General features: G+C 67.1%; 5 protein-coding genes across 19 annotated transcripts in view; all 5 read right to left on the bottom strand.

Moving 5' to 3' along the window:
- Nucleotides 1–423, bottom strand: part of EPPK1 (epiplakin 1) — an 8676-nt gene extending 8253 nt beyond the window's left edge. The window contains exon 1 of the mRNA XM_066337562.1: nucleotides 1–423. This exon is cut by the window's left edge and continues 8253 nt beyond it. Coding sequence (XP_066193659.1) covers nucleotides 1–423 — 423 coding nt within the window.
- A 16100-nt stretch (nucleotides 424–16523) lies between these two features.
- On the bottom strand, nucleotides 16524–54988 carry LOC136361659 (microtubule-actin cross-linking factor 1, isoforms 6/7-like). Its single transcript, XM_066319750.1, has 40 exons — nucleotides 54974–54988; nucleotides 54640–54719; nucleotides 54234–54354; nucleotides 48724–48888; nucleotides 48447–48598; nucleotides 47704–47863; nucleotides 47534–47618; nucleotides 46851–47092; nucleotides 46576–46695; nucleotides 46374–46481; nucleotides 46062–46280; nucleotides 45679–45882; nucleotides 43914–44145; nucleotides 43595–43821; nucleotides 42439–42561; nucleotides 41078–41179; nucleotides 40861–40962; nucleotides 38215–38358; nucleotides 37211–37366; nucleotides 36286–36483; nucleotides 36090–36218; nucleotides 35327–35497; nucleotides 35061–35216; nucleotides 33440–33646; nucleotides 32208–32327; nucleotides 31794–31963; nucleotides 29631–29790; nucleotides 27514–27711; nucleotides 25409–25534; nucleotides 23763–23906; nucleotides 20973–21161; nucleotides 20282–20396; nucleotides 20047–20210; nucleotides 18520–18682; nucleotides 18285–18439; nucleotides 18132–18206; nucleotides 17393–17510; nucleotides 17091–17275; nucleotides 16896–17016; nucleotides 16524–16779 (listed from the first exon to the last, which is right to left on the bottom strand). The coding sequence occupies exons 1-40, from the start codon at nucleotides 54986–54988 to the stop codon at nucleotides 16733–16735; spliced, it is 5868 nt and encodes a 1955-aa protein (XP_066175847.1). The 3' UTR covers nucleotides 16524–16732.
- On the bottom strand, nucleotides 49153–49950 carry LOC136375582 (uncharacterized). The gene has a single exon (XM_066341188.1). It carries the CDS (start codon nucleotides 49849–49851, stop codon nucleotides 49153–49155), a length of 699 nt encoding a protein of 232 aa, XP_066197285.1. The 5' UTR covers nucleotides 49852–49950.
- Nucleotides 54989–56603: 1615 nt separating the features above from the next.
- Nucleotides 56604–60584, bottom strand: LOC136361723 (collagen alpha-1(I) chain-like). The gene is made up of 3 exons (XM_066319878.1): nucleotides 59641–60584; nucleotides 58810–59510; nucleotides 56604–57264 (listed from the first exon to the last, which is right to left on the bottom strand). The coding sequence occupies exons 1-3, from the start codon at nucleotides 59956–59958 to the stop codon at nucleotides 56604–56606; spliced, it is 1680 nt and encodes a 559-aa protein (XP_066175975.1). The 5' UTR covers nucleotides 59959–60584.
- A 214-nt stretch (nucleotides 60585–60798) lies between these two features.
- On the bottom strand, nucleotides 60799–118682 carry PLEC (plectin). Of its 15 annotated transcripts, none has more exons than XM_066337582.1 (33): nucleotides 118445–118682; nucleotides 94284–94345; nucleotides 93803–93817; nucleotides 93334–93423; nucleotides 91856–91933; nucleotides 91679–91771; nucleotides 91347–91513; nucleotides 89600–89715; nucleotides 89414–89520; nucleotides 89207–89326; nucleotides 87544–87639; nucleotides 86870–86997; nucleotides 85855–85948; nucleotides 85595–85749; nucleotides 84850–85162; nucleotides 83742–83819; nucleotides 82909–83070; nucleotides 81204–81308; nucleotides 80772–80867; nucleotides 80567–80692; nucleotides 79870–80022; nucleotides 79376–79530; nucleotides 79176–79302; nucleotides 78909–79092; nucleotides 77319–77476; nucleotides 76717–76895; nucleotides 75698–75836; nucleotides 75252–75608; nucleotides 73351–73434; nucleotides 73048–73152; nucleotides 72788–72886; nucleotides 67789–71169; nucleotides 60799–67292 (listed from the first exon to the last, which is right to left on the bottom strand). In XM_066337582.1, the coding sequence occupies exons 1-33, from the start codon at nucleotides 118665–118667 to the stop codon at nucleotides 60963–60965; spliced, it is 13875 nt and encodes a 4624-aa protein (XP_066193679.1). In that variant the 5' UTR covers nucleotides 118668–118682; the 3' UTR covers nucleotides 60799–60962. The 15 variants fall into 15 exon arrangements, with proteins under 15 accessions (XP_066193679.1, XP_066193742.1, XP_066193764.1 ...); XM_066337645.1 differs by lacking the exon at nucleotides 118445–118682 and adding an exon at nucleotides 116810–116906; XM_066337667.1 differs by lacking the exon at nucleotides 118445–118682 and adding an exon at nucleotides 106327–106357.
- Nucleotides 118683–121896: the final 3214 nt, after the last annotated feature.

Below are 121896 nucleotides of genomic sequence, written 5' to 3' on the forward strand. Positions count from 1 at the left end.
TTCTGTGTAGGGGTCCAGGAAGCCAGAGGAGGCTCTGTCCGCAGAGAGCAGCCTCTCCTTCAGCTCCAGCCCCACCAGCCCCGTCCTCACGGCTTCGGCCACGGGGACACGACGGTTCCCCAGAGGGTCAGAGATGGAGCCTGTGGCTGCCTGGGCCTCCAGGAGCCACAGGGCCAAGTCCAGGCTCAGCAGATGCTCTCTGGTGGCCTCATAGAAGCTCATGATCCTCTTGGAAGACTCCACATAGACGCCTGCAATGCTGCCAGCCGCCTCCGAGGGCTCCTCGGGAGCTGCCACAGCCCTGCCAGCTGCTTTCTGCTGCTTGCCCGGCGTCCTGTCCTGCCACAAGGGGTTTGTCCCCGGCATGTCTTCCCCTGGAGAGCTGGGAACAGCGTGGCCGTTCACTGCTGGCTTGTTCTCCATCCTGCTGCCGCCGCTGCGCGCCTTCCACAGCTCTCAGGACTCTGCAGAGAGAGAGAGCGGGGAAAGTGAGAAACCAACTTATCCGTGGTTTGCATGTTAAATACAGGGAAATGAGAAACAAAAATACTCTCAGGAAGGAGGAAGTGGCAGCCAGAGGCTGAGCGTGTCCAAACCTGCTGTGCCATCCTGAGGGATCTGGCCAAACTCAGGGAGTCAGGGGATGAGAAGCTCCACGTGCACTGGGATCCCAAATCCCCCCGTGCCCTGGGCTGAGCCCCCAGCGTGGGCAGCAGGAAAGGAGAGGGGGGATCCTGCCCCTCTGCCCCGTGCTCAGGTGAGACTCCACCTGCAGAGCTGCCCCAGCCCTGGGGTTCCAGCTCAGCAAGGAGCTGGAGCTGCTGGAGAGAGCCCAGAGGAGGCCCTGGAGCCCCTCTGGAGCCGGGCTGGGAGAGCTGGGGGTGCTCACCTGGACAGGACAAGGCTCCAGGGAGAGCTCAGAGCCCTGGCAGGGCCTAAAGGGGCTCCAGGAGAGCTGCAGAGGGACTGGGGACAAGGGCTGGAGGGACAGGACACAGCGAATGGCTCTCCACTGCCAGAGGGCAGGGCTGGATGGGAGATTGGGAAGGAATCCTTCTCTGTGAGGGTGGGGAGGCCCTGACACAGAGCAGCTGTGGCTGCCCCATTCCTGGCAGTTTTCCAGGCCAGGCTCTGGAAGCAGCCTGGTCCTGTAGGAAATGCTCCTGCTCACGTCACAGGAGTGGACTGGATCGCCTTTAAAGTCCCTCAAACCACCCAAAACATTCCATGATCCTGTGATTTTGCGAGTTGCAGGTCCATGAGCTCCCACACAGCTGCTGCACGAACCCCTCATCCTTCCACTGTCCCCCCTGGTCACCCAGGAAGGCAGAGGCTCCATCTCAGTGAGCAGTGGCCACCAGGCCAGGAGCCTCCAGGGCTCCCTCAGGGTGAGGTTTTAGCTGACCCAAAGCTGCCCTCCTGCCCGCAGAGCTGCCGGAGACACTCGTGTCAGGGACCGAAACAAAGGTTGATTTAACCTTTTCTGCTCATGGAAGCCCACCCCTCCCTCAGGAATGCCAGACTGGAACTTTGGACCGAAAGCTGAACTGCTGAGATTAGATAAAGGCAAACCCACTCTCCAGGGCAGAAGGAAACAGGTAAACAAGGAAAAGAAAGTGAGCTGAAGCCAGCAGCCGTGCTGGGAACCATCCCTGACCTGCTGCGGGGTGAGGGACCCCAGCCCAGCCCCCAGACCCATTTGCTGGGAGCAGGTTGGCACAGATTTCCCCCTCAGGACAGGTGGGGGAAGTCTCAGTGTGGTGTAACCTCTGTCAGGGGCAGTGACTGACCCCATCCCTCCTCCCTTAGCTGGCTGAGGAGCCCCCAGCCCTGGGCAGGCCACATCCACCTGAGGGACAGCTGAGAGGGGACCTTCATCCATCAGAGACCCCCCAGAGTCATTGCTGAAGCCTGGCACCACGGGGCTGCAGGTGACAAACCTGAGTGTGCTGTCAGAGACAGCGGCAAACACTCCCCACTCGGGAGGATTTCCTGCCTGCCTGAGAATAAATCAACCCTCATTAAAATAATCATTATTAATCAGATTCTGTGCCTTCCATGGGGAACTTCACCACCAAGAACACCAGCTGCAGAGGGGATCAACAGAGCATCACTGGGGTCCATGGATAGTGACATTTTCTTTATTCTGTCACTCTCTTTCTTTCCCTCCACCTATTTTCTATTTCTTTCTCCCTCTCTCACACACGTTTGCTGTCAAATAAAACCCACACTTCTGACTTTGGCTTATGATCTCATTTGCACCTTAATTCGGGCAGAGGCGTTCCTAATAACTTTAACAACTGGACTCTGACAACCTTAATAACTGGATCCTAACAGCATTAATAACTGGATCCTGACAACTTTAACAACTGGAGCCTGACAACTTTATTAAACTGGATCCTGAAAATGCTAATAACTGGACACTGACAACACTAATAAACTGGACCCTGACAACTTTAATACCTGGATCCTGACAACTTTAATAACTGGATCCTGACAGCTTTAATTACTGGATCCTGAAAACTTTAATAACTGGATCCTGAAAATTTTATTAAACTGGATCCTGAAAATGCTAATAACTGGACCCTTACAACTTTAATAACTGGATCCTGACAACACTAAAAACTGGAGCTTGACAACCTTAACAACTGGATCCCAACAACTTTAATAACTGGATCCTGACAATTTTAATACCTGGACCCTGACAACTTTAATACCTGCATCCTAACAACTTTAACGACTGGACCCTAAAATTTTGCATACCTGGATGCTAACAACTTTAATACCTGGATCCAAACAGCTTTAATAACTGGATCCTGACAACTTCAATGACTGCACGGGGGGATGTCCCGCAGCACAGAGGGATGTCTGTCCCTCAGCACAGGGGGATGTCCTGCAGCACAGAGGGATGTCCCGCAGCACAGGGGGATGTCCCGCAGCACAGGGGGATGTCCCGCAGCACAGGGGGATGTCCCACAGCACAGAGGAATGTCCTGCAGCACAGGGGATGTCCTGCAGCACAGAGGGATGTCCCGCAGCACAGGGGGATGTCTGTCCCGCAGCACAGAGGGATGTCCCACAGCACAGGGGGATGTCCCGCAGCACAGAGGGATGTCCCGCAGCACAGAGGGATGTCCCGCAGCACAGGGGGATGTCCCGCAGCACAGGGGGATGTCCCGCAGCACAGGGGGATGTCTGTCCCGCAGCACAGAGGGATGTCCCACAGCACAGAGGGATGTCCCGCAGCACAGAGGGATGTCCCGCAGCACAGGGGGATGTCCCGCAGCACAGGGGGATGTCCCACAGCACAGAGGGATGTCTGTCCCGCAGCACAGGGGGATGTCCCGCAGCACAGAGGGATGTCCCGCAGCACAGGGGGATGTCTGTCCCGCAGCACAGAGGGATGTCCCACAGCACAGAGGAATGTCCTGCAGCACAGGGGATGTCCTGCAGCACAGAGGGATGTCCCGCAGCACAGGGGGATGTCCCGCAGCACAGAGGGATGTCCTGCAGCACAGGGGGATGTCCCACAGCACAGAGGGATGTCTGTCCCGCAGCACAGGGGGATGTCCCGCAGCACAGAGGGATGTCCCGCAGCACAGGGGGATGTCTGTCCCGCAGCACAGAGGGATGTCCCCACAGCACAGAGGAATGTCCTGCAGCACAGGGGATGTCCTGCAGCACAGAGGGATGTCCCGCAGCACAGGGGGATGTCTGTCCCGCAGCACAGAGGGATGTCCCACAGCACAGGGGGATGTCCCGCAGCACAGAGGGATGTCCCACAGCACAGAGGGATGTCCCGCAGCACAGAGGGATGTCCCGCAGCACAGGGGGATGTCCCGCAGCACAGGGGGATGTCCCGCAGCACAGGGGGATGTCCCGCAGCACAGGGGGATGTCCTGCAGCAGAATGCTGCGGGGTTGGAGCACCTTTGAGGAGTGAGGGGGCAGGTCCGATGCTTTATTCCCTCTGAACTCCATCCCCTGAGGCAAAGCCCCGGCCCCGGAGCCGAGCGGGGTCTGTCGGGGCTGGGCTGACCCCGAGGAGCCGGGTGAGGCCACGGGCCAGCACCGAGCGCTGTGGAGGACCAAGGAGACGCTCCTGCCCAAGCTCCAGGGGCACGGCGCTGCCCCACCCGGATCTCCGGGCCCGGCTGCGGGGGCACAGCCAGGACACGGCTGCCTCCAGGTATTCACCGCCCAGAACCGCAGGGAGAGCCGCACTGACCCTCCCGCGGAGGTCACATCGAGTGGGGACGGCGTGGAGCAGCTCTGCCTCCACCCGTGTGAAAAACAAGCGCTGGGAAGAAAAGCGCCCTGACGGTGCCGGCGGGGGCTGTGCCCGGGTCCTGCCCACCCCAGGAACAGCTTCTCCAACGGGGTTTTGTCCCCGCGTGTCCCTCCAGCTCATTCCGTGCCCCTCGGCCACGCCAGCGCTTTTTCCTGCCGCCGGCTCCCGAGTCCCAGGCGCGCTCTGGGCTCGCTGCCCGGGGAAAGGTCCCGACAGGAGCCGGCTCCCTCCGCCCGGTGATGTCAGTGCGCCTCGGATCTGCCCGGGCAATGCCGCTGCTGTTTGCAGGATCGGGATCGCGCCCGGCCCCGGCGCCAGGAGGCCCCGAGCTGCGCCTGCCTCCGGGAAGGAGCGGGGAGGAGGACCCGGGGGTCTACCCGGGGGAACGGGGGTCCTGCGGGATGAGAGCCGGGCCAGCCGCTCTGTCCTCTGCCCCACGGGCTGCCCACGCCCACGCGTGCATCCCAAAACACCTCCCAGCGGCTCTGCCCGCCCCGCTCCTCCGGCCGGGAAAGGCGTTCCTGGCCCCGCAGCCCTGCCCCGCGCTGAGAGATGCGGGGCTGCACGGAACCGGCTCTGCCGCCCTTGGAACGGGCCACCTCGGCCCGGCAGCGACGTGACACCGAGCCGCTGTGGGCACGAGAGCCGCGGGCAGGTCCCCGCAGGTCCCGGAGCTGAGACAGCCGCGGACACCGACACCGGGGTGGTTCCTGTACGTGGAGATCCCCAGGCAGGTCCCCGCAGGTCCAACAGAACCACTCTGGTCACCGGCACCGGGGTGGTTCCGATACCAGAACAGACCCGGGCAGGTCCCCGCATGTCCCCAGAGCTGAGACAGCCGCGGACACCGGCACCGGGGTGGTTCCTGTACCCGGAGATCCCCGGGCAGGTCCCCGCAGGTCCAACAGAACCACTCTGGCCACCGGCACCGGGGTGGTTCTGGTACCCGAACAGACCCAGGCAGTCCCGGAGCTGAGACAGCCGCGGACACCGACACCGGGGTGGTTCCTGTACCTGGAGATCCCCGGGCAGGTCCCCGCAGGTCCCCAGATCCACTCTGGCCACCAGCACCGGGGTGCCGATGGAATTTGGGCATTGCCCCCAGAACTGCGGGAGTTCGGGACCCTGGGGGGGTGGGCAATCCGAGGGTGCCGCTGTCTCCCCCCGGGCAGGGGCAGGCGGTGGGCGCGCAGCAGGGGAAGGGCTCCGCTCCCTTTCGTCAGAAGGCGTCAGCCCCATCGGAAACTTTGAGTAACCGACTCCGCCGACGAAGGCAGCGAGATTCCTGGCAGAGGTGTTGGCACCTGCCGCCCTCCCCGGGGCCACGGTCTCTCCCCGGCGCTCCCTGGCAGCCGCAACCGCTGCTCCGCGGCTTTGGCTCCCGGCTGCGGCTGGGAATGCGCCGGACCGCTGTGAACCGCGGCCCCCGCGCACCCAGTGCCACCCACGGGAGTCACAGTGCCACCCACGGGGGTCCCCGCGCACCCAGTGCCACCCACGGGGGTCCCAGTGCCACCCACGGGAGTCGCAGTGCCACCCACGGGAGTCCCCGCGCACCCAGTGCCACCCACGGGAGTCCCAGTGCCGCCCACGGGAGTCCCAGTGTCACTCACGGGAGTCCCAGTGCCACCCACGGGGGTCGCAGTGCCACCCACGGGGGTCCCCGCGCACCCAGTGCCACCCACGGAGGTCCCAGTGTCACTCACGGGGGTCCCAGTGCCACCCGCAGGAGTCCCAGTGTCACTCACGGGAGTCCCAGTGCCACCCACGGGGGTCCCCGCGCACCCAGTGCCACCCACGGAGGTCCCAGTGTCACTCACGGGGGTCCCAGTGCCACCCGCAGGAGTCCCAGTGTCACTCACGGGAGTCCCAGTGCCACCCACGGGGGTCCCAGTGCCACCCACGGGTGTCCCAGTGCCACCCACGGGGGTCCCGCCCACGCCCCCTCCTGGCACCCACGTCCCCCGGGACAATCGGCACGTCTGCACCCGCAGGGACCGGCAGCGGAGAGGCTGCCGGGGGCCCCGGGGAGGCACCGGGAGAAGGGACAGGTTTTACCGGCACAGTGCGGGACACGGCGTCGGGGGAGGGCGGCGGAGGAGTTCTCTGCCGGGAGAGGCCGGGAGCTCGGCGGGGCCGAGTTTCGGGGGAGGTTTTTTGGGGCAGTGATGGGAACACGGAGGGCGCTTTGAGGGGCCTGTTTGGAGCGGGCTGGGGGCGGCTCAGCCCCGCTCTCAGGCAGTGCCGGGATCCTGCCCCAATATGAAGAGGGGACAACCCCACCGTGGATCCATCTCCTCGGGAACGGTGGGAGGGTGCTGCCGGCCCTCCGCCTGCCCTGTCCCATCACCGCCCCTTCCCCAGCACCCACGGGAACCTCGAGGCACCCCGGGCTTGTCCTTGTCCCGGCACGGCCGGTGGTGCCCGGGGTGTCACAGCGGCTGCTGCCGTGACCCCGCGGTCCCAGCCCGGCGTTCCTCCCGTAGCGGGGACGGCCTCTGAGCCCCGCAGCGCCCCGCGGAGCCCCCGGCCCGAGCTCTCCTACCTGCGCACGGCGCTCAGGTGCGGGTCCCCGGGCAGGTGCCGCTGCTTCCCGGCCGGCCCCGGAGCGCGTTTTAAACCGGGCCCTTCCCCGCCCCTGGGGATGCCACACCCTCGCAGAAACTCGCACGCCAGCCCTGCCCACGGCTCCCGCGGGGAGATGGGGTCCCTCCCGGCGGGGCTTTACTGGCCCCAGAAGGGCTGCGGTGCAGGAGGTGGCCCTGTCCCGGGGGGCTGTGCCCTCCGCAGGGGAGGTGAAGAGCCAAGGGCAGAGACCTTCCTCCCCGGGGCCAGCACTGCCTTCGTCCCCAGCAGCTCCTCATCCTCCCAAACCCTCCCCATTGCCAGCAGGGGCCCTGTGCAGGTGCAGGATGGACCAAACCCCAGTGCAGACCTGACCCCGGCCCCACAGCAGCCAGGGTGGAGACCCTTCCCTGCTCCCCCCAGTGACAGGACCCCAGTGACAGGACCCCAGTGACAGGACCCCAGTGCAGGCCTGACCCCGGCCCCACAGCAGCCAGGATGGAGAGGGAGACCCTTCCCTGCTCCCCCCAGTGACAGGACCCCAGTGACAGGACCCCAGTGAAGACCTGACCCTGGCCCCACAGCAGCCAGGGTGCAGCAGGTACTGTGAAATTCAAGGTGTCTCTCTGGAAGTTGCTCTTCTCCCACTGCATCCACGCTGAGCAGAGATCTGAGCTCGCTCAGCAGTTCCTGGCAGGAATTGTCTCCCTGCAAGGGCTGGGAGAGGCCATCAAAGCCACCACGGAGGAAAAGGCTGCCGCTGCTAACGTCACCTGCAAGGGCCTGAGGGAGCAGGTGACGGCTGACCAGCTCCTGAGCTCGGAAATTATCAACACTCTTGCCCACGCCCCTGGATGTGCAGGAAGCCTGAATTGCCCAAAACATGCCCAAACCATCCTGTTGCTGCTTGAGTCACCCAACCGCCCCTGCCCTGCCTCCGTCACCAGCTCCACACCCTCTCTCCAGACCCTGCAGCCAGCCCCACAACCCGCTCCTGCTGCCCCCTGAGCCCCCTCCCCAGTGCCACAGGGACTCGGGGGGACCCTGGGAGAGCAGCGGGTACCACACAGGGCAGAGAGGCTCTTTGGGGTCCCTGGGGTAGGGGGGGTCGTGCCACAGCCTCCTGTGCCACCACCACCCTGCAGGGCGAGGCGCTGGGGAGGATGGGGCGCTTGGGTAAGAGATGTTTTTGGTGTGTGGGAGTGTGTTGTCTGGAGAGGAGCCGGTATCCAGGGCTGCCTGGGTGAGCCCACGGCACGGGCCAGTGGGCACAGAGCCCTGCCGTGGGTGCAGGCAGCCTGGCACTGCTGCTGCTGCTGCTGCCCAGGTGGAGGTGATGCCGCTGAGTCGCAGCTTTGGTGTTTTTCAGCACCCTGTGGTGCCCGGGGGTGAAACGAATCCCCCGCAGCCCCCCTTCTTCAGAAGCTTTGGGGGGAATATCTCAGGGACAGGGCAAAAGATCCAAAAGAGGCTCTTACACCCAGGGTTGATCCAAGACGTTTATTCCAGGAGGGGAAACGAGGGCAGGAGGCCCAGAGGGCAAGGGAGGTCCAGAAGGAGGGCAAGAGGGCTGGAGCCTTGGAGGGCAAGAGGAAGAAAGAGGAAGGACAGGGCCTTATCAAGGTTTCTGTCCATGGGGGATGGCTGGACCTCAGCCAGTTGGGTCAAGAAAGGAAGGAAGGGTTAAACTACATGGTGACAGGCTTCAGGGGTCCTGGGGCAAAACCATTCCCTAGAGAAATACAACACAGGGGTTGTGCTGTGTTTCCATCCTCCAGCTCGGAACTGAGCTCACAGCCAGTGTCACTCAGCTCTGCACACAGCAGGGACACAAAACAAATCCTTCTCCTGCCGAGGACCAAGGACAACTTTGAGCCCCAAAAGCACAAACAAGGGTGGGCTGAAGGGACAAGCAGGATGGCATCTCACAGCCCAGAGCTGGAATTGGACAATTAAACCCCAATACGCAAAATGGACCAAAACTTGTAAAAATGTGAGACTTTGTGTCTGATCAGCCGTTTTGAGACCATTTGGGGTCCACCTCGGGTTTAATCCTGTCCTGCCCAAGGTGTATCCTAAAGGCCTTCCAATAAACCCCTGCTTTATTCCCCAGCTCTGTGCAGGCTCCATTCCAGGTCAGCCTTGCCAAGGCCTCAGAGGGACATTCCCATGGGAATGGCACTGCCAAGCCCCTGGGCAGGGCGTTCCCCCTGTGCCCACAGCTCGGGCAGTGCCACCTGGAGCTTCTGCAGAACCCACAGTGCCCTGGGCTCGTGGGGCCGTGTCTGAGCAGGGTCAGATAGCCCCATGGGGCCGGGGAGGGGCTGAATGTCCCCTGTGGGGTGGTGGCTGCCGCCGTGCCCATCCCTGCTCCGTGTCCCAGAAACCGGCCCAAGGCTCTGCCGGCTGCTCGGGCCTTGGCGGGGCTGTGTCCCACCCTGAGGAGTCCCAAATCCATCAGCAAACGGGGAGGAGTGGCCGGCGGCACCACGGAGCTTCCCGCTGCCGGGGCTTGGAGCTGCTCATCCTCTGGCAGGGTGCGGGAGCCTCCTCCTCCTCCTCCTCCTCCTCCTCATCATCATCATCTTTATCCTCCTCCTCCTCATCCTTCTCCTCATCCTTCTCTTTATCCTTCTCCTCATCCTCCTCCTCCTCATCCTTGTCCTCATCCTTCTCCTCATCCTCCTCCTATCATCATCCTCCTCATCCTCATCCTCCTCATTCTCTTCCTCCTCCTCCTCCTCATCCTCCTCCTTATTCTTCTCCTCATCATCCTCCTCCTCCTCATCCTGCTCCTTCTCCTCATCCTTCTCATCCTCCTCCTCATCCTCCTCATCCTCCTCCTCCTCTCTGCAGCTTCCCCGGGCCCTGTGCCCCACGCTGGAGCTCCAACAGCCCGGGGCTGCAGAGGCAGTGGGCATGAATGGACAACGGTGGCCAGTGACCAGACAGATGGACACTGGGTGTCTGGACACTGGCGGCAGTGGGCATGGATGGACAATGGTGGCAAGTGACCGGACAGACAGACACTGGTGGCAGTGGGCAGGGATGGACACGGCGGCCAGTGACCGGACAGACGGACACGGCGCACGCACGGCCTCGCTGCAGGGACAGGCCGGAGGGGATGGCAGGTCCCTGTCAGGACCCAGCGCACTGTACTGGGCCTTACTGGGTTGTGCTGGGCTTTACTGGTTTATTCCGGGCCGCGGCTGTGGCTGCCCGCGGGCCGGGAAGAGGCTCTGCTGTTAACGAGCCGTGAAGAGCAGCAATTTGCGATTTGGGCAAATCCAATCAAAGCACCAGCGGCTTCATCAGAAGCTCCCCGAGCGCCGGCGGGGACGAGCAGCGGCCAGCCTGGGCACCTCTGCCCTGCCCTGTGTCCCGGAGCCCCGGGGACACCCGTGCCGTGCCCATGGGGTGACAGTGACACCGCGGGGATGGGGAGCCCGGATGGGCCGGGGCAGGTCGCAGTGCGCTGGAGGAGGTGTCCTGCAGCACAAAACCCACGTCGGTGGGTTGGGGGCCGACCAAGGTGAGTGCCAGGGGGGCACTGGGAGAGTTTCCATCCCTGGAATGCTTTGGATTAGGGTCTGGGTTAGGGTTCAGGGTCAGGGTTTAGGTTTGGATCAGGGTTCAGGGTCAGGGTTCAGGTCTGGGTTAGGGTCAGGGTCAGGGTTTAGGTTTGGGTTAGGGTTTAGGTTTGGGTTAAGGTTCGGGGTTAGGGTTTAGGTTGGGGTTAGGAGTCAGGGTTTAGGTCTGGGTTAGGGTCAGGGTTTAGGTTTAGGTTTGGGTTAGGGGTCAGGGTTTAGGTTTGGGTCAGGGTCAGGGTTTAGGTTTGGGTTAGGGGTCAGGGTTTAGGTTTGGGTCAGGGTCAGGGTTTAGATTTGGGTTAGGGTTCGGGGTCAGGGTTTAGGTTTGGGTTAAGGTCAGGGTTTAGGTTTAGGTTTATGCCTGGCTGCTGCCAGGTGCTGTGGAGAGGGCGCTGGGTCCAAGCAGGAGCAGTGGGAACTTTGCCTGAGCTGTCCCAGCCGTGAGGGATCCCATCAGCAGCCACTCCACAAACTGCTGCCCCTGGCCAAGTTCCCACAGGCAGGGACATCCCACCACACCCCATCCCATCCTATTGCATTCCACTCCACCTCATCCCACCCCATCACATCTCACCTCATCCCATCCACTACAGAGCTCCCACAGGCAGGGACGTCACATCCCACTCCATCCCATCCCATCGCATCCCAACACATCCCAGAGCACTCCCACCCATCCCATCCAATCCACTGCAGAGCTCCTACAGGCAGGGACATCCCACCACACCCCATCCCATCCCATCGCATCCCACCCCACCCCAGCCCAACCCTGCCCATCCCATCCCATTGCACCCCACCCCATCCCACCACACTCCATCCCACCCCAGACCACTCCCACCCATCCCACCTCATCCCATCCCATCCACTGCAGAGCTCCCACAGGCAGGGACATCCCACTCCATCCCATCCCATCGCACCCCACCCCATCCGACCCCAGACAACTCCCGCCCATCCCACTCCATCCCACCCCATCCCATCCACTGCAGAGCTCCCACAGGCAGGGACACCCCACCCTGTCCCATCCCGTCCCTCCACTGCAGCCCGGGGCGCTCTCCCTCGCTGCCCAGCAGACAGAACCAGTCCCCTGTGCCGTGTCCGTCTGTCTGTCTGCCCGCAGTAAGTGTGGCCTCACAGTGTCCGTTTGTCTGTCCGCCCGCAGTCAGCCCGGGCTCACGGTGTCCCTCTGTCTGCAGTCAGCCCGGGCTCACGGTGTCCGTCTGTCTGTCTGCAGTCAGTCCGGGCTCACAGTGTCCATCTGTCTGCAGTCAGTCCGGGCTCACGGTGTCTGTCTGTCCGCCCACACTCAGTCCGGGCTCACAGTGTCCGTCTGTCTGTCCAGCTGCAGTCAGTGTGTCCGTCTGTCTGCAGTCAGTCCTGGCTCACGGTGTCCATTTGTCTGTCCTCCTGCAGTCAGCCTGGCCTCACGGTGTCCGTCTGTCTGTCTGTCCGCAGTCACTCCAGGCTCACGGTGTTTGTCTGTCTGTCCAGCTGCAGCCACTCCGGGCTCACAGTGTCCGTCTGTCTGCCCGCAGTCAGCCCCGGCTCACGGTGTCCTTCTGTCTGTCCGCCCGCAGTCACTCCGGGCTCACGGACAGCCCGAGGACCAGCGGCAGAGCGCAGAGGCCCCGGCCCTGGTGGCTCGGTGCTGCCGGTGACACCTCTGGAGCGGCGGGGACAGCACAAGGCGGTGGGTGTGGGCAGCAGGACGCGCTCCCCATCGCTCCGGGAGGATGCCGGGGAGCGGCTGAGGCGGAGCAGGAGCGCGGCAGGGCCGGGGACAGACGCTGAGCTCAGCGCTGGGAGGGGCTCTGAGGACTGGACAAGCTCCCGCACAGGTTGTCGGGGGGGTTTCCTCACCCGAGCTTTAGGTGGTTTAAAGTCCTTGGCCCTCTAAAAGCCACGAGTTGCGTCGGTATAAAAAAACAGAGTCCTCAAGGTCTGTTTTCAGGTTTCTCGCGTTGTTTATTATTCGATATCTCAAAATTTTCTCTGCTCCCAGCCGAGGTCCGGACAGCAGCTGGGACACGAGGCGACTGCCCACGATGGGATGTCCCCTAACATTTTTACAGATAACTACGTGTCGGTTATTTACTGTTTTGTACCAATACCCAGTGCCCACACCAGAAGTGACATTTCTACTTTGACCCAATCCACTCTAACTACTTTGTGCCATCACCGCCCCAGAAAATGGAGGACGAGGAAGAAGGAGAAGTACACGAGGTACCACCCAAATTCCACCATCCTGTCCCCATTTACTTCTATTCTAAAAATTCTAAGACTATTAAATTCTACATCATCTACTGTGCTAGACTACAATTTTCACATCCTGGAGGTTTGTAATTCCTTTTGCAGTGTTGGAAGCTTTTCCCATGGATCAAAATCAAACCCGGTGTCTCCCTGGGCTCTGTGCCAAGGTCTCCGAGCCCCCTCGACCGTCTCCACACCCCCCTGTCCAGGGCTCAAACTCCTTTCCTCAGGTCCCAGGCCATCCAAGGGGATGTCCTGGACTCCAACACAGGTGAGCTCAGGTGCTCACGGACATTCGTCGTGAAAACGGCCCCACTCACACACTCACACGCCTGTCCTCGGACACGTGCAGCCCCCAGCTGGGATCAGAGCTGCTGTTGATGCCAACCGGAGGCACCGAGGCCTCCAGTGATGTCCCAGCCGTGTGCCTGGATGTGCTTCCATGGGGCAGGATGGGTTAGGGTTAGGATCAGGGGCCCAGAGGGCTCCAGGCTGTAGATTCTGTCCCTTCCTCAGCTGCACTTCCTTACCGAGGTGCTGGGCAAAGGCTCCACCCAGGACGTGCGTGGGAGAGGCAGGAGAGCCCGTGGGTGGGAGCTGCAGCAGCTGGGACACAGCTGTGCTGAGGGCAGGGAAGCGGGAGCAGAGTGGCACAAGCTGGGCTGGGCCTCCAGGGCTGGGGGAGCTGCCCTGCTTCTCTTCATACCCCAGAGAGAGGAGAGGAGGTGTCTGGGGGGACCTGGCTGCTCGCCCCTTTGCCAGTCCCCAGCCCTGGGGCACAGCCGTGGTGCACCCAGGCTCTGGTGGGTGGGTGGGAGGGAGCGAGGGGCTCCAGCCAGGTCTGGGGGGTGTGAAATGGGACCTCAGGCAGGCCGTGTCCCCTTCCCAGGGTTCCCACAGCCAGGCTGGGTGCTGGGGTGGTCGGGCAACAGGGCAGGACTCACCTCTGGTTCCCTGTGGTGGGGTCAGGCAGCTCCAGGACAGCTGCTCTGACCCATGAGCAGGGCTGTGGGACTCTGGTGGGGTCAGGCAAGTCCAGGACAGCTGCTCTGACCCATGAGTGGGGCTGTGGGACTCTGGTGGGGTCAGGCAGCTCCAGGACAGCTGCTCTGACCCGTGAGCAGGGCTGTGGGACTTGGGGGGGCTCAGGGGCTCACCCAGACACGGTGGTCCCACCTGAGGCCAAGGAGAAACAGTGACCACCATCCCAGTAAGTGACGGTCCCACCTGGGGCAGAGCCTCCAGCCCCACTCCCCACTGCTGCCCGTGGCTCTGTGACCCCTCAGACACAGCAGACACCACCCATGGAGAGCCACGGCGCCTTTCCCAGGCCACCCCTGCTCCCCACTCCTCTCCCAGCGGGTGAAATTCCCGTGTACCCATTGCCGTGCTGCACGTGGGTGTGTCTGTGCCCTGCCAGGGGCTGAGCCGCAGCCAAAACACAAAACACAAAACATTTTGGTGTGCGCCCAGCCACGCCGAGCCTGTCTTGGCTTCCCAAGGCGGCGCCGTGGCCCGGGGCTGAGGATGAGGCTGACACAAGCCGTGGTGGTGCCAGGCACCTTGCCACCTGGGAGGGGTGGGTGAGATTTCCAGAGGCACAGGAATGTGCATTGCAGCTCGTTCTGGCGGCTCCCGAGCTGTGGGACTGTCCCTGGGTGTGATGGCAGAGGTGCCACCGGGAGCCGTGGTGGGCTCAGCCCTGCTCAGGGCCGGGCAAAGGGTCCTGCTCTGTGCCAGGGCATCCTCAGTGCACGGCCAGGGATGTGCCCAGGGCACAAATCCACTCCTGGGCCCTTTGGCTCTGTGTTTATTCAGAAAAGAAACGAGGGGAGAGAGGGTTTCAGGGTGAAACAGCGCAGAAACAGAACTGGGAGCCATGAGGACACGGCCAGGTGACCAAGAGGACTGGGAGGGGACAGGCAGGCAGTGCTGGTGGGGGCTCAGGGAACAGCCCCAGCCTCGTGTGTGGGGTCTGGGACTGCCCAAGGCGGGGAGGGGCCAGGCAAGGGACAGTGGGTGATGCTCAAAGTGTCCCCCACGTCCCTCAGACACCCCAGCCTATCCCGACAGGAGCTGGGCCCATCCAGCTGTGCTGGGACACGCACAGCTGGTGGAGGCACAGCTGCCAGGGGCCCATGGGAACACTCGCGGTGCCCCCAGGGCTGCGGGGTGTCCCAAAAGCAGGGACAGGACTCCGCCTGTCCCCGTGCTGCCCACCGCGGGCACGGCAGGAATGCCAGCAATGCTTTCCTTGGAAAGGAGGCGGCCTCTGGCAGCGCTGCAGCGCCCGCGGCTCGGCAGCGGCGTCGGGCGGCTCTGCCGGTGACACCGGCTGCGGCACGCCCGGCCCTGCCCGGCCACCACCGAGGGCCACCGAGGGCCACCAAAGTGCCACCGAGGGCCACCACACTGGGGGGCACCAGCGTTGGTGATGTGATACCCCCCCCCCCCGCCCTGACAGCACAGTGAGGGGAGGGACAGACCGACAGAGTGCAGCCCCTTGTGCTGAGCACACGGACAGACTGACTGACAGACAGACTGACAGACTGACAGACTGACAGACAGACTGACAGACTGCAGCTCCTGGTCCTGAGCACACAGACAGACTGACTGACTGACTGACTGACTGAGAGACTGACAGACTGACTGCAGCCCCTTGTGCTGAGCTATGGACAGACTGACAGACTGCAGCTCCTGGTCTTGAGCTATGGACAGACAGACTGACTGACAGACTGACTGACTGACTGCAGCCCCCTGTCCTGGGCACACGGACAGACTGACAGACTGCAGCCCCTTGTGCTGAGCAGACAGACAGACGGACAGCTGCAGCTCCTGGTCCTGAGCAGATGGACAGACTGACTGACTGACTGCAGCTCCTGGTCCTGAGCACAAAGACGGACAGACAGACAGACTGACTGACTGACCGACAGACTGACCGACAGACAGAATGACTGACTGCAGCTCCCCATCCTGACAGCGGGGTGAGCACGCAGGTCACACAGAGCGCAGCCTCCTGCCCCGCGCAGACAGACAGACAGACAGACAAACAGACAGACAGACGGACCGGCGGACCCCCGCTAGGGCAGAGGGATGGAGCAGAGTCTCCCCCGCGCAGACAGACGGACGGACAGACAGACAGACAGACAGACAGACAGACGGACCGGCGGACCCCCCGCTAGGGCAGAGGGACGGAGCGGAGTCCCCCCCGCACAGACAGACAGACAGACAGACAGACAGACAGACCGACCGGCGGACCCCCGCTAGGGCAGAGGGACGGAGCGGAGTCCCCCCCGCGCAGACAGACGGACGGACGGACGGACGGACGGACGGACAGAGCGGCTGCTCATAGAAAAAGGAACCTCACTACAGTTTATTGTGGCGGCGGGCGGGCCCGGCCGGGGTTACATTCAGCTCTAACTGCTGTCCGGTTAGCGGGGTGACACGAGCATGCCTCAGCAGGGCGGGGGCCCGCTGTCCCCCGGCAGGACGGGAGCGCCGGGGACCCCCGCCCGAGCCGGGGGCACGGGAGCCGGGGGCGGCCGGAGCCGGGGGCGCGCACACCCAAGGCCGAGGGGTGAGGGTTAGCACCAGAAACGGGGCTCGGCATCCTCCCGGGGGGTCCCGGTGCCCGGGTTCCGCGTCCCGCCGGGGCACGGGAGGCGGGATGGGGACCCCCGTCGGTAACGCCGATTGTCCCCTTCCCCTGAGCCGACGGCACGGGAGAAGGGCAGGGCCCGGGCTGCCCGGAGGGTGCCACAGCCCCGGGCACTCGGAGCGGGGCACCGGGGCTCGGGTTCCCCCGCGCTGCCCCGCAGGGAGGTCGGGGGGTGTGTGTGTGTGTGTGTGTGTCGGGAGAGATTTGCATATCGTCTGGAGCGGGCCCCGGGGGCTCGGGGACGGACAGACAGCTCAGCCCCGCTCCGGGGGGGCCGCAGCGCCGGGCCCGAGACCCGCGGGGGGCGCGGCCGCCCTCCAGCCTCGCTCGTGGAGGAGGGTCCTGAGTGGGGCCTCAGGGTGCTGGGCGCAGGGCGGGCGCGGGCTCAGCGGCAGGGGCTGCAGCGCTCCGGGGAGGACCCTTCGGGCGGCTCTGCGGGGGCACGGCGGGGCTGCAGATGGGGGACTCGGGGACAGCCGCGGGCCGCCACCCCGAGCCCGGCTCCCCCCGTGTCCCCCAGCCCCACGGGGAGGGCGGGGACCTCTTACCTGGGGGGGCCACAGCCAGGCTCTCCTCGGCCGCGCTGAACTGCAGCTCGGCTCCGTCGGGCAGCCCCGAGCCCCGGGAGCGCGGACAGCGGTCCCCGGAGCGCGTCCTCCGCAGCACCGACTGCGGACGGCGAGGGTCAGAGCCCGCTGGGGTTTGGGGGGGTCGGGATTTCAGGGGGGCTCCGCGGCCCTTACCTTCCTGGCCAGGGGGCTGCTGGGGGCCGAGGCGCTGCTGTAGAGGCTGAGGCTGGAGTTGGAGCGGCTCGGGGACAGCACTTTGGAGGAGGCGGCCGACTGCGTCCCCGCGCACCTGGCGGCGGCTCCGAAGACGTCCGAGGACAGGTATTTCTCGTTGATCTTCAGGTTGGTCCTTCCCTTCACTGCGGACAGCGGAGGCGGCGAGGGGCCGAGTGAGGGAGTGACAGACCCCGGGGAGCGCGGAGAGCTGTGCCCCACACTGCCCCATGCCAGCCCCGGTGTGGGACCCTCGCACCCACCTCTGCAGGGGTCGTTCTTCACCAGGAACTCGTCCAGGGCGATCCAGCCCCCGCCCACCCGCACCATGAGGGTGCTGCGCAGGATCCGCACCATCCGCAGCTGCTGGGACTCGCCGAACTGCAGCGAGAGGGATGTCGGGGCCGGATGGGGGCTCAGGAAAGGGCTGGGCATTGGGAAGGGGTGCCCGGAGCAGGTGGCAGCACCCAGATGTGCCCCTCTCCAGCCCCACAAGTGCTGCCCTCCCTCAGGGGTCAGGACTCCTTAGAGTAATGAGGCTGTGTCCCCTTCCTGTCCCGGCATAGGGACACTGCAGGACCCTGCACGGGGCCGTGTCCCCTCCCTGTTCCGGCACAGGGACACTGCAGGACCCTTGCCCAGGGCCGTGTCCCCTCCCTGTCCCGGCACAGGGACACTGCAGGACCCTGCCCAGGGCACGGGGCTGTGTCCCCTCCCTGCCCAGGGCCGTGTCCCCTCCCTGTCCCGGCACAGGGACACTGGAGGACCCTGCACGGGGCTGTGTCCCCTCCCTGTCCCGGCACAGGGACACTGCAGGACCCTGCCCGGGGCTGTGTCCCCTCCCTGTCCAGGGCCGTGTCCCCTCCCTGCCCGGGCACAGGGGCACTGCAGGACCCTGCCCGGGGCAGGCAGAGGGGCGAGCAGGCGGATGGATGGAGCCGAGCCCACCCCAATCTCAGGACAAACCAGAACCCCGGGCCGGTGCCGCGGCTCGGCACTTACCCGGTACCTGTTGGCGCTGATCTGCTCCACCTGGAAGCGCTTGGCGCAGTTGCACTGGGCCACTTGCCTGTTCACCTGCGGGGGGGAATCGGGCTCAGCTCAGCCCCGGGAGGGGTGCCCACCCCTCCAGCCGCCCCCTACCCCGCCCCACACCTCGTCCTGGATCTGGTCGGCGTCGGCGGAGCGGCGCAGCGGGTCGCGGTTGGGGTGCAGGGCGCTGACGAACTCGTAGTAGTCGATGAAGCCGTCGCCGTTCATGTCGAAGATGGTGGCCACGGCGTTCATCTCCAGGACGTTGGTGGGGAATTCTGCGGGGGGAGCACGGGGACCCTCAGCCCGCCCAGTGGCCGCCCCCTCAGCCTCCTGCAGTCCCCCCCCAGGCACCCACTGGAGGCCAGGACGCTCTCGATGAATTCCCGCTGGCTGATGCGCCCGTCCTGGTCCCTGTCGATGCCGCGGAAAACGTCCAGGACGCGCGATTTCATCTGGCTGATCCACTGCATGTAGCGCTTCCTCCACACCCCGAAGTCAAAGTGCGCGAACTCCTCCAGCTGGGAGGGGCACACACGGCCATTAACAGCGCTAATTAACAGATTAACAGAAGGACCCCCTCGTTCCCGCCCCGACATGAGCACTGTGCCCACGCTGTGAGGGTTTGGGGTGCACGGGATCCCTGTGCCCACGGCCGTGAGGGTTTGGGGTGCACAGGAGCCCTGTGCCCACGGCTGTGAGGGTTTGGGGTTCACAGCAACCCTGTGCCCACGGCCGTGAGGGTTTGGGGTGCACAGGAACACTATGCCCATTGCTGTGAGGGTTTGGGGTGCACAGGATCCCTGTGCCCACGGCTGTGAGGGTTTGGGGTACACGGGAACCCTGTGTGACTGCTGTGAGGGTTTGGGGTGCACAGGAGCCCTGTGCCCACGGCTGTGAGGGTTTGGGGTACGGGGGAGCCCTGTGCCCACGGCTGTGAGGGTTTGGGGTGCACAGGATCCCTGTGCCCACGGCTGTGAGGGTTTGGGGTTCAGAGGAGCCCTGTGACCACGGCTGTGAGGGTTTGGGGTACAGAGGAACCCTGTGTGACTGCTGTGAGGGTTTGGGGTTCAGAGGAGCCCTGTGCCCACGGCTGTGAGGGTTTGGGGTTCACAGGAGCCCTGTGCCCACGGCTGTGAGGGTTTGGGGTGCACGGGATCCCTGTGCCCACGGCTGTGAGGGTTTGGGGTGCAGGGGAGCCCCGTTTTCACGGCTGTAAGGGTTTGGGGGATGCAGGAACCCTGTGCCCCTGCTGTGCCCAGGTTCAGGCTCAGCTGCTCCCAGCCCTGGCCCTGCCAAGGCTGTGAGGAGGGGTGTTTTCCTGGGACCCCCAGCTCTGCCCCAGGACCCCCGTTTCTGCCCAGGACCCCCGTTTCTGCCCTGGACCTCCGATTCTGCCCAGGCCCCCAGCTCTGCCCAGGCCCCCGGCTCTTCCCTGAACCCCCGGCTCTGTCCCGGACCCCCGGTCCCCCAGGAACCCCAGCTCTGCCCCAGACCCCCAGCTCTGCCCCAGACCCCCGGCTCTGCCCAGGCCCCCGTTTCTGCCCCAGACCCCCGGCTCTGCCCAGGACCCCCGGCTCTGCCCCGGACCCCCGTTTCTGCCCAGGACCCCCGGCTCTGCCCAGGCCCCCGGCTCTGCCCCAGACCCCCGGTCCCCCAGGATCCCCGGCTCTGCCCAGGACCCCCGGCTCTGCGGTGCACGGGGGTCCCCAGGCTCCAGCAGCCACCCTGAGGTGTCAAGGCGCACCCATGTGGGGTGCTGGGACCCCCAGCTGCAGAGACAGGGTCTGGCACTGCTGAGCCCACCTGCCTCTGACCCGGGCCAGGGGGTCCCACGGGCGGAAGATGAGAAGAACCCCTCAGGACCCCCGGGGTGTGCCCCTACCTCCCGCAGGCGCTGCAGCGCCGTCTCCAGCCGGTACTGGCGGTCCAGGGCCAGCAGCCAGAGCTGCTGCCAGCGGTGCAGGAGCTGCGCCATCAGCGGGCTCTGGGGCTCCAGCGGCCCGAGCGGCACCGCCGCGCCCTGCGCCTTGCCGCTGCTGCGGCGACCTGCGGAGAGCGGGGTCAGGGGGCGGCCGGGGCTCCGCGGCGCCTGGGGGCGATGAGGAGAGGGTCCTTACGCGTAGCCAAGCGGCGGGTGGCCGGGGGACCCAGATCCACCGGCAGCTTCCGTTTGCAGCTCTTGGTGACCTTCTCCACGTCCGGCTGCTTGCGGTTCAGCTCCTCCATGAACACCTGCGGAGCAGCGGTGGTCCCCATGAGCACCTGGGCGGCAGGGCGCCCCGAGCTCCAGAGCCCCCAATGCTCCACAGCCCCACGACTCCAGAGCCCCCCCTGAGCTCCAGAGCCCCCAATGCTCCACAGCCCCCCTGAGCTCCACAACCCCCCGAGCTCCAGAGGCCCCAAAGCTCCAGAGCCCCTCCAGAGCCCCCCTGAGCTCCAGAGCCCCCCGAGCTCCAGAGCCCCCACGAGCTCCAAAACCTGCCCGAGGTCCAGAGCCCCCCCCGAGCTCCAGAGCCCCCAATGCTCCACAGCCCCACGAGCTCCAGAGCCCCTCCAGAGCCCCCCGAGTAAAGAGCCCCTCCTGAGCTCCTGAGCCCCCCCAGTGCCCCACAGCCCCCCTGAGCTCCACCGCCCCCCAGACGTCGCACCGGCCCCGCTGTCCCCCTCCCTCCCAGGACCGTCCCGAACCAGCAGCGTGCGCTGTGCTCACGTTGGGCTCGGACAGCTCAACGCACCACCCTCGACCCCAGGGCTGCACCCAGGGGTGCGGGAGGGTGCCCGGGGAGAGGCGGGGTTGGGGTCCCTCACCGAGTGCTGGGCACTGAGCTCCTCCAGCTGCTCCACCTCCTCCGGCAGCGGCTCCTGGTCCCGCAGCCCCAGCGCCTCCTCGGCCGCCGTGATCCAGTCCAGCAGCTGCGCGCTCTCCTCCCGCTCGGCCGCCAGCGCGGCCGCCTGCGCCCGCAGCCGCTCGCCCTGCTGCTGCGCCCAGCTCAGCACCTGCGGGGCACCCGGGGGGCCGTGGGGCACGGGGGGGACACCCCACTGCGGACCCCAGGGTCTCCCGTTTGGAGCAGGTGACATGGAGTCATTGCTTTGGGGGGAACAAACCGGTACCGGGAGATGGGGCAGGGTCACGGACCCCCAACTGCCCTGGGAACAATGGGGCAGGGTCACGGACCCCCAAGAGCCCTGGGGCAGTGGGGCAGGGTCACCGATCCCCAACAGCCCTGGGGACACTGGGGCAGGGTCACAGAGCCCTGGGGACACTGGGGCAGGGACACGGACCCCCAAGAGCCCTGGGGCAGTGGGGCAGGGTCACCGATCCCCAACAGCCCTGGGGACACTGGGGCAGGGTCACAGAGCCCTGGGGACAGTGGGGCAGGGACACAGAGCCCTGGGGACAGTGGGGCAGGGACACGGACCCCCAAGAGCCCTGGGGATACTTGGGGCAGGGTCACAGAGCCCTGGGGACACTGGGGCAGGGACACGGACCCCCAACAGCCCTGGGGACAGTGGGGCAGGGTCACCGATCCCCAACAGCCCTGGGGCAGTGGGGCAGGGTCACAGAGCCCTGGGGACAATGGGGCAGGGTTATGGACCCCCAAGAGCCCTGGGGACAGTGGGGCAGGGACACGGACCCCCAACAGCCCTGGGGACAGTGGGGCAGGGTCACCGACCCCCAACTGCCCTGGGGACAGTGGGGCAGGGTCACAGAGCCCTGGGGACAGTGGGGCAGGGACACGGACCCCCAACTGCCCTGGGGACACTGGGGCAGGGACACGGAACGCCCAAGAGCCCCGGGGACAATGGGGCAGGGTCACAGACCCCCAACAGCCCTGGGGACAGTGGGGCAGGATCACAGAGCCCTGGGGACAGTGGGACAGGGTCACGGACCCCCAACAGCCCTGGGGACAGTGGGGCAGGGTCACCGACCCCCAACTGCCCTGGGGACAGTGGGGCAGGGTCACAGAGCTCTGGGGACAGTGGGGCAGGGACACGGACCCCCAACTGCCCTGGGGACAATAGGGCAGGGTCACGGACCCCCAAGAGCCCTGGGGCAGTGGGGCAGGGTCACAGAGCCCTGGGGACAGTGGGGCAGGGTCACGGACCCCCAACTGCCCTGGGGACAATAGGGCAGGGACACGGACCCCCAAGAGCCCTGGGGACAGTGGGCCAGGGACACGGACCCCTGGGCAGCAGCTTTAGTAAATGTGGGACAGGGACATGGGACAGGTGACATGGGTACAGGGACATGGGACAGGACATGGGACAGGGACACAGGACAGGGACATGGGACAGGAACATGGCACAGGGACACGGGGCAAGGACACGGGGACAGGGACACGGGGACAGGGCTGGGGCTGCTGCCCCCCACATGCCGAGCACCCCCAGGCCTGTGCTGTGAGGAGATGTCCCCTGCCCCCCGTTTGGGGTGAGTGGGGCCACCCCAGGGCAGATCCCACAGGTCCCAGGATCTCAGGGCTTTGTGTGGGACGGGCTGAACCGGCCACACCAGCCCCAGGAGCCTCCTGCAGATCCTCAGCCCAGGGGGCTCCGGGATCCTGGGGTGGGGTGAGGGTCCCCAGGACCCTGCCCCCAGGTTTCCCTGCCTCAGCTCTGGGGGGGCTGCACAGGACGGAGCCCCCACTGTCCCCAGGGGCTGTGAACCCCAGGTGACCCCACGAGGGGGACCTCGGGGTGACACTGGCAAGGCCAAATCCCTCTGGGGCTGAGCACCCCCAGAGCCCTGCAATGCATTGGGGGGCTGCAGCAGGGAGTCCCTGGGGGCGGGACAGGTGTGGGGCAGTGGGACAGGTGTGGGACAGGAGTGGGGCAGCGGGACAGGAGTGGGGCTGTGGGTTATAGGGCCATGTTTTCCCCAGGTGTGGGGCAGTGGGTTATAGGGCTGTGCGTTCCCCAGGTGTGGGGCAGTGGGACAGGAGTGGGGCTGTGGGACAGGAGTGGGGCTGTGGGTTATAGGGCCGTGCTTTCCCCAGCTATGGGGCAGTGGGTTATAGGGCCGTGCTGTCCCCAGGTGCAGGGCTGTGTTTTATAGGGCCATGCTTTCCGCAGGTGTGGTGTTATGGGACAGGTGTGGGTCAGGGGGACAGGTGTGGGGCTGTGGGTTATAGGGCAGTGGGTTTTAGGGCCGTGCTGTCCCCAGGGGTGGTGTTATGGGACAGGTATGTTTTGTAGGGCCGTGCTGTCCCCAGGTGCAAGGTTGTGTTTTATAGGGCCGTGCTGTCCCCAGGGGTGGTGTTATGGGACAGGTGTGTTTTATAGGGCCGTGCGTTCCCCAGGTGTGGGGCAGTGGGTTATAGGGCCGTGCGTTCCCCAGGTGTGGGGCAGTGGGTTATAGGGCCGTGCTTTCCCCAGGTGCAGTGTTGTGTTTTATAGGGCCGTGCTGTCCCCAGGTGCAGGGTTGTGTTTTATAGGGCCGTGCTTTCCCCACGGGTGGTGTTATGGGACAGGTGTGGGTCAGGGGGACAGGAGTGGGGCAGTGGGTTATAGGGCAGTGGGTTATAGGGCCGTGCTGTCCCCAGGGGCGGGTTCCCCTCTGCTCCCCGCGCAGGGGTGGGGTCGGGGCTCCTCTCTCACCTCCTGGAAGCGGCTCTTGGCCACCGTGACCCAGGATTTGATGGTGATGACGGAGTCGGGGTGGCAGGTGCTGAGGATCTCCTCCCCCAGCGAGGTGATGCACTCCAGCTCCAGCTGCTGGCACTGCAGGGACTGCATCAGCTCCTGGGGGGACACGGACCAGGGGACTGCCGGGTCAGCCCCACAGAAACCCCCTGCACCACTGGGGTTGGGGGTGCCCGAATCTCCCCACCTCAGGGCGTTTGGGACCCCAAACCCCGCGTTTGGGACCCCAAACCCCATCTCCTTGGGGTGGAGGTGCCCAGATTTCCTCACCTCGAGGTGTTTGGAGCCCCAAACCCTGACGTTTGGAGCCCCAAACCCCATGTTCTTGGGGTGGGGGTGCCCAAATTTCCTCACCTCGGGGCATTTAGAACCCCAAACCCCATGTTCTTGGGGTGGGGGTGCCCAAATCTCCCCAAATACCATCTCCTTGGGGTGGAGGTGCCCAAATTTCCACACCTCGGGGCATTTGGAGCCCTAAACCCCGAGGTTTGGGACCCCAAACCCCATGTTCTTGGTATGGGGCTGCCCAAATCTCCCCAAACCCCATGTCCTTGGGGTGGAGGTGCCCAGATTTCCTCACCTCGAGGCATTTAGAACCCCAAATCCCATGTTCTTGGGGTGGGGGTGCCCAGATTTCCTCACCTTGGAGCATTTCGAGCCCCAAACCCCGACGTTTGGAACCCCAAACCTCATGTTCTTGGTATGGATGTGCCCAGATCTCCCCAAACACCATCTCCTTGGGATGAAGGTGCCCAAATTTCCTCACCTCGAGGCATTTAGAACCCCAAATCCCATGTCCTTGGGGTGGAGGTGCCCAAATTTCCTCACCTCGAGGTGTTTGGAGCCCCAAACCCCGAAGTTTGGGACCCCAAACCCCAATTTCTTGGTATGGGGCTGCCCAAATCTCCCCAAACCCCATCTCCTTGGGGTTGAGGTGCCCAGATTTCCTCACCTCGAGGCGTTAAGAACCCCAAACCCCGAAGTTTGGAACCCCAAACCCCGTCTCCTTGGGGTGGAGGTGCCCAGATTTCCTCACCTCGAGGCATTTAGAACCCCAAACCCCGAAGTTTGGAACCCCAAACCCCGTCTCCTTGGGGTGGAGGTGCCCAAATCTCCCCAAACTCCATCTCCTTGGGGTGGAGGTGCCCAAATCTCCTCACCTCGAGGTGTTTGGAGCCTGAAACCCCGATGTTTGGGACCCCAAACCCCATGTTCTTGGTATGGGGCTGCCCAAATCTCCCCAAACCCCATGTCCTTGGGGTAGAGGTGCCCAAATTTCCTCACCTCGAGGCATTTAGAACCCCAAACCCCGAAGTTTGGAACCCCAAACCCCGTCTCCTTGGGGTGGAGGTGCCCAAATCTCCCCAAACTCCAACTCCTTGGGGTGGAGGTGCCCAAATTTCCTCACCTCGAGGCGTTTAGAACCCCAAACCCCGACGTTTGGAGCCCCAAACCTCTCGGTGGTGACACCCCACAGCCCACACCTTGCAATGGGGATGCCCCAGCCCAGTTTGGGGCCGGCTGGGACGGGCTGACCCGGTGTTGGGACAAGGCTGGAGCCCACCCGGAGCAGGCAGGGGTCGCTGGGGGCCGGAACCCACCTGCAGCTGGCTCTGGCACTCCTGCACGGCCGCCTCCTCCTCGGGGAACACTCCGTACTTGAGCGTCTTCTCCGACTCGCTCAGGCGGCCCAGGAAGGAGTGCACCAGGCTGTGGAACTCCTCCGCCTGCCACAGACAGCGGGGAGCTGCTGAGGAGCCAGCCCCTGAGCCCCCCAAAGCCCCCCTGAGCCCCCTGAACCCCCTGAGCCCCCAGGGCACACCCCCGGCACGGGCACTGCTGTTAGAACCCGAGAAACTCCGAATTTCGGGGTGTAGCCTCATCCTGTGAGTCAAGAGGGAGGATTTTGGGGTGTTCTCTTTGCCGCCTTCTTCGTGGGTTCGGTGGTGTTCTCGAATTGGGTGGGAAGTGTCCCCACTGTGGGCTTTGGGCGGTCATCGGTGGGTCAGGGGTGTAAATAACGTGGGGTCACCTCGTTACTGAGGATTGTCCCCTAAATGAGCTCGGGAAGAGTTAGGAGCTCTCCGTTTTGTTTCTCTAACGAGCAAGTTGGAGTTTAGGCGTAAATTCTGTAAATGGGTGTTCCAACCTCACGGTGGGAGCGAGAGGACGCCCCACAGCCAGCCCCACAGCGGGACACGATTCCCTCTGACCCCCTGTGTCCCCCACACCCTGCCCATGGTCACACTGTACCGGGACCCCCGGGGACAGCCAGCCTGGCCCCTGGGCACGGCACCGAGTGACAGGGAGCGCCACAGTGCCACCCACCGAGCCTGGCACCCCACAGAGAATCCCCAAAGTCACAGAACCCCAAAGTGCCACACAGCGAGCCCGGGCACCCCACGGAAAACCCCAAAAGGCACAGAACCCCAAAGTGCCACACACCCCACAGAGAATCCCCAAAGTCACAGAACCCCACAGTGCCACACAGCGAGCCCGGCACCCCACAGAGAATCCCAAAGTCACAGAACCCCACAGTGCCACCCAGCGAGCCCGGCACCCCACGGAGCATCCCACAGAGCACCCCCAAATCACTGCCACACAGCGAGCCCGAGCACCCCACAGAAACCCCCAAAAGGCACAGCCCCCACACCACCCAGGCGGCCCAGAAGACACCCCAAAATGCACGGCCACCCATCGAGCCTGGGCACCCCACAGACCACCCCACAGAGCATCCCCCAAATCACTGTCACACACCTCAGAGAGCCCCACAGAACATCCCAAAAGACACAGAACCCCACAGTGCCACACACCGAGCCCAGACACCCCACAGAGAGTCCCCAAAGTCACAGAACCCCACAGTGCCACACACCGAGCCCGGGCACCCCACAGAGAATCCCACAGAGCACCCCCAAATCACTGCCACACAGTGAGCCCGAGCACCCCACAGAAAACCCCAAAAAACACAGAACCCCACAGTGCCACACACCCCACAGCAAACCCCAAAAGGCACAGCCCCTACACCACCCAGGCGGCCCAGAAGACACCCCAAAAAGCACGGCCAGCCACAACCCAAGGACCCCATAGAGCATCCCCAAAGCACGGCCACCCAGCGCCCCACAGAGCATCCCACAGAGCATCCCCCAAATCACTGCCACACACCTGAGAGAGCCCCAAAAGGCACAGAACCCCACAGCCCAATGCAGCCTCACTCCGAGCCCAGACACCCCACAGAACACCCCAAAGGCACAGAACCCCACAGTGCCACACAGCGAGCCCGGCACCCCACAGAGAATCCCACAGAGCATCCCCCAAATCACTGCCACACACCGAGCCTGGCACCCCACAGCAAACCCCAAAAGGCACAGAACCCCACACCACCTAGGCGGCCCAGAAGACACCCCAAAATGCACGGCCACCCACGGAGCACCCCAAATCCCTGCCACCCACCAGCCCAGGCACCTCAGAGAGCCCAAAAAGACATAGAACCCCACAGCCCAATGCAGCCTCACTCCGAGCCCAGACACCCCACAGAGAACCCCAAAGTCACAGAACCCCACAGCGCCACCCACCCCACAGAGAACCCCAAAGGCACACCACCCAGGCGGCCCAGAAGACACCCCAAAAAGCACGGAGCACCCCAAATCCCACCATCCCACCCTCCCCCGCCCATCCCCTGTCCCCACCCCGGTCCCCCCGGGCTCACCTGGCGCAGCGCCGCCTCCAGCCGCGCCTGTTTGCACAGGGACAATTTGCAGACCAGGTCCCAGCGGGAGCTGAGCTCGTCCACCTGCCGCTGCAGCCACTGCGAGTCCACGCTGCTGCTGCCGCGGGTCAGCGCCCGCACCGAGCGCTTCAGCGTCTTGATGCAGCTGGCGCGTTTGCCCAGCTCCTTCTGGAACACCTGGAACGGCAGCGGGAGGGTGGGATGGGCTCCCGGGGGGACCGCAGGGCTGGGCCGGGCTGCCCTGAACCCCAAAATCGTCCCAGGAGTCACACGGGGCTGCCCTGGACCTCAAAATCGTCACAAAAATGGGTATAGGGATCCCCTGAACCCCCAAATCCTCACAAAAATGGGTATCGGGATCCCCTGAACCCCCAAAATCTTCCCAGCAGTCACACAGGGTATCCCTGAACCCCCAAATCGTCACAAAAATGGGCACAGGGCTGCCCTGAACCCCCAAATCAGCACAAAAATGGGTACTGGGGTCCCCCGAACCCCCAAATCCTCCCAGGAGTCACACAGGGCTGCCCTGAACCCCCAAATCGTCACAAAAATGGGTATAGGGCTGCCCTGAACCACCAAATCCTCACAGCAGTCACACAGGGCTGGGCTGGGCTGCCCTGAACCCCAAAATCGTCACAAAAATGGGTACTGGGGTCATCTGAACCCCCAAAATCCTCACAAAAATGGGTACTGGGGTCATCTGAACCCCCAAAATCGTCACAAAAATGGGTACTGGGGTCATCTGAACCCCCAAAGTCGTCACAAAAATGGGTATAGGGCTGCCTTGAACCCCAAAAATCCTCACAAAAATGGGTATAGGGTTGCCCTGAACCCCCAAATCCTCCCAGGAGTCACACAGGGTATCCCTGAACCCCCAAATCGTCACAGAAATGGGTATAGGGCTGCCCTGAACCCCAAATCCTCACAAAACGGGTACAGAGCTCTCCTGAACCCCAAAAATCCTCACAAAAATGGGTACAGGGTTCCCCTGAATCCCCAAACCCTCCCAGCAATGGTCACAGGGCTCCTCTAAACCCCCAAAATCCTCACAGAAATGGGTATAGGGCTGCCCTGAACCCCCCAAATCCTCACAGAAATTGGTACAGGGCTTTCCTGGATCCCAAAAATCCTCACAAAAATGGGTACAGGGTTCCCCTGAATCCCCAAACCCTCCCAGCAATGGTCACAGGGCTCCTCTAAACCCCCAAAATCCTCACAGAAATGGGTATAGGGCTGCCCTGAACCCCAAACCCTCCCAGCAGTCACACAGGGCTGCCCTGAACCCCCAAATCGTCACAGAAATGGGTATAGGGATCCCCTGAACCCCCAAACCCTCAAAAAATGGGTACAGGGCTGCCCTGAACCTCAAAAATCCTCACAAAAATGGGTAAGGGGCTTCCCAGAACTCCCAAAATCCTCATAAAAATGGGTACACGGCTGCCCAGAACCCCCAAATCCTCCCAGGAGTCACACAGGGTACTCCTGAACCCCCAAACCCTCACAAAAATATGTACAGGGCTGCCCTGAACCCCCAAAATCCTCACAAAAATGGGTACAGAGCTCTCCTGAACCCCCAAATCCCCAGAAAAATGGGTACAGAGCTCTCCTGAACCCCAAAAATCCTCACAAAAATGGGTATAGGGCTGCCCTGAACCCCCAAACCCTCCCAGCAGTCACACAGGGTATCCCTGAACCCCCAAATCGTCACAAAAATGGGCACAGGGCTCCCCTGAACCCCCAAAATCCTCACAAAAAATGGGTATAGGGATCCCCTGAACCCCCAAACCCTCAAAAAATGGGTACAGGGCTGCCCTGAACCCCAAATCCTCCCAGGAGTCATACAGGGCTGCCCTGAACCCCCAAATCACCACAAAAATGGGTACAGGGCTCTCCTGAAACCCCCAAAAATCCTCACAGCAATGGCTACTGGAGCCCTGAGAACCCCCAAACCTCACAAAAATGGACACAAAGCTCCCCCGCACCCCAAACCTTCCCCAGCTCTGGGGTCCCCTGAGCCCCCGGTGCTGACCCAGGCGGAGGGTCACCTCGGGTCACTCAGGGGTCACTCAGGGGTCACTCCTGCGGGACGCCCCCACCTTGTGTTTGTCCATCAGGTCCCCGACCATGTCGCGGTCCCCTCCCACGGGCACGTCCTCGCTGAGCTGCGGCTCGGCGCGGTACAGCCAGTCCATGAGCGCCTGCAGCGCGTCCGTGAACTTCCCCGAGAAGAGCAGGCTCTCCTCCAGCTTGTGCTGCCTGCGGGGCCACGGGGATGTGGGGGCTCCCACGGAGACACCCCATGGGGACACCCCACGGGGACACCTTATAGGGTCACCCCATAGGGCTACCCCATGGAGACATCCCATGGGGACACCCCACGGAGACACCCCATAGGGCCACCTTATAGGGTCACCCCACGGAGACACCCCATGGGGACACCCCATAGGGCTACCCCATAGGGTCACCCCATAGGGCTACCCCACGGAGCCACCCCACGGAGACACCCCTGGAGGTGATCCCATAGAGACACCCCACGGAGTCACCCCACGGAGTCACTCCACGGGGACACCCCATAGGGCTACCCCATAGGGCTACCCCACGGAGACACCCCACGGGGACACCCCATAGGGACACCCCACGGGGACACCCCATAGGGCTACCCCATAGGGCTACCCCACGGAGTCACCCCACAGAGATACCCCACGGAGACACCCCACAGGGTCACCCTACAGAGTCACCCCACGGAGATACCCCACGGAGACACCCCACGGAGACACCCCATATGGCTACCCCATAGGGCTACCCCATAGGGCTACCCCACGGAGACACCCAACAGAGACAACCTATAGGGTCACCCCAGGGAGTCACCCCACGGGGACACCCCTGGGAGACACCCTACAGGGCCACCCTACAGAGTCACCCCACGGAGACACCCCACAGAGACACCCCTGGAGGTGATCCCATAGAGACACCCCATAGGGTCACCCCACAGAGACACCCTATAGGATCAGATCATCCCACGGAGTCACCCCACGGAGACACTCTACAGAGCCACCCCATGGTGACACCCCATGGAGTCACCCCACGGAGACACCCCACGGAGACACCCCATAGGGCCACCCCACGGGGCCACCTTATAGGGCCACCCCTGGGAGACACCCTACAGGGTCACCCCATAGAGACATCCCATAGGGCCACCCCACAGGGTCACCCCACAGAGACATCCCACGGAGACACCCCACGGAGACACCCCACGGAGACACCCCACGGAGACACCCCACGGAGACACCCCTGGAGGTGACCCCATAGAGACACCCCATAGGGTCACCCCACAGGGTCACCCCACAGGGTCACCCCACAGGGTCACCCCACAGAGACACCCCATAGGATCATCCCACGGAGTCACCCCACGGAGACACTCTACAGAGACACCCTACAGGGTCACCCCACGGAGTCACCCCAAGGAGTCACCCCACGGAGACACCCTACAGGGCCACCCTATGGAGTCATCCCACAGGGCCACCCTACAAAGACACACTAGAGGGCCACCCTACAGAGACACCCCACGGAGTCACCTCCCAGGCCACCCTACAGAGACACCCTACAGGGCCACCCCTGGAGGTGACCCCACAGAGATACCCCACAGAGACACTCCATAGGGTCACCCCATAGAGACACTCCATGGAGACACCCTATGGAGTCATCCCACAGGGCCACCCCACAGAGACACACTAGAGGGCCACCCTACAGAGACACCCCACGGAGACACCCCTGGAGTGACCCCACAGAGACACCCCATAGGGCCACCCCATGGAGGCATCCCACAGAGACACCCCACGGAGTCACCCCACAGAGACACCCCACGGGGCCACCTCCCAGGGCCACCCTACAGAGCCACCCCTGGAGGTGACCCCATAGAGACACCCCACAGAGCCACCCACGGAGACACCCCACGGAGACACCCCACGGAGTAGGCAGCACCGCTGTGGACAGGGATAGGTCCTGGCACGCCAGCGAGCAGAGAACAGATTGTGCCATCCCATACGATTTCCGTTCCTAATCCCATCCCCCTGCATCCCAACCCCATCCCCATCCCACCCTCACCTCATTCCCATCCCATCCCCCTGTATCCCAACCCCTTTCCCATCCCATCCCCCTCTCTCCCAGCCCCATTCCCATCCCATCCCCCTGTATCCCAACCCCTTTCCCATCCCATCCCCCTCTCTCCCAGCCCCATTCCCATCCCCTCCCGCCCTCACCTCTCTGCGGCGTGGCTGCACAGCGCGTCCCAGCGCTCCTTCAGCTCCCCGAGCAGCTCCTCCAGCGGCTGCAGGTCCTGGGGCAGCCGCGCCGCCTCCCGCAGCGCCCTCCCGCTCCGCAGCGTGGCCTCGTACACCGGCCTCTTGGCCCGCAGCACCTTCTGGAACGCCTGGGGACCCCCCGAACCGCGCCGGTGGGTGCTGGGACCCCCGGCTGGGGCGGGGGGATAGCCCTTCCTCTCCCCACAGCTCTGGGATGGGTGGGATGGCAACACCCAGCACGCCCCCCGAGGTCTCCCAGCTCTGCGGGATGTCCCCGGAGATTTATCCAACCCTCCCGGCGCTGGGTGTTCCCCGTGGGAGGTGGGGATCCCCCCGTTCTGCAGCGCCGGGACCCCCAGTTCTGCACCCCACCTTGTGCTCAGCCAGCTGGCACTTGATCTCCTCCTGGCTGGTGGCAGCGTCCTGCGGCTCCTCCAGCCTCTGCTCCACCTCGTCCATCCAGTCCAGCAGCAGCCGCCGGGACTCGCTGAACTGCGGGGCAGGGGAGGGCGGGCTGAGGGGCTCGGGGGGCTGCAGGGGGCTCGGGGGGCTGCAGGGGGCTCGGGTGTGGGGGCTCGGGGGGCTCAGGGGGCTGGGAGCTCAGCTGTGGGGGCTCGGGGGGCTGCAGGGGGCTCGGGGGGCTTCAGGGGGCTCAGGGGGCTGCAGGGGGCTCGGGGGGCTCAGGGAGCTCGGGGGGCTGCAGGGCAGGCTGTGGGGGCTCGGATGTGGGGGCTCAGGGGGCTCGTGGGGCTCAGGTAGCTCGGGGGGCTGCAGGGTAGGCTGTGGGGGCTCGGGTGTGGGGGCTCAGGGGGCTGCAGGGCAGGGTGTTGGGGCTCAGAGGACTCGGGTGTGGGGGTTCGGGGGACTGTGGGGGCTCGGGGGGCTGCAGGGAGCTCGGCTGTGGGGGCTCGGGGGACTGCAGGGAGCTCGGGGGGCTGCAGGGAGCTCGGGTGTGGGGGCTCGGGGGACTGCAGGGAGCTCGGGGGGCTGCAGGGCAGGCTGTGGGAGCTCGGGGGACTCAGGGGGTTGCAGGGAGCTCGGCTGTGGGGGCTCGGGGGGCTGCAGGGGGCTCGGGTTTGGGGGCTCGGGGGGTTCAGGGCAGGGTGTGGGGGCTCAGGGGTCTGCAGGGGGCTCGGCTGTGGGGGAGGATCCGGGGAAAAGGGGATTTGGGGTGACCTAAACAGGAGCCATGGAGCCACACACGGCCGGGGCACCACCGAGGGACAAACCACGGGCCGGTGACAACGCTGCAGCCGCGTGGTCCCCTGCCGGCACAGCTCCCAGCGGGATCCGTGTCATGGAACCAACAGTCCCGGGATGGTTTGGGCGGGAGGGACCTTAAATCCCATCCAGGTCCACCCCCTGCCGTGGCAGGGACACCTTCCCCTAGCCCAGGTTGGCTCCAAGCCAGTTCCAGCCTGGGTTTGGACATGTCCCAGGATAGGGCAGACACAGCTCCTGCAGGAATCCACCCTCCCAGGGAAGGATTTCTCCCCAGGATCCCACCCACCCGTGCCCTCGGGCAGCGGGGAGCCGTGTCCCCTTGTTCCATGCTCAAAGCCAGCCGAGGGGCAGAGCTCCCGTCCCCGGCTGTGTCCCGGTACCTGTTTGCTGCGTTTTCGGGCCTCCTCCAGCAGGGCCCCCCGCTCGGCCGCTCGCTGCAGCACCTTCCCCAGGCGCTCCCGAGCCGCCAGCACCAGGTTCTGGATGACGGCCCCGTCCTGCTTCCGACTGAAATCCTTCAGGCGAGCGGCCACGGCCTCCAGGCTGCCCAGCTTCTCGCCGTGCGCGTTGGCCTCCTTCACCAGCGCCTGCGGGACGGGGCGGCTCAGGGCGGGGGTCCTGCGAGGGTGGGGAGCCCGGGGACACGGCCCGTGACAGGAGGGGACATGGAGCGTGGGGACATGGCCCGTGACAGGAGGAGACATGGAGTGTGGGGACACGGCCCATGACAGGAGAGAGCATGGAGCACGGGGACACGGCCCGTGACAGGAGGGGACAGGATGGGACAGGACAGGGCATGGAGCGTGGGGACACGGCCCGTGACAGGAGGGGACATGGAGCATAGGGACACGGCCCGTGACAGGAGGGGACACGGCATGGAGCGTGGGGACATGGCCCGTGACAGGAGGGGACAGGATGGGACATGGAGCGTGGGGACACTGCCCGTGACAGGAGGAGACAGGACATGGAGCCCTGGGACACCGCCCGTGACAGGAGGGGACAGGACATGGAGCGTGGGGACACAGCCTGTGCCAGGAGGGGACATGGAGCACCAGGACACAGCCCGTGAAAGGAGGGGACAGGGCATGGAGCACGGGGACACGGCCCGTGACAGGATGGGACAGGGCATGGGGACACGGCCCGTGACAGGAGGGGACATGGAGTGTGGGGACACGGCCCGTGACAGGAGAGAGCATGGAGCGTGGGGACACGGCCCGTGACAGGAGGGGACAGGATGGGACAGGACAGGGCATGGAGCATGGGGACACGGCCCGTGACAGGAGGGGACAGAATGGGACAGGACAGGGCATGGAGCATGGGGACACGGCCCGTGACAGGAGGGGACAGGGCATGGAGCATGGGGACACGGCCCATGACAGGAGGGGACAGGATGGGACAGGACATGGAGCACGGGGACACGACCTGTGACAGGAGGGGACAGGGCAAGGAGCATGGGGACACGGCCCGTGACAGGAGGGGACAGGATGGGACAGGACAGGGCATGGAGCATGGGGACACAGCCCCTGCCAGGAGGGGACAGGACAGGGCATGGAGCCCGGGGACACGGCCCGTGACAGGAGGGGACAGGGCATGGAGCCCTGGGACACGGCCCATGACAGGAGGGGACAGGATGGGACAGGACAGGGCATGGAGCATGGGGACATAGCCCCTGCCAGGAGGGGACAGGACAGGGCATGGAGCCCTGGGACAGGGCCTGTGCCAGGAGGGGACAGGATGGAACAGGACAGGGCATGGAGCCCGGGGACACGGCCCGTGACAGGAGGGGACAGGAGAGGACACGGAGCACCGGGCACAGCCCGTGTCAGGACAGGACACGGAGCACCAGGCACACGCCGGGAGGGGGCACACAGCCCCCTTGCCCCACTGCTGTGGGGACAGCCATCCCTCCTGCAGCCCGGGGCAGATCCCGCAGGTTCCACTCCGGACCCCTCGGGCACACCCCGGCCCCGTGAACCGAGGGCACGGCCCGGCCGCTCTTGCCTTGTGCTCCTGGATCTGCTCGGTGACCGTGTCCAGGACGAAGCTGGGCGGCTCGGGGGACCCCAGCCGCTCCTCGGCGTGGCTCACCCAGCGCAGCAGCTCCTGCGCCGAGCCGTGGAACTCGGTGGTGACCGTCAGCCCCTCGGCCAGGCGCTCCTGAGGACGAGGACGGCCACCAGTGGGGACGGGCACCGGGCTCCCACCGCTGCCCACCCGCGGCCGGTCAGGACGAGCCCCTCGGGCTCACGGAGCTCCACCCTGCCCACCTTCCTCTCCTGCGCCTCGGCCTGGACGCTGTCCCACTTCTGCTCCAGCAGGCGCAGGCTGTGCTCCGTGCTGCAGGGCCGCCCGGCGCCGCACGACGCCAGCAGCCGCTGCAGCCGCTCCCGCAGCTCCCGGTAGGACACGGCCCGAGCCTCCAGCTCCCGGCACAGCTCCTGCCGGGACAGCCCCCGCGGGACCGGGATCGGCACCGGGACACGGACGGGGGGCAGGGGACGGAGGGACGGGGATCGGGATGGGGACAGGGATCGGAATGGGGACGGGGATGGGGACGGGGATTGGGATTGGAATGGGGATGGGGACGGGGACGGGGATGGGGACGGGGATTGGAATGGGGACAGGGATGGGGATGGGGACAAGGATAGGAACGGGGATGGGAACAAGGACAGGAACAGGAATTGGAATGGGGACCGGGATGAGGATGTGGAGAGCTCAGGTAAAGCAGACAGGGGACAGGGATGAGGGCAGAGGATGGGGACAAGGGAGAGAGCCACAGTGAAGAGGGAGAGGGAATAAAGACAGGGATTGTGACTAGGGACCCGAACAGGTTCAGGGCGAGGGGGAAGGACAAGGATGGCTCCTGCTCTGTCTCACGGAGCCGGAGCTGCTGAGGGAGGGGCACCAGAGAAGGATCCCGGCCCAGCAGTGTGGAGAAGGGCGGATCTGGGGCACACAACCCCCCCAAGAGGTCACCAGACCCCCAGGGGCCGGCCCTGCGGCAGGGCCCAGGCTGGTGCTGGCTCTCACCAGATGTGCGTTGAGCTTCTCTTTGGTGGCCTCCGGGTGGCCCCAGGCCGGCTTGGAGCAGAAGAGCTGCAGCTCCACCTGCTCCAGCCACTGCAGCAGCTCGGTGATCTCCAGCGTGATGTCCTGCACCTACGGGCGAGGCGGGGCTCAGCTCGGGCCGCTCCTCCCCGGCGGCCCCGCGGGCCCGCGGCTCTACCTGGCTCAGGTTGTTCTCCAGCTCCAGCTGCCGGCTCTCGGTCTCGCTGCGCACCAGGTCCCAGCGCTGCCCCAGCTGCTGCAGGCTGCGCTGCAGCCCCTCCACGCTGTCGCCCAGGCTGGAGAGCAGCAGCCCCTGCCCGGCCTCGGTCACCGACTGCACCGTGCGGGCGTGGGACATCACGTCCGTCCGCAGCACCTGCGCCGGGGGGGGCGGGGTCACAGCTGGGGTCCCCTCACCCAGCCCCCAAATTCCTCTGTCGGCACCCAAAGCCCCTCACCCCGAGTCACCCCACCCCTGGCACCGCTGCCACCGCAGCGCTGGGGACCGAGGGTGCCACGCCGGGCGAGGAGGGCACCCAAGGGTGTCCCTGAGCTGGTGTCGGGGCTCTCGATCTCAGCAGGGTGCGGGACACAGGATTTGCGGTTTTGGGGCAGGGAGGTGGCCGGGAGGGGACAGGAGCCCCTGGCACGGCCCCCCCGGCGCGGGGACAGCCCGCTGCTGGCGGCCTCGCCCCTCTCAGGCACGTCAGGAGCGTGTCCGGGCAAGGGGCTGAGCGCCGAGACAGCGAATTCCTTCCGTGCTGTCACCGCGGGAGGGGACGCGTCCCCGCGCTGCGACCGGCCCGGCCCGGCTCGGCCCTGCTGCGACAGCACCCGGGGAGGGGCCAGGACACCCACCCCTGGCCAGGACATCCACCCTGCGGTGTCACCACGGCCAGGACACCCACCCTGGGGTGTCACCACGGCCAGGACACACACCCCCGCCCAGGACACCCACCCTGGGGTGTCACCACGACCAGGACACCCACCCTGGGGTGTCACCACGGCCAGGACAACCGCTCCGGGAGTGCCACCAGAGCCAGGACCCCCAAACACACACGGCGGCCGTGTGACCGTGGCTGTGTCCCAGCCGTGTCCCTCACCTTGTGCTTGGCCAGCTCGATCTCGCAGCTCTGCAGGTCGGGCCGCAGCGGAGCGGGGCCGCGCAGCTGCTCCCCGGTGCGGCTCAGCCACTGCAGCAGCTCCTCCAGCTGGTGCTGGAACTGGCCCAGCCCCAGCAGCGCTGCCTCCAGCTGGTGCTGCCGGGAGGGAACAGCCGAGTCGGGGGAGCCGGGGCAGCCCCTGTGCGCTCACGGAGCGCCCAGTGCCCACCCAGGGCACACCCTGTGCGCTCACAGAACACCCAGTGCCCACCCAGTGCACTTACAGAGCACCCAGTGCCCACCCAGGACCCACCCCGTGCGCTCACAGAGCACCCAGTGCCCACCCAGGACCCACCCAGGGCCCACTCAGGGCACACCCGGCCCTCTGCACCCACCCAGTGCTCACCCAGCGCCCACCCAGTGCACTTACAGAGCACCCAGTGCCCACCCAGGGCACACCCAGGGCACACTCGGCCCTCTGCACCCACCCAGTGCTCACCCAGTGCACTCACAGAGCACCCAGTGCCCACCCAGGGCTCACCCAGCACCCACTCAGGGCACACATGGCCCTGTGCACCCACCCAGGGCCCACCCCGTGCGCTCACAGAGCACCCAGTGCTCACCCAGTGCCCACCCAGGGCACACCCAGGGCCCACTCAGGGCACAACCAGTGCACACTCGGCCCTCTGCACCCACCCAGTGCCCACTCAGAACCCACCCCGTGCTCACCCAGTGCCCACCCAGCCCTGCGCACTCACCCAGCCCCCACAGGACGTGTCCACCCAGTGCCCACCCAGTGCCCACCCAGTCCTGTGCGCCCCCCCAGCACCCACTTGCAGCTCCCCCGCTGACCCAGCCCCCACAGGATGCGCCCCCCAGCACATTCGTGTCCCGCCGGCCGTGCCCTGTGCCCCCCGCGCCCCGTGCCTCCCGTGCCCTGTGCCCCCCGTGCCCCGTGTCCCCCGTGCCCCGTGCCCCCCGTGCCCCCCGTGCCCCCCGCCCACCTGTCTGCTGACGATCTCCTCCTCCAGGTGGTCCCAGCGCTGGCGGAAGTCGCTCAGCGTGGCCGAGGGCTCCTGCCCCCTGCCCCCCTGGTGCCTCAGGCTCTCCACGTCCACCTTGCACTGGTACAGCTCCCGCTTGAACTCCTGGCAGGTGGCACCGCTTGGTGACCCACGCACCAGGACAGGCTCTGCCCGACCCCACGGGACCCCACGGCACAGCGCAGGCACCCCACGGCACCCCACGGCACAGCGCAGGCACCCCACGGCACAGTGCAGGCACCCCACGGCACCCCACGGCACAGTGCAGGCACCCCACGGCACAGTGTAGACACCTCACGGCACCCCACGGCACAGTGCAGGCACCCCACGGCACAGCACAGGCACCCCACGGCACCCCACGGCACCGTGCAGGCACCCCACGGCACCGTGCAGGCAACCCCACGGCACCCCACGGCACAGTGCAGGCACCCCACAGCACCGTGCAGGCAACCCCACGGCACCCCACGGCACAGCACAGGCACCCCACGGCACAGCACAGGCACCCCACAGCACCCCACGGCACCCCACGGCACAGCACAGGCACCCCACGGCACCCCACGGCACAGTGCAGGCACCCCACGGCACCCCACAGCACCCCACGGCACCCCATGGCACAGTGTAGGCACCCCACGGCACCGTGTAGGCACCCCACGGCACCCCACAGCACCCCACGGCACCCCATGGCACAGTGTAGGCACCCCACGGCACCGTGTAGGCACCCCACGGCACAGTGCAGGCACAGTGTAGGCACCCCACGGCAGCCCACGGCAGCCCCTCTGCCTGGAGCCCCCAGGGATCAAGGCATGAGGGGCACAGCACGGGATTGGGGGTCCCACCAGGGTTGGGGTCCCCTTGGGGTTGGGGGTCCTGGAGGGATTTGGGGTCCCGTGGGGTTGGGGGTTCCCATCAAGTTTGGGGGTACCCATCAGGTTTGGGGGTCCTGGGGGGTGGGGGAAGCTGGGGGGTGGGGGGAGCCGACTGGGATTTGGGTCCCGTTGGGATTGGGATCCCATTGGGATTGGAGGTCCCACTGAGATTTGGGTCCCGTTGGGATTGGGATCCCATTGGGATTGGAGGTCCCACTGGGATTTGGGGTCCCACTGGGATTTGGGGTCCCGTTGGGATTGGGGTCCCGTTGGGATTGGGGTCCCGTTGGGATTGGGATTTGGGGTCCCGCCAGGGTTCAGAGCCCCCCGGAGGTCGGGGTGGGTCCAGATTTGGGGGGTCCTGCTGGGGTTTGGGCTCTGTGTGGGACTGAGGTTGCCGCTGGATTTGGGGTCAGGTGGTTTTGGGGGTCTGGCGGTTTTGGGTGTCTCTGTGGGTTTGGGATATTTGGGGTTCGGGCTGTGTTTGGGTTCGGGCTGTTTGGGTTCGGGCTGTTTGGGGGTTCGGGCAGTGTTTGGGATGGGGATGTTTGGGGGATCGGACTGTTTGGGGTTCGGGCTGTATTTGGGGGTTCGGGCAGTGTTTGGGGTTCGGGCTGTGTTTGGGACGGGGATGTTTGGGGTTCGGGCTGTATTTGGGGGTTCGGGCTGTATTTGGGGGTTCGGGCTGTGTTCGGGGTAAGGATGTTTGGGGTTCGGGCTGTGTTTAGGGGTTCGGGCTGTGTTTGGGGTTCTGGCTGTTTGGGATGGGGGTGTGTGAGATGGGGATGTTTGGGATGAGGATGTTTGGGGTTCGGGCTGTGTTTAGGGGTTCGGGCTGTATTTGGGACGGGGATGTTTGGGGTTCGGGCTGTATTTGGGGGTTCGGGCTGTGTTCGGGGTAAGGATGTTTGGGGTTCAGGCTGTGTTTAGGGGTTCGGGCTGTGTTTGGGGTTCTGGCTGTTTGGGATGGGGGTGTGTGAGATGGGGATGTTTGGGATGAGGATGTTTGGGGGTTCGGGCTGTGTTCGGGGTAAGGATGTTTGGGGTTCGGGCTGTGTTTAGGGGTTCGGGCTGTGTTTGGGGTTCGGGCTGTGTTTGGGATGGGGGTGTGTGAGATGGGGATGTTTGGGATGGGGATGTTTGGGGTTCGGGCTGTGTTTAGGGGTTCGGGCTGTATTTGGGTTCGGGAAGTGTTTGGGGGTTCGGGCTGTATTTGGGGGTTTCGGGCAGTGTTTAGGAGTTCGGGCTGTGTTTAGGGGTTCGGGCTGTGTTTAGGGGTTCGGGCTGTGTTTGGGGTTCGGGCTGTGTTTAGGGGTTCGGGCTGTGTTTGGGGGTTCAGGCTGTGTTTGGGGGTTCAGGCTGTGTTTGGGATGGGGATGTTTGGGATGGGGATGTTTGGGATGGTGATGTTTGGGGGGTTCGGGCTGTTTGGGATCTGGCAGTGTTTGGGGTTCAGGCTGTGTTTGGGATGGGGATGTTTGGGGTTCGGGCTGTGTTTGGGATTCGGGCTGTGTTTAGGGGTTCTGGCTGTGTTTGGGGGTTCGGGCTGTTTGGGGTTCAGGCTTTTGGGGGGTTCGGGCTGTGTTTGGGATGGGGATGTTTGGGACGGAGATGTTTGGGACGGGGATGTTTGGGGGTTCGGGCTGTGTTTGGGACGGGGATGTTTGGGATGGGGATGTTTGGGATGGGGAAGTTTGGGACGGGGATGTTTGGGACGGCCCGCTGTGGCACTCGGTGGCACCTTGAGCTCCGCCAGCTGCTGCTGCACCATGTCCAGGTCCCCTCCCACCAGGAACTCCTCGGCGATGCGCAGCTCGGCCGCGTCCAGCCACTCCAGCAGCCGCTGGCATCGGGAAAACGGGAGGTTGGGAGGTCCCGCGGTGGCCCCATTGTCCCTCACGCCCCCGAGAGGGGACAGGAAGGTGACACCGCGCCCTCCTGAGGGTCCCTGCGCCCACCTGCATGGTGTCCTGGTAGCTGAGGGCGGCCTGGAGCTGCTCCTCGAGGCGCCCGTTCCGCTCCGTCCACACCCGGCTCAGGCTGTGCCAGGAGGAGTAGAGCTGCGGGCACGGGGTCAGTGGGGCCACGGGGACATGGGGACAGGGCACGGGGTCAGTGGGGCCACGAGGGGACGGGGGGACAGGGCACGGGGTCAGTGGGGCCACGAGGGGACGGGGGGACAGGGCACGGGGTCAGTGGGGCCACGGGGACATGGGGACAGGGGTCAGTGGGGGACAGCAGGGACATGGGGACAGGGCACGGGGGTCACTGGGGGACAGCAGGGACAGGGGGACATGGGGACAGGGCACAGGGGTCAGTGGGGCCACGGGGACATGGGGACAGGGGTCAGTGGGGCCACGGGGGACAGCGGGGACATGGGGACAGGGCACGGGGGTCAGTGGGGGACAGCAGGGACAGGGGAACATGGGGACAGGGCACGGGGGTCAGTGGGGCCACGGGGGGAAAGGGCACAGGGGGTTAGTGGGGCCACGGGGGGACACCGGGGGACAGAGGGACAAGGCATGGGGGTCACTGGGGGACAGCAGGGACAGGGGGACAGGGCACAGGGATCAGTGGGGCCACGGGGTTCAGGGGGACAGGGGTCACTGGGGCCATGGGGACAGGGCACGGGGGTCAGTGGGGCCACGGGGGGACAGCAGGGACAGGGGGACATGGGGACAGGGCACAGGGGACACCGGGGGACATGGGGACAGGGCACGGGGGTCACTGGGGCCACGGGGGGACGGGGGGCAGGGGGACGAGGGGACAGGGGTCACTGGGGCCACGGGGGGACGGGGGGACAGGGCACGGGGGTCACTGGGGCCACGGGGGTCACTGAGGCCAAGGAGGACGTGGGGGGACAGGAGGACATGGGGACAGGGCAGGGGAGTCAGTGGGGCCACGGGGGGACGGGGGGACAGGGCACGGGGGTCACTGGGGCCACAAGGGACACCGGGGGACAGAGGGACAGGGCCCGGGGGTCAGTGGGGCTAAGCAGGACACGGGGGTCAGGGGACAGGGCAGGGAGGTCAGGGTGGGCAGGGCACAGAGGTCAGCAGTGCCCTGCGGTACAGCGTGCGGGGGTCACTGGTGCCGGGGAGGTGGCCGGGGCACAGGGGTGGCACCACAGGGACATTCAGCCCTGGGGACCAGAGACACCGCGGGAGAGCCTGGGCTCAGTGGAGCAGTGTCGGGGCCAAGGGCACGAAGTGAGGTCAGGGGAGTGGGGGACACCGCTGGGAACTGGGGACGTGCCACCCCACAAGCTGTATCCACACCCTCCCTGTCCCTCTCCGCGCCCAGCCCCGATGGCACTCACATCGTCCAGGCTCTTGGTGACGTCGGGCTTGTCGGGGTCCCCGCAGGAGGCCATCAGCTCCACGCCCAGGCTGCCCAGAGTGTCCAGCTCACCCTGCAGCGCGTCGATCTCCTCCCGCAGCGCCTGTGCGGGCCGCGGGGCTCAGGGCTGGGGCTGCGGCTGCCCAGGGCACTGCTGCCCACCCCTGGGCACTGCCCACTTCGGGGGATGCCCAGGACACTGCCCACTCCGGGGCTGACCAGGACACTGCCCACCCCAGGGGCTGTCCACTCCGGGGGATGCCCAGGGCACTGCCCACGCTGGGCTGCCCAGGACACTACTGTCCACTTCGAGGGATGCCCAGGACACTGCCCACTTCGAGGGATGCCCAGGACACTGCCCACTCTGGGGGATGCCCAGGACACTACTGCCCACTCCGGGGCTGACCAGGGCACTGCCCACCCCAGGGACTGTCCACTCCAGAGGATGCCCAGGACACTGTCCACGCCGGGGGATGCTCGGGACACTGCCCACTCCGGAGGATGCCCACGGCACTGGCCACAGCAGGGCACTGCCCACTCCAGAGACTGCCCAGGGCACTGCCCACTCCGGGGGATACCCAGGGCACTGTCCATTCCGGGGAATGCCCAGGACACTACTGTCCACTCCGGGGGATGCCCATGCCAGGGCACTGCCCACGCTGGGGATGCCCAGGGCACTGTCCATTCCGGGGGATGCGCAGGACACTGCCCACTCCAGAGACTGCCCAGGGCACTGGCCACTCCGGGGGATGCCCAGGACACTGCCCACTCCGGGGGATGCCCAGGGCACTGCCCACGCTGGGGATGTCCAGGGCACTGCTGCCCACTCCGGGGGATGCCCAGGACACTACTGCCCACTCCGGGGCTGACCAGGGCACTGCCCACCCCAGGGGCTGTCCACTCCGGAGGATGCCCAGGACACTGCCCACTCTGGGGGATGCCCAGGGCACTGCCCACCCCAGGGGCTGTCCACTCCGGAGGATGCCCACGGCGCTGTCCACTCCGTAGGATGCCCACGGCACTGCCCACGCCGGGGGCTGCCCAGGACACTACTGCCCACTCCGGGGGATGCCCAGGACCCTGCCCACGCTGGGGCTGACCAGGACCCTGCCCACCACGCCCCTACCCGGCCGTACCTGCATGGTTCGCAGCCTCGTGCGGATGGCCTCGGGCTCGCCACCGGCCTCCTCCAGGCCCAGCACCAGCTGCTGGGTGTCGCCGAGCGCCACGGCCAGCTCGGCCAGGCCGTGCCAGAAGCGCTCGGCCAGCGCCAGCAGCTCCCGGAGCCAGCGCTCCTGCTCCTGGCAGCGGCCGCGCAGAGAGCCCCACTGCGACAGCAGCTGCGCCGCTCGCTCCTGGATCCCTGCGGGGACAGCGGGGACGGGGATGGGGCCGCTGATCCCACCCAGCCCCGGGGGGACACGGGGCACCCGCCACCCCTCTCCGTGCCGGTACCTCTGGCCGCGGCGTCCGAGCCGACCGCCTGCATGGTGGCCAGCAGCTCCTCGCCCTGCGCACGGACACCCTCCAGGGCCACCCCGAGCTTCTCCAGCTCGCCCAGGGCCAGGCTGTTCTCCCGGATCTGCTCCCGCAGGTGGCCGGCGTCGCCGCGGACCGGGGGCTGGCTCTGCAGCCGGCTCTGCAGCCGCTCCAGGCACTCCAGCAGCAGGTCCATGCGCTCCGAGAGCTGGGGACGGTGACACCACGGCTGTATGGCCCTGGGGACCGGGGCCACCTCCAGGGCAATGCCAGCCCCACACCCGGCTGTGTCAGGGCAGTGCCGGCCCCACACCCGGCTGTGTCAGGGCAGTGCCCCACACCAGGCTGTGTCAGGGCAGTGCCAGCCCCACACCCGGCTGTGTAAGGGCAGTGCGGGCCCCACACCCGGCTGTGTAAGGGCAGTGCCCCACACCCGGCTGTGTCAGGGCAGTGCCAGCCCCACACACGGCTGTATGGCCGCACCGCCCCACACTCGGCTGTATGGCCGCACTGCCCCACACCCGGCTGTATGGCCGCAGAACCAGCCCCATACCCGGCTGTATGGCCGCAGTGCCAGCCCCACACCCGGCTGTATGGCCGCACTGCCCCACACCCGGCTGTATGGCCGCAGTGCCAGCCCCACACCCGGCTGTATGGCCGCACTGCCCCACACCCGGCTGTATGGCCGCAGTACCAGCCCCACACCCGGCTGTATGGCCGCACTGCCAGCCCCACACCCGGCTGTATGGCCGCACTGCCCCACACACGGCTGTATGGCCGCACTGCCGGCCCCACACCCGGCTGTATGGCCGCAGTACCAGCCCCACACCCGGCTGTATGGCCGCAGTGCCAGCCCCACACCCGGCTGTATGGCCGCAGTGCCAGCCCCATACCTGGCTGTATGGCCGCACTGCCGGCCCCATACCCGGCTGTATGGCCGCACTGCCCCACACCCGGCTGTATGGCCGCACTGCCCCACACCCGGCTGTATGGCCGCACTGCCCCATACCCGGCTGTATGGCCGCACTGCCCCACACCCGGCTGTATGGCCGCACTGCCCCACACCCGGCTGTATGGCCGCACTGCCCCACACCCGGCTGTATGGCCGCAGTGCCCCACACCCGGCTGTATGGCCGCACTGCCAGCCCCATACCCGGCTGTATGGCCGCAGTGCCAGCCCCATACCCGGCTGTATGGCCGCAGTGCCAGCCCCATACCCGGCTGTATGGCCGCACTGCCGGCCCCATACCCGGCTGTATGGGCGCAGTACCAGCCCCACACCCGGCTGTATGGCCGCAGTGCCAGCCCCATACCCGGCTGTATGGCCGCACTGCCAGCCCCATACCCGGCTGTATGGCCGCACTGCCAGCCCCACACCCGGCTGTATGGCCGCACTGCCCCACACCCGGCTGTATGGCCGCACTGCCCCATACCCGGCTGTATGGCCGCACTGCCGGCCCCACACCCGGCTGTATGGCCGCACTGCCGGCCCCACATCCGGCTGTATGGCCGCACTGCCCCATACCCGGCTGTATGGCCGCACTGCCGGCCCCACACCCGGCTGTATGGCCGCACTGCCCCACACCCGGCTGTATGGCCGCACTGCCGGCCCCACACCCGGCTGTATGGCCGCACTGCCGGCCCCACATCCGGCTGTATGGCCGCACTGCCGGCCCCACACCCGGCTGTATGGCCGCACTGCCCCACACCCGGCTGTATGGCCGCAGTACCAGCCCCATACCTGGCTGTATCGCGGCAGCGCGTCCTCCAGCAGAGCCGCCGCCTGTCGCACCCGCTCTCGGATGTGGCCGTACTGCTCCTCCAGCTCCTGCCAGCGCCGCTGGAACGGCGCTCCCTGCTCGGGGCTCAGCTCCAGCAGCTGCGCCGACACCCGCTGCAGCTTCCCCACCAGCGGCCGGTGCTCGGCGATGGCCTCCCGCAGGCTCTGGTGAATCGGGCTGGGATGTTTCCCGTGGGATACACCCCACAGGGACGCGTGCCGCTGCTCCCAGAGGACTCCCGCTCGTGGGGTGCCCCAGCCCGACGGTCCCCACGGCGATGCCACCCCTGTGCCGTCACCTCCCCGCTGCCGGCGAGTCCCCTGTGCCGCCGCCCTGCCCGCACCTGCAGCAGCGCCTGCTGCTCCTTGAAGGCCTCGTAGCTGATGGCGTTGGGGGAGAGCTGCACCCCCAGGGCCCGCGTCTCCTCCAGCCAGGGCAGCAGCTCCTCCAGCGCCTCGGAGAACTGCGTGAGCAGGGACTGGGCGTGCTCCAGCTGCACGGCACAGGCGCCGCCGCGCAGGGACAGCTGCTCCGTGCGCTCCCGCAGCGCCCGCACCGACGGCTGCGGGGACAGCGAGTCACGGCGCGGCCGGGGACACGGCGCACGGCCGTCCCCGGGGGGTGGCACTGTCCCCCCGGCGCTCTCCGTGCTCACCTGCAGGCGCTGCCGCAGCGGCTCGGGGCAGCGGCGCAGCAGAGGATCCGAGAAGCTCAGCAGACGCTCGACCAGCCCCCGGCAGTGCAGGATCTCGGCGGAGAGCAGCTGGAACGGAGCCGCGGGTGGGTGCCGGGCCTCGGCAGGGATGGGGACGCCACCGGAGCGCCCCCGGGAGCCCCGGGCACTGCCGCAGACCCACCTTCTGCTCGGAGAGCTGCGAGCGGAGAGCCTCGGCGTCCAGCTGCACACGGCCGATCTCCTCCAGCCGCTCAGCCAGCCCGGCCACGCGGCTGAGCTGGGACTCCAGGACCTGCTCAAACTGCGCCAGAGGGACAGGCGTCACCCGGGGAGGGTGTGGAGGCACCGGGACAGCTGCCCTGGGGCACATCTCATGGGGCTGTGCCACAACCGGCACGTCCCATCCACACCGAACCGCCCCTGCAGACAGCGATGAGGGCTCGGGGTGTCCCACACCTTCTCCCTGTCGCTGGGGGGGACTGAGGGCTCCTGGCCGTCCTGCTGGCTCTCCTGCTCGCCCAGCTCCTTCTCCATGCGGCTCAGCCACAGCGCCAGGTCCTCGGGGGCCGTGCCCAGGCGGGACGAGGCCTCCAGGGTCTGCCCCAGGCGCTGTGCGGTGTCAGCGCTGCTCTGGCCCACGATGAGGTACCTCATCCTCAGTGACTCCATCTTCTCCTGGGTCAGCTGGGCCTCCTCCCCTGCGGCAGCGTGACACCGGCGTCAGTGTCACCTGTCACAGTGTACCAGTGCCCTGCCATCCTTGGACATGGAACTGCCCACAGCGACAGCTTCCAGCCAGGGACCATCACTCTCCTGACCTCTCCCCTCTCCTGCCCTGCTCCTGCTGCTCCAGCTCTGTCCTCTCCTCCCTCTGCCAGCAAGACTCACCTCCCCAGCTGCCCCTCGCCGCCGGTGAGCCCTGTCCCACCACGGCCCTGACCCCCAGGCTCTGCCCTGGCCCCTCTGCATCCCAGGGGTCTGCCCCCTCACCGCGACTCCCAGTGGGGAGCAGCACACCCCAAGGACCCCCAGTGCCCAGGGGTCCCCTCCTGGCCAGGGCTGCCGCTGTCTGTGCTCGTCCCATCCCCACTCCCATGATCCTGACCCTGTGGCCGCCCCTCCCAGCCACAGCCACTCACCTGTCACCATCTCCAGGACACGCTGCCCACTCTCCAGGGCGCCATCCAGCTCTCCCAGCCGCCCGCGGATCTCCTCGCAGAGGGCCTGCAGCAGCGACCAGCCATGACACAGGTGCCCGTGCCCACCCTGCGCCCACCCTGCGCCCTCCCTGTGCCCACCCTGCGCCCACCTGGGTCTGCTGGTGGGCGTCCTGCACGCGGCCAACGCAGCCGTCAGCACGCCAGAGCTGCGCCAGCTGCCGCTCGGTGGCCCCCAGCCACTCCTGGAAGGTGTCCACGGCCTCCTGGAAGGCCTGGGCTGCCGGCAGGATCCGCTCCAGGCAGCCGTACCTGCACGGGGGTGGGTGAGCCGGGCGGGGACAGCCCCTAGAGCCCCCCAACCAGCACAGCCACACCTCTGCCCCACCCCGGGGTGCCCGTGGTGTCCTGAAGTGGGGGACACGGCAAGGCCACTGTCCCCACGGAGGGAACGGAGGGAAGGGCCATGTCACCAGCCTCAGACCTGCTGCTCCTGTGCAGCCCCAAACCACTGCAGCCCTGGGCCTGCTGCTCCTGTGCAGCCCTAAATCACTGCAGCCCCAGACCCGCTGCTCCTGTGCAGCCCTAAACCACTGCAGCCCCAGACCCGCTGCTCCTGTGCAGCCCCAAACAACTGCAGCCCTGGGCCTGCTGCTCCTGTGCAGCCCCAAACCACTGCAGCACCAGACTCGCTGCTCCTGTGCAGCCCCAGACCCGCTGCTCCTGTGCAGCCCCAGCACACGCGATGGAGATGGTCCCTCCCTGGTGGTGGCCGCAGTGACAGGGGGGCAGAGCGCAGGGACACCAGGGTGTCACGAGGGACCCCAGCGGGCACGGCCTGTGCCAGCAGGATGAGGATGCCGGTGCAGTGATGAAGGCCCGGCCCCGGACCCACCTGGCTTCAGCCTCCTGCATCAGCTTGTCCCACCGCTCCCCGAGGCCGGAGCCGCCCTCGGGCACTGCCGAGCCGGAGCCCTGGGCCGTCACTCTGTCCTGCAGCACCAGCTCCACGCGCGGCCTCCGTTCCTCCAGCAGCCGCTTCAGGAGCTGCGGGGACGGGGGACAGGGCGCTGCGTTGGGGACCCCCATGCACCCGTCTCGGCACAGCGACCACAATCCCCGGGCCCCAAATCCCCACGCGTGGGCGGGACGCGCCGGCCGGCCCCGCTGACCTTCTGCTCCTCCAGCTGCGCCTTCGCCACCTTCGCCTCGGCCGACGGCGGCTTCTGGTTGCCCACCAGCTCCTCCATGTCGGCCACCCAGGCCAGCAGCCGCTCCAGCGTCTCCTGGCCCCGCTCTGCCGCCTCCTCCGGGGCACACACAGCCCGTGAGGACACCTGTGGGGAGAGGTGGCTGAGCCGCCCGTGGGGGCAGGTGGAGGGCAGCCGTGGGGCCGGGCAGCAGCCCCCACACCGTGTCCTCTCCCCGAGGTGACACCGGTGACGGTGGCACCCTGTCCGGCCCGTGGGGTCCTCCCTGGGGTCCCTCACAGGCTCCCCAAAGCAGGGGCTGCACACCCTGAGCCGTCTGGATCGCTCCAGAGCCACGGCCCCCCGGCCAAGGCTGAGGGAAGGGAATTCCCTGTCCTAGCACAAGGAGTGTCACCAGCCCAGCCACACCAGGGCACAGACAGCGCCTCCACACGAGCCCTGGCCAGGGGACACGGAGGTCAAGCCTCGCTGTGGAGAAAAGCCACGCCGGAGGGCAGCCCTGTGGGCAGAGGGAGTGGCACAGCGTCCTCCCAGCGAGGCTCTGCGGCCGTCGGTCACCTCAGCGGAGTCCGTGTGTCCGGCGCAGGCGGCAGCGGCGAGTTCCCCCACGCACTCTGTCAGCACGGTGACCGTCCGGGTGACCACGGGCTCGCCGCCCTTCTCACCCGCCGGGTACTCGGTCACCTCCACGATCTCCGTCACGATGGTCTCGGTCACCTCGGTCACCTCGGTCACCTCCCGCGTGGTGACGGGTTTCCAGGACCAGGTGCCGCGGGGGACGCCGGCTCGGGGCGGGGTCCAGGCTGCGCCCCCCGCCTGTCCCCTCAGCGGGACGGCCCCGTTCTGCACCGCCACCTCGGACTGGCTGCGCCGCAGCACCGGGCTGCCCGGCCGGCTCCGGGCGGCCCCGGCCACCGGGCTCCAGCCATTCTCCACCGGCACCGGCGCCTTCTCCAGCGGCCCCGGCCAGGCCTCCGCGACGCCTCCGGCGGGTGGCGGCCCCGCGTCCAGCCCCGGCTCCCGCAGGAGCTCCTCCGGCCGCCGGCTCTTCTCGCCCAGGCAGCTGGGCCGGCTCACCGAGTTCCCCATGGCGCGGGCGCCGGGCCCCCGCCTCAAATCCCGGCCTGCAATGAGCCGGGGGATCTCCGTTACCGGGGCCGCCCCCCGACACCGGCCCGAGCTCGGACCGAGCCCTCACCGCCCCCTGCGCCGCCGGACCTCAGCTCCGCTGTGTGGGGTCCTGGCCCCCCAGCCGAGGGCTGCCAGGGACCAGGGTACGGGGACAGGGAGGTGACACTGTCCCCGAGGGACCCCCCGGCAGTGCCCAGGGTGCCTGCAGGAGACGCGGCAGCGGCAGCAGGGCAGAGAGAGGCAGATGCTCCCGCCCGGCATCGCCTTGTGCCGTTGGATTAACGAGGAGCCGGGAGAGAGGAGCATCTGCCCGGGGGGAACGGGGGGCTGGGGGCGGCGGGGGCACCGAGCGGGGGACGGGAGGGGACAGGCAGGTGGCGTCCCCAGCCTGCGAGCCCTGCCGCAGCCATAAATCCCCGGCGTGACCCGGCAGGACCCTCCCCCGGCCGCCGCAGTGCCGCTCCCCCCGGCCTCACACCCGGCCCTGGCCGGGCACACGCCCCTGCGCACGTGTGTACACACAAACACACGTGTGCAAACACACGCACACGCCACACACACACAAACACACGTGTGCAAACACACGCACCTCCCGACAGCAGACCCCACGCTCACACCCCTGCTCGGGGTGCGGGGTCAGCGCCAGGACTCCCCCGCCTGCGTCAGCCGTGAAACGAAACACACCTGTAGCAGCCCCGCACACGCGTGGGGAGCGCACGGACACCCACCCGCACCCCTCGTGGCCGTGCCCCGCGCCCTGAGCCCCCAACACGCCGTGGAACACGCCACGGGCACGACCCTGGTGGCGATCCCCGCGCACACACATCCACGACGGGGTCCCAAAACACGCTCACGCCCGTGGGTGCAGCCCCGCGGGTCACCGCACTCCCACCCCATCACCCCCCTCCCGCGTGTCGGGGTCCCGCGGGGCCGCACGGGTGACCTGGGGACACCCCGACCCGCGGCCCCCGCCCGGCCCCGCTCACACCGCGGCCCCCGCCCCGCACTCACCCCTCGGCGGCTTCGGGCGTCCATGGGGCCGGGCCGGGGGCGCCGCCGCCGCCGTTACCGTTCCGGGGGGACCCGGGCCGCGGGGGGGAGCGGGGCGGAGGCGGCGGGGGGAGACTCGGTCCCCGGTACCGCCGCCCCGGCCCCGCCGCCTTTGTGCGCCGCGCCCACGGCGCGGGGGGAGCGCGGGGGGCACCGGGCGGAGACCCTCGCACCGGGCCCGGCCCCGGCTCGGCGGGGCCGCTCTGACCCCGGACACACCGCCGCCCCCGTTAACCCTCCGGGAGCCGATCGCCGCCGTTACCGGGGAAACCCCCGGGGCCCCGCAGCCATCCCGCGGGGGAGGGGCGGCGCCGGCCCACCGCCCGCCCCGCGCCGCCCGGGGGGGCTGCCCGCACCCCGCACTGCCACCGGCACCTGCACCGACAGCGGCACCTGCACCGGCACCGGCACCTGTACCGACACCGGCACCAACACCGGCACCTGTACCGACACCGGCACCTGCTCCGGCACCGCGCCCCCACCGCCACCTGCTGCTGCCCATGCACCTGCCTCGGCACCTGCCCCGACACCGTCACCGACACCGGCACCAGACTGACACCGACACCGGAACCAGACTGACCCTGGCACTGACACCGGCACCGGCAGCTGCGCCGGTACCGGCCCGGGCTGTGCTGCCTCACAGTGAGCCCCAGGCCAGCGCAGCCCCACGGGGTCACAGGCCTCCAGCTCTCGCACCCCCCACCCTGGCTGTGGCCCCCCAGGCAGTGGGTGCTCTGGTCACTGAGGGGCTTGGCCCCGTTCCCTGGGGCTCTTTGGGTGCGGGGGTCCCTCAGCCAGGGGTCCGGGGGTCTCAGTGGAGCAGGGCTGAGCTGCTAAGATGCTCAAGTGAAGCGCACCCGGAGAGCCAGGCCGGGCTCTCCAGAACCCCCTCGCTGCCACCCCGGGCTCTGGAGGGACCAGGGGGCAGCTGGAGGTGCCCAGCCGGGGGCTGCTCCTGCCCGTGGCGTGAGGCCCATCCTCATCCTGCCCCGACTCCGGGACTGCGGCCTCCGAACCACTGAACGCCCCCCAGGGCGGGGATCCTGCCCCACAGAGCCGCATGGGTGCCCCTTGCTGGGCCCCGGGAGCCGAGGGGCCGCTGCAGGCGTGTCGGCCACGCTGATGGATGGGGCTCCCTGGGGTCTCTTGGGAGCGGCGGGGCCGGGGGCTTTGTCTGCTGCCGGAGACGCTGCCGGGAATTAGCATCTGCCAGGGCCTCGGCGGCTCCGCACCGTCCTGCGGCAGCTCCGCATCATCCTCCCCACGCGGCTCCGGAGCTTTCCACGGCTGGCACCGAGGGGCTCGGCGCCCAGCACGGCTCCGAGCCCCGTGGTGCTCCGGGCACCCCACAGCACCCACCGAGCCCAGCCGGGACCTGCGGGGCAGAAGCTGGGCAGGGGCTGAGGATCCAGCTCTTGGATCAGAGCCGCTCGCCACCTCCGTCCCCCGCGCCCGCCGGCAGCTCGCCCGGCACGCTCCGCAGCCCCAGGTACCGGGCTCGGGGTGGCACGGGCGCCCCGGGCAGAGGAGCCCGGCGCGGGGCACCGGGCGGGAGCGGTCGGCTGGAATCCACAGCCTCAGATCCCGGGAGCCGGGTGGGTTTCTGTGCGGCCTCGGCTTTGTCTGCGCCGGGGCCGGGATGAATGGCCCTTTCAGTTTGTGCCGTCATGTGTGCCGAGGGAGCCCGTGTGCCGGCCAGGCCTCGAACAAAAGGAGCCGGCGAGGGGCGGCGAGGAGGGGGCTGCCGGCAGCCCTCACTGCTCTGCTCCCGCTGCGGCTCCGCGCCTGGGCGGGGGGCGTGGAGCAGCACAGGGCTGCACAGCCAGGGCGTGGGCACACAGCCGTCCTGCCCTGACCAGGGCACAGCCACCGTGCCCGGCTGTACACCCTGCGCACAGCTGTACACCCCCTGTGCCAAGCTGTACATGCCTTGTGCCCAGCTGTACACCCTGTGCCCGGCTGTACACCTCTTACACAGCTGTACTCCCCCTGTGCCAAGCTGTACATGCCTTGTGCCCAGCTGTACACCCTCTGTGCCCGGCTGTACACCCCTCACACAGTTCCACATGCCTTGTGCACACCTGTACTCCCCCTGTGCCCGGCTGTATATGCTTTGTGCCCAGTTGTACACCCCTCACACACCTGTACACCCCCTGTGCCCAGCTGTACACCCCTGACACAGCTGTACATGCTTTGTGCACAGCTGTACTCACCCTGTGCCCGGCTGTGCACCCCTCACACAGCTGCACACCCTCTGTGCCCAGCTGTACACCCCGCACACAGCTGTACACGCCTTGTGCCTGGCTGTACACCCTGTGCCCGGCTGTGCACCCCTCACACAGCTGCACACCCTCTGTGCCCAGCTGTACACCCCGCGCACATCTGTACATGCCTTGTGCCCAGCTGTACACCCTGTGCCCGGCTGTGCACCCCTCACAGAGCTGTGCATGCTTTGGGAACAGCTGTACTCCCCTGTGCCCAGCTGTACACCTCTCACACAGCTGTGCAACCCTCACACAGCTACACACCCCCTGTGCCTGCCTGCACACCCCTCACACAACTGTACACCCTGTGCACAGCTGTACACCTCTCACCCAGCTGCACACCCTCTGCATCTGGCTGTACACCCCAACGCACATCTGTACTGCCCCGTGCCCGGCTGTACACCCCAAGGCACACCCCAAGGCACACCCCAAGGCACACCCACACACCCCCTGTGCCCGGCTGTACACCCCAATGCACACACCAAGGCACACCCCAATGCACACCCCCTGTGCCCGGCTGTACACCCCAATGCACACCCCGTGCCCGGCTGTACACCCCAATGCACACCCCGTGCCCGGCTGTACACCCCAAGGCACACCCCAAGGCACACCCCAAGGCACACCCCAAGGCACACCCCAAGGCACACCCCTCACCCAGCCGCACAGCTCTCGCACCCCGCTGGTGTTTGGCCGCTCTCCCCGTGCCCAGGCAGCAGCGCCGTGAGCTGCGGCTGCACCTGGGGACAGGCGGTGGCCCTGTGGCCAGCAGGGCTCCCAGGCAGTGACACCACGAGTGACACCACGAGTACCGTCGGGGCCACGGGGCTCCAAGCCAGCAGCGCTGCTGGAGCCAGAGACAGGAGACCCGGCACCGGGCAGTTCCAGGCTGCTGAAGGCTCTCCCAGACAGCTGAGTGAGGATGCCTTCCTCCCTCGCAAGGACCGGGATCTCACCGGGCTCGGTGCAGACGTGAGCTGCTCCTGCCCGGCTCGGCACGGCCCGGTCACACCCCAAGCCACACGTTACCTGCAGGGCCGTGCCGGGCTCTGGCAGCGCTAGCAGCCGCTTCTCCACGGCGTCCAGCCAGTGCCGCAGGGCAAGCAGCTGCTCCTGCATCTCCAGTCTCTGCTCTGACCGCAGACAGGCTCTGGGGAGAGAGAAGACACACACCAGGCTGTGGGCGACACGGCCGCTGTCCCCTCCTGCTCGTACCGCCCTGAACTGCCTCTGCACCGAGTGCATCACAGCCACACCCGAGCTCACACCTGTGCTCACACTTACACTCCCACCCTGCTGGCCCCGCACAGCCCACGCCCTCCCCAGCCCCAGCGCCGGCCCTGAGCCGTGTAGGGTTCAGCAGCTCCCCCAGGAGGGTGCGAACATCCCGGCACAGCCGCAGCTCCCCGCACGGCGCCTCCGGCGGTGCCCGTACCTCTCCACCTCCTCCCCGTCCCATGGCGACCCCTCCGCGCTCTCTCCGGTGGGCCCAGCGTCCCCCGCAGGGCGGTGCATCTGCAAGGAGAGCAGAGGGACGGTGGGAAGGCGTCCTGGGAAAGGGGCAAGCGACAAGGGGACAAGCCCTGGCGTATCACTGTGGGGGTTTGGAGGGTTGCCGTGTCTCCCCAGGGAGAGCCCATCCCCAGAGCTGGGACAGAGCTGCCCTGGCCGGGATCCCCCACGCGTGTCCTGTGCCATCAGCAGTACCTGCGGGGCTTGGCTTGGCTCCAGCTCCTCTGCATTCCTGTGGTACACCCCAATTTCCCAACCTTTTCCAGCTGCATCGCTACCAGAACTCACCCTGCTGCCTCTGGGAGTACATCTGGTCCCTGGTGTTCCTACAGAGCCTCGGTCCAGCCCCTCCTGAGCCCAAACCGAGCCATGGCAAACTGACCCCCAGTAAAAATGACCAACAACCAAGTGACCTATGGCAAACCCCCTGCGCTGGCACGGAGCAGTGGTGTCTCACACCAGGCGCTCCTCAGACGCTGCGAGTCCATCCATTTCACCACCACTCACGGGAGGAGATGCCAGGCAAACACCGGGATTTACAGACCAGCAATTCCCTGGCGCAGGCACAGACACGGGGCACGAACAGGAGGCTGTTACTCCGTGCCCCAGTGTCGGGTGGGACTGGCAGGAGGGACCACACCAAGCCCGCACCCAAAGGCTGAGGGTGATGCTACTCCCACAGCCCAGGGAGCCCTGTAATTAACTGCTCTCTTACTCTGGTGATTAATTAAGCCAGGTCACCTGGCTGAGCACAACGAGGGGGAGGCACCACTGTGCATCCTGTGAGGGAAACGGGGCACAGCCACGGTGATGCCACAGAGATGGTGACGGGCCCGAGCCCCAAGCAAGGACACAACCACATCTCCAAGATGTTGTACCAGGGGAAACCGCCAGGGAATGTGGGCTGGGTAAATGGGAGGTAAAATCCCCGCGATGCAGGAGTGATGAGGTGCTGCTGCCATGGATGTCACGGGAAAGGTGACATGAGGCAGCTGAGCAGCAGCTGCAGCACGGGGGGGCTGGGAGTGCCGGGATTTGTCTGCTGTAGAAGGAAGCTCAGCCAGGGTTTGGTCAGGAACTGAAATGAATAAAATGTAAGAAACTCCTGGCCCATTTTTTACAGAACCCCACCAGGAGCAGCCTGGAAGAGGGGAAGCGGCATCAGGCAGGTGCTGGGTGCTGCAGGAGTTCCTTGTGGTTGGAGTGCTAGCAGGGCTCAGTCCCATCAGAGACACTCTGGGGACGTGCGCTCACGGCGCTGCTGTCACGATGCCACCAGCAGGGCGCCGACCCACCCATGGACCCACCCTGCGGCCACCTGCCCCAGCACTGGCACCGGTGCCACCCACCAGCCGGATCAGCCACCAGCAGCACCTCGCTTCGTCCTGCCCAGGGCCAGCTCAGTGTCCAGGGACGGAGCAGGGTGGCACAGCTGGGGCCACCGAGGCTCGTGGCACTCCAGAGCGGTCACAGGTGGTCCCACAGCCCTCCTGCCCCACCCCTGCTCCTGTGTGCCCCACGGCGAGCCCGCATCCCAGGGCAGGACCGCAGTGTTACCACACCAGCCCTGCTGCCGGGGGCTGGGCACGGGGAACCAGGCAGGAAACAGGAGGATGCTACCGCGGGCGGGCAGACGGTGACAGATTGTGCACCGAGAAACGCTCCTCCGGCTCAAACTCAGCCTGGGCCGCTGGGCTTGGGGCCGGGGATGGAGCTCCCATGATCGCTGCCAGCCCGACCCGGACACGGTGCCAGCGCGGCTGCACCCGCTGCTGCGGTCGGGACGTGCCGAGAGACACGAGAGCACGAGGAGCAGCGACCCCCAAACCGGCGCTGGGACACGCCTGTGAGGGTCCCCCAGCCTGGGGGCGGCACTCTGGGGGTCGGTTAAGAGAAAACCCCCAGCGCCAGCTCGGACAGCAGATCCGCGGGCTGCCCGTGCGCCCGGGAACAGCCGGAGCGAACAGATCCCGAGCCGCCCGGCAGCAGCTCCGCGGGGGCAGAGAGGCAGCTCCCCGCACTGCCGGCCTGGCCCCGAGCTCCGGGGGCTGCCTGGTGCCCCGGGGCAGCGCTGTCCCTGTTCCCACCCCTGTCATCGGGGGGATTCACCACCGCGGGCCCGGGCCGGCGGGGCACAGACGGCAGCGCTTTACGCGGCTCCCAGCCCTCCTTGGCCGGCGCTGCCGGGCTCCGAACCTCAGCGGCGGGGCCGGGGGGGTCTGGGGGTGCCCTGGCCGTGAGGAGGATCAGCGGGCGTGGGAGAGGCCGGTCCGGCTTTGTGGAGAAGCGGTACAGAGCGTTCCCGGCGCGGCGGGGGCCGAGCCAGCAGCGCCCGGGGCGGTGGGCACAGAGAGCTGGCAGCTGCTCGGTGCCAGCTTGGGACAGCGGCCACCGGTCCCGCAGGACGGCCCGCAGCCAGGACGGGGCGGTGCTGCCACTCACGGCCCGAAGGGCGGTGGGCAGACGCCGGGCGGGGAGAGAGGGACACCTCCAGGGTGCTCGGCACTCGGTGCCACACGTGCCACCGCAGTGCTGAGGGCTGGTGTGACTCGGAGAGGGCGGGCAGGGTCAGCTCCGGCAGCAGCAGCGGCGGGGCAGGATGACATGAGGGAATTAAAGCGGGGAATATCATGGAGTTCTCCATGGTGACGAGTTTGGCCCCGTCACTCCCAGCGCACGGGGCTGGAGGGGCTCTGGGAGGGACAGGGGCTGTCAGAGGGGGACAGGGAGCAACAAAGGGTGATGAAGAGTGTCCGTGGACAACGGACTCCGGGTTGTATGGGGGAAGAGGCCAGCTCGCCCCAGGAGCAGTCAGGATCTCAGGGCATCCCCCTCCTCACCCTCCTGCGCCCCTTTGGCAGCCGCTGCGGGGGGATCCCACTGCCTCGGGCACACCAGGGAGGGGTCTGGGGAATAGGGACCCCTGGCACATGGATGCGGGTCCCATGGCTGGGATGGGGAGTGGGGGCATTTCTCACCAGGGAAGAGCTGGACCACACCAGTGTCGGGGGTGCTGAGGGGCTTCCAGCCCATCAGCCCATGACACGGGCCTGGGCCATGGGTCAGAGAGCTCCTGGTGCTGTCGTGAGCTTTAGGAGAGGTTCCTGGCCCTGGGGGAGGAGTCAGGAAGTCGGGGGATAAGCGAGGATTATCTGGAACATCTGGGGGACACAAGGAAATATCCGGGGGACAGCGAGGTGGGGCAGGGCCCCAAGCAGCTTGTGCCACCTGCGGGAGTGTCTTGCTGTTCTGGGACCTCTCCTGAGCCCCCCAAAGGCTGCAGCAGCCTGAGACCCCCCTGAGTCCGCCCTGCCTGGCTGCCCCCAACAGCCACATCCCACTGCTGCTGGGGACAGACGGACGCTGCGGTTAATTGCTGATGGACAATGCAATTAACGTCCTGCCCAGCCACCGCCATCTGTCCCAGGCAGCCCGCCCTCCCCTCCCGGGGCTGCTGACACGCTTGGCTGGTCCCGGCACAGAGACCCCACCAGCCCCTGGACATTGCAGGGGTCCTGCAAGGTCCTGACAGCTCTGGCACCCCTGGCATGGTGCCCGGGGCTCCCGGCACTGCTGTGGGATGACTTTTCTGCTCGGGGGGTCCCAGCCCAGCCTGAGCAGTGATACGTGTCTGGGCAGACCCCTGGAGCCACCTGATGTCTCCTTTCTGATGGCTTTCCCTTCTGAATGCTGCTGCCCTACCAGACCATCACATCCTGACCCCCCTGAAGCCCCTCAGCCTCGCAGCTGATGCTGCCATTCCCCCAAAACAGCCCCCCAGTGCCCAGCACCACGGAGGAGTGTCCCTGCCCAGCCCAGAGCCCCACCGATGAAGGGACACGTCTGTCCTCAGACAAGCAATGCTCAGAAGCCCCCGCAGCACCAGCAGCACCCACTCCCCAAGACCACAGGTCCGCTGGCACAGTGTGGCACCCACACTGACCTCCCAGCAGTGCCAGCTGTGCCACCAAGCCTGGGGACAGCCCCGTGGCCCTGCTCTGTAACTGGCAGCACCACAGGTACACCGGGCCCAGTGCTCAGGTGCAGCAGGAGCTGGTCAGACCCCTGGCACCCCGACACACTTCACCACAACCTGTGGCAGCCCATACAGCCCAGGGCATGAGGCTGCAGGAGGCAACGGGAGCCCACGGCCACGGTGGCAAGGCCAAGGGGTGAACAGATCACGCAGAGCTGCTGGCTGGTTTTAGAGGATTCTCCTTTACTGCCCTTGCAGGGGAGCCCTGGGTCCGCACTGCTCCTTTTACAGACACTTCGTGGTATGTACAAGTTTAGTGTTTTGCCCCCAAAAAGAGATGTGTTTGGGTAATCGATGCACCCCCACTGTCCTAATGAGTGACGTTTGGGGGGTGGGGGGCCCCAGGAGTGGGGGCTGCCCTGGAGCCGAGCGCAGCAGCACCTCATGCAAAGCCAGACGGGGTAATGAGAGCAATAATGACACCAGAGGCGGAGGGTAACATGACTGGATTTACAGGTGGCAGATGAGAGCGGGTGGGAAGGAGGAGATGTTTTGGAGATCCGCAGTGAGCCCGACACCACACCAGGAGGCCATCCCCGGGGAGGAGGGAGTGTGTGGGGTGGGTGGGGGCCAGGTGACCCTGTGGGTGCTTCTTGGGCCATTGGCTGCTCGAGCACTGTGGCCCCAGTCTCTGGCCAGGGACTCTGGCAAGTGCAAAGAGTGAGGGAGAAGGTCCCTGTGTCCTCAGGTGCGGCCTCAGGGCGGGGGACGGGCTCCATGGCGGCGATGAGGGGAGGTGGTATGGACATCCAGCCACACTACAACAAAGCGAACAGAGAAGATGGGATGAGACAGGGAGAACAATCCATGGGATGAAGGCACCCAGCCCGGCCATCAGTGCCGCGCACCTGCTGTGGGAGCGGGACAGACCGAAGAGGTCGGCGTTACCTGTGCAGGTGAGCACGGCTGAGCAGCTGCCGCCTCCGGGGCTCCCCTCGAGCCCGTCCACGACCTGCTGATGTCGGAGACCCAGCTGAGGAGCTCGCCCAGCGGCACTGGGAGGTCTTTGTTGGGACTGGAAAAAGACGTCTGCCAGAGAGAGAGCGCGTTAGCGCCGGCACGAGGCGGGGGGCAGAGCCAGGGGGATGGAATTACCGCGAGGAAGGAAAAGGAGGCCGGGTTTACAGAAATGTGCCCATTTCTAATAAGAGTGTGTGCCAGGCTGCTACAGCATCCCACGGCCCACCTGTGCTGCAGGGGTCCCATGGCCCTCAAACCCTTTGTGAGGGTCAGGAAAACCCCCACGGCTCTGGGGGGCTCTGGGTGCAGGAGCTGCACAGACCCAGGCTGGGGCGTGGGCTCTGGCAGACACCTGCCAAAGGGGGACACACAGAGCCACGTGAGTGTGAGGAAATCAACCTCGAGCAGAAGCACTTCCCAGATACACGGAGAGACAGACAGACAGACCGGCCGGCCGCGGCGGGCACGTCCCGGGTCAGCGGGTGGGCTGGCGGAGGCAGGCACGCAGCGAAGCCCCTCGGCGGGCGAAGTGGCGAGCGGAGGCAGGTTCCCCCCGCAGGGAGGACCAGGCAGCGCCAGCGCGGCACTTACGGTTGGGGCACTGGCTCCACGGCATGGTGGCGGTGGGGACGCGCCGGGAGGCCAAGGCAGGGAGATGGGGCAGCTCGGGGGCTGGGGTGCAGAGCCCCCTCCTCGCTGCACTCTGAGGGCACGTGGAAGGGGTCCAGGCAGCAGCTTCAGGGCTGGTGTGGCGTGTGTCTGGCTGTCCAGTGCCGAGGAGCCCACGATGTCCTCCTCCAGCACATTGGCTGCAGTGGGGTGCACCACCAGTGGGGTGGGGCCAAGGCAGTCTCCTCCTTTGGGGTGCAGGGGCTAAAGCCGGCAGGTTAATTACAAAAGAGTGCTAAGTGGTTAGATCCAAACAGGGAACTGTTTTCCTGGTGTCCGGCTCGGCCACGCCGTGTGCGAGCAGCGGCAGGATCGGCGCGGCCAGGAGCGGGAACGGTGTCCAGCTCCTGGGGCGCAGGGTGGGGAGGGTAGTGTGTGTTCTCTCTCGTCTCTTAATATACAAACACTGTCAGCACATTCGCATATATTAATTTATTAGTCTTGTCTTTTTGGTTAAACTTGAGGCACTGCTTTGGGAGAAGAGTGGAGGTTCAAAATTAAAAAAAAAATACTAGTGATTAGCCAGCAGCGTTGCCACATGCGGAGAGGGTGAGGCAGCGCCTCGGGGGGGCTGGCAGGTCTCAGGCCACGTGGAGCAGGGGCCCACGCACCCCGGGGCACTCCCTGCTCGCCTCCCACCCGCAGCTTCTGGATGCGGCCAGGGCGAGAGCAAGGGCAGCCACCTCCACGGAGTGCTGGGTACCTCCCGCGTATCTGCGCCCAAAACTCGAGGAGGAGTAGGAGGAGGAAGAGAAGGTCATGGAGAAGCCGGAGCCAGTGGCATCAAAACTGCCGCGCCGGGAGCCCGAGCGGGAGCCAGTGCGAGAGCCCGAGCGTGATCCGGAGGTGGAGCCGGCGCTGCTGATGTTGTAGGGACTGTAGTAGCCCTTGCTGGACTGGGAGGAGGCCTCCAGCAGCCGCAGGCCTGTCCCATCCTCAATCATGCTCCGGTCCATGGCGTCCTTGTAGGAGATCTTGAGCTTGGTCTTGGGGCAGGTGAGGTACTTGGAATAGGTGTTGACATCCCGCAGCTTCTGGGCAGTCCGTGCGTCAATGGTGCCCTTCTGCAGCGCCTCGTCCAGGGAGACACGGCCGGGGGCATCGGGCTCGATCAGGCCCCCGGTCAAGTACTGCACCTCCAGGAACCGCTGCCCGGCCTCGTAGTACAGCCAGCCCTTCTTCAGTGCCTGCGCCGCCGACATCTTCGTCTTGGTCCGCGGGTCCTCAAAGCCGTAGAAGGCCTTCTGCGCCAGGTTGATGCGGTCCACCATGATCTTGTCAACCAGGCCCTTGGTGACCGCGTCGGCGACGGTGCACTTGTCACCGGTGTTGGGGTCGATGATGCCCCCAGTGCAGGCCTGGGCTTCCAGCAGCCGCTGTCCCGTGATGTTGTCCACCAGGTTGCGGCGCATCGCCTCTGTGATGGACACCTTCTCCAGAGTGTCTGTGTCCAGGATGCCTGCAACTGGCCCAGTCTCTTCGGTTGGGTCAGTCCACATGGAGATCTGGGTCCGTGACAGGGCTGGGCTGGCAGTGTAGGAGGAGGAGGATCCAACGGAGGACGACCGCGAGCGGAAGCCCCCCATGTTGCCAGAGAGCATGTCAGCAAACTCGGTGATGGACAGGGTGCCTGAGCGGTACTGGTCCAGGGCTGACTGGTCAATCAGACCCTTGCCAATGGCATCGTCAATGTCGTACTGACGCCCCGAGCGCCTGTCGATGATCATGGACTTCACCACGCCGTCGGAGGAGGAGGTGGTGATCTCCTCCCACTCGCACTCCTGCTCTGACAGCTCCAGGTAAGTCTGGTGGTCAATGAGGCCCTTGCGATAGGCTTCGTACACGGACATCTCCTTGCCCGTCTCCGGGTCGACGATCACCACCCGGCGCTTGCGGACGGAGGACTTGGAGGAGGTCTTCCTCTCCCGCTTTTTCTCCTTCAGAGGCAGGAGGCAGAGGCCAGTCTCTGGGTCCGTGATGCACCGCTCCATCAGCTGCAGGTAGGTGAGGTTCTCCTCTGTGTTGGGGTCAAAAAAGCCCTTGGTGTCGTCACTAGGGTCCAGCAGGATCTCATTCATCTCCTCGTCGAAGAGGCCCCTCTTGTAGGCCACCTCCACGGGCAGGCGGTGGCTCTCCTCAGGGTCAATGATGCCTCCTGTGGCGATCTGTGCCTCCAGCAAGCGGATCCCGTGGTCCTTCAGGATCAGACCCTTCTTCATGGCCTGGAAGAGGGAGATGAGCTTTCCGGTGTAGGGGTCCCGGTAGCCGGTGACGGCTCTCTCAGCAGAGAGCAGCTTGTCCTTGAACTCTGGGCCCACGATGCCCATGCGCACGGCCTCCTCCACTGTCAGCTTGAGGCCCTTGATGGGGTCAATTACGTAGCCCGTGGCCGCCTGCGCCTCCAGGAGCTCGAAGGCAGTGCCAGGCCGGATGATCCCCTTCTTCATGGCCTGGTAGATGGACAGGCGCTCCTTTGTGGAGTCCACAAAGACGCCAGCGATGCAGCTGGTGCCCTCCAAGAACTTCTTCAGGTTCTTCGAGACCTCCTCAATAGAGGTGAGACCCTCCTGGAGGCGCTGGGCTGTGGCTTCGTCCATCACCTGCGAGAGGACCAGCTCCTCCACGGTGATCTGCTTCCGCAGCCCTCGGAAGGTGAGCTTCCGGGTGTCGCAGAGCGGGAGCAGCAGCAGCCTGGAGCTCTCGTCCTTGCGGCACCGCTTCAGCAGCTGCGTGTAGCTGAGCTTCTCGTCCGTGGAGGGGTCCACGTAGCTGCGCACCTCACTGGGCTCCGACAGCATGTCGTAGGTCTCCTTGTTGATGAAGCCTCGCTGGTAGGCCACCTCCAGGGGCAGGTGGAAGCCCAAGTGCGGGTCAATTACACCACCGGTGGCGATCTGGGCATCCAGGAGCTTGAGGGCCTCCTCGCTGGGAATCAGATCCTTCTTCATGGCCTGGAAGAGGGAAATCTTCTGCTCACTGTACGGGTCTCTGTAGCCAGTCACAGCCCTCTCTGCGGACAGAAGACGGTCGTGCATCTCCGGCCCCACCACCCCCTTCCTGACTGCCTCATCAACGGTCAGCATTTCATTCTTCGTGGGGTCGATCATGAAGCCGGTGGCCGCCTGGGCCTCCAGGAGGGAGCGGGCCACTTCAGAGTTGATCAGCCCCTTCTTCAGTGCCTGGTAGACACTGAGCGTCTGCTTGGAGGAGGGGATGTAGATGCCAGCCACGCAACCCGACCCGTAAAGGTACTTCCAGACAGTCTCCACGTCCAGCAGCTCCCGGAAGGTTTTGGAGCCCTGTTTCAGCAGGTTGTAGATTTCCTGTGAGATAATCTTGGCCTCGTACAGGTCCTCGGCTGTGATGCGGCGCCGGACGTAGTCGTAGGATGTGAGATTCTGCTGCCGGATGATCTCAGTCTTCTCAATGATCTCAATGATAATGATGATCATGCGCTCCTTGGACACGCGGCCTGACTGGAACTCCTCCATGAGATGTTTACGCTGCTCCTCGGGCAGCAGGTCCGAGTGCATGATCTCCCACAGCGACATGGAGGAGCCTGCCCGGCTGCCCACAGGGATGTCCACCTGCGTCTCCTCAAACACCTTCCGTGTCTCTGCTTCTGTGTACATGTGAGTGGTTTCCACCACTTTGGGCTTCTCGGGCTCCCGCAGAGGCAGCAGGTACAGGCCTGTCTCGGGATCCTCGATGCACCTCTCCTTCAGCTGCACGTAGGTCAGGTTCTCCTGAGTGTTGGGGTCGAAGAAGCCCTTGGTGTCATCAGTGGGGTCGGAGAGGGTCTGGTTCATCTCCTCGTCGAAGTAGCCGCGCTTGTAGGCCACCTCCACGGGCAGGCGGTGGCTGTGTACAGGGTCGATGATGCCGCCGGTGGCGATCTGGGCCTCAAGCAGGCGGATGCCGTGCTCCTTGACGATCAGCCCTTTCTTCATGGCCTGGAACAGGGAGATGGTATCACCCGAGTAGGGGTCCTTGTACCCCGTGACAGCCTTCTCAGCAGACAGCAGCTTCTCGTGCAGCTCGGGCCCGACAATGCCAGCCTTCACCGCCTCGTTGACGTACAGCTTACGGTTCTTCACGGGGTCGATCAAGAACCCAGTGGCTGCCTGGGCCTCCAGGAGGACCACGGCAGTGCTGGGCCTCAGCAAGTTCCTCTTCATGGCCTCATAGATGTTCAGCTTCTCCTTGGTGGCCTCCACATAGACACCGGCAATACAATCACTGCCGTGCAGGAATCTCCTCACTGCATCTGTCTCAGAGAGGTCCTTCACTGATTTCTTGCCTTCCTTCAGCTGCTCGTACTGGGTTTTGCTGATGATGCAGGACTCCAGCAGCTCGCTGGCTGGCACCGGTGCACGCAGACCACTGAAGGTCAGTTTCTCCTGCTTTTTGGTCTCTGCCTCCTCGATGATGGTGATCACAATCTTGATGATCTTCTCGATTGTCACTTTGCCGGTCTTGTACTGTCGGAGCAGCTCCCGCCTGTGATCCTCTGTGAAGTATTCAGAGTGGATCAGTTCCCAGATGGTCATCGTCTGGCCCTTCATGCTGCCCACTGGGACTTCTATGGTTGCTTTGTCGAAGCACTCCTTGGCCTGGCTGTCAGTGTAGACCTCCTCCTGCTGTGACTGGATGGCCTTGTCGGACAGGGGCAGCAGGCACAGGCCAGTCTGCCTGTCACGGTGGCAAGTCTTCTGCAGCTGGGCATAGCTGAGGTGTTCCTGAGTGTTGGGACAGTAGAAAGCCTTGGCATCATCTCGGAGCTCAGTCAGAGCCTTGTTTACCTCCGGGTCAAAGTAGCCGCGCTTGTAGGCCACCTCGAGCGGGAGCCGGTGGCTGTTGACGGGGTCAATGATGCCACCAGTGGCAAGCTGGACATCCAGCAGCCGCAGCCCAGTGTCGCTGGGGATGAGGCCTTTCTGGAGTGCTTGGTAGAGGGAAACCGTCTGGCCTGTGTAGGGATCCTTGTAGCCAGTCACTGCCTTCTCTGCCGACAGCAGCTTCTCGTGGAACTCCGGCCCCACCACCTCGGCCTTCACTGCCTCATCCACGGAGAAGAGCTTGTTACCCACAGGGTCGATGATGTAGCCGGTGGCGGCTTGTGCTTCCAGCAGGGACAGGGCAACCTCTGGCTTCAGCAGGTTTCTCTTCAGGGCCTCGTAGAAGGTGAACTTCTGGCCTGTAGACTCCACCAGGACACCGGCGATGGCATCTGTGCCCTTCAGGTACTGCCGTACGGATTCCATCTCTGCCACGTCCTTTACGGACTTCTTGCCCTGGTGCAGCTGGTTGTAGAGGTCCTTGTTGATGATCTTGCTCTCAAGCAGCTCGGCAGCAGGAACGGGGCCTCGCAGGCCCTCGAAACACATCTGGCTCTTCTTCTCACTTTCCTCCACAACCGTGATGACGATCTTGATGATCTTCTCCACCGTGATCTTGCCAGTCCTGTACTGCTGGATCAGGTCCCGCCTTTGGTCCTCGGTGAAGTATTCAGAGTTGATAAGCTCCCAGATGGTCATGGTCTTCCCTTGGAACTTGCCGAATGGTGCCGTCACTGTGGCCTTCTTGAAGACATCCTTGGCCTCCTTGTCTGTGTAGACCAGCTCTCTGGCTTTGGCTGCTTGGTCGGTGAGTGGCAGGAGGCACAGCCCTGTGTCTGGGTCAGTCACGCACCGTTCCATGAGCTGCAGGTAGGTGAGGTTCTCCTGAGTGTTGGGGTCGAAGAAGCCCTTGGTGTCATCGGTGGGGTCAGACAGGACCTGGTTCATCTCCTCATCGAAGTAGCCGCGCTTGTAGGCGGCTTCCACAGGCAGGCGGTGGCTGTTGACAGGATCGATGATGCCGCCGGTGGCGATCTGGGCCTCCAGCAGGCGGATGCCGTGATCCCTGACGATGAGATCCTTCTGCATGGCCTGGAACAGGGAGATCTTGTCGCCCGTGTAGGGATCCTTGTAGCCGGTGACAGCCCGCTCGGCCGACAGCATCTTGTTGTGCAGCTCCGGCCCGATCACTCCCTCGCGCACCGCCTCGTTCACCGAGAGCCTCGCGTTCCGCACAGGGTCGATGATGAAGCCAGAAGCAGCCTGTGCCTCCAGGAGCACCAGCGCTGTGCCTGGGCTGAGCAGCTTCTTCTTCATGGCTTCATAGATGCTCATCTTCTGGTTGGAGGGTTTGATCAGCAAACCGGCAATGCTGCTCTTGCCCTGCAGGTACTTCTTGACGTCCTCCCTCTGAGAGAGCTCACCCACACTCACAACACCCTTCGCCAACTTGTCTAAGTTCTCCCTGCTCAGGATGCCGGCATCAGCCAGCTTCTCTGCTGACACCTTCTGCCGGATGCCATCGAAGGCAAACTCCGGCTCCCCGTTCTGGGCTAAGCCGTCCATTGCGTCCCGGCCATTGGGCACAGCCTTGATCTCCAGCAGCTGTGTTGTCGTAACCGCCTCCCCAGGCAGGTCGTCTGTCTGGATCATGATCTCCCGTCTCTGGGCCAGGGCAGCCTTGTACTCCTCCTGCATCTGCTCGAGCCTCTCCCTCAGCTTCTTGTTCTCTTCTTCCAGAAGTTTCTCCTGCTGCTGTCGCTGCCTCTCCAGCTGCTGCAGCTCCTCCTGCTTGTGCCGGACATTTTCCTCAGCTTCCTTCTGGTGCTTCTTGGCTTCATCTAACATAGCTTTCAACTGCTGCTTCTCCTGCTCCATCTCCTGCTGCTGCCGCTCCTGCTCTGCCTTCAGGTTCTGGGCTTTGTTCACCTCATCTTTAAAGAGCTTCTCCAGCTTTGATTTCTCCTCCTCAATGAACTTCTCCTTCTGCAGCAGGGCATCTTTCTCCGTCAGGAAGCTCTGCTGGAGGAGCTGCGTCTCCTGACGGAGCTGAGCCTGCTGGGCCACCTGCATCTGGGGTAGGAGAGAGAACAGTGTGGTCAGACACCCGGGAGGGACTGAGGGTGGGTTGAGGCAGGGGGACGGGCAGCAGGGATGGCACGGAGGCACAGTCACCCACACACTCTACATCAGGTAAGAGTTAAGGAGCAGAGCCGGGGTTAGGGAGCCACACACAACATGGGGCAGGATGAGCAGGGGAAGGACACAAAGGAACCCCCAGCACCGAGGCTGGGAGCTGGGCACAGAGCGGAACACGGCAGGACGTGCCACGGGGTGGAAGAGCAGTGGGGATCCCACCTCCACGGCTCCAGGGGTTCGGGGTCCTGCTCCGATGCTGCCTGAGTGGTTTGCTCCTGCCTCCAACTCTACGCACATCCCTGACCTGCACGGGGGCTCCTGCCCCACCATCCCCAGTGATGGTCCTTGGGGACCTGCCCAGGGATGGTGTGGGAAGAGGGACAGCCTCCCTGCGTACCACCACCACGAAGGGGGACCCACAGCCCAGTACCTCCTCTGCTTTCTGCTGCAGCAGTGCCGCCTCCTGCTTCAGCTTCTCCTTCTCCTTCTCCAGGTCAGCGATGGCCTTCCGCAGCTTCTCCGCGTCCTCGTCACTCTGGTGCCGTTGGATCTCCAGGGTGTGCACCATCGTCATCTTCTCCTGTGTGGCCAGCTCAGTCTCATGTAGCCTCTCACTGATCTCCTCTGCCTGCTTCTTGAACCGCTTGGCTTCCTCCTCAGCCTTGGCCTGGGCCATGCTCATCTCCGCCACCTGCAGCTTGAGGCGCTCAGCCTCGGCCGTGATGTCCAGCTGCCGCCGGCGCTCAGCCTCCAGTGTCTTCTGAAAGCCCTCGGTCTCCTCAGCCAGGCGCTGCTGCATCTGCTCCTTGTCCTCCTGCAGCTTCTTGGCGTGCTCCTGCGCCAGATCCTTCTGCTTCTGCAGCATTTCAGCCTCAGCCCGCAGCCGCGTGGCCTCCTGCACTGCCTGCATCTTCTCCTTCAGCATCTTCTCTGCCAGCGCCCGCTGCTGTGCCAGGTCGTCCTCAGCCAGCTGCCGCATGCGGGCGGCCTCCTGCGCCTCCACGCTCAGCCGGGCCACCTCCTCTGCCACCTGCTTCATCTTCTCCGCCTCCTCCGCCAGGAACTTCTGAGTGTTGTCCTTGTCCTTGAGGATCAGCGCCTTGTTCTCCTCCTCGATGCGGCTCTTCAGCTTGGCCAGCTCCTCCATCTGCACCCGGACCTTGAAGAGTTCCTCCTCCACCTGGGCCTTCTGCCGCACGGCGTCTGTCACCTCCTCCTTCAGCCGCTGCAGCTCCTCGTCCAGGATGCCCTTCTGGTGATCTGTCTCGTCCAGCTGCAGCTTCACCTTGGTCAGCTCCTGCTCCACCTGCGCCTTCTGCCGCAGCGTCTGCTCAGCAAACTTCTTGTGCTTCTCCATCTCGGCGTCGGCCAGCTGCTTCTGCCGCAGGGCCGCCTGCTCTGCCTGCGCCCGTTTTGCTGCCTCCAGTTCGGCCTCCTTCCGCAGCTTCTCCGCGTCCGCCTGTGCCTCTGCCTTGGCCTGAGCCTCCTCCTCCGCCCGCTGCTTCAGCCGCTCAGCCTCCTCCACACGCTGCCGGGACAAGCTGGCGTCCTGCTCGGCCTTGCTACGGGCAAACTCGGCCTCCTCAGCCGCCCGCCGGGCCCGCTCGGCCTCGTCGCGGAGCCGGTCCAGGAGGCTCTGCTCCTGCTGGCGTGTCTGCAGCAGCTCCTGCTCCTTCTGCTGCACGGCGGCCAGGTGCGCCTTCTCCTCCGCTGCGATCCGCTTCTGCGCCGCCTCCCGCGCCAGCTGGATCTGCCGCTCCGACTCCTTCTCCGCCAGCTCCTTCTGCCGCCGCGCCTCCTCCACCATGGCCCGCAGCCGCTCCACCTCCTCCAGGGCCAGCCGCCGCTGCCGCCCGGCCTCCTCCTCGGCCGCCAGGATGGCCTGCACCTTCTCTTCGGCCTCGCGCCGCCGGCCCTCCTCCTCCAGCGCCAGCGCCCGCTGCCGCTCGGCCTCCTGCTCTGCCTGCTCCCGGCTGCGCTGCACCTCCTCTGCCTCCCCACGGATGCGGTTCAGCTCCCGCTCCAGCTCGCTCTTGCCAGCTGAGGCCCTCTCGAAGCTGGCCTTGAGGGCACGGATCTCCTCCTCCACCTGTCGCCGCTGCCGCAGCGTGTCCTCCACGAGCCCCTTCTGCCTCTCCAGCTCGCTCTCCGAGGAGCGCTTCAGCAGGGCAATCTTCTCCTCGATGTCCTGCTTGTGCTGGGCCGCCTGCTCCTCCAGCAGCTTGCGCTGGTAGGCCTCATCCTCCGCCAGCCGCCGCAGCCGCTCGTTCTCCGCCTCCTTCTCTTTCAGGGCGATCTCCGCCTCCGCCTTCAGCCGCGAGGCCTCGTTGATGGCCGCCAGCTTCTCCTTCAGGATGCGCTCGGCCTCGGCCCGCTGCCGGCTGGCCTCGTCCTCTGCCAGCTGCCGCTGCCGCTTGGCCTCCTCGGAGAGGGCACGCAGGCGGGCGGCCTCCTCGGCCAGCTCCCGCAGCTTGTTGGCCTCTGCCTCCAGCCGCTGTTTGGACTTTTCACTGCTGGAGCGTGACTCCTCCTCCGTCTTGGCCTTGCTCTCCAGCAGGACCTCCATCTCTGCCCGCAGCTTGGCCAACTCCTCCTCCAGCTCTTTCCTCCTCTGGATGGCCTCGTTTACCTCCCCCTTCAACCGCGAGAGCTCTTCCTCCAGGAGCAGGCGCTGCTGCTCCCCGTTCTCCATCTCCGCCTTCAGCCGGATCAGCTCCTGCTCCGCCGCCAGTTTCTGCTGGGCCGTGCCCTCTGCCAGCTCCCGCTGCTTTTCCAGCTCTTCCTCCGCCAGCTCCTTCTGCCGCAGGGCAGCCTCCTCTGCCTTGGCGCGCTTACGGGCCTCGCGCTCCGCGTCCTCCTTCTGCTTCTCGGCTTCCTCCTGCGCCAGCGACTTCTTGTGGGCCACCTCTTCGGCCTGCAACCGCAGGCGCAGCGCCTCATTGGCCTTCTGCCGCCAGCGCTCCAGCTCCTTCTCGGCCTCCTCCCGCGAGTGCTCGGCCTCCAGCTGCTGCTTCTTCAGCCGCTCGGCCTCCTCCTGCAGCTGGGCCACCACACCGTGCTCCTGCTGCAGCGACAGCTCCAGCTGCGCCGTCTTCTCAGCGAAAGAGAGCCTCTTGCTCTGCAGCTCGGCCTCAGCGCTGCGCTGGGCCACCTCCTGGGCCACCTGGATCTGCCTGTCCTTCTCGGCCTCCGCCTGCCGCATGCGCCGCTCGGCCTCCTCCGCCTGCAGCCGCAGCTGCTCCAGGTCTGCCACCGCCTTCTGCTTCTCCCGGGCCGCTTCGCGCTCGGCCTGCACCTTGCGCTTCAGCTCCTCCTCCGCCTCCCGCTTCTTCTGGCTCTCCTCCTTCACCTGCCGGCGCAGGCGCTCGGCCTCCTCCTGCGCCTGGCGCTTCTGCCGCTCGGCCTCCTCGGCGCGCGCCCGCAGCTCCTGCAGCTCTGTCTCTGCGCCCTCCCGCTGCCTCTCGGTGTTCTCCAGCTGCAGGCGGATGAGGCGGATCTCCTCCTCCACTTTCTTGCGGTTGTACTCAGCCTCCTCGATCAGCTTCACCTTGGACTTGATCTGGTGGTCTGAGTTCTGCCGAAGCTGCATCAGCTCCTGCTGGATGTTCTGCTTCTGCTGCTCGGCATCCACGGCCACCACCTCCCGCCGGGTGACCTCCTCCTGCATGCGGAGCTGCAGCTCCCGTGCCTCCGCCTCCGCCTGTGCCTTGGCTTTGGCGTGGGCCTCGGCCAGCTGCCGCTGCTTCTCCAGCTGTGCCTCCACCTCCGCCAGCCGCTTCCTCTCCTCCTCTTTCAGCTTCTCGGCGGCTTTCTGGAGGGGAAAGAGGGTGCAGGGGACAGAGAGGGGAGAGAGAGACAAATCACAAGGGATGCGATCGCGCCGTGGAATCGATGCTGGCCCAGCCACACACTGCCGAGACAGCGGAGGGGTGGCGGATGCGCGTGGAATGGCTTCGGCCCCTGGGCCACCGCACGGGCCGGTGACGCCAGCTTCCAGAAGATGTGTGGCACAACAGGGGACACACGACAGCACAGCCAGACAGGCAACAGGAGCCAGACAGCAGCACAGGAAGGCACGTTCCAGAGAGAAGGGACAGAGAGCGAGCAGAGCCCAAGCGATGAAGACGATGCGAGCAGCGTGCACATCACCACCATGGCTCCCCCCGTGAGGGGGCTGGCACGGACAGCCCCTGCCGTGGGGAAAAGGAGAAAGACTGCCGGAGCACCAAGAGCAGAACGGAGGGGAACGGTGCAAGGGTGGTGCCAGCAGAGCCTTCCCTTCCGGGAAAGCCTCAACAGGACAGAGCAGTTCAGCCGGTTCAAACCCCTCCCAGCCCTCTCCAGACAGACGGGAGCAGGGTCTGCCAAAGGGCCAAGATAGCTGGCGCCTGGCTCGGGGCCGCGCTGCAGCACACGCGCCGCATGCACCGTGAGCGAGGCAGCCGCAGGGCCCGGGCACAGGCAGTGCATGCAGGGGAGCCAGACCCCACAGCGGACCCCCGGTCCCGGAGCAGCGCAGATGTAGAGGAGGGTGAGGAGGAGAGGGTGAGCCGTGGGGGAGGCGGAGGGTGCCGCAGGGAGAAGTCATGCGCGGAGTGAGTACCTGGTGCACGGCTGCCAGAGTCATCCTGGTTTTTTACCCTCCATTAGATCCCCACCAACACAAATATTCCCCAAGAAAAAGCACTGGCAAAGCGGCTCCAAGGGCAGAAACCAAGAGTTAGAGAGGTTACCCCACGCCAGACCCCGCGGGCCAGTGCCCAGCACAGCAGCATGCGCAGGCAGGTGCTGACTGCACCACGTGTATCTGGGAAGTGCCTCCTACCACCAGTGACACCAGAGCCCCCGGTGCCCAGAGCCAGCTTGGCTCGGAGACCCACTGCACGCAGAGCCAGCAGCATTGCTCCCAAGAGCCCAGCGGGGAGCAGGAGCTAGGGGCCATGGGCCAGTATTAGTGATAGGGCCGGAGTCATGGCCATGGGCCAGTATTAATCATGGGGCTGGAGCCACAGCCATTGGCCAGGGCTAGTGATGGGGCTGGAGTCACAACCATGGGCCAGTGTCAGTGATGGGACTGGAGCCACAGCCATGGGGCCAGGCCTAGAGTCATGGCCATGGGCCACCATCAGTGATAGGGCCAGAGTCATGGCCATGGGCCAGTGTTAGTCATAGGGCTGGAGTCACAGCCGTAGGCTGGTGTTAGTGGTGGGGCCAGAGTCACGGCTGTGAGCCACCATCAGTGATGGGGCTGGAGTCATGGCCATGGGCCAGTGTTAGTCATGGGGCTGGAGTCACAGCCATGGGGCAGTGTTAGTCATGGGGCGGGTGTCACAGCCATGGGCTGGTGTTAGTGACAGGGCCAGAGACCCCATGAACTGTGTTCCCTTTGGGTTACACGGCTGGCCATGCTGCCCTGCACCACTTCCTACCTCCTCGTCCTCCAGCCGCCGCAGCGTCTCGGTGATGAACTTGATGTACTGGGTGGTGAGCGTGGTCAGCTCACTGTACTGCGTGCGCAGGTCCACGTACTGTGGAGACAGTGGGTCAGCAGGAGGGAGGGGAGCTCGCCCACAGCCTGCCAGGACCCCAGCAATGACGGGGCTGCACCCCCAAATCCACCCCTTCAGTGAGCAGCCACACCCCAGAGCTCCAGGACATCCCAGGCCAGTGGCAGGGAGACCCCCCTCACCTCCTGGATGATGCTGTCAGATGCTGACTGCACTTTGGGCTTCTTGGCTGGGGATGCCACCGGCTCCACCTGTGCCTTGAAGCTCACCAGCTGCAGCTCGTAGTCCTGATGAGGAGAGAGTGATCAAAGATCTGCGATGTGCCAGGAGCCCCCTGCCCACGGCGCTGTAACCCAACCCCCTACAGGATTCTGTGCTGCCTCCCCAGCCCACCACCCCCTGGGGTCACAAGCCAAATGGAAATGAAGTTCCATTAGAATGAAGAGTGTGGACTGAATTAAGAAGAGATTCCCAAGTGGGCACACCTTGATGGCGTCGATGTACTGCTTGGCATAGCGCTGGCACTCCTCCACCTTCTCCTTGTGCTGCTCACACTCCTCCAGCAGTTTCTGGGGAGACACGTGGGGGTGAGCCCAGGCACCCCAGGGCCACCCAAGGGCACACCTCACCCCACCACGGCCAGGGATGGCCAAGAGCAGCCACTTGCCCTGCCATGGCTGGGAATGGCTGGGAATGGCCCCTCACCCTGCTGCAGCCACCAATGGTCAGGAGCTGCCCCCATCCCACTGAGAGCACCCACCACGTGCCATGGCCAGGGATGGTCCCCCTCCTGCTGCAGCCACCCGAGAGCAACACTCCATGACTGGAAACAGCCAGGCACTCCCCTCACTCTGCCACAGACAGAGATGGGCAAGGGCATCCTGCACTCTGCTGGGGATGGCCAGGTGAATCCCTTGCCATGCTGTAGCCAGAGATAGCTGAGAGCACGCCTGGGCCTGCTGGGGATGCCCAGGAGCACCCCTTGCCTCACTGGGAATGGCCAGGAACACCCCTCATCCTGCTGGAGAATGCCCAGGAGCACCCTGTGCCCCATTGGGGATGGCCAGGAGCACCCTTTCCCCATGGCTAGGGATAGCTGAGAGTGCTCTTTGTCCTGCTGAGGAATGCCCAGGAGCACCCTTGCCCCACTGGGGATGGCCAGGCACACCCCTCACCTTGCTGAGGAATGCTCAGGATCACCCTTTGCCCCACTGGGGATGCCCAGGAGCACCCCTCACCCTGCTGGGGAATGCCCAGGAGCACCCCTTGCCCCACCAGGGATGCCCAGGAGCACCCCTTGTCCCATTTTGGATGATCAGGTACATCCCTCACCCTGCTGGGGAACACTCAGGAGCACCCTGTGCCCCATTGGGGACAGCCAGGAGCACCTCTCACCCCACTGGGAATGCCCAGGAGCACCTCCTGCCCCACTGAGGATGGCCAGGACCACCTCTCACCCCGCTGCAGAATGCCCAGGAGCACTCCTTGCCCCACTGGGGATGCTCAGGAGCACCCCTTGTCCCATTCTGGATGCTCAGGCACATCCCTCACCCTCCTGGGGAACACCCAGGAGCCTCCCTTGCTCCACTGGAGATGGCCAGGAGCACCCCTCACCTTGCTGAAGAATGCCCAGGAGCACCCCTTGCCCCATTGGGGATGGCCAGGCACACCTCTAACCTTGCTGAGGAATGCCCAGGAGCACCCTTGCCCCATTGGGGACGGCCAGGAGCACCTCTCATTCCGCTGGGGAATGCCCAGAAGCCCCCTTGCCCCATTGGGGATGGCCAGGAGCACCCCTTATCCCATTTTGGACGATCAGGCACACCTCTCACCCCGCTGGGGAATGCCCAGGAGCACCCTGTGCCCCACTGGGGACGGCCAGGAGCACCCCTTATCCCATTTTGGATGATCAGGCACACCTCTCACCCCGCTGGGGAATGCTCAGGAGCACTCCTTGCCCCACTGGGGATACCCAGGAGCACCCCTTGTCCCATTCTGGATGCTCAGGAGCACCCCTTGTCCCATTTTGGATGCTCAGGCACACCCCTCACCCTGCTGGGGAACACACAGGAGCCCCCCTCGCCCCACTGGGGATGCCCAGGAGCACCCCTCACCCTGCTGGAGAATGCCCAGGAGCACCCTGTGCCCCACTGGGAATGCTCAGGAGCACCCCTTATCCCATTTTGGATGCTCAGGCACATCCCTCACCCTGCTGGGGAACACCCAGGAGCCCCCCCTGCCCCATTTTGGATGCTCAGGCACACCCCTCACCCTGCTGAGGGAACACCCAGGAGCCCCCCTTGTCCCATTTTGGATGCTCAGGCACACCCCTCACCCTGCTGAGGGAACACCCAGGAGCCCCCCTCGCCCCACGGGCAGCAGTTACCTTCTCCTGCAGCAGCTGCTGGCGCACGGCCTGGCTGTCGGTGATGGGCACGGCCTGGATGGCCTCCTGGCGCTGCCGGGCGTCGGCGATCCACTGCCGCAGGGCGTCGCAGCTCTGCCGGTAGTAGCGCAGCTGGCGGCCCAGCTGGTCCAGCTCCCGCTGCCGCAGGTCGGCCTGGCCCAGCACGGCCTGCCAACGCTCCAGCAGCTGCTGCACCCGCTCCCGGTACCGCTCCAGGTCCACGTCGCGCTCGCTGTGCCCGCGGACCATCCGCTCGTTGACGTCCTTGGCCTTGCCCAGGTCGGTCTCCAGCGTGCTGAAGAAGGGCTGGTGCCCTTCGGCCTGTGCCCGCAGCCGCTGCGGTGGATGGGCAGCGGTCAGGGCCAGCCACGGTGTCCCCAAGCCACCCCCCGGTGTCCCTTGGCACCCCCAGAGCCCCTGGGTACCTTCAGCTCAGCTTTGCTGGCCTCCAGCTCAGCCAGGTCAGCCGGCACTGCCTGCACATCCTTCAGCTGCTCCTCGTACTTGCGGAGCAGCTCCTCGGCTCCCTGCGTGCTCCGGATCACCAGCCCGATGGTCTTCAGCCTGCCGGAGGGACGGGGTCAGAGCCGGGAGCGGGGTGGGATCAGCCGGGAGCAGGAGCAGAGCGGGAGCAGGACAGAGGAGACAGGATCAGGATGGGATGGGACAGCTCAGCAAGAGCAGCACCACAGAGCCAGGAGGGAAGGAAAAGGGAAGAAGGAAAAAAAGAGAAATGGAGGGAAGGGGAAGGGGAAGGAAGAAAGGGGAAAGGGGAAAGGGGAAAGGGGAAAGGGAAAAGGTGAAGAGGGAAAGGAGAAGGGGGAAAGGGGAAAGGGGAAAGGGGAAAGGGGAAAGGGGAAACGGGAAACGGGAAACGGGAAGGGGAAAAGGGGAAGGAGGAAAGGGGAAGGGGGAAAGGGGAAAGGGGAAGGGGGAAAGGGGAAAGGGAAGGAGGAAAGGGGAAAGGGGAAAGGGGAAAGGGGAAAGGGGAAGGGGGAAAGGGGAAAGGGGAAGGGGGAAAGGGGAAAGGGGAAGGGGGGAAGGGGAAAGGGGAAAAGGGGAAAGGGGAAAATGAGAAAGAGGAAGGGGGAAAGAGGAAGGGGGAAAGGGGAAATGGGAAAGGTGAAGAGGGAAAGGAGAAGGGGGAAAGGGAGAAAGGGGAAAGGGGAAGGGGGAAAGGGGAAAGGGGAAGGGGGGAAAGGGGAAAGGGGAAGGGGGAAAGGGGAAGGGGAAAGGGGAAAGGGGAAAGGGGAAAGGAGAAAGGAGAAAGGGAAAGGGGAAAGGGGAAAGGGGGAAAGGGGAAGGAAGAAAGGGAAGGAAGAAAGGGGAAGGGGGAAAGGGGAAAGGAGAAAGGGGAGTGCTGTCTCTCCCCAGACTCTCCACAGCCTCCCAACTGCCCAGGCTCATTGCCAGCCCAGGAGTGACGGTGCCAGGGCTCACTCACTTCTCCAGGTAGATGCTGGAGAGGCTGTACACCTGCTCCATCTTCCGCAGGGTGACCTCCAGCTCGGAGCGCAGCACAGGGGCTGAACCTGCCTGCTCCGGCTGCGCCAGCACCTGCTCCGTCTTCTCGCTGACTTTGGCCAGGTTCTTCTGGATGCCCTCCAGCTCCAGGTGTGTTTGCTGCAGGGAAGGAGCCCCTCAGTCCTTGCTGCTGCAGGTCAGGGCCAGCCCCTGGCCGAAAGCTCCCCCCAGCTTGGACCCCAGGAGGGCAGGGGAAGGCTCTGCAGCCCCTCGGTGCAGGGGAGGTTTAGGAGGGATATTGGGAAAACTCCTGGAAAGGAGTGTCCAGCCCTGGCACAGCTGCCCACGGCAGAGGTGGAGTGCCACCCCTGCAGAGACTTTACAGCCACCAGTGGATGAGGTGGCACTTGGGGACACAGCCAGGGGTGGCCTTGGCAGTGCTGGGGGACCGAGTGGGCTCAATGGGCTCTGAGAGCTTTTCCAACCCAAACCATCCCCCCAGACCCATCCTGGCACTGAGGTGCCCATGTGACCACAGGTGTCCCAGGGGTGTCCCAGGGGTGTCCCAGGGGTGTCACACACCTGCTGCTCAGCCTGGCGCTGGGCGCACTCGCGCAGGGGGTCGGCCTCCAGGGGCAGGCGCAGGCGATGCACGGTGCGGCTCTCGCAGCTCTCCAGCTGCAGCCGGATGTCCTTCAGCTGAGAGATGTAGCTCCTGCACAGAGACTCGTCCTGCTCTCCTGCGGGGACAAAGGGGATGGCTCAGTGCCTTGGGGACACCCTGGGGACACCACAGGGACCCACCGGGACACCAGGATGGCTCAGCACCCTGGGGACACCCTGGGGACCCGCAGCAGGGAGAGGGGACACGGGGATGGCTCAGCACCCTGGGGACACCCTGGGGACCCACAGCAGGGAGAGGGGACACGGGGACGGCTCAGCACCATGGGGACACCCTGGGGACCCACAGCAGGGAGAGGGAACACAGGGATGGCTCAGCACCCTGGGGACACCCTGGGGACACCACAGGGACCCACCGGGACACCAGGATGGCTCAGCACCCTGGGGACACCTTGGGGACACGCAGCAGGGAGAGGGGACACAGGGATGGCTCAGCACCCTGGGGACACCCTGGGGACACCCTGGGGACACTCTGGGGACACCCTGGGGACACCCTGGGGACCCACAGCAGGGAGAGGGGACACAGGGATGGCTCAGCACCCTGGGGACACCCTGGGGACACCACAGGGACCCACCGGGACACCAGGATGGCTCAGCACCCTGGGGACACCCTGGGGACCCGCAGCAGGGAGAGGGGACACGGGGTCGGCTCTGCACCCTGGGGACACCTTGGGGACATGCAGCAGGGAGAGGGGACACGGGGATGGCTCAGCACCCTGGGGACACCCTGGGGACCTAGAGCAGGGAGAGGGGACACAGGGATGGCTCAGCACCCTCGGGACACCCTGGGGACACGCAGCAGGGAGAGGGGACACAGGGACATCTCAGCACCCTGGGGACACCCTGGGGACCCGCAGCAGGGAGAGGGGACACGGGGATGGCTCAGCACCCTGGGGACACCCTGGGGACCACAGCAGGGAAAGGGGACACAGGGATGGCTCAGCACCCTGGGGACACCACAGCGACACCACAGGGACCCACTGGGACACGGGGATGGCTCAGCACCCTGGGGACCCGCAGCAGGGAGAGGGGACACGGGGATGGCTCAGCACCCTGGGGACACCCTGGGGACCCACAGCAGGGAGAGGGGACACCACAGGGACATCACAGGGACCCACCGGGACACCAGGATGGCTCAGCACCCTGGGGACACCCCAGGAGCCAGTGTGAGGAGAGGGGACACTGGGACAACTCAGCACCACGGTGATACCCCAGGGCCACCACGGGTATGTGCAAGGGGGGTTCTGGGGGTGCTCTGGGGGTTCTGGGTGTGGGGAGCACTCAGTGCTGCAGAGCAGGGAGGGGACCGTGTGACACAGCCGTGTGCACGTCCGTGTGTGGGGACGGCACATGTGGGTGCGTCCATGGGTGTGTCCACATGGAGCAGCTGTCCTCCATGCGCGTCTGTCCACGTCATACTGCGGATGCTTCGCACCCGGGGAAACCCTGGGGACACCCACCCTTCAGCGAGGGCAGAGAGGGGACGCCCACCTTTCTCCTGGCTGCGCAGCAGCAGCTCGTATTTGTGAGTGCAGGCGTTGTAGTCGCGCTCCACCTGCAGGCGGTCGTCGGGCTGGAAGCTCTGCGCGTCCTGGCTGTCCCGCAGGAACTCCTGGTAGTGGCTCTCCAGGCTGCACAGCACCTGCCTCACCTCCTCGGCCGGCAGCGTGCGGAACTGGGGGAGGCACGGCCACGTCAGTCCCCGCTGGGGACCCCCGGGACCCCCCCGTGCCACGCTGGGACCCCGCAGGAACTCACGGTGATGTGTGTCCAGGACTGGATTTGTTGGATGTCCCGGGTGAGGTACTGCCAGGAGCGGAGGCTGCGCAGGTCCTGGTGCAGCTGCTGCCACAGCCCCAGCAGCTGCTGGTGGGTGGCCTCCAACCTGTGGGGACGTGTAGTCAGAGCTGGAGGGGACACAGGGGAGCCCCGGTGGGGTGCAGGGTCACTGTCCCCACCTGTGCACGGCGTCCAGAGCCTCCTTGTTGGGGGGTGGCAGGAGGAAGCACACGGAGGGGACCACGGCCTCATGGCCAGCGGCGCTCAGCACCCGCCACTGCTGCGGCTGCGCGTGGTTCACCAGGGCGCAGGTGTCGTTCTTGTGCACTGTCACCTGTGGGGCAGGATGTCAGGGCGGGCTGTGGGCCCCTTGTGCCTCTGCCATAGTCCTCAGTGCCCCTCTGTATTCCCCCATGGGCCTGGTGTGGTCTCAGTCTGGGTGGGGGATCCCTTGTGTCCCCACCTTGTATTCCCCCATGGGGCTGGGGACAACAGGAGAGATGTGTGGGAGGTCACCCATGTGTCCCCTTGTCCCCCAGGGTGGTGTCAGACCAGAGGGGTGTCCTCCTGACTCCCCCCCACGGGGCTGGGGCAGCATCAGACTTGGGGGCTGGACCCACCCTGTGTCCCCACATCCCCCCACGGCCTCCCCAGGGGAACCAATGCTCCTCACCTCCATTTGCTTGTAGTCACAGACGGCCTGGATGGGGGGCCGGCCCTGCAGGGGGGTCGAGGGGCTGCGAGGCTTCAGCTGCACGATGGTCCTGGCGCGGCGGGAGAGGGCCCCCAGCTGCGCCCCCAACTCGGCCAGCTGCTCCTTCTGCTCCTGTGGGGCAGGTTTGGGGCACCTCAGGATTCGGGGTGTCCCACGGTGTTGAGGGGCATCAGAATTTTAGGGAGATACTGAGGGGGTTTTTTGAGAGAGCTGAGAAATATCAGGAGGTCCCAAAGGTTTTGAGAGCTCTCGGGATTTTTGAGAGAGGTCCCAGGAGTTTGGGGAGGGGTCAGGAATATGAGGCTGGGGGAGTCAATCCCAGTCTGTTGCAGCAATGGACGTGCTGGGGTCACCTGAGGGGCCGCAGTGGGACTCTGATTTTGGGGATCATTCTGGGGGCTGCAGGGGGCTGTCAGGGGCTGTGGGGTCACCCTGCAGGTGGGGTCAGCCTGGGTTTGCCATGGGGTCACCCTGGAAATGTCACCCTGAGGATCTCGGGGAGGTCCACACGGGCAGCACTCCTGGGCTCCCACTCACTCTCGCTACGAGATCTCGGGAGGGTCACCCGGGGGAGAAATCTCCGGGGCCTTAGGGTCACTGTGGGGGTGCCCCCGGGGTCTGGGGGTCTTCCTGGGGGTCTCGGGGGTGCTCTCACCGCCAGGTCCTGCAGCAGGTCCTCGAGGCGCGTGGCTGTGGTGCCACGGTCGCAGCTGAACTTGCGCCGCATCGTCTCCTCCGTCTTCCGCAGCATCTCCTCAGCCTCCCGCACCTCGGCGAAGAACTGGGGGGCCCGGGGGGGTCAGCACTGGGGTCACACCCTCCCTTCCCACTCCCGGCCCCTCCCTGGCACCCCCCCGTACCTGGAAATAGTTGGTGTTCTCCTTCAGGTGCGTCTCGATGCAGCAGCAGAGCTGGAGCATCCAGCTCCACTGGGTCTGCAGCGCTGCCAGGAATGCCTGGGGGGCACGGGGGGGACACCAGGGCTGGCACCGAGGGCACCTGCACCGGGTCAGGTGCCCACACCCTCACCTGACCTGCACCCGCACTGGTACAGGCAGCCACACAGTGACCCCCAGTCCCCACTTGGCTCCCCACCAGTGCCCACTGCACCCCACCCTGCTGACCCCCAGACCCTCCTGACGCCTTCCCCAACCCACCAAGGTGCCCCTCAGATCCTCCCAGCTCCTTCAGTCCCCCCAAGGTCACTGAGACCAGATTCTCCACACCCTCCCAGATGCCCCAGTCCCTGCAGCCCCCCAGCCTGCCCCATTTGCCCCCAGCTCCCCAGGCACCTCCAGTGTCTGCGCCCCGGGGTGCTCCTCACGCAGCAGCCGCTCCCCGGTGGTCCGCAGCTCCTGGATCCGCCGCTCCCGCAGCTCCAACTCCCGCATCAGCGCCTGGGGCAGGGGCAGGGCTCACGTTCATGGGCAGGGCCAGGAGGAGGCAGGGGGGCTCAGGGCTCACACACGTGTGCAGGGCCGGGGTGTCAGGGCTCACACTCGTGTGTATAGCCGGGTATTGGGTCAGGGTTCACACACGTGTGCACGGATGGGAGCCAGGGGGGCTCAGGGCTCACACACGTGTGCACGGATGGGGGGCCAGAGCGTGTCAGGACTCACACATGTGTGCACAGATGCGGGGCCAGAGCGTGTCAGGGCTCACACATGTGTGCATGGACGGGGGGCCAGGGGAGCTCAGGGCTCACACACGTGTGCAGGGCCAGGGGTGGGCTCAGGGCTCACACTTGTGTGCACAGCTCTGGGTGTATGTGTCCAGCTGTGGCTGTGTGTGCAAGGGGGGCTTTGGGGGTGCTCTGGGGGCTCTGGGTGTGGGGGGCACACAGGGGCTCAGTGCTGCAGAGCAGGGAGAGGACCACATGACACAGCAGTGTGCATGTCCATGTGTGGGGATGGCACACGTGTGTGTGACCATGGGTGTGTCCACATGGAGCAGCTGATCTCCATGTGTCTGCCCACATGCATGTCCACATCATGGCCACGCCCATCCCTGTGTCCATATCCACGCCCATCCCTGTGCCCATGTCCATGCTCATTCCTATGCCTATCCCTGTGTCTATGTCCATGCCCATCCCTGTGCCCATGTTGTGTCCATGCCCATTCCTGTGTCCGTGTCCATGTTGTGTCTGTGCCTATTCCCAAGTCCATGCCCACCCCTGTGTCCATGTCCATTCCCATGTCCATGTCTATGTCCATGCCCATCCCTGTGCCCATGTCCATGTTGTGTCTGTGCCTATTCCCATGTCCATGCCCATCCCTGTGCCCATTTTGTGTCCATGTCCATCCCCATGTCCATGCCCATCCCCATGTCCGTGCCCATCCCCGTGTCTGTGCCCATCCCGGTGCCTGTCCCAGTGTCCATGCCTATCCCAGTGCCCATCCTCATGTCCATCCCCATTCCCATCCCCGTGTCTGTGCCCATTCCCATCCCCATGTCTGTGCCCATCCCAGTGTCTGTGCCCATCCCGGTGCCTGTCCCCGTGTCCATGCCCATCCTCATGTCCATCCCCATGTCTATGCCCATCCCTGTGTCTGTGCCAATTCCCGTGTCTATGTCTGTGTCCATGTCCATCCCTGTGCCCAAATCATGTCCGTGCCCATCCCAGTGCCCATGTCTGCATCTGTGCCCATCCCAGTGCCCATCCTGGTGTCCATCCCAGTGTCTGTGCCCATCCCGGTGCCTGTCCCCGTGTCCGTGCCCATCCTCATGTCCATCCTCATGCCTATGCCCATCTCAGTGTCTGTGCCCGTTCCTATGTCTGTGTCTGTGTCCAAATCGTGTCTGTGTCCATCCCAGTGCCCATCTCATGTCCATCCCCATGTCTATTCCCATCCTCATGTCTGTGCCCATTCCCATCCTCATGTCTGTGTCCATTCCCATGTCTGTGTCTGTGTCCATGCCCATCCCTGTGCCCAAATCGTGTCCGTGCCCATCCCCGTGTCCATCCCAGTGCCAATCCATCACCCTCCATGCCCGTACCGAGTAACTCTCCTTCTTGGCCGCCATGGCGGCGTTGTTGTGGCTCCAGTCGAAGGCCACCTCCTCCTCCTCGCGCTCGCTCAGCCACAGCAGCTCTTTGGTGGCGGCGCTGACGAAGCCGTGGAGACTCTCCAGGTGCCGCAGCCGCGACTTGGAGGAGTTCTGCGAGAGTGTGGAGGGGGTTGGTTTGTAGCTGCGTCCTCGCCCTGCATGGCCACACCCCACAGCGCTGCCCCCTGCACACCCTCCGTGCCCCCTTACCCTCCTCCCCACGTCCCCCTCGTGTCCTGCATCCTCCTCCTCCTCCCCAGAGCCCCCCACACACAGCCCCACCACAACCCCACCATCACCACGGTCCCCTCCCTTCCAGCAGGTCCTCCCATGTCACACCGCAGCAGCAGGGCTCCCCCGTGTCACACACACTGTCCCCAACAGGTCCCCTCATGGTTACCCTCCATGGACCCCCAGCCACACGGCCCCAGCAGGTCCCCCCATTCCCGTCCCTCATTCCCGCCTCCCATTCCCGTCCCCATTCTCGTTCCCCCCCATTCCCGTCCCCCATTCCCGTCCCCCCCCATTCCCGTCCCCCATTCATGTCCCCCATTCCCGACTCCCCATTCCCGTCCCCCATTCCCGTCCCCCATTCCCGTCCCCCATTCCCGTCCCCCCCCCATTCCCGCCCCCCATTCCCGTCCCCCATTCCCATTCCCGCCCCCCATTCCTGTCCACATCCTCGCCCCCCATTCCCACCCCCCATTCCCATCCCCCATTCCCGCCCCCCATTCCCGCCCCCCATTCCCACCCCCCCATTCCCATTCCCGCCCCCCACTCACCAGCAGCTTGGCGTACTGCAGCTCCAGCTTGCCCAGGCACTCCCGGTAGGCGCCGCTGGGGCCGGGGGACAGCTGGCTCTGCAGGAGACACCCCATCAGTCCCGGGGTGTCCCCCACCCCAGCTGGCCCCTGCACCCCACAAGGGACTCAGGTCCCACACCCGGGGTGCCGGGGCCGGAGGATGCCCTCGGGGCACGGTGCCCCCCACCCTCCCAGGGCACCCCGGGGGCTCCGGAGCAAGGGCACAGCTGAGGGCAGGGGGCTGTGGGCGCCGGGATGGGTCACTGTCCCCAAACTAGGCTGGGCACAGCCCCAGGAGCAGAGGTGGGTGAGCCATGGGGGCCTTGGGGACACCCAGGAGCAGAAAGAGCGGCGGCCATGGTGCTTCAGGGAGCCTGGGGTACAGAGCAAAGGCAGCCCCTCCAGGAAATGCTCAGGAGCAGAGGAGGGGACAGCACTGCATGGAGCCCTCGAAGCAGAGTGGGAAGAGCCTCAGAGGACCCCCAGGATCTAGGGATCCCCAGCACCCAGGGGTCTCCCCTCATCATTCCCAGGACATGGGGACCCCCAGCACCCAGGGGTCTCACCTCATCATCCCCAGGATCTGGGACCCCCAGCACCCTGCAGGGTCTCACCTCATCATCCCCAGGATCTGGGATCCCCAGCACCCAGGGGTCTCACCTCATCACCCCCAGGGCATGGGGACCCCCAGAACCCTGCAGGGTCTCACCTCATCATCCCCAGGATCTGGGATCCCCAGCACCCAGGGGTCTCACCTCATCATCCCCAGGATCTGGGACCCCCAGCACCCTGCAGGGTCTCACCTCATCACCCCCAGGATCTGGGGACCCCCAGCACCCTGCAGGGTCTCACCTCATCACCCCCAGGATCTGGGACCCCCAGCACCCAGGGGTCTCACCTCATCATCCCCAGGATCTGGGACCTCCAGCACCCTGCAGGGTCTCACCTCATCATCCCCAGAATCTAGGGATCCCCAGCACCCAGGGGTCTCACCTCATCACCCCCAGGATCTGGGACCCCCAGCACCCAGGGGTCTCACCTCATCATCCCCAGGATCTGGGACCTCCAGCACCCTGCAGGGTCTCACCTCATCAGCCCGTGCCCGCTCCACCTTGGCACGGAACTCCTCGATGGCGCGGTGCAGCCCGCGGTGGGCGCCCAGGTGGGTCTCCACGGTGGGCAGGTCGGCCCCCCACTCGGCCGTGGCCACGCGCCGCTGGTTCTCCTCCACCCAGGCCAGCAGCTCCTGCAGGTACCGCAGCGGGGCCTCGTCCGGCTCCGGCCGCCGCTGCCCCGATGTCACCGACACCGCTGTCACCGCTGTCACCGGCGCCCCCGACTTGAGCCGCAGGTTGTATTCAGTGCGGATGGACACCAGGCGCTCGTGCAGGCGGTACACGCTGTGGGGAGAGAGGGGTCAGCAGGGGGACACGAGGGTCACGGGGGCTTTGGGGTCAGGAGGGGCTTTGGGGGTGTGCAGGGGGTACAGTGAACATGGGGAGTTTGGGGACATGGGAGGCTTTGGGGTCATGAGGACCTTTGGGGTGCACAGGGGCCTTTTGGGGGTGCAAGGGCCACAGAGAGTACGGGGGATTAGAAAGGCACAGGGGACACGGGGGACGGGCAGTGCGTGGGGGTCACAGGAGGCTTTGCAGGGCTTTGGGGGGCACAGGGGACACAGGGGTGGTTTGGGGGTGCAGGGAGCATGGGCGGCGTGGGGGACGCAGGGGACACAGGGGACTTGAAGGGCTTTGAGGGGTAGGAAGGACCAGGAGGGCTCCGGGTCACGGGGCCACGGGATCAAGCCCTGGGGACCCCCACAGCGCCCGTACCGACGGTACATCTGCTCGCCCTGGGGGTGCCGCCCGTCCTTGAGGCTCTGCACGTCGTTGAAGAGCAGCCGGATCATGGCATCCGCCTTGTCCAGGTCCCGCTCCACCTCCGCCGCCTTCTGCGGCGCCTTCCCGGCCGCCAGCAGCCGCACGTCCTGCGGGGACAGCGACAGTGAGGACACGGCCAGACACGGCCAGCGAGGGGCACGGCCGGGCTCGGTCCCCGCGGGCCGCCCCGCCCCGGTGCCGGCGGCACTCACCGCCTGCAGCAGAGCATCCGCCTGGTTCAGCTGCTCCTCGCACAGCCCCGACTCCATCTGCAGCTTGGTGACCACGCGCTGCAGCCGCTCCAGCCTGCGGGGACACGGCGGGGACACGGCGGGGACACGGCGGGGACACGGCGGGGACACAAAGGGACATGGTCAGCACAGGGGGCAGCTGTCCTGGCCATGCCCAGCACCAGTCCTGTCCCACGCTGTATCCTGTTCCCTGTCCTGCTCCCCAAGCCACTCCCAATCCCCCCACCATCCCCATTTGTTTTCCCATTCCCGTCCTGCCCCACATCCCGCTTACAATCTCAGTCCCTGTTGGAGCCCTGGAGGCTGAAAATATCAGGCTTTCTGTGCTTGGAAGGCACCGACCCTCAAGCAGGCACCACACTCGACCTGAGGCCATGGAACAGGCCAAATTTGGGATTTTATATAAGTATATTATAAGTATTATTATAAGTATATAAGTATATTTTATTATAAGTATATTTTATATACTTATATAAGTATCTAATTAATGTACGGGGCAATCCCAAATTCAAGTTTTTCACCTTGTGAGATCACACAATACCATTTAAACCACACGCCCACAACCCCAGCGCTATCACTCAACTTTGGGGGCCTGTTCCACAGCCCCAGGTCAGATGTGGTGCTTGCTTGAGGGTTGGCACCTTTTAGCACAGAAAGCCTGAGATTTCCAGCCTCCAAGGTTCCAACAAGTCCCAATCCCAGCCCCACATCCCATCTCAGTCCCACCCCTCATCCCATTCCCAATGCCCACCCGAATCCCCATCCCCACTGTGCCGTCTCCTGCCGTGCCGAGCTGAGCCGAGCCGTGCTCAGGCCGCAGAGGTTTTCCAGCAGGAGCGGTGACTCAGAGCCCTGTGGTTCCCCCTCGGGGGGGCCGGGACACCCCGCCCCGGCCCAGGGACACCCCGCCCCGGCCCAGCCCCGCGGTTTGGCAGCGGGACGGGGCTGTGGGTGCCAGGCCCTCCCCATTACTTGCCTCTCGAACTCTGCCCGCAGCAGCTTCTCCCGCTCCAGCACAGCGACGTGCAGCCGCCCCCACTCCTTCTCCACGTCCAGCGGGTGGTACCCGGGGGGCACCTTCAGCTGTCCCGACTGCACCGCGCCCTGCACGCCCCAAATGTCACACACTGCCCCAAGGGGCGTGCCAGCCACTGCCGCGGGACCCCTGGACTGTCATCCCCTTGGTATTCACCCCTCACCCCCAAGACCCCTGACACCCCGGGACCCACAGCCCTAGGACCATCATTCCCTTGGGATCTGCTCCACACCCCCCAAAACCCCTGACACCCCGGGACCCACAGCCCCTAGGACCATCATCCCCTTGGGATCTGCTCCACACCCCCCAAAACCCCTGACATCCCGGGACACACAGTCCCTAGGACCATCATCCTGTTGGGATCCACCCCACAACCTCTAAGACCCCTGACATCCCGGGACCAACAGCCCCGAGGACCATCATTCCCTTGGGATCTGCTCCACACTCCCCAAGACCCCTGACATCCCAGGACACACAGACCCTAGGGCCATTATCCCCTTGGGACCCACCCGGAGCCTCCCAAGATCCCCCAGCCCTTGGGGTCGCAACCACCCAGGACCCTCACACCCCTCAGGACCCCACCTCCAAGCCCCGCCCCAGCCCTTGGCCGGTACCTCCAGCGCCTGGAAGATGACTTTGGAGCGGTTCTTGTCGGCCTCCCGAGCCGGCAGCTCTGTCTCCTTGAACTTGAGGAACTGGCGCCAAAGGATCTGCCGGGGGAGGGGGGGCGCAGCTGAGCAGGGACCCCCAGCCACTGCTGCCCCCTTCCCAAGCATCCGCCCTCCCCAGCCTGCAATTTTCCATGTGTGCAGAGCCGGCGGGAAGGAAGTGGCCGCACTGGGCTTTGCCAGCGGTGACTCACGGCAGAACCAGGGAGGGTGAGTCAGAGGGCCCCCCCTTCATATGGGGCACCCGGCTCTGCCACGGCTCTGAGCCCCCAAAACCCTGCAGACCCCCAAAATGGCACTGGTGGGGCTCAGTGCCACAGCCACACCCAGGTCTCATGGTGACTCACGCACTTGACCACGTGCTGCCACGGGGGCTGCCACATGAGCCACCCACAGTGGGGCTGCTGGCCGGCTGTCACCCCTCACTGGGCATGAGCCACCCATGGTGGGGCCACAGGCCAGCAAGGACTCTGCCACACGCTGCCCCAGCTGTCAGTGGCTGCTTGGGGTCCGTCATCCCTGTGGCAGCATCATCCCTGTCCCTGTGTTTGTGCCTGTCCCAGTGCCAGGCCAGCAGCACTGCCCCTGTCCCTGTCCCCATGCCAGGCCAGCAGCAATGTCCCTGCCCCTGTGTTTTTGCCTATCCCTGTCCCTGTGCCAGGCCAGCAGCACTGTCCCTGTGTTTGTGCCTGTCCCCATGCCAGGCCAGCAGCACTGCCCCTGTCCCTGTGTTTGTGCCTATCCCAGTGCCAGGCCAGCAGCACCATCCCTGTCCCTGTGTTTGTGCCTGTCCCCATGCCAGGCCAGCAGCACTGCCCCTGTCCCTGTCCCCATGCCAGGCCAGCAGCACTGCCCCTGTCCCTGTGTTTGTGCCTATCCCAGTGCCAGGCCAGCAGCACTGCCCCTGTCCCTGTGTTTGTGCCTGTCCCCATGCCAGGCCAGCAGCACTGTCCCTGTCCCTGTCCCCATGCCAGGCCAGCAGCACTGTCCCTGTGTTTGTGCCTATCCCTGTGCCAGGCCAGCAGCACTGTCCCTGTCCCTGTGTTTGTGCCTGTCCTTGTGCCAGGCCAGCAGCACTGCCCCTGTCCCTGTCCCCATGCCAGGCCAGCAGCACTGTCCCTGTCCCTGTGTTTGTGCCTATCCCAGTGCCAGGCCAGCAGCACTGCCCCTGTCCCTGTGTTTGTGCCTGTCCCCATGCCAGGCCAGCAGCACTGTCCCTGTCCCTGTGTTTGTGCCTGTCCCCATGCCAGGCCAGCAGCACTGCCCCTGTCCCTGTGTTTGTGCCTGTCCCTGTGCCAGGCCAGCAGCACCATCCCTGTCCCTGTGTTTGCGCGTATCCCCGTGCCAGGCCAGCAGCACCATCCCTGTCCCTGTGTTTGCGCGTATCCCCGTGCCAGGCCAGCAGCACCATCCCTGTCCCTGTGTTTGTGCCTGTCCCCATGCCAGGCCAGCAGCACTGTCCCTGTCCCTGTGTTTGTCCCTGTCCCCATGCCAGGCCAGCAGCACTGTCCCTGTCCCTGTCCCCATGCCAGGCCAGCAGCACTGCCCCATCCCTGTCCCCGTGCCAGGCCAGCAGCATCACCCCTGTCCTCAGCCCTGGTGGCCTCACCTCGATCTCCTCGTAGCTGGCAGGGAGGCGACGCTCCTCGAAGAGCGCCGAGTGCTGCCGGCTCCACTGCAGCAGCCCCGTCACCACCTCGTAGTACTCCTGCCAGCGCAGCTGCAGCTCCTGCGGGTGAGAGGGACGCGTGTGGGGCCGGGGGTGATGCTGCAGGGGGTGGCAGCAGCAGTGGTGACCCCCAGCGCCCCAACTCACGTTGGCCTTGACGCCGTCCTGCACCTCAGGCACGCGGGGCATGGCGTCGTACAGCGAGGACACGTAGGTGATGATGGACTTCTCGTCTGGCTGCGCCACGTCCACGTCTGCGGGGAGACAGGGAGTCAGGTGGGGGACGCCGTGGTGGGGAGGGACGGGGGCTCTGCAGAGGGACCACCACAGTACCTTCGGGGTCCAGCAGCCGCGTCACCCCCAGGTCCCGCTCGGCCACGGTGAAGGCCTGGTCCAGGTTCTCCAGGTTGCTCTGGCGGTACACCCGGCTCATGTCGATCAGCATTGGCCTGTGGATGGGGAGGCAGCGGGTTTGTGGGGGCCCCAAAACCCCGAGGAGGGCAGGTCCCCCTTCCTGGGGCTGCCAGGGCTGCCTCCTCTGCCTGGCCACCTCACACCCTACACTGGGGACACCGCTGGCAGGAGAGATCCCCACAGCCAGAACAGGGACAGGAGGAGCTGGGGATACACACAGTCCCCAGTGGGAACCCTGGAACAGTCAGAGCCCCCAGGTCCAGCGAATTTGGCACCCTGACCCTGCATGGGGCTAACACCTCAATCCTCTGTGGGGCTGATAGCCCAGTCTCCTGTGGGGCTGGCACTCCAGTCCCCTGTGGGGCTGGCACTCCAGTCCCCTGTGGGGCTGACACCCCAATCCCCTGTGGGGCTGACACCCCATCCTCTGTGGGGCTGACACCCTCATCTTCTGTGGGGCTGACACCCCATCCTCTGTGGGGCTGACCCCACAATCCTCTGTGGGGTTGACACCCCAATCCTCTGTGGGGCTGATAGCCCAGTCTCCTGTGGGGCTGACACCCCCATCCTCTGTGGGGCTGATAGCCCAGTCTCCTGTGGGGCTGATACCCCAGTCCCCTGTGGGGCTGACACCCTCATCCTCTGTGGGGCTGACACCCCCATCCTCTGTGGGGCTGACACCCCCATCCTCTGTGGGGCTGATAGCCCAGTCTCCTGTGGGGCTGATAGCCCAGTTTCCTGTGGGGCTGACACCCCCATCCTCTGTGGGGCTGACACCAAAGTCCCCTGTGGGGCTGACACCCCAGTCCCCTGTGGGGCTGACCCCTCAATCCCCTGTGGGGCTGACACTCCAGTCCCCTGTGGGGCTGACCCCTTAGGCCCCCTTTGGGGCTCCGTGGTGGGGCCGAGCTCAGTGTGGCAGCGCCTTGGTGCGGAGCACGGCACAGCTGTGACAATGGCACGGTGAAGGTGACTCCCCCCATCTGGCACAGGCCTGTGCATATTTTCTCTCCCCAAACACACACAGCGGTCGCAGCAGGACCCGTGGGGACCTGCCTGCCACCGCCCCGGCACGCCAACAGCGGGCACGGCACTGCCGGCACAGCCCGATGGGCCGGGACTCGTCAGGAGATCACACTGCACTGAGCAGGAGCTGCACAGCCTCCCCACGGGGACAGGATCAGCACAGGCTCCCCATGGGGACAGGATCAGCACAGGCTCCCCATGGGGATGGGATCAGCACAGGCTCCCCATGGGGACAGGATCAGCCACCTCATGGGGATGGGATCAGCACAGCCACCCCACGGGGATGGGATCAGCCACCCCACAGGGATGGGATCAGCACAGCCACCCCACGGGGACAGGATCAGCACAGCCACCCCACGGGGATGGGATCAGCCACCCCACAGGGATGGGATCAGCACTGCCACCCCACGGGGACAGGATCAGCACAGCCTCCCCATGGGGACAGGATCAGCACAGGCTCCCCATGGGGACAGGATCAGCCACCCCACGGGGATGGGATCAGCACAGCCACCCCACGGGGACAGGATCAGCCACCCCACGGGGACAGGATCAGCCACCCCACGGGCACACGATCAGCAGGGCTGCCCCACTGGGCACACCCTGCCCATAGACCACACCATGGCACCCCCGTGGCGCCCACCTGTGCCGGTGGATGATGGCGTTGAAGAGGCGCCCGTCCCGCCAGCTGGTGGTGAAGTTGTCGCAGCGGAGGCCTTGGTAATCCTCCACCATCCGCTGTGACCACAGCAGCAGCTTCTCCTTGGCCGTCATGTCCTCGGACTGCCCCGTCACCTGGATGTCTGAGATCTGCCAGGACACAGCTGTTACTCTGGGAACTGGCACTGGCACAGTGACACTCGCTGCCAGTGACACCACTCCTGCCCCACTGGGGACCAGACCGGCCCGGGGAAGTCCCCAGCACCACGGAATCCCCCCGGTACCACTGTCCCTGTCCCACCCCGCCGGGCTCACCTGGAAGTGGAGGATGATGGTCCAGATGAGCCCCAGGGTGAGCTTGGGGTTGCCGTCGGCGATGTCATCGTTCCGGATGTTCACCAGCTTCACCTGCAGCACGGGACACACGCGGCTCAGGGACGGGGGAGCACAGCACAGCCCCGGGGCGTCCCAAGGCTCCGACCCCCTGCTCACCTGCCGATGCTTCAGGTAGTTGAGGGCGATCTGGACATTCTGCAGCTTGTGGAAGCGCATCCGGCCCTTCTCGCGGGGCTGGGGGAGAGGAGGGCGGTGAGCGAGGCCACGCTGGACACAGCCCCGCTGCATCCTGTCCCCGCAGCCCCCCCGCGATGCCACCGCACCGTCCTGCCATCCGCCACCCCCCGGCGCCACCCGGCCGCTCCCGGCGCCGCGCATGCCGATGGATCCCGCCCTCGCACTTTGTCCCCGCAGGGGTGGGGACGCTCCCCGTGCGCCCCCCCGCCAACCCGCCGGCACAGGCTGTTCCCAAGCCGCGCCCGGGAGCACCGGGACCATCGCAGCCATCCCAAGGGGACCCGACGTGCGGGCACAGCAGCCACTGCCCGGGGGGACTGCTGCTGGCCTCGGGGCCGGGGCACCGCGGGGCTGACAGCGCTGCGTGTGCGGCCCCCCCGCTCCCTCGCCATGCGGCTCCCCAGCGCGCTCCGGTGTCCCCTCAGCAGCACCAGGAACTGCCGAGATGGGTGAGACCCCCGGACCTGTGGGTCCCGGCCGGGGTCCCCTGGGTCCTGCTCAGAGCCCCCGCACATTCCTGTCCCAGGGTAATTCCCCCAGCTCAGCCTGGCTTTGGCTGCTGGGGGAGCTGGGAGCTCCAAGAACCCCCTTGTGCCACTCCTGCCCCACAGAAAGGGCCAACGCGGACCCACAGCTGCTCAGGGCCAGGGCCAGCCCTGGTGTGAGAGCCAGGGAGTTGGTGGCCATGTGCCACCCCACAGAGCGGCAGCACATCGTGGTGCCAGGAGCCACCATCCAGCTCCAGCCTGACAAGGCCCAGCACGGTGGGATCACTCCCAGTTGATGCTGCTTGTGGAAGACGAATTCTCTCTTGCTGCTGCCACTGAGTTCTGCCCAGGGAAACCCACCGCCCAGCCCTCGGCATCGGGGGGACACCGGGACAGGCAAAGCATGCAGGCAGAGCACTGGGGTGGCGCTGGGACTGGCACATGGCACATGGCACATGGCACATGGCACACATGCAGACAGTCCTGGCACTGCTCCATGCCACTGACACAGCCCCGCTGGCCGTGCCGGGGCCACGCCAAGAGCTGAACCACTCACCAACCGCAAGGTCCGGAGGACGTCGCGCTCCCGGGGCTGCCCCGGCCGAGCCGAGCCGAGCCGAGCGGAGAGGAGCAGAGAGAGGAAGGAGGAGGAGGAGGCAAAGGCGGCGGTGGGCCGGGGGCCGGCGCCAGGAAGCAGAGAGGGCACCAAAGCAAAGAGAGGTTAGAGGCGGGGGGCGCGGGCACTCCGGGGGCGCTGGGACAGACCGACGGCCAAGCAGGAAGAGAGGGACCAGAGGCAGGCAGCGAGGGTGAGGACGAGGATGAGGACGAGGATGAGGAGGGCCGGCGGAGGGGGGCCGGCGCGCGGCGGGGGGACACTGCGGGACAGGACAGCGTGGCACCACCTACCAGAGTGTCACCCGACAGCACCTCCAGCAGCGAGATGAGGTTGTGCCCGTCCCGCAGGTCCTCGTACAGGTCGTTGACATGGCGCTGTGCCTGTGGGGACAGCGGCGGTGTCAGGGGGGCTGGGGGCAGCTGCGCATCGCCCACCCCTGCCAGCCAACTCCAGGGGGCTGCCCGGCCACCCCTCAGTGCTCACACACAGCCCCGAGTGCAGCTGGTGTCCCCAGTGCCATCATCGCCCCCCAAACACACACACAGCAGCTCCCCCAGTGCCAGCGTCACTCCAGCGTCAGTCCAGTGTCACTCCAGCGTCACTCTGGCATGCAGAGACCCACCACGAAGGGGTCGGACCCACCACGAAGGGGTCGGACCCACTGCCCACCACAGCAGCAGCCCCAGGGCTCCATCCCCAGCGCGGGGAAAGGAGGGTGTGCACAGAGGGAGAGCGGTGGGACAGAGAGGAAGGACCTACCTCTGGTCGCCAGTGCTGCACGGGGCAGAGAGAAGAGAGCAGTTAGGAGAGAGCAGAGAGGGGACCCGGGACGGGCACAGCGTGGTGGCACCACGATGGCACCGCGGCGTCAGGGACACGTGGGGACACATTTGGGGGGCTGGGCCATGTCCCAGTGTGTGCCAGGTGACAATGTGTGGCTCTGCCCGTGGCAATGCACGCTGGCATGGAACGGGAATGGCAGGAGTGGGACAGGACTGAGGGTGCCAAAGTGCAGGACACATCCCCAGGTGCCAGGGGCACCGTTCCCTCCTGGCGTAGGTGGGAGGGCAGACCCTCATAATGGGGGCAGCTGGTGTGGCCCAGGAGCACCAGCACTGGCACCAGGGACCCTGCACGGCCACGTCCTGGGCCAGACCAGCACACAGAGCTGCAGCTGGGGGTCACTTGGGGCTGGGGGCCGCTGGGGCAGTGGTGCCCGCTGGACTGGTGGTGCCCATACCTTGATAAGGTGCTTGTTGACCCATTTGGTGAAGGTTTTCTTCTGGACACGATCTCGCTCATCTGCAAGAGAGGAGAGGCACAGGTGAGCCAGCAGCACCAGGACGGTGGCACGGCAAAAAGCAGGCCCCGCCGGTGGCACCGCAGGGCACGGCTGGCGCAGGAAGCGATGAGCCAACTGCTCTGGGGAACCACGGTGAGTCACGGGGTGTGGGGAGAGGAAACAGCTAACGGGGACCAGCCCCGGCGTGCCAGCGCCAGGCCAGCGCCCACCAGCACCTCCACACTGAGTGCTGAGATTAGATCAGTTGGCCAGAGCGGGGTGCTCCTAACGCCAAGGCCGCGGGTTCAACTCCGCTATGAACAAATTAACAGTTGGACTTGGTGATCCTTGTGGAGCTCCTTTCAACCCGAGACACTCTGCAGCTCTGTGGCTGCTGGGAGCAGGAGGTGCCCACCCAACGCTGAGCACTGCCCTGGGCTCCGTGGGCACTGACTGAGCGGGGTATGGCATCAGAGACAAGGCCATGGGGCGCTTGTCCTGGCACAGTTCCAGCCCCACAGGCAGGGCCCTGGTGGGACATGCATGGGATGGGGATGAGCCCACGCACCGTCTGCGCTGCCAGAGCCCTGGGACACCCCAGGAACACCCCACAGCCCCAGGACACCCTTCTGTGTGGGCACAGGGCCAGGCAGGGCTCCAGTGAGTCACGGCGCTCCCTGACTGCTGCCCTGTCATTAGGGGATGGCATGGCAACGGTGACACATCGGGATGGGAACCCAGGATCGCACAGGACCCACCCCCCAGCACCCACTACCAGCACCCACTGCCCTGCACCCCCTAACCCCCCAGCGCGCCGTGCCCCACTGCCAGCACCCTGTCCCCCTGGGTCCCCAGTGCCACCACCGGCGCCGGACCCAGCCTGATGCCCAAAGTGGGGGGTCAGAGGCCAAAAGTGACACCTCCCGCACCCGGGGCGATGCCCCCGCCGCCGCGGCAGCCACAAGGCCCCCCTGCCCTCGCCGTGGCGAGCCGGGCGCTCGCTGCGTGCCGGCTCTTGCCCCGCCGGAGCGTGCCGGGATCTGCCCACGCGGCACCCAGCGCCCCGAAGCCAACACTCCCCGCCGGGACAGCGCCCAGGGGTGCTGCGGAGCCCGAAGCGCCCCGCGGGCCCCGGGAGCGCTCAGCGGCACAGCCAGGGCGTGCCGGGCCGGCAGCGGCCGCGGTGCGAGAGGAAGGAAGGAAGGAAACGCGGGGCGCAGCGCGCAGCCGAGCGAGGGGCACCGACACCGTACGCAGCACCGCGCCCACCGCCCCGAGCCCGGAGGGGTCCCCGAGCGGCGCCCACCCCGCGGGGCCGCGCACCGAGAGCCGCGGCCGGGCCGGGCCGGGCGGGCAGGGCGTGGCAGGAAGCGACCGCGGGCACCGGGGATGGAGCTGGGCGGCGGCGTGGGGTCGCTCCGCTCCCGTCCGCCCCGCAGCCAGCCCCGGCACGGGGGTCTGCCCCACGGCCTGGCCGCAGGTACCGCCCTGGCGTGGGGGCCAGAGCCACAGCCCTGCCCTGGGGACACCGACCTGGGGACACCGCCCCGGCGCGGGGCTCTGCCCCACGGACACCGCCCTGCTCTGGGGGTCGCCCCGCGGCCTTCCTGGGGGGCAGAGACGCGGACGCAGAGGTGGGGCTGTCCCTAGGGACCCCGCCCTGGTGTGGGGGGTCTGTCCCGGGGTCACCGCCCCGTGTGGGGGCTGCAGTGGTGGGACTGCAGTGGTGGGGCTGCAATGGCGGGGATGCAATGGTGGGGCTGCAATGGTGGGGCTGCAATGGTGCGGCGGCCCCCCCAGCCCCCCGGCGCGGTACCTTTGCGGCCCTCGGCCGCCCGCAGCACGGCCAGGTACAGGTTGTCCTCGGAGCCCGTTCTGTCGGCCACCGCCGGAGCCTCCTCGGAGCTGCGCCGCGGCCGGGACATGCTGAGCCGCGACCCCGCTGCTCTCCCTTGCCGCTCCGCCGCCCGTCCCGCCGCGAGTGGGGCGGCCCGGGGAGGAGACGGGGCTCTCTCCCCCCGCCCCACGCCCCACGCCCCACGCCCCGACCCTGCCCACAGGAAACTCCCGAGCTTTAACCCTTCCCTCGCTGCGCCTGCGGGCGGGAAGGGACACGGACCCACGGAGCGGCCATGGGGCGCTCCACGGGGAACCGGCACCCCCAGACCCACTCGCGGGGCCGCGAGACCCCCCGGATCTGCAAGCGCGGGGAGCGGGACCCACGCTCCTGGAGATCGGGGTGCTCAGAAACCCCTCACCTCTCACTCAGGGCGGCCAGGACCCCACACCTCGGGGACCCTCAGGTCCACAAGTCTGGGGGGTGGCACCCACAGCCCGCGGCTGCTGGACCCCCAATCACCACACCTCAGGACCACCAGGTTTCCAATCTCCGGAGGCTCAGGTCCCCCAGATTTCCAGGTCAAGACCCTCCCTGCCTCTCACAGAGGGTCCCCAGAACCGCTCTGGCCCCGCGCTCAGGAGCTCCCCAGCCCCCAGTTGGGACCCTCAGTCCCCGTGGGGGTTTCGGCAGCACCCGGCCCCACAGCCCAGGGACCGCCCCAGAGCCCCCAGAACACGCCCTGGCACTGCAGGACCCTTGCTCCCCCCACCTGGGGGTCAAGCCCCCGCGTTCACCAGCCCCGAGTCCCACCTTTGAGGGGATCAGACCCCTGGGACCCCTCTTGAGGCGCTCAGGGCCCCCGTACCTGGGGCTGCAGGATCCCCAGGATGGGGGACTGAGCCCCACAGACTCCCCCGGGTGCCCCCATGGACACACCAGCCTCACCTGACAGGCACCCCACACCCCACCCTGTGCCCCACAGCACCCACGGGCCCTTACATCGGGAGGGGGCACTGTGGGAATCCCCCTCCCCAGGGATTCATCTCCCACCGCCCTCCCCCAGTGGGGGACACCAGCTGAGGGGACCACAGGGTAAACTCAGGGGTGGTGCCCCCCTGGGTGCTGCATCCCCCCGGGACGCCCCTCCCTGGGGTTGGGGACCCCCAGTGTGGCTGGCACAGGCTGAGAACGCACAGCCCTTTGGGGTGACACGGAGCTGGCAGTCCTGCCCATGGCGGCTCCTGTGTCACCAACGTCACCCGCGTCACCGCCGGTGGGGGTGGCAGCTGCTGGGGAAAGTGCAGCTGCAGTGCCCTGAGCGCTGCCAGCCTGGCACAGCCAACACCCCAATCCCTCGCTCTGCACCCCGACACACACGTCAGCGCTCTAAGGCCCACACCCTGCGCCCCAACACCTGTGTCTGCACCACAATACCCATGTCTGAACCCCAAAACCCATGTCTGCACCCCAACGCTCATGTCTGCACCCCAAAACCCAAGTCTGCACCCCAACACCCATGTCTGAACCCCAACGCTCATGTCTGCACTCCAACATCCGCAACGCTCATGTCTGCACCCCAAAACCCAACTCTGCACCCCAAAACCCATGTCTGCACTCCAAACCCCACGTCTGTGACCCAACATCCCGAACATCCATGTCTGCACCCCAACACCCATTCCGCACCCCAATATCCCTGTCTGCACCCCAACACCAATTCTGCACCCCAATCTCTCTGTCTGCACCCCAATCTCCCTGTCTGCACCCCAATCTCCCTGTCTGCACCCCAACACCCCGCTCTGCAGCGGCGGGCACTGCCCGTCCTCGGTGTGGAGTCCAAGGACGCGGGGCCGTGCCCGCGTCCTGCCGGTGACTCACGGTCCAACCGCGCGTCCGCGGCGCCACGGGAAGCCCCGCTGGCCCTCGCCCACGCGTGACACCCACCCCGACACCCACCCGGGACACGCTGTGGGAGCGGGGGCCCGTCAGGGAGCGGCAGCCGCGGCCGGGCCGATGCCCGCTGGGACGGAGCCAGCGCGGCCGCCGCGGAATGCGGGCGGCACCGGCCCGGCCCCGGCCCCGGCACGCACATTTTTCCGCCGAGAGCGCATCTGGCACAGGCACATCTGGCACAGGCACATCTGGCACAGGCGCATCTGGCGCCCGGAGCGCGGTGGGAGCCCTGCTGACGCACGTCGGGGGAGGCAGGGACACCCCGGAGCCGCGGCTACCGCAGCGCGCCCGAGGTGCCACCGGGCGAGAGAGGGACACGGCGAGGACACCGCCAGGGCGCTGACACTGCCAAGGCTGGCACGGCGGTGGCCTGGCACCGCGCTCACACGGGCCGAACCGCTCTCGACATGCCGAGCCGAGGCCGGGGCCGGCGGGTTCTGAGCCGGGAGCGAGAGGCTGGGATCGCTCCGGGGTGAGGGGCGGAACGACACCCCCGGCCCCGGCACCACCGCCTCCGGCACCCCCGGCTCCGGTACCCCTGGCCCCGGTACCCCCGGCTCCGGTACCCCCGGCTCCGGAACCCCCGGCTCCGGTACCCCTGGCCCCGGTACCCCCGGCTCCGGTACCCCCGGCTCCGGAACCCCCGGCTCCGGTACCCCTGGCCCCGGTACCGCCGGCTCCGGTACCCTCGGCTCCGGCACCCCCGGCTCCGGCACCCCCGGCTCCGGCACCCCCGGGTCAGGTACCGCCGGCCCTGGTACCCCCGGCTCGGTACCCCCGGGTCAGATACCCCCGGCTCCGGAACCCCCGGGTCAGGTACCCCCGGCCCCGGCACCCCCGGCTCCGGTACCCCCGGCTCCGGAACCCCCGGGTCAGGTACCGCCGGCCCTGGTACCCCCGGCTCCGGTACCCCCGGCTCCGGCACCCCCGGCTCCGGTACCCCCGGCTCCGGCACCCCCGGCCCGGTACCCCCGGCTCCGGAACCTCCGGGTCAGGTACCGCCGGCCCTGGTACCCCCGGCTCCGGTACCCCCGGCACCGGTACCCCCGGCCCCGGCGGGTACCGACCGGGAGGACGCGGCGGCGTCAGAGCGGGCGCTTTGAAGACCTGCCGGGGCGGCTCCTGGCACCGTCCCCGGCGGCTCCCGGGGCAGGCGGCGCCCGGCTCCCGGCCCTGGCAGCTCCCGGCTCCGGCAGCTCCCGGGCCAGCCGGGCCGGCCGGGCAGGAGCTCCTCAGCCTCGCCCGCGGCTGCCGACGCCACCGGGCCGGCCCGGCTCCCTCCCACGGCGTCTCCGGCCCTCAGGGCTCCGAGGGAATCCCCCCGGGAGCCGCCGAGCCGCCCCCACCTCGGCACCCGCACCCTGCGGCCCCCGGGGCTGTGCCCAGCGCCGTGGGGACACCCAGGTGACATCGCAGCGGGCCACGACAACGGGGCAGCAAAGGGGGCTCTGGCCACACCAGGGCTGGGGGACACCTCTAGCCCATGACAGGGAGCGCCAGGAGAGGCCGGGGCCTGTGGGCGCGGCAGCGAGCGGGGATTGGCACCGGGGAGGAGTGTCAGGGCCCGAGGGGACAGCACCGGGGACAGGGCCGGCACCAGGACACACGGGGCACGGTGGGCACACGGTGGGCACACGGGGCACCCCGAGGGTGCGTGGGCACGGGAAGCTGAGCTGAGAGACACACGGCGTGCACACAGACACACAGACACCGGCACAGGCACACAGGGCAGGCACACACACGTGCAGATACACACACGCATGCAGGGGGGGCACACACACACACACACACAGAACACATCTCGGCATGTAACACAGCTGTACACACACACGTGCACCAGGACATGGCGCACACACACAGACATGTGCAGACAAACACACGTGGGTGTGCAGGGGGCACACACACACAGAGAATACATCTGTGCACCAGGACATGGTGTGCACACATACACGTGTGCAGACACACACGTGGGTGTGCAGGGGGGCACACGCACACAAACACACGCAGAGAACACATCTGTGTGCCACTGCATGTAACACATTAGTACACACACACACGTGCACCTGGACATCGTGTGCACAAACACACACATGCACAGGACACATCTGTGCACCTGGACATCGTGTGCACAAACACAGACACAGAGAACACATCTGTGTGCCAATGTGTGTAGCACATTTGTACACACACACGTGCACCTGGACATCGTGTGCACAAACACACACATGCACACGCACAAAACACATCTGTGCACCTGGACACTCGTGTGCAAAAACACAGACACAGAGAACACATCTGTGTGCCAATGTGTGTAGCACATTTGTACACACACGTGCACCTGGACATCGTGTGCACAAACACACACATGCACAGGACACATCTGTGCACCAGGACACTCGTGTGCACAAACACACACATGCACACGCACAGAACACATCTGTGCACCAGGACATCGTGTGCACACACATTGAGACACACATGCACTGGCCCGCACAGGTGTGCACTGGCACATACACGTGTGAGCACACACAGAGACATGCACACGCACCCCCAAGCACGAGTGTGCAGCAGCCCACTCCCACGCACACACAGCCCCCACAGACACGCGTGCAGCATGTTCACACTCTCACACACTCACACGCACGCCTGCACACACTCGGGTGCACGGACACACGCGAGCAGAGGCACACACAAACACAAACACGCATTTACACAATCACCCCGTCCCGGCTGAGCCCGCCCCAAGCTCAGCTCGGCTCAGGCAGGCCCCGAGGGCGGGGACACGCAGGGGGCGTTGCTCCGGGGGGGGATCAGCGCACACCCCGCCCTTCCCCGTGTCCCCCCCGCCCTCCCGGGTCCCCCCGGCCCGCCGCTCCCGCAGCCCCGGCCCGGGATCCCCCCGCGCTCCGCTCCCGGCCCGGGACCCCCCCGCCGCTTCCCCCGCGTCCCCCCGGCCCCGCGCCCCTCGGTCACCGGTGCAGCAGAGCCGGGCGCTCAGGTACCGCCGCCGCTCGGGCCCGGAGCCGCCGCTCAGCCAGTCCCCCCCGGGAGCGGACATGGCCGCGCCGCTCCACCGGACGGCACCGGACGGGAGCCACCATCCACCGACCGACGGACGGACCCAGGGCCGGGACCGACCAGCGGCACCGGGCGGACGGGACGGGCGGAGCGGGGGGGGAACGGGAGGGACCCGCCCCGCTCCGCCCCGCCCTTCCCTCGGTGGCCCCGGCTGCGCCACCGCCCGCGGCACCCGGGGAAACCGGAGGGACCCGGGGGAATCTCCATCCTCCATCCCACCCGCCCAGGCTGTCTCCGGACGGGACAGCCCCTCCCGCACTCGGGACCCCCGTGCTGGGACCCTGCGCCCCACACAGCCCCTTTACCCCCTCACCCCTCCGCCCGGAGCCTCCAGGACCCCCCGGTCCCGCAGTCACGGGGCTCCCCCACCTCTCCAGCACCCCCGGATCGACCCCTCCTCACACACACAGAGCTCCCGGGGGTGGGGGCAGCCCGCGCCCCCCGGCACGAACCGCTTCCTCCAGCGCCCATTCCCCCCGGCTTCCTCTCCCCACAGGCCCCACACGCGTCCCTGTGCCGGGGGGAGCCCTCAGCGTGTTTTCCGCTGGCTCCCCACCGACGCCCCCCGAGCTGCCGGGACCCCCTGTGCCCAACGCCGGATCGCATCGCCCCCGCCCCGCGCTCGGACGAGCCTCCAGCACACGCAGGGCCGGATCAAGTTGTGCCGGGAAGGCGCCCGGGGCCGGAACGGGGGTCCCGGGGGATGCCACGGCATTCCCGATCCCCCCAAGCCCCTGGCCCGCAGGTCACCTTCTCCCGGCCCGCAGCAGCAGCAGCAGCAGAGCGAGAAGCCCATGGCGCGGTCCCGCTCGGCGTCCGGCCGCGTCTGGTGGGAGTGCGGCGGAATCCGCGCCCGGAGCGCGGCCAGAGCGCGGCCAGTGACTCACACAGCCCACGGCCCCCGCCAGCGGCTCCTCCTGCTGCCGGGCAGCGCGGGGCCCAAACCCGGCCGGGACCCCCCGAGCCCCGCGGGGCTGTGGGCAGAGCGCAGCGGGCAGCTGGACAGAGCTGGAGGGGCTGGAACCAGCGGGCACGGCACGGCACGGCACGGCACGGCACGGCACAGGAGCCCCGGTCAGCGAGCCGCTGGAGCGGTTTGAGTTCAGCTGCGGCCCGTCTCAGCACTGGGGGGGCTGCTGGAGCAAGGCATATCCCTGCTGCGGGGTCTCGGGGGGCTCTCGGGGGGCCTGGGGGGCTCTAGTGTCAAAACCCAACACGGCACAAGCCAAGCCGGGATGAACCAGGCCAGCAGCAAGGCCCGGGAGTGGGGGCTGGGCACGGCACGGCACGGCACGGCATGGCACGGTGCCCACGCGCGGCTCAGCCCCACGGCAGCGGCAGCGTCCCAGCTGCGCTGCGGAGATAAGGAGCGGGGGGGCCGGGCCGGGCCGATAGCAGCCGGCGAGCGGGGAACTCCGCCGGGAACGGGACACGTGTCCCGTGGGATGAGCCTGCCACGCCCGCCACGCTTCCCGCACGCTGCCACGGCTCGGACACGCTTCCCGGGGCTTCGACACGCTTCCCAGGGCTCCGGGACGCTTCCCACGGCTCCGATACCTTTCCCCTGGCTCTGACACCTTTCCCATGGCTCTGGGACCCTCCCCCGTGGATCCGACACCCTCCTCATGGATCCGGCACCCTTCCCCTGGCTCTGACACCTTTCCCATGCCTCTGACACCTTTCCCATGCCTCTGACACCCTTCCCCTGGCTCTGACACCTTTCCATGGCTCTGACACCCTTCCCATGGCTCTGACACCTTTCCATGGCTCTGACACCCTTCCCATGGCTCTGACACCTTTCCCAGGGATCTGACACCTTTCCCCTGGCTCTGACACCTTTCCATGCCTCTGACACCTTTCCCAGGGATCTGACACCTTTCCCATGGCTCTGACACCTTTCCCAGGGATCTGACACCTTTCCCAGGGCTCCGGGACGCTTCCCACGGCAGCACCGCGGAGGACGTGGGACAGCGCCGGGAAGAGCTTCCCCACGGCCGCCAGAGGCAGCGCCGGGGGGCGGAGGCCGTGTCGGGGGGGCCTGGCCGGGGATGCCGGCGGTTGCCAGCCACGGCCCCTCGGGGCCGGTGAGTCACTGCTGCGGCCAGAAGCAGCATCCAACAAACCCTCCCGGCCTGGCACAGCCGGAGCCGCCAGCGCGGTGGAAAAGCTGAGTGCAGCGGAAAGGGGGACACGGGGGGGGGTTCCCAAACCTCTGGGGCCCCCACCCGCCCACTGCCGCCACGTCCCTGGCAGCCTTGGAAACCGGAGCGGAGCCAAACAAACAGCGGCATCCTGCTGCCAAAACCAGCCAGCGCCGCCAGCGGGCTGCCAAGCTCTGCCTCGCCCTCCTGAGCTTCTCCAGCCCTATGCCCTCCAGCCCTGTGCCCCCAGCCCCGTGCCCCCCAGCCCGAGCTTCTCCAGCCCTGTGCCCCCAGCCCTGTGCCCCCCAGCCCTGTGCCCCCAGCCCTGTGCCCCCAGCCCTGTACCCCCCAGCCCGAGCTTCTCCAGCCCTGTGCCCCCAGCCCTGTGCCCCCAGCCTTGTGCCCCCCGCCCTGTGCCCCCCAGCCCTGTTGCCCCCAGCCTGGTGCCCCCAGACGGAGCTTCTCCAGCCCTGTGCCCCCAGCCCCGTGCCCCCCAGACGGAGCTTCTCCAGCCCTGTGCCCCCAGCCCCGTGCCCCCAGCCCTGTACCCCCCAGCCCTGTGCCCCCCAGCCCCGTGCCCCCCAGTCCTGTGCCCCCCATCCCGCGGGCGTGGGCACGCAGACACGGACACGAGTTCCGCTTGAGCTCTGGTGTCCCCCGAAAACACCTGCCTTGGCACTGTGCCACAGCTGACACCGAGAGCAGCTGAGGCAGCGCCCCGCGGGCACCGGGCAGCCCCCCACGGACACCGGAAAGCCCCCTGCGGGCACCGGGCAGCCCCCTCGTGTGCACCGGGCAGCCCTCTCGTGCTCACCGCAAGAGGTGGGCAGCCTCTTGTTGGCACTGAGCAGGCCCTTCGTGGGCACCGGGAAGCCCCCCACAGACATCGGGCACCGCGGGCACCCGACAGCCCCTTCGTGGGCACAGGGAAACGCACGGCGGGCACCAGGAATCCCCCGGCGGGCACCAGGAATCCCCCCGCGGGCACCAGGAAACCGCCTTGTGGGCACCGGGAAACCCCTTCGTGGTCACCGGGCAGTCCCCCGTGGGCACCGGGCAGACCCCTCGTGGGCACCGGGCACCGCAAGAGTGCGATGCAGCCTCTTGTTGGCACTGAGCAGTCCATTCGTGGGCACTGGACAGCCCCCCACAGACACCGGGCACCGCGGGCACCGGGCAGCCCCTTCGTGGGCACAGGGAAACGCACCGTGGGCATCAGAAATCCCCCCGCGGGCACCGGGAATCCCCCCACCGGCACCGTGCAGCCGCCTTGCGGTCACCGGGTGGGCACCGGGAATCGGCCCGTGGGCACAGGGCAGCCGCCTTGTGGTCACCGGGCAGTCCCCCGTGGGCACCGGGCAGTCCCCCGTGGGCACCGGGAATCCCCCCGCGGGCACCGTGCAGCCGCCTTGTGGTCACCGGGTGGGCACCGGGAATCGGCCCGTGGGCACCGGGCAGCCGCCCTGTGGGCAGCGGGCACCGCAAGCACCGGGAATCCCTCCGCGGACACCGGGCAGCCCCCCCTCGCCCCCCACGAGGGTTTTCACGAACAGAGCCCAAGAGCAAAGCCGCAGCCGAGGCCGGGAGCCAGCGGAGGGGCACAAGCCCCGAGGCCCGAAGGAGCCGCAGCAGCGCAGAGCCGAGCGCCGCCAGGAGCAGCCGCTGCCGCCGGAGCCCCCGGGAACTCCCGGCTCGGGGGGGTCGCGGCGCGCCGCGATGACGGCCCCCGGCAGGTGCGACCTTGGGGGTGTCCTTCGCTCGGGACGGGCGCCAGGGCCAGCGGCCCCCCCGGGCTGGCAGCGGCGGGGGCTCCAAGGTGCCCTGCCCGCCTTATCTGGCACCGGCACCGGCACCGGCAGCGGCCGCCACCGGCCGTGGGTTCCCGGGAGCGGGGCCATCCCGGAGCGGCCCCGTGACGGTGCCCAGCGCCGCACACGGATCGACGGAAACCGCAGCCAACGCCCTGGAAATTGCCGGCGGGGAGGGAGCGCCGGGCCCGCCGCCGGCAGCGCGGAAGCAGGTGGCCGCGGCCGCGCCGGGGGAGCGTGTGGGGGTCTCAGAGGATCCCCCCGGACACCGGCATCCTGCCGGCCCTTCCCGAGCCCCCCTGTCACCAGATACCCGCCCCCAAAAATATCCGGCACCTCCGTGCCGCGGGACGGGGATGCTGCGGGAGGGTTTGGGCAGCCAAGTCAAGCTCCTGCCGGGACCCCCACCCGTAAAAGTGTCAGAGTGGAGGGGGTGGGCGCGGGGCCGCGGCGCTGGGGGGGCCACACTCAGCAGTGCTGAGTCACCCTTGGGTACCACCGCGCCCACCCGCTTGGGTACCACTCCCCCGGGGATGCTCCCCCGCGGCAGGTGAAGCCCCCCAGAACGCAGGGCAGACCGCCCCTCCCCTTGCCCGCCAGCCCACGGTGGGTGAGCCCCCCCTAAATCCCCCCAGGACCCCCACCCGCCCGGGACCCAGCGGGGCTGCAGGTGTCGTGTGGCTCCCCCCTTTTCCCGGGGCCGGTGGGCGGAGCGAGGGGCCGAGCCGAGCCGAGCCGGGCCCGGCGCGGGGGGGCCGAGCGGGGCCCAACTCACCGGTGCCCCCCGGCTCGTCCCGCTGCCGCCGCCAGTACCAGACCAGGGCGAGGGATGCTGCGTGCCCCGCCGCCACCAGCGACGGGAACAGGGACCCGCTGTCCTCCATGAGGGACACGGGACGGGCTCGGCACCGGCCGGGCTCGGCGGGTCAGGGACGAACCAGCGCCCGCCCCCACGGGGCAGCGCCCGCTCCGCCCTTAACCCCTCCCGAACCGCGGCCCGGAGACGCCTCCTGCCCGCCGCACCGGCAGGGCCCCCCCGTTGTCCCCCCAAGCCGCGTTCTCCCCCCCATGCCCCCCCGGAGCGTCCCCTTCATCCCGGCTTTTTATATCCCGGGACAAGGCGCCCCGGCGGCGCCAGCCCCCCCCGGCCCCGTCCTTTCCGCAGCCCCACGGGTCTCACCCACCCGGTACGACCTTCATGGGCAGGCAGGGCGCGGGCAGGTGCGGCAGGCTGCGGGCAGGTGCGCAGCGCGGAGCGAGGGCAGCGCGGCTCCGCCGGTGGCGGCGGGGGCCGGGGGGGGGCGGGCAGGGAGCGGGCGCCGATATAAATAACCGGGACCCGTCACCGAACCCGAGTTAGAACATGACACGGGTGGGGGCGGGACGGGGCCTCCGCGGCGGCGCCCCAGGACCCCCGAACCCCCCGGCAGCGGGGCGGGTCACCAGGTTGTCACCTCGGGGGTCGCACTGACATCAAGACTGAGAGCCCCGGCACGGCCCCGCCGCCCAAGGAGGCCGACCCCCGGGCAGGGGGGAAATGGGGCCGCTGGGGGGTACCGGGGTCCCCTCCGCCCCGCGGGGACCCCCAAAACCCCCCGCACCCGGCGCGACCCCGTCCCCGAGAGCAGTAACTCCAGGCCGGGTTTTCCGGCAGCGGCTCCCGGGGCGGAGGGAAAGCCCGGAGCCGGATCCGCGGGCACGGCGGGACTGGACGGGACGGCCGGGGCTCCGCCATCGCGTCCCACGGGAGGGTCGGGCAGCGACCGCGGCCCCGGAGCCCAGGGCGAGGTGTGAGCCCCGGGCCAGAGCTCGGGGGAACCCCTCCGGTGCCCACGGGACGTGCGTGGGGGCTCCCCGCGCAGGTCCCGCACCCACGGGGCAGCAGGCGCGGGCCCGGCCCCCCCGGCAGCCGCCGGTGGGTGACTCACGGCGCTGGCAGGGCCCGGGCTCGGCGCCTCCAGGCTGGAAACTTGGCCCGGAGGCGGCTGCCCACGGCCGCGGGGCTGACTCACAGCCCGGGGGGAGCGGAGCGGGGGGGCTTTTACCGCCGCCTCGCAGAGACACCGCAGCTGCCCCGCCCGGGGGGGTGGGACGTGGGCCGCCCCGCACCCCGCCGGGCCCAGCTGCCGCCGATCGTGTGTCGGGATATCGCGTGTCGCCGGGGAGGCGGGGTTGGGGACCCCCCCTCCGGCCGCAGCCGCAGCCCCCTCCCCACCCCGCACTGCCCGCCCCAGCTGCCGCCGTCCGTCCGACCCACCCGGGGCCCAGTGGGGCGCAAAATCCCCACGGAATGCCCCCCACCACCCCCGCCAGGGCGCCCCTGAAGCACGGCGCCCCACGGCACGGGCACCGCATGGCACAGCCTCCCCATGGCAGTTTCCCTATGGCACAGCCTCCCCATGGCATAGTTTCCCCATGGCACAGCTCCCCCATGGCACGGACACCCCACGGCCCAGTTTCCCCATGGCACAGCTTCCCCACGGCACAGCTTCCCTATGGCACAGTCGCCTCCCCACCGCGGAGGAGCCCGGCAGGGCGGCAGCAATGACACCCCTGCAGTGCCCCAGGTCCTGTCACCCCACCGGCCTCCTGGGGGACCCCGGGAAGCCACCTCACTGTCCTCCAGCCCCCGTGGGTCAGCGGAGGCCCCCCAGCGCCCTCTTCCCTCCCCACAGCGCAGGGGCCTGCAGGGACCCCCCACCCCATCCTTGGCCAGGAAGCAGGGGAGGGTTTCGGGGAGCTGATCCCTGGGGAGCAGAGGGGCTCAGGTGCCCCCCACCCACGGCAGCTGCAGCAGCACCCCGGGGCGCTGATCGGTACCTGTGGGCGGGCTGGGCTGGGGGGGCGGCCGGGACACCCCCTGCCCTGCGGTGACAGCGGCGGCTTCCACGTGCCCCTCGTCCTTCCTGCGGTAGAGGCGGTCACCGCCGGCAGGACGCGGCCGGGGGGCGGCAGCGGCTCGGCGGGGCTCGGGCCGGGGGGCGGCGGGCCGCGGGACGCGCTGCAGGGATCGCGGGACCACGTCCGGCGGCAGGCGCAGGTACTGGCGCAGGTGAGCCACGCCGGCGTCCGTCAGGTACCAGTAGAGGTGTCGCCAGGCCGCCGTCTGGCGCACGAGGCCGCGGGAGCGCAGCGAGGCCATGGCCCGCCGCACCTCCACGTTGGCCACGCCGGGCAGCTGCGGGTGGATGCGCCGGGGACACCCGTCCCGCTCCCCGACCAGGACACCCTCGCGGAACAGCAGCTCCAGGATGGAGCGGAGCCGCTCCAGCGGCATCAGCATCCCCGCCACCATGGCGAGTGCGGCACGGGGCACGGGGCTCGGTTACGTCTCACCCTGCACGGCTCGACAGAGTCCAGAACCGCTCCGTGTGGTGCAGCCCGGGCTGGTCCAGTACAGCCCAGTACGGCCCGGCTCAGCCCAGTACGGCCCGGCCCAGCCCAGCTCGGTATGGTCCGGCACAGCCCGGCACGGTCCAACACGGCTCGGCGCGGTCCAGCCCAGCCCAGTACGGTCCAGTTCGGCTCGGTCCGGCCCGGCGCAGCCCAGTGCGGTCCAGTACAGCCCCGTACGGCCCGGCACGTCCCGGCGCGATCCGACGCGGCGCGGCGCTGGCTGCCGGCACGGCGGGAGCGGCTGCAGCTCCACCCCCGGCCGGGGGGGTCGGGGGGGCCCCAGGCCCAGCCCTGACTCACCAGCGGCCCCTCCCCGGGCCCGGCTCCCGCCCGGGGGGGCCACGGCCGGAGCCGCCTCCCCCTTCCCCCCCCGCCCCGACCCACCCGGCCGGTTCCTGCGTGGGAAGCCCCGCGGGTCCCGCCCCGCCCCCGCCCCGGGACCGGCCCGTGGGGTGCCCGGGGGGACCCGGAGCCGGGGGGTGTCCCTGACCCGCGGGGGCCCTTGAAGGGGACCCTGAGGGGATCCTGGAGCCCGGGAGGAGGGGGACATTGGGCTGCGGGGGTCTCTGGGCTTGAGTGGGACCCAGAGCCCGGGGAGGGGACCCTGAGCCGCGGCTGTCCCTGAATTCGGGAGAGGACCATGAGAAGGGGGTCCCTGAGAGGGGGGAGGCCCGAGCCGGGCACGGCACCGCCCGAGCATCCCGCAGTGCCGGGCTGCGGGCAGAGCCGCGGGCAGGGCACCAGCAGGTGCCTGGGCATGGGCACGAACATGGGCAGGGCTCGGCAGCCACATCCTGCCACGTCAATATTTGCTCCGCTCCTGCCCCTGATTACCCCGGCATCCCCAGGGAGACCCCCCGGCAGTGACACGGCCGCGCGGTGGCGGTGGCACAGCTGTGCCACACCACATCCTGCTGGTGGCAGCTGGGGACGAGGCAGCTGCCGCTCCCCCGAGCCCCCCGGCACCGAGAACCGCACATCGAACGCCCACCGGCACCGCGGGGACCCCAGCACGGCCCCCGGCGCGGCAGCGGGACCCCCAGAACCGCCGTGGGAAGAGCCCCGGCACCGGGGACGGCCCCTCTCCGTGTGAGGGTGGCACCCCCCAAACTGTGTGGGACGAACGGGGGTGCCAGGGTGGTGTCCGCACGCCGGGGGGATCCCAGACCCACAGAACCCCCCCAAGGCTCCCTCCGCACCCCCGGCCAAGTGAGGTCGGGGCACAGGGAGGCTGCGAGGCTGCAGCAGGAGCCCCCCGGCAGCCTCGAGGGAAGGGAGGGACGCCCCCCGGCACCCCCCGTCCCTGCCCATGGCACTACCGGGAGTGACAGAGGGGCTCACTGGGATTCCCTGGTGGGGAGCAGTGACCCAGGCCTGGGGGATCCCAAACCCGCGGGGGCTGAGGTGCGTGCGCTGGCATCTCCGGGGGCCCCACCAGGACTTGCACAACTTCCCCATCCCGGAGGGCACAGCGGGGTGGCCGAGCGGGGCTCCCGCTGTTCCCCATCACAGCTGCTGCAGGGGCGCGGGGAGCACTGGGGTGCCCAGAGCCCCTCAGAGGGGATCCCTGGGCGGTCTGAGCCCCACATGTTCCACCCACAGCGCCCCACAGAACCCCGGGGAGGGTGGGACAGAGGGCAGGAGCGAGGGGCATAGAGAGGGGCAGGGATGAGGGGCAGGGATGGGGCCCAAGGGGGCAGAGATGAGAAATGATGGGGAGCAGCAGTGGGGGAGTGATGGTGTCCGCGATGGAGGAAGCGATGGGGGCAACGACCGCGGGAGCGATGGGGCAGCGGGAGGGATGGGGGCAGCGGGAGCGATGGGGGCAGCGGGAGCGATGGGGAGGGATGGGGGCAGCGGGAGCGATGGGGAGGGATGGGGGCAGCGGGAGCGATGGGGGGCAGCGGGAGCGATGGGGAGCGATGGGGGCAGCGGGAGCGATGGGGAGGGATGGGGGCAGCGGGAGCGATGGGGGCAGCGGGAGCGATGGGGGCAGCGGGAGCGATGGGGAGGGATGGGGGCAGCGGGAGCGATGGGGAGGGATGGGGGCAGCGGGAGCGATGGGGGCAGCGGGAGCGATGGGGAGGGATGGGGACAGCGGGAGCGATGGGGAGGGATGGGGACAGCGGGAGCGATGGGGACAGCGGGAGCGTGTCCCCCCCGAGCCGCGGCCCCGCACCCCCAGCCCGCAGCGGGGTCACGGCCGCCGGCTCCCTGCGGGAAATGCCGCGTCAGCGCCCGCCGCCCGCCGTGATCCAACGCGATGTGACAGCGGGGCCATCGCCAGCGGCCCGAGGGGCTGGGCAGGGCGCCGGGACCCCCCCGCAGCCGCCGGGGCAGCGCCATCCCGCCCCGGCCCCGCGGCTCCGCTCAGCGCGCCGCATCTCGGGGCGGGCCGGGAGCGCCGGCTGCCAGCACGGGGGGGCTGCGGGACCCCCAAACCCGGTCCTGTGCACTCCAGGCGCCCCTCAACCCTCGGAGAGGGGGCAGCCCCCCAAATGTGGGGCGGGCGGCGCTGGTGGCAGCGGCTTCTGGCCACGGGCCCGGCGCTGCCGTGCTGGTGCCGGTGCCAGCGCCGGTGCCGGTGCCAGTGCTGGGGTTTGGCGGGGCCGCGGGGCTCCCCGTGCCCAGCGGAACAAAGCCGCGGCTGTTCGCGGAGGGCACGGCCGCCTCATAATGAGGCCGGTGCCGGCGGGGGTCCCGGTGCCAGCGGGGAGTCCCGGCGCCGGGATGTTTCTCACCGTAAATCAGCCTCGCCGCAGGCCGGGCTCTGCCGGAGGGGACACGACCCGGGAGCCCCTCGCTGGGGCCTGCGGCATCTCCGCAGCCGCCGGGCGCCCTGACCCTGCCGCGGTTCACGCCGAACCTTGCCGCGATCACCCCCAGGTCCGCCCCATCCCCACCCAGCCGAGGTGATCCCGACCCCCGCCGGTCTCCATCCCGTCCCGACCCCCGCCAGTGTCCACCGTGAGCCTCCCGGGCTCCATCACCACTTTCCCGTCCATCCCGTCTCTGGCCGGGCACACGCGGACCCTGCCCGGGCTCCGCTGCTGCCCGAGCCCGGCCCGGCGGCCCGCTGCGGTGCCGGTCCCCGCGGTGGCTCCGTGCCCGCTGCGGTGACACAGGGGCCGGTGGCCGCCAGCAGCCCCGTGACCGGCGCCCGTTACTCACGGCCCAGAGCTCCGGCCCCGCAGCGCGGCCGGGTACCGCGGGCCCGGCGACACCGGGGGACCGTGCGCCGTGCCGCCGCTGCCGGGGCGTCCCCGCTGACCCCCGCCCTGCCGCCTGCGCTGCGACAGCGGCACGGCAGCGATGCGGAGCTCCCCGGGCCGCGCCCCCCCCCCGCGGGACGCGGAACCCTCCCCGGGACTCGCCGCCGGTGCCCGCGGGGCCGGCCCCGGGCCGCTCCCGGTGGCGCTGCCCCGGTACCTTTGAGCGAGGCGATCTCGTGGTGGATGCCCCGCGCCCCCTCCATGGCCGCCCGCGCTCCCGCACGCCGCCGGCCGGTCCCGCAGCCCCGGGGCGGCTCCGGCCCGCCCCGCCCGGCCTCGGCCCCGCCCCAGCGCCGCAGCCCCCCGCCCCTGCGGCACCGACACCGCCCCCCGGCAGCGGCTGGGACCGGGGCCGGCCCCGCAGCCCCCGGCTCGGCACAGAGCCCCCGGGACAGGAGAGAGCCCCCCAAAACGAACACAGACCCCCGGCTCGGCACAGAGCCCCCGGGACAGCAGAGACCCCCCAAAAAACAACACAGACCCCCCGGCTCGGCACAGAGCCCCCGGGACAGCAGAGACCCTCCCAAAAACAACACAGAGCCCCCGGCTCGGCACAGAGCCCCCCCAATAACAACACAGCCCGATCCCCGGGACAGCAGAGACCCCCAATAACAACACAGACCCCTGGGACAGCAGAGACCCCCCAATAACAACACAGACCCCCGGGACAGCAGAGACCCCTCCTCAACAAGAATACAGCCTCCCCAGCACAGCCCAGCCCTGCCTGGCCCCCAGCACAGCAGAGACCCCCCAATAACAACACAGACCCCCCCGGGACAGCAGAGACCCCCAAAAACAACACAGCCCCCCGGCACGGCACAGAGCCCCCGGGACAGCAGAGACCCCCAAAAACAACACAGACCCCCCAAAAAACAACACAGACCCCCGGGACAGCAGAGACCCCCCAATAACAACACAGAGCCCCCAGCACAGCCCAGCCCTGCCCGGCCCCCAGCACAGCAGAGACCCCCCAATAACAAGAACACAGCCCCCCCCAGCTCAGCCCCCCGCCCCCCAGAAGCTCAGCACAGCCCCTCCAGCAGCGTTCCCCCACCACCCAGAGCCCCCTGCAGCACAGAGCCCACCTCCATCGGCACATGCAGTGCCCCCCAGGCACACCCAGCCCCTCCCCAGGCCACTGCAGCCCCCCCAGAGCTCACTCAGCCCACACCCCGGGTCTCAGCCCAGCTCTGTCAGTGTTCTGGGGGGTGTCTGTCCCCGAGAGGGGCAGAGGAGTCCCCAGCTGCCCCCACTGGCACCGGGGGGGTCCTGGCAGGAGCCCCTGGCACCGGGCCAGGCCTCAGCCCCAGCCCCGTGTGGCCACAGCAGCCCCAAACCCAGCCTGGAATGGCCACAGCACTGTGACCACTGCGGCCACCAGCTGGCCCTGGGGACACCAGGAGGGTGACCAGCACAGCCACCACACTGCAGCCACCAACCAGCCCTGGGGACACCAGAAAGGCCCCAGCACTGTGGCCACCAGCCAGCCCTGGGGACAGCAGGAGTGACTGTGGCATGGCCACCACGCTGTCGCCACTGGCCAGCCCTGGGGACATTGGGAGGGACTCAGCACAGCCATCACACTGCGGCCACCAGCCAGCCCTGGGGACAACCAGGAGGGACCCAGCACAGCCACCAGCCACTGCAGCCACTGGTCACCACAGCACAGCCACCCCAGAGCCCTGGGGACACCGAGAAGGGGCTCTATCGGGGCTCTGAGGGGACATTGTGGAACAGCCACCACACCGTGGCCACCAGCCAGCCCTAGGGACACCAGGAGGCCACCACACTGCAGCCACCATAGCTGCTGGCCACCACACTCAGGACACTGACCAGCCTCCAAGCCCCAGGGACACCAGGAGGGACTCAGCATCTCCACTGCACTGCAGCCACCATGGCCACTGTGGCCAGCAGCCACCCCCAGGGACACCAGGAGGGGTCCCAGCACAGACACCTGCCAGCCCCCAAGCCCCGGGATACTGGGGGGACTGTGGCATAGTCACCATACTGCACCCACTGGGCCACTGTCCACTCCCGGGGACACTGGGAGGGACTGTGGCCTGGCCACTGTGACCACTGTGACCCCCAGCCACCTCCAGGGACCCTGGGAGGGACTGTGGCCTGGCCATTGTGACCACTGTGACCCCCAGCCACCTCCAGGGACCCTGGGAGGGTCTGTGGCCTGGCCACTACCCTGTGACCACTGAGACCCCCAGCAATCTCCAGGGACACTGGGAGGGACCTTGGCACTGTCCCCACTCCACAGCCCTGGTGAAGGGCCGGGGTGTCCCCAGCTGTCCCCCACGGGTGACTGTGGATGGACACTGTGCCAAGCCTGAGGCCCAGCTGCCACAGTGACAGTGGTGATGGTGGCAGTGGGGACAGTGTCCGCCAGCCCGGCTTCAGTGCCCACAGGGCACAGTAACGGATGACAGGAAAAGCCTGAGGGGCCCATCCCACCCGGGGATCGCAGCACCCACCATCATGGGCACCCCATGCCAGGGCCACCACCAGCTCCTCCAGCCACGCATGGCAGTGTCCCTGGCAGAGCGGGTGTCGTGTCCCCTGGGCCCCGAGCCTCAGGGCTGGCACGTGCCAGCCGTGCTGGCAGGGCCCATCAGCTCCCATGGGCTCCGTGCCCACCGCCGCTGTGTCACCCTTCCCGCCTGCCCTGGCTGGTGACGCTTCCCGGCCGTGCTGGCTCAGCCCTGACATCATCACCCCTGCAGACAAACTGTCCTCTGGCCACTCAGCCACCCGTGGGGCCACCAAACCCGCCAGCACCTGGCATGGGGTGACAGGAACTCCCATTCTGAGTCCCACACCCACCGGTGCACAGTGAGGTGGGACAGAGCAGTGACACCAAACCCCCGGCACCCAGCGAGCAGTGACTGTGGTGGCACCAAACCCCCGGCACCCAGTGAGCAGTGACTGGTGGCACCAAACCCCTGGCACTCAGTGAGCAGTGACTGTGGTGACACCAAACCCCCCTGGCACCCAGTGAGGAGTGACTGTGGTGACACTGAGCCAAACCTGTCCCCAAACCCCCGGCACCCAGTGAGGAGTGACTGTGGTGACACCAAACCCCTGGCACCCAGTGAGGAGTGACTGTGGTGACACCGAACCCCTGGCACCCAGTGAGGAGTGACTGTGGTGACACTGAGCCCAACCTGTCCCCAAACCCCCGGCACCCAGTGAGGAGTGACTGTGGTGACACTGAACCCCCCTGGCACCCAGTGAGGAGTGACTGTGGTGACATCAAACCCCCGGCACCCAGTGAGGAGTGACTGTGGTGACACTGAGCCCAACCTGTCCCCAAACCCCCGGCACCCAGTGAGGAGTGACTGTGGTGACACCGAACCCCTGGCACCCAGTGAGGAGTGACTGTGGTGACACTGAGCCCAACCTGTCCCCAAACCCCCGGCACCCAGTGAGGAGTGACTGTGGTGACACTGAACCCCCCTGGCACCCAGTGAGGAGTGACTGTGGTGACATCAAACCCCCGGCACCCAGTGAGGAGTGACTGTGGTGACACTGAGCCCCCTGGCACCCAGTGAGGAGTGACTGTGGTGACATCAAACCCCCTGGCCTCAGTGAGGAGTGACTGTGGTGACACTGAGCCCAACCTGTCCCCAAACCTCCTGGCACCCAGTGAGGAGTGACTGTGGTGACACCAAGCCCAGTCCAACAGCACCAAACCCCTGGCACCAGGCAAGGTGGGATCAAGTGGTGACACCAAACTTGCCAGCACCTGAGGAAGTGACACGGTGACACCAAACACCTGCCCCAGGACCTACAGCACTGGACCTGCTGGCACACGGTGAGGCGTGAGCAGAGTGACACCAAACTCCTACATCAGGACCCACTAAACCAAAGCCACCAGCACCTGGCAAGACGGGACAGCATGGTGACAATGAACACCTGCCAGCACCCAGCGAGGTGGCACACCATGGTGACAACAAACACCCGCCAACACCCAGTGAGGTGGGACAGTAGGGTGACAATGAACTCCTGCCAGCACCTGGCAAGGTGGGACAGAATGGTGACACTGAACTCCTGCCAGCACGGTGACACTTAACCCCTGCCACTTGCCCAGCACCACCAGCCAAGTGACACCAACCCATGCCACGGTGCTGTGGCACCGCTGAGGGACAACAGCTGCCCAGCCATGTGCCATCGCTGCCGGTGGCACCCGGAGCGTGGTGAGACCTGCGGGGCTCGGCCGTGTCCTGACAGTGCACCGGGGTGTCCCTCAGCCGGGGGACAGCGGGACCGTGCTGGTGGCACCAAGCAGGGGCTGCGGGCCGTCCCCTCCAGCCCGACCCTGGGGTCCCGCTGTGGTGGGAGCAGTGGAAGCCCCGGGACCCCGCAGCGGGGACAGCTGGGACCCCCGGGGCCGAGGGGCCGGGGGGGCTCCCCCCGCACGCAGCGCCCGCTCCCATGTAAGGGCATGGCCGCGGCCGCTGCCGGCCCCACGCCGCGACACCGGGGCGCCCTCGGCACCGGGGGCACTGCGGGCGGCACCGGGGTCAGACCCTCCTCCCGGCGGGGGGCCCGCACCCTGAGATGCCACCGATGCCACCAGTGCCACCCATGCCACCGCCGAGCGCCGCAGCTCCGCTGTCCCCCGCTGCCGCACCGTGCCCGTTCCGCGCCGCCCCCGGCAGCCCCTCTGTCCCCCCCCGGACATTCGGAGGGACCCCCCCGCCCCACCCACGACCCCGCCAGTCTCTCCGGGGGGGCGTGGGCACAGCCCCCCACCCATCCGCGGGCACCGAGCCCCGCAGGGCAGCGGCCCGGGGGGTCCCGGTGGGGTCCCGGTGGGGTCCCGGTGCCGGGCCGTGTCCTCTGACCCCCCCCGGCCCCCCCGGCCGTGCCGGTGCCGGCGGTGCCCGTCCTGCCCAATTATGGGAATGAGCGGCCGCGCTCCCCGCGGCGCCCCCGCGGCCCCCCCGCGCCCCCCGGCCGTGTCCCCGCAGTGTCCGGGGGGGTCCCGTACCCTTGTAGCGCTCCCGCACGTCCTCGTAGGCCTGGATGAAATCCTGCTCCTCGGGCGCGGGAGGGGGGCCGGCGGCGGCCATGGCGGCGGAGGGCGGATTTTGGGGGGCGAGGGCGGGGGCCGGGGCCGGGGTCCGGCGTGTCCCGCGTGTCCGGCGTGTCCGGCGGTTCCGCGGCCCCGCACCCCGCGGCTGGGCAGGGGCACCGGACGGGACAGGGGACGGCACGGGGGACGGGACATGCCCCCGCCCAGCCCTTTAAAGGAGCCGCCGGACACCGCCCCGAGGCGCGGAAACGGCGCCCACGGGCACGGACACGCCTCGGGGCAGGGCACCCACTGACACGGCACGCCGTGGGGCGCGGACACCCCGTGGGGCACGGGGAAAGTGACATCCTCTACACCCCCCAAATCGAGCACTGCCCGAACCCCCGATCCTGCTGGCCCCGTCCGTGGGGAACCCACGGGTGCCCAGGGGAGCGCGAGGGGTGGGTGATAGGGGACAGGGTCACAGGTGATAGGGACAGTGTGGGGCTGGGGGCGCAGGTGATAGGGGACAATGTGGGGCAGGGGTAGCAGGTGAGAGGGGACAGTGTGGGGCTGGGGGCGCAGGTGATAGGGGACAATGTGGGATGGGGGCGCCGGTGAGAGGGGACAGTGTGGGACAGGGGTAGCAGGTGAGAGGGGACAGTGTGGGGCTGGGGTCGCGGATGATGGGGGACAATATGGGATGAGGACGCCGGTGATAGGGGGGACAGTGGGGGACAAGGGTCGCGGGTGATGAAGCGGACAGCGTGGGGCTGGGGGCGCAGGTGATGCGGGATGGGCTGGGGGGTGGCCGGTGCACCCCACAGGCAGCGCAGGGACCCCCCGATTTGCGCCCTGACCTCCCCACCGTCGCTCCGGGCGCCCCCTGCCCCAGCGAATGCTCAGCCCCTCACAGAGACCCCTCCGCGTTCTCTCCAGCTGGTGGGGACAGGGATGTCACTCCCCTCCGGAATCCCCCCAGAAGCCCCACGAGCACCGAGGGAGTTTTTAAAGCTCCCAGTGCCACCACTGGGGCACTGAGGGGGCCCCACCGCAGCTCCCAAAAGCCCCCCTCGCCAGGAGCCCAATTCCAGCCGTGGGCGAGCTGCGGGGGGGACACCGGCCCCACGGGACGGGGCATCGTCATCCCTAAAAATAGACGCTTATGCCCCGAAACTCGAGCGGGGACAGCTCGGGGGGGTGAGGGGGGGCGGGGACGGAGGGAGGCGGGGAAGGGCGGGGAGGAGGAACGGAAATAACCGGGGGGGCGGCTGGGCGCTCCGTGGGGGGGACACGCTGAGCTCTTTATGGGGACACGCTGGAAGCCATGTGGGGACGGCTCGGCGCAGCTCCCAGGGCGCCGTCACCCCTCGATTCCCCGGCCCGCGTGGGACTCCCACGGCATCGCCCCACGGGTCTCCGGACACCGCCGGCCCCTCCATCCCCCCGCCCACGCCGAGTCCCCTGGACCCCCGTCCTGGACCCCCGGACACATCCCGGCCCTCGGTGACGCCGGACCCCCCCAGCCCCTCACGGCCGAGCCCAGCAGACACGTCCCGGCTCGTGTGTCACCTCCCGACCCCCGGCCAGGTTCCCGAGCCCGGGCCGTACCTGCGATGCGGATGACGGCTCTCTCGGCGGGGTCCAGCACCGTCCCGTTGCCCGCGGCCGCCTTGGCGCGCTGGGAGCGCTGGTGTTTGCCCAGGTTCCAGGGCAGCGTGTCCCCGGCGCCAGGCGAGCCGCTGCTGCCACTCGAGCTCTCCTCCGCCATCGCCGCCGACCCCGGCTCCTGCGACAGAGCGACGGCGTCAGGGCCCCCCGGTACCGGGACCATCGCCTTCGTGCCCTAGGGACCCCCGGCACCGGGGCACCAGGGACCCCCGGCATCACCACTGCCTCCCTCTCGCTTTAGGGACCCCCGGCATCGCCACCTCCTTCCCTCTCGCTTTAGGGACTCCCGGCACCAGGGACCCTCGGCATCGCCACCTCCTTCCCTCTCGCTTTAGGGACCCCCGGCACCAGGGACCCTCGGCATCGCCACCTCCTTCCCTCTCGCTTTAGGGACCCCCGGCACCGCCGACCCCGGCTCCTGCGGCAGAGAGACGGTGCCGGGGACACCGGGCACCGGGACCACAGCACCGGCAGCGCCCGCAGCGCCCCAAGGCCGGTGCAGCAGCGCACGGCAGAATCACGGGGCGCCCGGAGACAGCGGGACCCCTCGGGGCAGCCCCGGCGGAGCGGGTCCGTGCCGAGCCGTGCAAAGCGGTGTCGCCAGGGACGCGGTCCCCACGGGGCCACCGCGGCGAAGAGACGGGCAGGGAGCGGCGGTGATGGCTGATGCCGCACCGGGAATTCGCCCGTGGGAGCGGCCGCCGGTGGGGCGCGCACGGGCAGAGCAGCCAGACCGAAGCCGTGGGAGACAACACCGCACCGGCAGCGGGGCAGCGGGGCAGCGGCCGGGCCGGCTCCGTGTCTGGGGTTCGGCCCGCGGGGTCGGTGCCGCTTGCAGCACCTCAGTGCTCCCAGAGGAGCCGGACGGAGGGTGCCGGTACCGGGATGACTCCATGATCCCGGTGCCGGTACCGGGATGACTCCATCATCCCGGTGCCGCCGCGATGGTGCTCTCTCCCTCCCGGCACCTCCGCCATCCCGCCTCCATCATCCCGGCACCGCCGTGATCCCGCCCCCGCCATCCCGGCACCTCCGCCATCCCGCTGCCTCCGCTCTCCCGGCATCTCGGCCATCCTGCCTCCAGCATCCCGGCACCTCCGCCATCCCCGCACCTCCGCCATCCCCGCACCTCCGCCATCCCCGCATCGCAGCCCTGACACCGGCTCAGGCTCGTTCCCCCAGGAGCCGCCAGCACCGGGCGTTTGCCGCGGCCGAGGCGCCATTTGCAGGAGCTCCGAACCCCAGAAAACCACCGGGCCCCGGCATCACCGTGCCCGGCACTCGGACCCACCGGCATCTCCGACATCGCCGCGCCCGGCTCTCTCGGCAGCCCGGGCCCCCGGCGTGACCGACATCGCCGGCGCCCCCAGACCCACGGGCATCAGCGGCAGCCCCGGCAGCGCGGCGGCAGGCGGGGGGTGGGCGTGGGGAGCAGGCGGGGGGCGGGCGCAGGTGAGGGGGAGCAGGCGGGGGGCGGGCGCGGGGGCCAGCGCACGGTGCCAAGCCTGAGTCACCGGCTCCATCGCCCACGTCCCCTGAGCAGCCCCTCCACCCCAGGCCTGGCACGCCGCCTCCCCCCACCACGGGGGCGCCCACAGGGACCCCCCCGGCCCCCAGACCCGGGTCTCAGCACCCAAACACCCCTGGCACCCCCAGCAGAGCCCTCCCGCACCACCGCTCCCCGCCGCAGCCCCCAGCCCCCACGGCTCCTGCAGCCCCCCAGCCCTGCGGCAGCCCCGCAGCACCCTCCGAATCCCCCCCGGGGCAGGGGGTGACGAGGGTCCCACGCGTGGGGACTCACCGAGCGCCACGATGTCCGCCAAGACGCGCCGGGGGGGCATGACCGGGGGGACGGGGAAATGGCACCGGCACCGGCAGGGCTCCGGAGGGGAGGCGGCACCGGGGAGGGGCGAGCACCGGTACCGCGGGGGCTCCGGGGGGAAATGGCCCCGGGGGCTCCGCCCGCAGCGGCACCGGCTCCGGCTTCGCGGCAGGGGCGGGGCGGGGGGCGGGCAGCGGGGGGCGCCTTATCTCAGCGCCCCACCCTCCACACCCGGAGCACCCCGTGGGGAGGCACCCCCGGGCCCCTGGCGCGGGAGGGATTAACCCTGACCGGCGCGCCCTGCACTGGAGCTAACCCCGACCAGTGCTCCCAGTACAGCCCGACCAGGGCTCCCAGTACAGCCCGACCAGGGCTCCCAGTACAGCCCGACCAGCGCTCCCAGTACAGCCAGCATGGCACGGGTTAACTGTGACCAGTGCTCCCAGTACAGCCCGACCAGGGCTGCTGCCAGTACAGCCAGCATGGCACGGGTTAACTGTGACCAGTGCTCCCAGTACAGCCCGACCAGGGCTCCCAGTACAGCCCGACCAGCGCTCCCAGTACAGCCAGCATGGCACGGGTTAACTGTGACCAGTGCTCCCAGTACAGCCCGACCAGGGCTGCTGCCAGTACAGCCAGCATGGCACGGGTTAACTGTGACCAGTGCTCCCAGTACAGCCCGACCAGGGCTCCCAGTACAGCCCGACCAGGGCTGCTGCCAGTACAACCAGCATGGCACGGGTTAACTGTGACCAGTGCTCCCAGTACAGCCAGCACCAGGGCTCAACCCCAACCAATGCTCCCAGTACAGCCCGACCAGGGCTCCCAGTACAGCCAAAATGGCACGGGTTAACCGTGACCAGTGCTCCCAGTACAGCCAGCACCGGGGCTAACCCCTACCAGCGCTCCCAGTACAGCCCGATCAGTGCTCCCAGTACAGCCAGCAGCAGGGCTCAACCCCTACCAGCGCTCCCAGTACAGCCCGATCAGGGCTCCCATTACAGCCAGCATGGCACGGGTTAACCGTGACCAGTGCTCCCAGTACGCTCCGTACCAAGATTAACCCTCCCCGCTACACCCGACACGGAGGGAATTAATTCTCCCCAGTACACCCAGTACAGAGAGGGTTAACCCTGACCAGCGCTGCCAGTACACCGAGCACATAGAGGTTAACGGACCAGTGCTCCCAGTACACCCAGGACAGAGAGGGTAGCCGTGACCAGCACACCGAGTACGGAGAGGGTTAACCCTCACCACTGCAACCAGTGTGGAGAGGGCGAACCCCGCCCCGCGCTCCCAGCGAAGCCGGTCCCGCCCCGCGCTCCCGCAGGGAAATCCCGCAGCCGGGTGGGCGCTCGGTTGTGGGCACAGCACCGGCACAGAGCGGGCACAGCACGGGCACGGAACCGGCACGGCCCCGGCACGGCAGCGGCACAGAGCGGGCACAGCATGGCCACAGAACCGGCACGGCACCGGCACGGCACCGGCAGAGCCCCGGCACACCGCGTTTGATGGTGGCACCGCGGGCTGCCGCATTCAGAGCCCGGGGGAGCCGAGGGATGAGACGGGA

This window comes from Sylvia atricapilla, chromosome 1 (assembly GCF_009819655.1).
Source record: "Sylvia atricapilla isolate bSylAtr1 chromosome 1, bSylAtr1.pri, whole genome shotgun sequence".
NCBI classification, from domain to species: domain Eukaryota; kingdom Metazoa; phylum Chordata; class Aves; order Passeriformes; family Sylviidae; genus Sylvia; species Sylvia atricapilla.

Coding starts and splice junctions, on each gene's coding strand:
- LOC136375582 (XM_066341188.1), bottom strand. CDS start 49,851: ATGGGGAACTCGGTGAGCCGGCCCAGCTGCCTGGGCGAGAAGAGCCGG.
- PLEC (XM_066337702.1), bottom strand. CDS start 108,437: ATGGTGGCGGGGATGCTGATGCCGCTGGAGCGGCTCCGCTCCATCCTG. Junction 89,521..89,599: donor GCGGCTGCTGGACCCCGAAG/GTACTGTGGTGG, acceptor GTCTCCCCGCAG/ACGTGGACGTGGCGCAGCCA. Junction 79,093..79,175: donor AGTCCTGGACACACATCACC/GTGAGTTCCTGC, acceptor TGCCTCCCCCAG/TTCCGCACGCTGCCGGCCGA.
- LOC136361659 (XM_066319750.1), bottom strand. Junction 46,482..46,575: donor CGCAGCTCTCCGAGCAGAAG/GTGGGTCTGCGG, acceptor GCTCCGTTCCAG/CTGCTCTCCGCCGAGATCCT. Junction 18,683..20,046: donor CGCTGCAGCGCCTGCGGGAG/GTAGGGGCACAC, acceptor TGCCCCTCCCAG/CTGGAGGAGTTCGCGCACTT.
- LOC136361723 (XM_066319878.1), bottom strand. CDS start 59,958: ATGGGACCCCTGCAGCACAGGTGGGCCGTGGGATGCTGTAGCAGCCTG. Junction 59,511..59,640: donor AGCCGTGCTCACCTGCACAG/GTAACGCCGACC, acceptor GCTTTGTTGTAG/TGTGGCTGGATGTCCATACC. Junction 57,265..58,809: donor GGCTGTATGGGCTGCCACAG/GTTGTGGTGAAG, acceptor GCCCTCTCCGAG/TCACACCAGCCCTCAGCACT.